At 40.1% G+C, this 144179-nt stretch overlaps 1 protein-coding gene across 1 annotated transcript; it reads left to right on the top strand.

The window, feature by feature from the left end:
- The first annotated feature begins 27887 nt into the window (after positions 1-27887).
- On the top strand, positions 27888-110495 carry Moxd1 (monooxygenase DBH like 1). The gene is given in 13 exon segments (XM_028877409.2): positions 27888-28276; positions 47553-47699; positions 52871-53038; positions 53322-53405; positions 85195-85374; positions 85671-85773; positions 87631-87797; positions 88806-88997; positions 90960-91019; positions 97566-97708; positions 107954-108080; positions 108082-108123; positions 109253-110495. Coding segments are annotated over 13 exon segments (1842 nt in total). The 5' UTR covers positions 27888-28012; the 3' UTR covers positions 109418-110495.
- Positions 110496-144179: the final 33684 nt, after the last annotated feature.

Here is a 144179-nt window from a genome sequence, read left to right as displayed (position 1 = left end):
AAACTGACTCACATGTCCTTTCTCATTGGCGTTCCTAGCTGCACATCTTTAGATGTGTATGACCTGGAGTAATGGCTTTGTTTTTTATGCTCTTGAGGAGCATTTTGCTGAAACTCTGATGCTTGGCACCTTATTCCTGTTCCCTCTAACCCTATAACACTCTTCACTCTTGTCCTGAGCAAGGCCTTCACAGGAAGAAGCATGAGAAACTGGGAATGTGAGAGGTAAGGGCAGTAATAGTCACTAATGCATTCTTTTCAAAATGTGACCAACCCCACATCCCTTTTATGAAACTGATGAAATTTCACTGAAGTCCCCCCCCCAATTTAAACCAGTACAGGAAAAACAAAATAAAACAACAACAGAAAAACCCTATTTGAATGAAAATGTCCTTATGAAACTCATCACGGTGTGCAATGAATATATGCCAACAGGATTTTGTTTTTGTTTTTGCTTTTGTTTTTTTTTTTAAGTCTTCCATTATATAGAGTTTAAAAAAAGTACTTCAAAGTTGTCTTTTGTTCTTAATTTGTTAAAATACTTGGTAGATTTATGTAACATCCAGAAAAGAAAGATTTTCTTTTGTCCCCACTGAGGAAAAAAAATCACCAATTCCTGATTTAAAGATATCAATTACACACTGTAAATTCCAATATGTCCTTCTAGGTATAGTTTCTTTAGGAAAAAGTATTATTATTAATTAGCTCTTATACTACAACAAATGAATTAAAAGTCAGAAAAATTCTGGCTTTGAGTTTTTACATCTATCATCTGTGCTTTTGGGAGATGAAAAGTTAAAAAAAAACATTTAAAACAGAAATAATGCCTGAAGTGGTGCTGCATGCCTATATCCCAGCAATTGGGAAACAGAAGCAGAGAATTCTGGCAAGTATGATGATAGCCTGTGCTACACAATAAGGACCAGACCAGTCAGTCAGCGTTAGACAATAAGACCTTACCTGACCCAAAAGGATCAATTAACACATGTCCTGGTGTGGAGGTACATATTGGTATAGGAGGTGAGCTTTCACTGTGTGTTCCACTTCTAAATACAAGTGCAGATTCTGTTTTACCCAAGCGTTCAATCTGTGGGCATACATCCACCACACATAGCTCATGACTCTGGAAACTCAATGGCTGGTTAGAGATCATATTTCCCTATCAACTTGATCCCCAGAGATGAGATGAATTGAGGGCTTTTTCCCCCACCTCCCCAAAATGTATTCCTGGGTACTTTTCATATTCTTTGCCTAAGGTCAAAGTGTTCCTGTTGCTCTCCTACCAGTTGGAAACACCTAGGTTTTATGACATTGCTGTACTATCTGAACATTCTGTGGGTATTCAAGTGTCAACACATTTGTGTCATGCCTGAGTTGAAGTCTTCATGGGTCACATGAGTCCATCGTCTCCCTTACACTGACAGCGTAGCAGCTTTTAAAAAGGGGGGTGAATTCCTAAGAGCTAAGGTGTGAGAACAAAGTAGCCACTGGCCAACAGAACAATGCATAAAGGGATGCATAATTGTATACAAAATATACAATGTTTTATTCAGCAATAAAGAAAAATGCAATTACATCACTTGCAGGTAAAAGAATAAAAGGATTGTGGTGGTTTGAATAAAAATGGCCCCTGAATACTCATAGTTTTGAGTCACCACCAAGGAGAGGCACTATTCGAAAGGATTATAAGGATTAGGAGGTATGGCTTTGCTAGAGGATGTGTGTCTCTAGTGGTGGGGTTTGAGGTTTCAAAAAGCTTACCCCAGGCCCAGTCTCGCCTCTCTCTGCCTACAGATCGGGATGTAGCTCTCAGCCACTGCTCCAGGACCTGCCTGAACGCTGCCATGTCCCTTGCTGTGACGATAATGGACTAAGCCTGTGAAACTCAGCAAGCTCCCAGTTAAATGTTTCCTTTAAAAGAGTTGCCTCGGTCATGGTGTCTCTTCACAACAGTAGAACAGTGACAAAGACAAGGATGGAACTAGAGGTCATCATGTTAAGCAAAATAAGTCAGACTCAGACAAATACACTTTCTCTCATACATAGAATCTAGTGGGGGGGGATGCTGTTATGAGGAAGGAACAGGGCTAAAGAGAAGGGGATCAAGAAAGGGAATGGGGAACAGAAATATGTATTAGCTCTCTTGTGGAATCTCTCTCTCTGTGTGTGTGTGTGTGTGTGTGTGTGTGTGTGTGTGTGTGTGTGTGTAGAGAGGACTGACTGGGAGAAGGGAAGGAGATAATAAGAGAGTGAGAAGAGGGATGCGGAGGGGCAATGTGAGGAGGTGAAGATGAACATAATACAATCATTTATATCTGAGCATGACACAATGAAACACATTGTTTTATTCAATAAATACAAAAAAATTTTAAAAGTTTTAACTCAACACCTTGATCAGAAGGGAGCATGTGGCTCCCTTTTCTTCAAACTAGGAACTTCCTGTAGAGCAAGCTCTCCCCCTTGACAGAAGGTCCTGTGCTTGGCACAGAAAAGGATCATCTTCTCTTCTGAGCTTCGGAAGAGGTCTCACTAGAATTAAACAGACTATAGGTTTAATGGAAAGTATAAGTGAGCAGATGACTCTTCTTCCTATTTGAAGGCCCGTGAGTAACATTAGTTGACCAGGCTGTGTGTTATACTTGCTGTGTTCATTTTGGTTCCTTGGAAGTGTGCTTTTGGATGTTGTGGGTACATGTGGCTCTTGCTATATTTAGCCATGCTTACAGAGCTTCCTTTACAATCTTAGGGGTCGTAGGAAAGAAAACTTGCTTTAAGTGATTGATAGTTTTGAGGGTATTTGTATGGTATTATAATTTTTAAACATTAATGTTTAAAGGATAAATAACTCTGAAATAGAGTTAATTATATATATAGTTTCAAATATACTATCAAAAGTTTCCCTAAGACAGAGCTTGAAAGATTGAATGGCATGTTTGTTTTTCTCAGTTAGAAAACTTACTGTTTAAAAACTGGATAGTCCACATTACTTGGCATCTAGTTTGAATCAGTTGACTAGAGGAGAAATGAAGATGGGTACACAAGATATTCTACAGGGGGAAGTCAGTAAGATTAATCAAGTCAATTATACATCTAATATCATTTAAGACCATCACTGATATATGACAGATGTTAAGTACCTAAAATAACCCAGATATAAGATGTCAGTAGCTATGAAATGGTTCTACAATTTAGAAAGAAGAGAGAAAATGAGGTGTTCATTGCTTCCAGCCTCGTATTTTGTTCAAAACGATTTGTGCAGTGGCAATTACTATTTAATTTGGCTCCATTGGAACAAAGAACACGACTGAGTAGCAACTTTTGACATTTAAAAATCAATACTGTTTACATTTAAGATAATCTGCCTGAAGTTTTTCTCCCATAAATTCAAAGACATTTATAAACACTTGGGTAAGTTCTGTTGTATGTTCATATTACTGTCCTTCAATTATATTTTTCCTAAAGTTCAACAACTGTAAGCAGGATAAATGAAGCCATCTGTTCATGGCAGGCAATGATCATAATTCTTATTTATGCTATACTTTAGTTCAAAGCCTTTCTTCAGAAGAAAGATGACTTTACAAGTTAACATAAAGGCAAAAAGATACTAGATCAATAGTTATGAAGAATGTTATGAATCAAATAACCAACTGAAAATTTATATCCAGAATATTCAAAGAAAGAAAATTTATGTGGCATTAAATATGTACAACAGAACATATTATATAGCTAAATGTTTTACCATTTTGACCAGAGAACTTTTAAACAGTTCAACAGAATGAGAACTATTTCGGTTAGAACTATTTCGGTTTGAATTTCATGCTGATATTTTGCATTTTTCACCTGTGGCTTTTTTACAATCCCCCAAATTGTGGACTTAGTAATTTGCAGTTAGTTGATATATATTTATTATTTTCAGCTTACAGTGAATAGTTCACATACTATAATCAACAAAGAAATGTATTGGGTAATCACATCCAGGACCCCATATTAGTCATTTTTCTCTTGGCCATGATAAAATTCCTGCTTACAGCAACTTAAAGGAGGAAGAATTTACTTTGGCTCACAGTTTGAAGGAATACAGTCAGCCTATCATAGTGGAGAAGTCAGGGGTAGCTGGTGGCTCCATGGCAGCAGGAGAATGCAGCTCTAACTTCTTACTTGTTGGGAGAACAGGAAGCAGAGATAAGACAAGAAGTTTATCTGGGTCATAAATCTTGAGGACCTAGTGATCTGCTTCTTCCATTGAAGATCTGATACCTGAAGGTTCTGTAACCTTCTAAACCAGTGCTTCTCAACCTCCCTGAGGCTGTAACCCTTTAATACAGTTCCTCATGTTGTGGTGGCCCTCACAACTATAACATTATTTTCTTGCTATTTTTTAACTGTAATTTTGCTACTGTTATGAACCATAGTTTAAATGTCAGATATGCAGGATATCTGATATGCAACCCCTGTAAAAGGGTTGTTTGGCCCTAAAAGAGGTTGTAACTGGTGGAGAAACCCTGTTCTAAACAGTGACAATGGCTGAGAACCAAGTGTCTAAAACAAACACATGAAATGTACTTCATATCCAAACTATAACAAGTCCCAAATGAAAAGAGGGGGCAGAGCCAGGAGTAAGTATCTATGGAATGCATTTATGAATAGGCATAAGGTATTGGAGAGAGCATCAGCTCCCTTATCTTGTACTGGAAAAATTTCCCAACAGGAAAACATCTTGTGCTCCTCTCGGGATTATGTTTGACCAATATTTTCTCCTTAAATTGTCATATGATCATGACAATTCCTCCAGAGAACTTTCTCTTAGGCTTGCCTTTTGGTCCTCCTCCTGTAGTGCTTCATCTCTATGACAGCTGAATTAACCTCAGAACAATGAACATTCCACGTGTAATTGGCTTGGTTCATTTACCATGTGGAGATCTGACTTTAGTCAGCTGAATGGCAGTCTTATGGTATACTTCAAACATCCATATGCTCTAAAGAGTCAGAAATAACTTTCCTTCCATATTCTGTCCAAGTAATTATTTCCAAGTAGTATTTCTAAGAGAAACATTGCTTAAGTTAAAACAACTGTTCCTTTGTATTGCTTTTAATGCAGAAGTAGCCATGCTTTGATCATGTTCTGCTGGCAAACAGAAATCTGTAAGGGGAGAGGGAGGAAGGAGCCTAATCAGGTTACATTCTTATTTGGTAACCCACAGTCTTCCATTCTTCAATATTTATAATAATGACCACAGCTTTGCTTTCTTTCTCTTTACCTTCTTCTTCTTCTTCTTCTTCTTCTTCTTCTTCTTCTTCTTCTTCTTCTTCTTCTTCTTCTTCTTCTTTCTTCTTCTTCTCTTCTCCTTCTCTTCTCTTCTCCTTCTTCTTCTCTTCTCCTTCTCTTTCTTCTCTTCTCCTTCTTTCCTTCCTTCCCTTCTTTTTTTTTTTTTCTTCTTCTTCTTCTTCTTCTTCTTCTTCTTCTTCTTCTTCTTCTTCTTCTTCTTCTTCTTCTTTTCTCCTTCTTCTTCTTGTAAAAAGCAATCAAATCATCATATTTTTTTGTGATATTTATGCCAAGACAAAAAGATCATCTTGGTTCAGAATGCAAGGAGGAATAAAATTCTTAAAATTATTTATATTCATTTCCTCCCTGGAATTTTCCAATATTATTTTGCATAGGTGTTTTTTTTTTTCAATTGAATATTATGAACAGCAGGGTTCATACTGTCACATTTAAATTTTTGGAAAGTTTATAGAAACAATGCTGAACCCTGATAAAAGTTATGTGACTCACTTCCTTTCCAAGTTCAGAGATCTGAAAAGGGTTAGTTTCAATATGGAGTGATTGTTACATATAAAAAAGATTTAAGAAGCAAAGAAGATATCAAACAGGCCAAAGTGAAAGAGGAAACTCAGGGAAACTGAATAGCTGTGTGTTTTCAGTGGCTGAGAACCCAGTGAGCGTTATAGGCATTGAGAAGAGTAGAAATGAATATGGGAGATAGCATAGTGCACACAACCCTGAATTTGGAGACCAGGGGCCTCACATTCGATCTTTCTGGAAATCTTTGGGGCTAGATTAGAGTTCCCAGGAGAGAGATTTAACACAATAACCTGAATGAGGCTCATGTTAAAATTTCTCCTGTTCACTTACTCATTCTACACACATTATTGGATACTTCCCATTCACAGGCACCACTTAATGTTACAAAGCATAGCAGTAACTTATCAGACATAAATCTGTGCCTCTGTAACATATATGTTCTAGTAAAATGCAGACAGTTGAAAGCTATTACTGTCTTTAATAGTGATAAAAATCTGTGGAAGGGATCAGGGAAGGAGAGTAAGGGGAAAAGAAGATTGAAATTTTAGAAACAGGAGCACAAAAGTCAGGCAAAAGCTAAGCTGTAAGATGACCCAACTTGGAAATCAGACTGTCATTTCCCCATTGCCCAAATGATCACAGGGTTTGACATTCAAAAGGGAGGGAGCTACATAAGATCTCAGGACCAACAGAAAAAGAATATTAAAGACTGTCTTCAAAACCATGTACAACTAATACCTAGATAGGTGTGCACTCATAAATAAGAAAAGCCTAGGGAAAAACCTTTGTAGAAATCACATGGAATTAGTAATTACCATGCCGTGGGTCTAATGCATAGACAGCATATCACTGAACTTGCAAATAATATCACTTATTAATAATACCAGAAAAATAATAATTTGGAACAAGATAAACAGTGTGATGAGAACCTCAAAATGCTGAATCCATAGAAAAATGGGGACTTGAAACACATGGCCACTGAGAAAGGAAAATAACATAAAAAGACCCCAGTGAACTGTCATCTTTACTGCCCTGGGTACTGGTAGGTGGAAATGTTCCTTAAGGACTTGTACCCATAGACTTTCACATGACTCTGGGTTTGTAATTACACTCCATGAAGAATCCAAAAGCCCAATACTTTTAAAAAATGCATAAAGTGGTCCTGAGTTGGTAGCTTTGAGATACATGGAAGCCTCAATTGTAAGTCATCTCTGAAGGAGTATAGTATAAGTATCATTTCTGTTGCTACAATAAGAAATACCATGACTAAAAGCGACTTATTGAAGAGTCTATTTTGGCTCATAGTTTCAGAGGGCTGGGTCTATTATGGTGGCAGGCATGGCAATGAGTGGGAAGTGTGGGGGTAGAAGCAGGAAGCAGAGAGAGTGACTTGGAAGTATGATGAAGCTACAAACTCTCACCCTACACTCCCAGTGATGTACTTCCTCCAACAAGGCTGACTTCCTGAGCCTTCCCAAACAGTACCACTCACTGGGAACCAGGTGTTCAAATACATGAGCCCATAGGGCACTTTCCTCACCCAAATCATGAGGAGCAAGTCTTTCAGTCACGGCTTCCATGGTTTCTTAGGCAATATATACAAAGTAAACCTCAGAACAAGTCACAGAATTATAAAACACATAAACAAAAAAGGCATTCTGAGTGAGAATCACAGGAATAATAAACAAGAGTCAAACACTAGAAATTTGGAATTAATAATTATTAAGATAATAATGTAATTGTATAAAAGAGTTAAGGGGATAAAGATGAAATAAGCACACACACAAAAGATCACCCAATTTAAAGAAAAACACAAAACAGAAAGATCAAAACACTAGGAATAAGTGATAAAATCAGTATGGTCATCTCGTGGGGATACCCTACTCATAGCATGTGGGAGTGAGGAAGTAAATTCTTTCCCTGTGAAGCTGGACATGAACATCTGTTCATTTCAATAAGTGTAGAAAAGTGCTTGACAAGACCATTGCTCACTTATGATAAAAAAAAATACTCCAGTGAGACAGAGATAAGAGAAAACTTCTGGAAGAGGCCAAGTGCACCTGTGAAAATGTCTAAGCAGCATCATATAACTGTGAATGACTGGATGTTTCTTCCTAAAGATCACCGCCACGGCAGGGCTAGCCAGTGCTGTTATTTCTGTTCAACACCATATTGGACACTGTCAACAAATAAAACAGTCATTCTCTGCCTCTCCTTTTGTCGGTTTTGCTGTTGTTTTCATCCCTGACTTTCATTTTGGAGTAGCTGGATTCCCTCCAACACTTTGTAATACTTGCATTTTTATCACTCTGAGAGCTGGGGGAATGGGAAGGCCAGGGACCTGGAGGGATTCATGCAAAAGAGCTGTCATCCTGTTAGAGGTCTAACGTGGCAGTTTTAATGAGAAGCCCTACATCCAGTCTTCAGGCTGGGTGGGTCCTCCAATGAAGAATCTTCAATCTCCCATCCTCGGGGTTTAAGTTCCCTCCCAGGAATCTAGGCACAAGTCTCTAACACCCAACACTCCACTTTGTAGCTGGGGTTATTTCCTGGTCCTGCCTGGCCCATGATCAGGACAAATCTCTCTCACCCGCCAGTCCCACAGCCAAGTAAACACACAGAGATGCTTACATTATTTAAACTGTTTGCCCTAATGGCTCAGGCTTCTTGGTATCTAGCTCTTATCTCTTAAATTAACCCATTTCTATTAATCTATACCTTGCCACATGGCTCATGGCTTACTGGTACTTTAAATCCTGCTCCCCATGGCGGTGGCTGGCAGCATCTCCTGACTCAGCCTTCTTCCATCCAGCGTTCTCCTCTCTCCTTGTCCCGCCTACACTACCCTTCCTGCCTGGCTACTGGCCAATCAGCATTTTACGTATCAATCAATCATAGCAACATATATTCACAGCGTACAGGGCGTCCCACAGCACCACTTCTTCTCTTCCTCACAGACCTTCTTCCATCAAAGCTGCCTCTGCCCCCATCAGTTCTTCCGTCACTCTTTCTAAAGAATAGCCTTCTGTTTGGGGCTGGAATAGACCAGGGTCTATAGGTGTAGCTGTGTGGAATGGGGCGGGGGTGGGGGAGGGCAGGAAGGCTTTAGTAGTCTTTTTCCTGAGTTTTCATAGATGTCCTGTTGGATGGTTCTCTCCACTCACCATCTCTTGGAGAACTTCCTGGAATCCCTGATGCTAATGCATCATTTGGAGGGTGTGGAACTGATTTAAGAAGTCATCCTTTTCCTGGCTAGGATTGTCTCCCCAGCTTTGGGGAGCAAGTGAACATTGCTCTACAGACATCATAGTTGTCCGGAGAGTGTGGCACTTTTCCTCATGGGTTTCAGGCTCTGCAAAGTCAGCTTAATGAGGGTATGGAGGGAGTCCAGGTAAAGCAAGCCCCAAAGTGAGTCAATCTGCCACCTCCATTCAGAGGTGTGATCATATTCACCACGTCTTTTCACATGCCAGAAATTTTCTGTAATTTAAATTAATTCATTAGAAACACTGGTGCTTAGAAATAGGTAAAGTCAGGAGAAGCCCAGTGGTCATCTTTGCTTGACTCAGTCACCAGAATAGCCCGCCCCCTACAAGAAGTCCTTTCCTCTGATCATGAAAACCTTCTGTCCTTCTCTTAACACACTGAAATAAAGTCAAAACACTTAGTTGCTCTGTGTCTTCACATTTGGTTGTTCCTTTTGCTTACCTATTTTTGAAAGAGTTAGATAACATATAAAGTTAGCAATAAAAAACCAACTATATGCACTTCAGACTCTCAGGATTGCTGACTAGTTCCAGATGACTTCCTGAGACTTGTGTTTTCGCTGCCTTACAAATGAATGGCTATCTCAGAACTCTCAGGAACTAGATCTTTCCATTTGGTCAAAGGTCAGCTTGATGCAGCTCATAGAGGGTGAGTGTTTTGTGAGTGAATGTCAAAGCCCTCAGGGGTGTCTGCCAGTCTGAGGGGGCCTTATTCAAGGAAACCACACAGCAGTCTCATGGCTCATGAGACATCTGGTACCCAACTTCAAGGATTTCTTAGCTGGTCCCCAGGAGTGGCTTTTTATAAAGCCTCTTGCATGCTCATGTGGCAGGACTGGTGAAAAAATTCACACTTAGCATCAAAGCTGCAGATTTGGTTAGTGCACTGGAAAATCTAGCTGGTCCAGCGGGAACGGGCAGGACCCCTCTCCCTTCCCTTTTGATGTGATTTGCTCTGCAACTCTTCACCTCTGTATTTTTGGCTAATGACACAGGAAAGCGGCTACTTCTCTTCTAGCCGTGTGGCAGGAGCCAGCCAAGGTTAACAGGACTCTGAACGCTTTCAATTATGGCACTTGTAAATATTTTTTTTTCTTGCACCTTTAGGTGCTCCTGGTGCATTCATCTCTTATTCCATCTAATTTCAGAAGAACCCCCGCCTCTCAGTCATGACCTACCCAACGGAAGCAGTAGGCACTTTATGGAACTTGTACGAATGTGAATTCAATGGATAAAAAGAAATAACTTCAGCTTCTTGAAACAATGTATTTATTGTGCAAGAAGGGGAGTAATATGGGCGGGTCAATGGAAAAATCTGTCATCTTTAGGAACTTTCCATGTCTCTGCTCTAGGGAAGCTATTTCTAGGAGTGAGTATGAATTTTATCTTTAGGGTTATTTACTAATTTTATTGACTACATGCTTACATATTATTTCCTAGTGCCAGACTCTGAGAATGTTGCAGATATGTTTCCTTTTTCCTAACAGTCTCTGAGACATTGATTACTTCACAAATGATAAAAAATGAATACCCATACTTCACAAATGATAAAAAATGAATCAAAGAGAAATTAATGAACTTAATTGAAGTTGCAGAAAGTGGAGCTGGCCGGGCTGAGGCTCAATTCCATTATTTCACTTCCCTGTCCCAACATTCATGTTCTACCTGCCCCAAAATTTGAATTGAGGTCGTACTTCACTTAAAGGTTTACCTGATTATGGAAACCCAGAGAAGGAAGGAAAAGACAAAAGGATAGCAAAAGGAGGGTGAAGGGGAAAGAGAGAGAAAAAAATAGAAGTGAAATGTAAGGGGACAGGAAGGAAAATCGTAAGTGGCAATGATAAGTCTCTGTCATCGTATATTTTATACATATGATCAATACATATTGATCGAAACTTTGAAGAAAAGGTTTAAGTTTCAGCATTTTTTCCTAAATATAAGATTCTGTTTTAAAGTGCAGACTGGATGACTGAGTTTTAACTCTCACAAAAATGGATTTAATTGATCTTAGCCAGATGCTATAGGTGTGTGTTTTCTAGGAAGATTCCATAAACACATTGTCCATGTGCTGGCTCATGGTCTGCAGTGGGATGTAGGTTGCGCAGGAAGTAAGGTTGGGAGGTGAAGTTGAAGTAGGGAGTCTCACGGAATGACAGTGGACACAGGCATGTGCACCCACCTGAATGAATATAGGAGAGAAGCTGAGACTATTTCTACTTCCCTAAAGGCTAACGATGAAGCACTCCACATATCCCCAAACTATCATTTGCTCAGCTGAATTTGCTTCCCAAATGCATTTAACTTGATAAGTTAAACAGCTGTGTTTTGGGATAACACATAACAAAACACATAGCTATTTCTGACTTTGGTGAACTAAAGCCCTACCCAGAATGACACTTTTCTATTTGTTTCTTTAGAGCCTGAGGGCATGACCTTTGCTGGTGCAAGACTTTGTGTCTTGGCTCCATGAAGAGTATCTTGATGCAGTTTTATTTTATGTAAATACTCTTCCCCACAGTTTTTGTTTTGTTTTAGTTCTGGTAATTCTTACCACATGGACAAAACAATCCAACACTTTATTTAGGAGAGTGGAGGCCTCATTTTGTAGTTTTTTTTTTTTTTTTTTTTGTAGAGCTCAAAATTAAGAAAGTAGGCCAGATAAATAAAAGACAAATAGAAAGTAGGTAGATAAATAGATGATGAGTAAAGAGAGGGAGAGAGAGTAGATAGATAGATAGATAGATAGATAGAGACAGAGACAGAGAGACAGAAAGACAGAGATAGTTTACATCTTCCAAAATGGCTTAAATGGCTATATAGCCAAGGCTGGCACCTGATCCTCATGCCCCTACCTCCCAAATGCTGTAATTTTTGGTATGCACCACCACTCCTAGCTATAAGTGAGTAATATCTTTAAAATTATTTCATATCAAAGAAAAACATGTCCCATATTTAGAGGGGGGATGTTGTCAAGTTTGTGGCCAGCAGCTATATTCTTTCTCCAATACCTTTTCAGTCTAACGCTACCCCAACTGAGCTATTTCGGCTTAAAGATTTACTAGTGTGATAGCTCACACTTTGTGGCGCGCGCGCGGGGGGGGGGGGGGGGGGGGGGGGGGGATTCTGAGGGACTTGAGATAGGGTTTCTTTGTGTAGCCTTGACTGTCCTGGAACTCTCTCTGTAGCTCAGGCTGGTCTGGAACCCATAGAGATCCGCCTTCCTCTGCCTCCCAAGTGCTGGGATTAAAGGTGTGCCGCCGCCGCCGCCGCCGCCGCCGCCGCCGCCGCCACCACCACCACCACCACTACCACCCATCTGCCCATCTCCAATATTTTTAAGTCACCTAAGAACTAGAATGCAAGAACCATGTAGGTGTGAGATGAGTTTTGTTCAGCACTGTATCTCAAGACAACCCACAGGTACATGGCAGGTTCTCAGAAAAACTGGCAAAAATCAATGAGCAAAGTAACTTCACAGGATGCAAGATAAGTGAAAAATGTGTGTGTTTTTAAACAAACAAAACATAAAAGGGTTAGTCTCAATGAATCAAGGAAATGTTCTCTTACAGAACTGTCAGCATGATTTATTTTTACAAACTGTCTGTCTAGAATAACTCTCCTATGTGAAAATCAGCTGCCCACAAATACAGAAATCTGGTAGCTCTATTCACAGAGCTGATTTTTAAAATATTTTTTTTATTATAGAATGTCTGTTGATAATGTTTCTTATTTAAGTGTTGGAGTGATGTATCTTAGTTTAAAATTTTCTTTTCTACAAAAATCTGACTTTATGATTTTAAAGTATTCCCACAGTTGAAGTCTTTAGATGGAGCTTTCTCTTACAGTCAGAGCCACAGAGATTTCTCACACATCTGAGGCATCTACTGCACACATACATGTTCCTTTTCCATTTTAATCTTCAACTCCTTTTCAGGCTGCACCATTGTCTCCCTCAGACCCATTTGTCAGCTGGGCCGAAATACGTTGGGAAACATACCCAAGGCGAGTTGTATATTCAGCTGAAAACACCCGCTTTGCTCTACTGGTTCATTGGGTTAGTGGTGAAAATTCATAAAATGGCCAAGAAAGGCAGCAGCTACAGCGAATAGAGTTACCTTGAAATGGGACACCATGGGAGGTGAAGTTCATGGGCTTGCAGCCAGCAGATTCACGCTGACAGGACTCTGAAATTCTAGGGTCATCCTTATCTTTACCCCTTCCATTTTTATACAGGTCTCAATCCTCCGACCTGTTCAGAGGAATTTCACCTACTACTTTCTAGTTCTTTCTTTTCTTGTCCTCAGGCAGTGAAGACTCACCATCTAGGTTCTGTTAGCTGTTTCCCACCTTTTCTCCATATTAAAAGGCTCTTCGTCCTTGTTAGTTATTATATGTGCTTTAAGGATTTCGATAGTAATCATCATTTGTCAAGCTTTGCCATTTTGAAGTAACATGTAACTCACCTGTTAATTTCCCTGGCTCGCCATGCATTAAAGAGTTAAGGTCAAGATTCTTTAAACTACTTACTATTTCTATAGCACCTAGACTGATGTACAAAATTTCGCATGATCATGATGAGTTTTAAAGAGGGGAGTATGAGAGCAGGCACTGGTTTGACTATGTTGATCATTTGGCTTCCTCTTTGTGGAAAACAGAAAGGGCAGTTCCCACACAAAAACTCAAAGCCCTGCCTTGAATATTTATGCATCCAATGTTCTCTACATAAATAAATCTTACAATAGTTGGTCTTTTTTCAAAACAAAATCTTGGTTCTGCTGGGGGAAAAACTCTTTAACAGTATTGGAGATATAAAAGTAATGTGGATTTCCTAGCTATATCTCAGGGGATATTTTTTAATTGCTTTAGGTTTAATTATTTTCTTATTTATAGACCTGCCATATAAATATCAATAATAAAACCTTGTCATTCAGGTCCATTAAAATGAAGATTTTTTTTCTTTTTAAAATAGATGTTTAAACATGACATGCACTTGGGGGGAAAGATGATAGAGTGGAGAGGGAGAAGAGAGGGCAGGAGAGATGGATGGGGGTGGGTATGGTCAAAGTAAGCCATGTACACATGAGGAAATGCCACAGAGAAACCCATTGATCTATACAGTTAACATAATCAGGTAATTATAATGCAATAGAATTTCAAAATATATTGCAGCCAGTGATGGGTTAAGGCATATCTGCAGTTATGGTCTGAATGAACTAAATGCTTTTGCCTTCTGATGTCACTGCAGGTCACAAGATAAACACATAATTAAAAACATTTGATCCTGGCAATTTTCTCCATAACATTCTGCTGCTATGAAATCTAAGCAGTGATTACATACTTGAAAAGGAGAGCTGGATTACTTTGGTTTTCAAAGTTATATCCTACAAGATAGCCTCCCTCTGTTTATGCTGCTCAAAGTTTGAATTTCAACATTCTCGATTTTCCTATTCCTAACATAGCTAAAACAGGACAAAATAGATTCAAGAGTAGCATGCCCCCCCTCCCCGTGTGTGTGTGTGTGTGTGTGTGTGTGTGTGTGTGTGTGTGTGTGTGTATAGGAAGGGAGACAGAGAGACAGAGAGGCAGACAGACAGAGACTCTTTTCAGCTTCATTCATTTCTGCTCTTCACTTCCCCCCAACATGACTTTTTTCACATTGAATTTTTTATTTCCATTGCTATATGATTAATTAATATCCACTCCCCTGTGAATTCAGCAACCACATAAAATCCTAATAACTTATATCAAGAATAGCTCCAAACATCCATAGCAAATTGGTCCTCTGTTACTTACTTAATCTGTACCTAACAAAAATAGTGTCGAGTGCGATTCAAGATGGCGGAGACAAGCAGACGCAGGTAGGCCTGTGGCAGCGGCCCGCAGAGGTAGACGGTCCGGCAGCAGTGGCCGACAGGGACATTTAGGCCCGGTGGCAGCTGGCGGAGACACTCAGGCCCAGCGGCGGCCCACAGAGGTGGACAGGCCCTGTGGCAGAGATAAGCAGACGGAGGTGGACAGGACCGGCGGCGGCGGCGGCCGACAGAGACATTCAGGCCCGGCGGCAGCCCACAGAAATAGACAGGCCACGCGGCAGAGAAAGGTGGACGCAGGTCGGCGACTCGCAGAGGTGGAAGGGCCCGGTGGCAGCGGCCGACAGGGACATACAGGCCCAGCGGCAACCGGCAGAGACATACAGGCCCGGTGGCTGTTCGCAGAGGTGGATGGGCCCGGCAGTGGTGACAAGCAGAGGTAGGTAGGCCCGCGCTGGCAGCTGGCAGAGACATACAGGCCTGTTGGCCACCCGCAGAGGCAGACACACCCAGCCCCAGTGGTAGCTGACAGGGACATACAGACCCAGCGGCAGAGACAAGTGGATGCAGGTGGGCCTGTAGCGGCAGGCCACAGGGGTGGACAGGCCCGGGGACGGAGAGGGGCGGACACAGCTTGGAATGGGGACGCCCCTAGCCCCAACACCTGGGGAAGAGGCTATCTCTGTGGGTCGGAACCAGGGCGAGTCTGGACACTCAGTCTGGGGACAACCCAGGGCCCAACTGCTGATCCTGTGAAACCCAACAACTTGGAGGTGTTGGTGAGACTACCCTGCTCAGCTGAAACCCATCTGGGAGAGGATTCAGATGCCTACAGTTTGAAGTCTGAAGAAACAAGATCAGCTGAGGAGTTGACAAATGAACAAAACGTGACCTGGGAACACAGAAGAAGGCGCTACCCAGTCACTAAACCAGATCACCAGAATCATAAGTATATAATTCACCGACTGAAATCAGCTGTCCCTGAAGAAACAGCCCAATAGCACCAATTTAACCAAGAACCCCTACTAAACCAAGACTAAAAATTAGAACAAGAGAGGCACTCTCAGACACAGACACCACCTGCACCGCACAGAGGAAAAGATGAGTAGACGCCAGTGCAAAAATACAGGCAACAACATAAAGACCTATATGGCAACATCAGAACCTAGTGATTCTACACCTGCAAGACCTAAACATACCATGACAGAAGAAACAGAAGAGATCAACCCTAAAAATGACGTTAAGAAGATGATAGAGGCCCTTAAAGAAGAAATAAAACATTCCCTCAATGAGGAAATAAAAACTTCCCTTAAAGAGGAAATGAAAAACTCCATTAAAGAGGAAATAAAAAACTCTCTTAAAGAAATGGAAGAAAAAACGAACAAAAAACAGGAAGAAATCAAATCAAGCCAAGAAAAAGCAATTAAACAGATGAAAGAAACATTCCAAGATCTGAAAAATGAATTTGAGACAATAAAGAAAACACATTCTGAGGGAATGCTGGAAATTGAAATCCTGACTAAACGAACAGGAACTACAGAAACAAGCATAACCAACCGATTGCAAGAGATGGAACAGAGAATCTCTGACACTGAAGACACGATAGAGAAAATAGATTCGTCAGTCAAAGAAAACACTGAAGACAAAAAAGTCGTAACACAAAAATGTCCAGGAAATTTGGGACACCATGAAAAGACCAAACCTAAGAATAATAGGGATAGAAGAAGGAGAAGAATACCAACTCAAAGGCACAGAAAATATATTCAACAAAATCATAGAAGAAAACTTTCCTAACCTAAAGAAAGAAATACCTATGAAGATACAAGAAGCGTACAGAACACCGAATAGGCTGGATCCAAAAAAAAGTCCCCTTGCCACATAATAATCAAAACACTAAACACACAGAACAAAGAAAAAATATTAAGAGCCGCAAAGGAAAAAGACCAAGTAACATATAAAGGTAAACCCATCAGAATAACACCAGACTACTCAATAGAGACTATGAAAGCTAGAAGATCATGGACAAACCTCATGCAGACACTAAGAGACCACGGATGCCAACCCAGACTATTATACCCAGCAAAACTCAAATCACCATAGGCGGAGTAAACAAAATATTCCAGGATAAAACCAGATTTAATCAATACCTGTCTACAAACCCAGCCCTACAGAAAGCACTAGAAGGGAAAATTCAACCCAAAGAAGCTAAACACATCCATGAAAAATCAAGCAATAGATAATCCCACACCAACATACACTACAGAAGAAACAAGCTGGTTTAGCTATCCTAATATCCAGAGAAAAAGGATGTTTCAAAAGAGAAGTCTTGTGGCAATGCCTCAGTGGTCCAGGTAACTACCAGAACTCGGAAAAGTTGGTTGAACTTGGGATTGACTGGGAGGCCAAAGATTTAAAAAGCAGAAGATTCTCTCAAGACATAAGTTGTGTGATAATAGTGTGTTTTGTGTGTGTGAATGAGAATTTGTAAATGTTAAATTCTAGGCTTCGACAATCATTGTCAGTGCAGACTAAGCTGCAAGTATGTATGCTTTAAAACTTAAATTATAAAGCTAGTTACGTCTTTCTAACAACTAGTTTTAATGTTTATGAGCATATTTTACCTACACTACCTTTTCAGGATGTTGAGAAAGATGCATCACAAGCACAGGCTGGAGGCTGGGGGCTAGATGGTTTTGAGGAAGAGGTCTTGGTGGACTCTTTCATAGAGCAAAGGGAAGCAATGCCTTCTGGGAAATGAGCTAAGTTTTAATCTAGTCTTTAAGATTAGAAGTCAAAAACAAAAATATTAAGGAAAGGAAAACCTAATTGATCTTTGAAGTATTGTTATGTGGAATTGAGTGGGACTTTTGAGGCCTTTCTTCCAGAAAACAAGGACTTGGTTGTCAGGCCTATATTAGGCCTAAATCTTGGTGCCATGTAGTTGTACTTAAATCATTTCAATGGAAAGTGTCTTAGTGATTGGAACTTCTAGTGCAGTTTGGAGTTCTTCCATTTGAAAAATGTGATATTTGCATGGGATTGTTTGAATCTTGTTTTCTAGTCCCTCCCCATCACCACCCTCATAGTCTGAAGGTAGATTTTTCTCTTGATAAAGGAACAAAAAAGGTGAACATCTTGTTTGTAAATAGGTATCTAGTAACTAGTGGTAAACTTGAAATGGTAGAATTCTTTAAAGCCTAATTCTAGATAGCCTTAAGAAAATGTATCTTAATTACTTTTGAACCTGTATTCACCTTGATTTTTTTCAAATATTTTAAGTTATATTTTCTTTTTCAGAGCTGCTTCTTATTTGGGGCTACTTTTTTTTTTTAATTGAGGCATAATTCATAAAAGGGTATATTGTTTTGATGAGACTTTTTACAACTGTGGCTGAATGTCTTTCTTTAGTCTTCCAAGAAGGGCCATTTTACTTTTTTAGAGTTACTTTTTAAAGTCATGAGGTCAACAACTTGGACTACTATGCATGTAAGTGCTAATGCAAATTAAAGCCCAAGTTGACCTCCAGCAGCAGTTCATTCTATGTTGACAGTGAGAGAACACTTTGCCTGTTAGGATACTGTACCCCTCATCTATTTTGTTTTTTTGCAAAAATCAAGGTATATTCTAGGGTTTCCTGGTTGACCTCAATAGATAAACTGAGATGATAGTCTTAGTTCAGAAATGATCTGAATGTAGATTTACAGTCTACGTGTACAGCTGGCTAAGTGAGATCGCTTTCACAGTTCTGCATGTATCCCATCGGCTCCCCATTAGTCACTGAACTCTTAAAACTGGTATTGTAACCTTATCACAATGTTTTGTGCCAATTTTATAAACTTTACAGTGCAATATGTGTTCCTTTTCTGAGGCAAACCAAAGGTATATTTCTCAAGGTTCAGCTGCTATCAGCAGCATTGATGGAGGATTTTTTATACATTTGTAATAGATAGAAATAAACCAGAAAAAAAAGAAGAAAAAAAAAAGTGGTGGAGGAAAAGGTGAACACTGCAAGAATACTCAAAAGGGCTGAGAGTTGCAAACGCCAAGAATGGCTTTGCATAGTAAATGGAAGAGAACAGCTCTGAACTATAGCTTACTTTTCCTGGTTTGGTCTGACAGAATGATTGAATGCTTTTGTACAAAAATCAGAGCTTTAAAAACAAGGATTTGGTGAGATTGTAAAATGGTGTGCCACTTTGGCAAAACAGTTTGGTGGTTGGTCAAAATGCAAAACATTGTTACTCTGTTACTCAACAATTCTACCCTTAGGAATATATCCTCAAACTACTGAAAATGTGCACCTATGAAACATGTACATGAAGGTTTACAGCAGTGTGTTGCTAATAGTAAAAAAGTTAAAACAACTCAAATAGCTATCAAATATTAGAGAGAAATAAAATGTGGCTTATTCATACAATAGAATATTATTAAGACATAAAAATGAATGAGAAACTGACAGATTAAATGACTTTGGTGAACCTTCATAATTTCATTTGTAGATCTTTCCATTTCTAATTTATAAATACATTTGGGGTTATAAATTATAAATGTACTGTCTCCTGTCAACATTGTATACTACTTCTATTTGATGATTTCTGTGTCAAACATTATATGGAAATGTTTCCAAGTATTTTCTGTATTAACTGTGAATGAATAGAACAAAATAAATTGCCTGTGATGGGAAAAAAAAAATAGTGTCCATACAGCTATTTGATGAGAGATAAGAAACTGTTTTAAAAGAGGTAGCAGTTGAGAGTCTACTAAGCGTCATTGTAGGAAAATTCTTCCTTCACAATGGATAGAGAGATGATCCTGCTCTTACAGAATTTGGAAAATTGTTTCTTCTCCAGTTGATTCCAAACGGTTTCCATGAAGTTTGAGATAGCTCATGGATTACAGCTGAGGACGCCGAACTGTTGCTTTACACTCAATACTAACAGCAGCTGGTTCCTTTCACCTCCTCCTGGCAATTGTTCTTGCTGCTTCTGGCATCTCAGGCAAGGGTTGCATTGTCCTCATCACGTATTAACTTCCCATAAATGTGATAGAGGAGAAAGAGTAGAGAGAAAGAAGGAACTGTGCACAGAGTAAGTTCCCCCCAAGCCTAGACTCCTTAGGCTCTGCTCGGCTGGTGAGACACCACAGAATATTTTGCTGTTTAAAGTCATCTTGGAGTAGCCTGGTTTCTAGATAGAGCTCCATCTGGGCAAACATTGCTTTACACAAAGTGAAAGTGAGTATCTGGCCCACGCTTTACTTAAGGTTTCTAAAGACACTATTACCAACAACAGCTTGGGAGAAGAAAGGTGTTACTTGGCTCAGACTTCCCCATCACAGCCCATCACCAAGGCAAGTCAAGGCAGGAACTCATAGCAGGAAGCTGCAGGTAGGAACTGAAGCTGAGGCTGTGGAGGAGTGCTGTTTCCTGCCTTGCTCTCGGTGGCTTGCTTATCCAACCTAGGACCACCTGTCCAGGGAGGGTGCCACCCAGACTAGGCTGAGTACTGCCCCTATATCAATCACTAATAAACAAAAATGCCCCACAGGTTCACCCAGAGGCCAACCAATAGATGTATTTTTTCAACTGTGGTTCCCTATTCTCAGATACATTTAGGTTTGTGTCAAGTTGATAAAAAAAAACAACCAGCACGGCCTGTTACAACTGTGATGTTGAATCAGATTATTTGAAGAGTTCTATTCTGTAATTATCACAGGAAAGGAAATGGTTGTTTTTGAGAACCAAACTGCATTTCTATGAAGCTAATTATCTAGTTCGGATCTGAAAGAGTAGAAATTTCAAAGAATTAAATGGAGACTAGAGATTAGATTTAGTTACACAATAAAATCTTACAACATAAGAAATAGGGACACATAGTTTTCTCCTTCATCTCCATGTTGACTAGAGAGCTTCAAAGTCTCAACACTCATTCCCCAAATATGCCCTAAATCTGTAATTTTCCATATGAAGATAAACACTTAATTCCAGTTCTTCCTCTTCAGAGGAAACTTTATTCATTGTTTGTTATTCTTGGTAATGGCCATAATGACTTTAATTTAGTTATTGGATATTAAAATTTAGTTTTATATTCCTGGTCTTGACGTTCTTCTTTTATTGCAATATGGATTATAGTATATTATTTCAGTACAGTATAGATTTCAGTAAAATTTCCAAAACCACATGTGGAATTTTGGAATCAAGTGAGTTACTCTGAATCTGCCTGTCATTCTGAGTGTGTAGTTAAATTTGCATTCAACTTTGAATCAATGTCATTATCCCATTTTGAAAGAACGCGTGCCTTTCTTTAAATGGATGGCCACAGAAGTATAAAAGTGTCAAAATATTTAAGTGTCAGGTCTAGCACAAAGGGTGGTGTGTAGGGAGTTATAGGTTCCGGTGAGAAAAATGATGCTTACACTACATCTTCTTCCTCTCTGCTCTTCACTACACGTATCCTTCAAGCTGCTAAACCACTGTCAATGGTGTACTGGAGAGACTCAAGAGTATCTGTCCTTTAATGGGAGGATGCTGAGGAGACAGGCATTGCTGATTGTGTCAGACAACCCATTTTCCTGTCTATTTATTTTTGCAACTGCAGTCTGGAACAATTCACTTTTCCATGGGATTCATGTCCTTTATTTGCAAGATAAGAGTATGGAGGGGGGAACGTTTCTGTGGTTCTTTGCAAAGATGACAATTCTATAAGTAACTCAGTCCTTTCCCTGTCCCTCGCCTCTCCTCCTATAGTTGCTGACAGCTCAGTTGTCTGGTCCCCTCTGAAGTGAGCACTGACAAACCAAAAATATGGGCATTTACCCAATGTTAGGGATTATTCTGATAAAAGCACAGTTTCAAGGCTTGCCCTTGGACAGCTGTTTAGACGTGGCTTCATGTTAACACAGTTGAGTGCTTGGTGGAAATCAGTTCTGTCCTAACATATTGCTGAGGTCACCACTGTCCTAATGGAAGCCCCACCTCTCTGTCCAGACGCTGCCCCCCCCCAGAAAGTCCCTCCAAACACGATTTATCACTCTCCAGAGATGCTCAAGACCACTCCCACAGGGTATTTAAACTGCACCCCAGAAAACAGACACGTGGTTTTTCAGTGGTCTCTCTTCCTGGTCTCCTCTGGGAGAGGGGTCGGGATGGGGGTGTTAGAAAATTATCCGGAATGCTTTATCCATAAAACTGGGGCTCACTTGCTTTTTTTCTCTTCTTTCTTCCTTCCTTCCTTCCTTCCTTCCTTCCTTCCTTCCTTCCTTCCTTCCTTCTTTCTTTCTCTTCCTTCCTTCCTTCCTTCCTTCCTTCCTTCCTTCCTTCCTTCCTTTCTTTCTTTCTTCCTTTCTCTTTTTTTTGTGTTTTGTTTTGTTTTTTGATACAAGGTTTCTCTGTGTTGTTTTGGTGCCTGTCCTGGATCTTGTTCTGTAGACCAGGCTGGCCTTGAATTCACAGAGATCTGCCTGGCTCTGCCTCCCAAGTACTGGAATTAAAGACGTGCGGCGCACTGCCCACTCTAATTTGGATTGCTGGGTCGGAGGAGAGAGGCTTATAGGGTTGCAGAAACTTTTCAACCATGCTTTCTTGTAAAGGGAAATTTTAGCAGATAGTGTTAGTAAAAGAAGTTCTACTACACCACCCCACCACCCTGCCGCCTTTTAAAGTTCAAGCAGTTGACTTTCAGAGCATGGTTCAAAGGTAACACTAAAGTGTATGTTTTGCTTGTAGCAGTTTGCTTTCTATGACTTCCAGCAGGCAGAACCTAGAAGTGATTTTCATTGTCATCTGGCACCCATTTCAAAGTCCCCTCTAGACCCAGGTAGTAGAAGCAAATGTGCTTGATCCTCCCTCATCCGTTTCCCTTCACATCTCTGCCGTTGGTCACAACGTCCTTGACCGAGAGGAGAACGCCATCAACCCGTGCAGCTCCCTGCTCATAAGGAAATTATCAGCCCTGCTGAAAGCTCCAAGGCAAGAACCTGTGGCTTTAAGTTTTATTATTAAACTTATTTTTGTTGGAGATGTGTTGAGAGCTAGAGAAAGTATGTAGTCAGAGAGACATTACATTTCTCTTTCAGTCTTTGCCGCCACTGACTCACAGTATAAATTTGAACTAGTCACCTACCCACAAACGCAGCTTAGTTACACAGAGTGAAGTGAGGAAATACTTCAAAATTCGTCTTCTGGAGTTGAAGAACTGCTGACACATAAATATTTTTCTTTGTGCTCCCTGGAAGACAGGAAATTTATAAATATTTAGTAGTATTGTTGCACCTTAGATACAAGGAGACAGGAAAATTATGATCCTCCCAAAAAGTGAACTATTTCAGACCCTCCTAGTGCATACCAAGAGACTTTACATTGGCTTGCCCCCACCTGCCTGTCTGCAGGCTTTCCCTCCCTAAACGAGCCCTGTGTAGCTGACTAATGTAGCAGTATAAATAAATATTAGCAACAGAGGTTAGTGTGGGCGGGGGGCCGAGGAAGCTCAGCTTGGGTACAGTCACACTGGCTGATGTCAAGCTGTGCATCATCATAAGAGGGGAGTCAACATAAACATTAAATCCTGAGTTCCTGAATGAAAAGGGTGAGAAAGTGATTCATTTTAAGAATGAATAGTCTGGCTGAATGTAGGATCTCACATGATTTCTAGCTTGCTTGCTTGCTTTCTCTTTCTTCCTTTCTTTCTTTCTTTCCTTTCTTTCTTTCTTTCTTTCTTTCTTTCTTTCTTTCTTTCTTTCTTTCTTCTTTCCTTTCTTTCTTTTCTTTCTTTCTTTCTTTCTTTCTTTCCTTCCTTTCTTCCTTCCTTCCTTCCTTTATTCCTCTTTTTTCTTCTCCCTCTTTCTGTCTCTCTGTTTCTCTATCTGTGTCTATCTGTGTCTCTGTCTGTCTGTCTGTCTCTGCATGTGTTCCAAGGAGCATGGGAAGAAAATAAGCCCACACAAGGTTTCCAGTCACTGTTTATTTCAAGCAGAGTCTTCACAGAATTAATTCACTTGTTTCTTGGCACATTCTTGTCTCACAGGCTGTTCCTGGGATGTTTCAATGTAACGAGGTCCTGGAGACAAGGTCCAGGAATGTCTGCAGGGTTATGTTTGGATGATAAAGCTTTCAGGTGATTTTTTTTTTCCAAGTCTACTTTCTTACTTATGCTTTTCAGAGTTTCCTGACTGTTTTCTTTCTAAAAAAAAAAATACATTTCATTTTTACAAAACCAACAACTTACAGATGAGCTTGAACCCTCTTTCATCTTTGATTTCATTCTCTTTCCTGCCATATACCAAGTTTTAATAGACTCCTCCTTCTACCCTCAACTTTTTTTTTCTATTGCTAAGGATCAAGTCTGGTTATCCACACTTAAGCCTGCCTCTGATTTCCTTATAAATTGAAGGCAGCCATTAATACGATAACGGATTTCCAAATGAGCTGAAAAGAGGCTTTTGGTCCAGGGAACTCAGGCACTGACAAAGGGAACACGACACAATTTTCTATTTTGTCTTAAATTACTGGGTTAATCAGGCCAAAGTGGAGTGTGTCTCTTGAGTAGGAGTTGTTCTGATAGTTTTCTGTGTGTTCAGCTAAGCTCAAGTTGAATACATTCGTTTTGACATTTCTCATGTCCTCAGAGCCTGGAGACGTAGCGCCAGTCATGACAGACAAAAGGCAATAGTCTCTTTTTGTAAAAAATATGTATGTTGTCAAACTGATCTTTCAGTGAAATATGTAGGAAGCCCATCCCGTCACTGCACTGCAGTCAGCATGGTTAGTATGAGCTGTTGTGTGGAGTGACGCATACGGACAAACCCTGTGTTGTTTAAGTGGATATTTAATACATATAACTTTTACTAGCTATCTTCGTGTCTGTGGATTATCTGTAAAATTGTTTCATATATTCCACAACAGTTTATGTAGTTTTGTTTTCATCACTTATTTGACAACATTAGCATTTAATGTTATCATTAAAGTCTATTTTCTTCTTGGAAACAAAAGACAGTAACTTCACACTGAGTGATCTTCATGAAGCCAACTTATTCTTTTCTCTGTGGTGTATTCGTGTGTGGTCTCCTATTTTGCCTTGATACCCATGCACAGTATAACATTCGATCCCAACTGGGGCTCACACTTGCCCTTGCTAACCCACATAGTTACTTAGATCTGGTCTTCCTACAGACGCCCATTAAGCATCTCTTTCCTGCATTACCTGCACCCTCTGTGTGCAGGGTAATGTGGCAGTTAAGGGGCCACCAGTCCCAAGAAGTGACTAGAGGAGAGCAAGAGCAAGTACATAGACCATCCATGCACTCATGTGTCCTGGATGCTACAGGAAATCTGGGCAGATTATCCCCGGAACTTGCACAGTCACTGAGGAGCTAACGCCACCTGACTGAGAACTCTCAGCTCCTTCTCCAGCACCACGTCTGCCTGCACACCACCATGCTCCCCATCATGAGAATACTGGACTAAACCTCTGAAACTGTAAGCCGCCCCAATTAAATGTTTTTCTCTTATAAAAGTTTCTGTGGTCATGGTGTCTCTTCACAGCTGTGAAAACCCTAACTAAGACATCAGGATAATGGAAGAGTCACAAAGCAACACACATATCACGACATCCCTGACATTAGAGGCAGAGACTACTCAACATAGTGAGTTCACCTTTGGTGGCACTGCCTCTGGTGGCACCATAGTCCACTCCTCTTGCCTCCAGTGTCTGCTCTCTTGTTCTTTCCACATCCCTCTTTCTTCATGGTGGAATCCAGCAGCATCAGCCAATGCTCTGGTAGAAACTCAGTACTAAGGCTGTGGTCCTTAAGCTGTTGCTCTCAGGATCTCCCCGGAGGGCTCTGTGGTAGCACAGACACTCATCCAGGGGCTGTGAGTTCCATTCCCTGTTCTCCACCTCTTTCAAGGCTTTGCTATCTCTAACTTGACCTAAGATCTTCACATCGCTGTTGTCTCTGCTGTCCTGTTCTCAGTGACTAGCCCTGGGGACTTTAGTCCCTTTTTTTTCTGGGAACAAATCATTTCTCCAGACAACTACCAAAATCCTTCAGGAGGCAGTTCCATCTCAAAGTTACTTTCAAAAAAGACCCCCCCCCACACACAAAACAATTGGCATTATTATGGTCATTAATATATTAGTACAAAAAATTCAATTGACCTTATTGTGGCCATTTCTAGAAATGATAAACAAAGGAAAAACTAGAACAATAAGCATTTATTTTCATATGGAAAGTGGCAGATTTAGGGCATATTTGAGAAATGATTGCTATGGTTTTAAAGTACTCTAGTCAACACAGGTATAAAGAAGTAAAATATGTGTATGGTTATTTCCCATGCTGCAAGATTTTATTTCATCTCTAAATTGGAGCTCCAGTTTTAATATTTTGAAAATTTCCACAGCTTAAGCCCCAAACTAGATAATTAGCTCCAAACTAGAAAATTAGCTTCATATAAATATGATTTGGTTTTCAAAAGGAAATGTGCTTGATTCCTTCTAACAGAGTTCAGAGATGTACAGGTTTCACACACACACACACACACACACACACACACACACACACACTTTTATGTCAATGTGACACAAGCTAAAGTCATCTGAGCAGAGGGAACCCCAATTAAGAAAATGCCTCCAGCCGGCGGTGGCGACACACAGCTTTAATCCCAGTACTCTTGAGGCAGAGCCAGGCTGAACTCTGTGAGTTCGAGGCCAGCCTGGTATACAGAGCAAGATCCAGGACAGGCACCAAAACAACACAGAGAAACTCTGTCTCAAAAAAAAAGGAAGTGCCCCCATAAGACCATAAGATGGGATTGTAGGCAGGCCTCTGAGTCATTTTTTTAACTAGTGGTTGATGGGAAGGCCAAGCCCATTGTAGGTGATTCCATCCCTAGACTGCTGGTCCTGGGTTTTGTAAGAAAGCAGGCTGAGCAAGCCATGTAGAGCAAGCCAGTAAGCAGTACCCCTCCATGGCCTCTGCATCAGCTCCTGCCTCCAGGTTCCTGCCCTGTCTGAGTTCCTCTCCTGACTTACTTCAATGATGAACTAGAATGTGAAAGTGTAATCCAAATAAACCCTTTCCTTCCCAACTTGCTTTTGGTCCTGGTGTTTCATGCACACACACACCCCAGGCTGACATTTAACACACATGGAGAGAATAAGAAACACAATTGGCTTGAGCATCTGCAAACCCAGAGCAAGGATGCTTGATCTGTATCCATACCCTTGTATTTGTTAAGTGAAGCAAGAATTTGCTTTTGAAACATGGTAATGTGTACATACATAAATGAGGAATCTAATTTATCCCCAATATGAGTACTGAGCATCTGGAATGCAAGAGTGTTGTGTTCAAAGACAAATGAACCAAACAAGGTTTTTGATGAGCAGGCCCATGGCCAGAACTTAAACCATCAGGGTAAAGGGTCTCAAAGGGAAGTTGACCTTGACCTGTTCCTCTGATGCGCTGGCAGAAGCCATCCCTTCACAACCAAACCAAACCAAATCAGATCCTGAGGGAAAGCTCCTAAACCAGAACGCTCCCCCCCTCCCCCTCCACACACACACAGGAGGAAAGACTGAAGAAGGGGAGATGGAGGTGGTGGTGAGCTGTGCCTTCCTTGGAGAGCAGGCATAGCTAGGTGCCCTTGCTGAGCAAGGTTCACAGCCAGGGATGCAGACTGTGCAGTTACCGTGTGTGTGTGTGTGTGTGTGTGTGTGTGTGTGTGTGTGTGTGTGTGTGTGTGTGTGTGCCTTCACTTTCTTTCCACCAAACCCCAGACTCTCTCAGCGTCTCTTTTCTCCTGCGGTCCTGAGCAGGATGCTTTCCTTCTATCCCATCACTTTCCAGTTCTTGAAGTCCTTCCTTCCTCCTTCCCCTCTACCGGGACGGATCCCCTTCTCTCTGCTTCTTCCAGGAAGCTCCTGGCACTCCACTCCTCCCAGCCCAGACTTCAGAGATGGGTGGCAGCAGGTGGATGCCTGGAGAGAGGTTAGGAAGTCTCCTGGTAGGACCGGGCTCCAGCGGGGCGGGGACAGCGGGTGAGCAAAGCCAGCCCCGGGGCGGTCCCAAGCTGGGCTTCACAGCGGTGCGGGTCTTCGCCCCCAAGTGGCTGCAGCCCAGGTGCGGCGGGACAGGAGGATGTGCGGCTGGAGGCTGCTGGTGCTGTGGGCGCTGCTCCCCGCGACGGCTGCGGGGAGCTCGGGTCGCGGGTACCCGCACAGCACCGTCCTCGACCCAGAGGGCAAGTACTGGCTGCGCTGGGGCCGGCAAGGCGGACGGCTGGCCTTCCGCCTGGAGGTGCGCACGACCGGCTACGTGGGCTTCGGCTTCTCGCCCACCGGGACCATGGCCGCGGCAGACATCGTGGTGGGCGGCGTGGCCCGTGGACGGCCCTACCTCCAGGTAAGCTTGGGTCCCTTCCAGGACCTCCCTGAGCATCGATCGTCCTGGCTCACCCCAGGAGCGCGGTGCAGGAGCGGATGGGCAGCGGAATCCACTCAAGCTCGAGGGAGGTTGACACTGGCTTGGCGTGGCGAGTCTCTCTCCCCTTCCCTGCCACCTTTTGCCCAGGGGCCACTCGCTCCCGCCCTAGGGTCCCTGCCTAAGCCACTTGCAGTTCCATCCCGGGAAGTTTTCCTCCCCGGAGGACGCTCTGGCGTCTTAGTGCCCCACTTAACAGACCGCTGCGCACCCGCCACGCGTTCCCCTCCACTCCTCAGGAAAAAGAGGACCACAGCTTTGGAGACCTAACTGGACAGGTTGGGAGGAAGGGCGGGGTGCACTTGGGGATCTTGCTGTTTAGGGTTGGGAATCGCAGAAAGTCTCTAGTGGGTGGTTTTGGACGCCCCGGGAGCGGGGTCAACACTGACTACATCTTGGACAAGATGAATGAAGGGTCCTGAAGAGCTGTTTAAGGAAGTTTTGTTGTTGACAGTTTTGGGGGTAGCCAGTTTTAGCCACCTTCACAGCCCGGAGTCTCCGTGCAGAATCCTCTATTAAGGGATAATTTTCCACTTTCATAGGCAACAAAGTTCGTTTGATTCGCTCGCTGCCCATTTGCTCTTCGGAGTGCAGGGGGGAGGGAAGATGCTACCTGATAAGGGCATCTTTATGTATGGGGAAAGGTATGTGAAATAACAGGTTCAGATCCTTTGCTACCGAACAACTTTTGGGTTATAGTGGATATATACACTTTGTTAGGGGCCAACTTCCATCCAAGAATACTACCCTTTGATAAACATCATGAAAACTTGCTGTTCTGAAATTGTCTTCCCCTGGGAGGCATGAAAATGTCCTACGCCGATTTCAACGTGTATGACTCAGAAATTTCTCCCGATTTCTAAGCTGGGTTTTCACAGCATTCTGACTGAGGTGCCCTGACATTTCATCTTCAGTTCTGACCCTGACTTTGGCTGGAAATAAAAATGACAGCAATTCAAATATCCAAGCCACCCCATCGCGTTTTTATCCCCAATTCATCGCTTCCTCTCCATATAAGTACTATGCAACTCTGACAGAATAAAGCTTGATGAGGTTCACAGTACAGGCTTTCCCCACGTGGGAATTTTCTGTTGCTGCATCATCTCCGATGTGAAACTTGATAGGTAAGGATTTGATCCCACGCAAAGGCCTCACTAATCAACTGGCTTAGTTAGTCTCCCATGATCTGAGGTAGACACTACCTATTTTTATGTCTATCACAGCAAAGGTTTTTTTAAAAAGCTGTTTTTGTAGAGTAAGTATCACACCCCTGCACACGATATAAAAGTGGGCATGAGGCATCTTGCTTTGTAATAGCAATAGGGCACACTTTAAAAGTCAACCCGACACGATTTTTGCCAAAAGAGCAGCATTTCTAGAAAGCCCACACAATTAGATATCAAATGAAAGTCAGAAGCAAGAGTCCTGACCCAACTTGTCATAATGGACCCATCACAAACATCTTGCTAAACCACAGAATATTTCATCTTGTGGGTGGCTATCCCAAGATTGCATAAGAATAAAGGGTTCTTCAGATTGATTTTGAAATTTTGTAATTTTCTTAAAGCAATGGGTACATACTACTCTGAGATGAATTAAAAATACACACTGTGTATGTAATGAACAAGAAATAGCATTTTTCTACTCTCTGTTGGTCCAGAAATGTGTTCTTTGTTTTCATATATAAGGGCTACTCATTTTCTTTTTTGGATGATATCCTTTATCACTCCATTTCCTTACTGATTTTTAGGACACATTTTATTTTATTAGTCAGTTAACTGGCAAGAGAGCCTATTCAAAACCTTTCGAATAAAGTAAAAAAAAAATAATAGTAACAAAAAGAAATATTTTGATTATAGCCAGTAGTGCTGGGTGGGAGATTTCATTTTCTAATACTTAAAATGGACTCTTCTCCCTAGATTATTATTTGAGATTTCTCATACACTGGTATGACAAGGGTATCTTAAGTAACTATATTGAAACTAAAATGTGCTTCTCCAATGAAGCATATATGATTTTATTAGCAGACTTTGGGTTTTATGCTGTTCTGTTTCCAGTGAAAATGGACTTTGCATGGAACAATGACATAAAAGGCATTGGTTCCTGGGGGCGTTAGTGAATGAAGCAGGCACCACTAGTTGGACAATGGCGTCAGGCTGTGTGAGTTAACATAAGTTGACATCCCAGGCATCTCACTGTATGGCTTTCCCCTCACCGCTCAGCCTTTTCAATGTCATTTTCAACTTACACTTTTGACTTCTTGATGCTTTGATTTCTATTTTTAAACAAATTATCTATAAACACGTCTTTGCAGATGGGTGTTGACTCTGGTATGACTAAGAGTAATTCCTGAGCAACCAGGCAGAGAATTTTTGGCTTAGTGGATGCCACAAACCCAAATGGCTGGAGAAATCAAGAGGGCGGCGGTCTAAGCATGGGGCGTGCTTGAGGAGAACAGGCAGAACACAGCAACAACTGGGGTATACTAGAAAGCCAGAGTTACCTTCTCAGGGGGCTACAAATCCAGTACTGACAGACCGTTTGTTTGTTTTGTTTTAGAGAGAAGACAGAATTTCAATGTGTGTGTGTGTGTGTGTGTACTTTTGACTCACTCATACTGCCTCCCACTCAAGTCTTTACACAGCACTGTGTACAAAGTGTGCATACATGATAGACCCAACTGGGGTCTATCTTACAGAGGGTGTAATCTTGGACAAGAAGGAAAAAAAAAAAAAAAACTAAGTTGAATAAATTATCAATACAAAGTATGAAAATCCATGGGAGACAAAAAGGCAAGCCCAATTTCTGTTCAGAGTGCTTATTATGGGCCAGGAGATGATTTCAGCATCTGGGGGCCTTGGCCATTATTTGGACTATTTATTCTTATGTTAAAAAAAAAACAAAAAACAAAATGCCCCAAACAGTAGTTTGACACAATCACCAGTATTTTGCTCAAAAGTATGTAATTTGAGCCGGGCTTAGTGGGAACAGCTGCTATTCTTCACTCTGTGCCAATTCTAAGGTATGTGGTTAGAAGTATCTGAAGGCTTACTCACCTTTATGTCTGTCTGGGACGATGGCTGGGTCCTCCCTCAGTCAGTTCTGTGGTGTGACTGTGGCCTCTCCACATGGCTGCTTAGCTTCCTCACAGCGTAGTGCCTGGTCCCAGATTGGACATCCTCAGAGGCCCACATGGTAACTGTATGTGGATAGCCTTTGATGACTTTGCCTTCGAGTCATTGGTACACTTCTGCTGTTACCACAGGCTCATGGAGTCAGGAAAGCGCATAGACCTCACTTTATCTTGATAATGGATATATTAGTGTGGCCATTGTTGTAAAATCGATTCTATACGTCTTTCCCCACTTACCACGCCTCCCATCGAACACCATCACTTTAAACCCTTAAGCGTGCATACCTACTCAATTTCGACATTACTTCCATCAGGAGAGTAATGTTCACTTACTGACCATTCCCTCTCCTTCTCATTGTGTCCACCCCCACCCCCACCTCCGATCACCAGGAATTGGTGAACTACTGGTAATTTTCTCACTGCCCTGTTTAACCACTCTATTTCCTCTCTGTGTACCTACTCCCCAGTATAAGATTTCTGAACCTTAACAATCCTGTGTTTGTTTGTTTTTATGGTTGCCAATCATTTACGCAGCATAGACCCAAAGGGACTACCTGTAGATGACAGGGTAACATTTGCGGGTTGGCTTACAGAGGTTTAAAGGTAAATAAATAAAGATCAAACTTTGGATTTCCGTGAGTCAGCAGAACAACAAGCTTCATAACTCTTAAAACTATACTGGAGGCTCAGCGTGGTGGCACACATCTGTCATTCCAGAACCAGAGAGGCTGAGGCCGGAGGATCCCAAGGCTGAAACCAGCTCAGGATATAGGATAAAACGCTGTATCAAAACAAACAAACCAAAGAATGAACAGCACCTACACCAGGAGACCTGTTAGTTATGGAAATCGACTTTGCCCGTTTTGTGACTTTTTGACCCTCTGGAGAGGGGTCCTCATTTATGTTTGACCAGCTACAATCCAAATGGGGAGGAGAGGAGGGAGGGATTGCTGGGAAGGGAAGCCTGCCTCCAGGAAATCTTCAGGATAAACTGTAGAAAGGATGAACTAGGTCGTTGACACTTATGGAAATGTCCCCTGTGGGGTGCTGAGCAGGTCATTTTTCTATTCTGTCTTTCACAGCAGGACCCAGGCTGGGTGGGAAACACTCTGTCCTTTCGAAGGGTGTCTCAGAGCCACAGGATTTTGTCTCATTGAATCAGGCCAACTCCCTTGTGCTTCCCCTCTTTGACACGACAATGACCCCACCCCCATCGGAACCATTTAGCAAATGTGAGTGCCCACTGGGAGCCAGGAACCCCGCGGATGAATGCCCAGTTTGTGTGAGTGAGAGAAGAGAGCATCATTGTCGGATGTGCTCTTGATTAGCACAAAAATGGATTCACCCTTCCTAAGGGGATAGACATCACCAGTGAATGGAGCCCGACACATATGTCATCCTTGGTGGTAGCCTCACTGGTTGGCCCCTTCAGAAACTGGAGGCTTTCTGTGCAGAGCAGTGTCTTGAGCATCTGGGTAATTGCTGCCAGGGCCCCTCCCTGAGGAAGTGCCTGTGAGTGATCTAAAAAATCACAGAAAACAGTAAGCATTCTTTGTGGTTAACAACGTGCTTCTTTTTAAGCTCACACCAGCCAACCGCAACAAAGCAACATTGGCAAAGCACACTGGAGGCGCGCAAGCCTGACACAGCTCAGCTGCAGCATCGTTAAGGGATATTTATAAATCTCGGGAGGACGCCCCCCTCACACACACAATCACCAGATGAGGAAGGGACCTTTCCGAGGAGCTTCTTGCTCTGGGCCTGAGGAACAGGGACACAAGTCCCACTGTTCAAACCCAAGGTGATGGTCCTCAGCTGGAAGCTGTGTACTTCTCCTGACAAGAATGGAAGGCTTCCTAATTAGCCCGGGGAAACAAGCTGACCTCACAGCCAAGGAAACAACGCACCTAGATTGACAAACAGAGTTCAAGGCTTTGGGCTACCACAGGCAGATTTGGGGAATTTTGGATGGAGAGGCCAGAGTCCACTTCAAAGAAAATGAAGGGTGGCTGGTTGATGCACAGTTTGTAGAAGGGTGCTATTAAAGTGTCTCACAAGAGAGATGAATTCATTACACACTACTTTGTTTCTGGAAATGTTTGATCCATGAATAATAATAATAATAACAATAATAAAAACTCTGTATACAGATGTCTTACAATGCTTTCCTGTAACACAGAATTAATCACCAGTAAAGAACTTTCAAAAAGAAAGAACCGGAAAGTAGGAAAAAATAATTTCTTTAGGAAGATTCTTCCAAATTCATATCGAGTGAATAACTGCCTTGTTTCATGCCTGGGAGAAATAAATCACAGAGCATGTAACATGACTAAAGAAAGTAACACATAAAGGGTAATTTCTTTTGAATCCAGAATTTTCTGTTTTGTTTTTTGACACAGGGTCTCTTTATGTAGCCCTGGCCATCATGTAGACCTATTCTGTAGACCAGGCTGGCCTTGCACTCAGAGATCTGCTTGCCTCTGCCTCTCAAGTCCTGGGATTAAAGATGTGTGCCACACACTCCGCTTCAGATTTGTATCCTTTTTTTTAAGCTTATTAAATTCTATAATAAAACAATCTCTTTGGAGGACAGCATACAGCAAGCGTACAGCAGAGACAGTTGCAGAAGTAGTTGCAGGGAGCCTGGCTCAATGAACATGCTGCTGTCAATCCTGATGGCCTGAAGTCAATGTCTGGAACCCACATGGTGGCAAGAGATAACTCCCAAAAGTTGTGCTCTGGCCTACACATGTCATGTATGCACATACACCTCTTCTATTCTCAATAAAAATGTAGCAAAAGTATGACTTTATTGACTGTGGTCCTGGGATCATCAACTGGAGTGCAGGATAAATAAATAATTTATTAAGAAGGTATTGTTTGCTTGTGTGTTCACCCAGTGTGCCCCAAAGTTTTGGCTTCTCACTGTATTTGCAGGTTTAAATGTTAGTGGCTTGTGTGTTTAATCATTGTCTTTTATGAGTTCAGAGTTTGATAACTTCCTTTCAAACTTCCTGCCACACATCCTTCTCTCCCCATTTTGTAGGTGAGGAAAGTAGGGCCTTAAGTAATTGTCAAGTGACTTTTGGGAGGTCGTATAGATCCAGAGCCTAGTTATTTCCTCTGAATCCTGGTTTGCTGTCATTTATTCTTTCATAAAATGTCTCCATAAAAACACATTCCAGTTTCTCTTTCTAAATAGTGAAAATATATATGCTGTGAAGTATGTCTCTTACTATATTTATTCCATTTTAAATGTCACAGACGTTCATTTCTGTGATAGGATTTTGTATGCCCTTCATTGTGGTAAGTCTCTTAGATTGCTATCCATATAACTTTCAAATGGTCCATGTGAGGCCAATATCTTATACAGGAACCCTGGGTTCTTGGTTACATCTTAGAAATCATCTGTGGTTTCCATACAGAAGAGCATGTTGGGCTGCTCATTCTTCCATTCGGGCAATATTGATTGACAGTTCTAGATGCTGGAGGGGAGGGGTGCGCATCATAGAACCATATGGCATCAGGGGTCTTATGAGCTTTATGTTTTGGTAGAGTGGTTTCCAGAAACAAATAATTATGAAAAATTATCAGAAAGTGAGAAATATTGGGCAGAGAATTCAGGGGGAGGGGTGAAAGAAGGTGCAGCTATGTGTCTGACTCACACCATGATGCCAACAAACCCAAACAGGAGGAAAACAAGCACCCTGAGTTTTAAGGATTGTCTTTGGCTGTTGACTGTAGTGTTCTCAATTCAAAATATCACATAGTGGGAAGAAGGTGGTCTTGCATGTGAATAAAGAACTCAGAGAACTTTGAATGTAGGAAACTATCTACCTGGAGAAAATAATGAATTTGCTCTTTGTGCAGTGGGGAGTGTGGGTGAGGGGGAAAAGACTGGGAGGAGAGGAGGGAGGGGAAACTGCAGCCAGGCTATAATAAATAAATAAATAAATAAATAAATAAATAGTTAAAATATGTTAAAATTAAAAACAAAACAAACAAAGACAAACACGCTGTAGAAGCTATTTGCAACACACACACACACACACACACACACACACACACAAAGAAAAAAGGTATCTGAACTGCTTGGGCTCTCTCTCCATCTCTGCTCTGAGGCATGTGTTAAATACTGAGGCAGTTAAATGCACACACACACACACACAGGGACACACACACACACACACACACAAAGAAAAAAAGGTATCTAAACTGCTTGGGCTCTCTCTCCATCTCTGCTCTGAGGCATGTGTTAAATACTGAGACAGTTAAATGCACACACACACACACAGGGACACACACACACACACACACACACACACACACACACGGAGAGAGAGAGACACACACACAGAGGAGAGCTCGAGAGAGTATGATGAGGAAGCTTATCCAGGATCTTTCAAGCTCTAGAGATGGTATTTGTGTAAGAGCTTCTCTCTTAGCCCTGGTGTGAACGTTTATGTTTAATATTTGTTCTAGCTGATCAGATGAAATTAGAGCATTAACAACCCTTGAGAAGTTACATCAATGTGTTTCAGGAAGATTTTCATCTTTTTATATGACATTTTTATAAGAAAACTTAGGAATCTCAGTATCTTAGAAGAGTTCTGAATTTCTGCTTTTATAAGTCTTTCTCTGAGCAAGGAGGATTGTATGGGAGGGTATGGGTGGAGGAAAGAGGAAGGGGAAATATTGTAGTATATTATTTTAAGATATTTTACATTTGTTTGTGATGTGGAACATTTCTTTAATGATGCAAAGATGTGTTGCATTCTTTTATGTTGCATTTGTTTAACTCTGTGAAGCTGTGTTGCTTTGCCTGTCTAAAACACTTGATTGGTCTAATAAAGAGCTGAACGGCCAATAGCAAGGCAAGAGAAAGGCTAGGCAGGGCTGGCAGGCAGAGAGAATAAATAGAAGGAGAAATCTGGGAGGAAAGAAAGAAAGCAAGAGAACAAGAAGCACAAAAAGAAGGGGCCAGCCACACACAGCCAGCCATGGAGTAAGACTAAAAGTAAGATATACAGAAGTAAGAAACAGAAAAATCCCAGAGTCAAAAGGTAGGCAGGCTAATTTAAGAAAAGCTGACAAGAAACAAGCCAAGCTAAGGCCAGACATTTGTAATTAAAAATAAGCCTTCGTATGTGATTTATTTGGGAGCTGGGTGGTGGGCCCCCCAAAAGACCAAATAGTGAAAACAACTAACAACAGAGAAGTGATACAATTACATTATAATAACAGAAATAACTAAAAATCTCTCTGCAAATGTCATGCCCTGAAACCCATTTAACACAAGTGTCTTAGGGTTTCTATTGCTGTGAAGAGACACCATGACCGCAGCAACCCTTATAAAGGAAAACATTTAATTGAAGTGGCTCTCTTACAGTTTCAGAGGTTCAGTCCATTATCATCATGACAGGGTGGCAGCATGCCAGCAGATGTGGTGCTGGAGTAGTGACTGGGAGTGCTACATCCTACAGGCAACAGGAAGTCAACTGAAACACTGGGTGGTATCCTGACCATAGGAAACCTAAAACCCGCTCCCACAGTGACACATTTCCTCCAACAAAGCCACACCTCATAATAGTGCCACTCCCTATAGGGTTATAGGGGCCAATTACATTCAAACTATCACAACAAGGGAACTGGTGGCTGATGCCATCATACAGACGCTGGGTGCAATGGTGGTCCAGAACAGAGAGGGATTCATTTATAGCAGATTAGAGAGCTATGATAAAGCTGGCAGATAATTGAGAACCAGAAAGGATATCATCTAGTTCCACATCAAAAATGAAGTGCTTTGATTTTCTTTTGAAATATCCCCCAGTGACTGGGGACATCGCCAATTGGTCAAGTACTTGCTGACTCAGAAGGAGGACTTGAGTTTGTTCCTTGGAACCCATGTGAAAGAGTCAGGCATAGTGTCAAGCTTGTAATCCCTGCTCTGGAGAAGCAGAAACAGGGAGATTCCTGAGGCTTGCTGGCCAGTCAACCTCGCCTAGTCTATGAGCACTAGGCCCCAGTGTGAGATCTCGTTTCAGAAAGTGAGGTGGGCACTCCTGAAGAATGACACTTGAGGTTTTCTCTGGCCTCCATACACACGTGCACACACTTACAAAGGCACTCCCACCGCAATATTCAAGGCCTAGGTACCCTCCTCTACCCACCCCTAACTAATAAAGATAACATATGGATAGAGTGAAGCCATGTTTCAGATTTCTGAGGTAATTCCAGTATGAAGGCAAGTCTGCTAACTGTTGATTTTCTGTGGTCAGGCTCTATGATAGAAATTATGGAAATCAACTTGAAGTCATTTGGAAGACTCCAGGCAGAAAAGTTCATATAAAGCCATTTCACAGTGACCATTTGATGGGCTAATACTGGCTTGGCCGTTTAACACTATGTTTTAAAATGGAAACACAAGGCTGTTATTCATAGCATGGGAACACTGATGAGATGTATTTAATGGCTCTGTCTATAGTTCTAAGCATTTCCTCAAATTCACATGCTGCTGCAAGAGCAATGATTTTTACCCTTTGAATAGAAGCATGTTTGAAAACATGCTCAGCAAGAAGTTTTTCTTTCCTTCCCACAGACGTCTTTCTACCTACACACTTTTTGCTGGCCTGTACCGGTTGCTGTATTTCTAAGCAACAGCAATATCTACCCACACACAGTGTGAAATGTATGGTATGTGTTGCCACAGGCTACCTCATTTATTTCATTATTAATTGGCGGTCTCAGGTCTATAATTTTACCAAGAGAAGGGTTCTGACTAGAAACTTTGGATTAATGCTTTCTTTTGTATTTGGAAATATTCTCTAGTGTTTCTCATTACATAAACAGATACCATTCCCCTCCCTCCTCCATTCTGCAAGATTGCTAATAAGCTGTGAAAATGCCCTCAAGTTATAGTTGCGCAGGGAGAAGGAGAAGAGGTACAGGAGTGGTGGATAATTAGTATCTTATTAGGGCATGGATGGAACATTGTAGATTGACGATTGTGTCCTCGCTGCCAAAGCTCCCTGAGGTACCAAGGAACAATTCCATGCTCTTGGCAGGACCTCAAGAAAGATGGCTGAGTGCAGCTAAGAGCAGGGAGTCTTCTAGACTGACTGTGAGCCTCACCAACACTAGCTGCTTATTTCTTGTGTGGCCTTGGCAAACTCTGACTCCCCTCTAAGTGGCAGTTTTCCTTCCGTGCAGAAGGCAGATCATGTTCTTTAGCTCCCAGGTTTTGTGAGGATTAAGCAACATAGGCATTAAAGCTCTTAGCAGAGCATGTTACACGCAGAGCTCTATAAGTGAGATACATGACTGTAATGAAGTTGTGAACTGTGGGAACAGAAGACCACATGGGGACAAGTATCCCAGGTTTTCAGCTTGGGAAAAAGGCATTCACTAAATACACAGATAAGGGGGCTTGGGTACTAAATCATGAGGTCGTCTTAGGACAAACTTCAAGCAGTTGGGTGGTGATTGTTTGAACTCTTCATGACTAGAGGCCAGCTTATTTCCATAAGCATAATTTATAGCCAGCAACTATATTTTCCTTTGCATTTGATTTGTTGTTCTTGTAGTTTAAGGGTCTTAAACAAATGGTATATGTGAATGATATAGTACAGCATTTTAGAGGGCTTCTCATTATATCATAGAAGATGGATTAAAATATCAAATTCATTATAATCATAAATATTTAATATCCATACCAAAACAGGATATCAAAGTGGCCATCTTAGGTTTCAGATGAGGGCTTAAAAACAGTGGTACACTAAAATAATGCAAAGAAACCAAAGGCTAAACATTTGTTGAAAATACAAGTGGAGATCAACAATTTAGTTGAATAAAGCTGACTGTATAATGCACAGCTTTGTAAAATTGTACTAAATTGGGTTCATGTGATAAAGAGTTAATTCAGTAGGTCACATTTCAGTTCATTATAATGTGGCTGGTAAACACAGAGAGGTTGTATTAGTTGGTGATCTGAGATGTTCATATCAAAGGATGCAATATTGACACTGTACTGTGTCCCAGGCTGACCACACCAAAAGGCCCTTTCTAGGAATAGCATTTTCCAAAGTCATGTGGATAAATGAGGGTATTTGAAAGGTAACTGAAACTTCTGGAAATTTGGATGCCCAAGGACAGACAAATAGTTGGCATTGTTTTCATTGGCGAAAGAATGATTCAAGGACATGATCCTTATCATGTAGTGGACAGACTTCCTCCAGAAATGTGTGTCAAACATCACCTGTTATGCTCCAGAAAAATAAAGACCCAATTGGCACACCTTCGAAGAAGAAGAATGCTCTAGCTTAGCCTCAGTTTTTGTTGATGAGAGACTCTAGATAGGAGTCGGTGGCCTCGTGAGACTGTAAGATCATGAACTTGATACTGCAAGTGTTCAGTAGTACTGTGTGGTCATCTCTTAGAGACACTTCTGAAGAGCTGCAGAGACATGGATTGATTAGACAATGAAGTGCTTGCCTCACAAGCATGAGGACCAGAGTTTGGATCTCCAGAACCAAGTAAAAGAGCTGGGGAGATGGAAACTGGAGGGGTGTTGCGGCAAGACGATGGAGTCTCATTGGAGAGTTTTAGGGGTGGATGGTACCTGAGGAAGGATATCCAAGCGCTCCCAGACATGTACACACACGTGATAGGAATGTATTTGAGAGAAAGCCTGCTAAGTGCCAGCCAGGATTAGGTTTCCCTAAGAAATAGCTTCCAGCTACAGCCTGATGCTGAAGAGAACTTCACTCTACACACACACTTCCCGATAATCCAAGAGATGAAAAGAGGAAGATTTAACTTCGTATTACCTTTTAAATGACAGATTTCCTTATTTTTGTGGATAGTTATGTATGGGCCTGGTACAGTATCATGACAGTATGTCATCTCTAGCCATTTCATAAACTTCAGTATATTTAAATATGTATAATGGTGTACTCATCTTTAAATCTGGAGAACATACAAACAAGAACATTTGTCTTTCAAAGCAGTATTTGGATGGCTTCAAGAGCAAAGTCAAACATGAATTTGTTAAGATTCTGAGGCCTGCTCCCCTCCGCATTTCTTTGACCTTTCTTGAAGCACTTTCTGGCCCCTGGCCTGCACACCACGATATTCAGATAGGCTACTCAAACTGAGCATGATTTATTCCAACCTGTCTCTTTGCCAGCCTTCCCTGTCTTAGTAAATGGCGGGTTTTGTTTTGTTTTGTTTTGTTTTGTTGTTGTTTGCTAGCTCCAGTTAAATATTAAGAGCAATCTTTCTTCTCTTTCCTCTACCCATGATCTAAACCCTATCTTCAGGTCCTACTGTTCTTCACATGAGAATTTCAAATCTGTTCAATTCTCTTCAGCTGAATCCAGTGGAATTACTGAGACATTTCTCGATCTCCTGGCCACCATTCTCATTGTTCTCCACACAGAAGCCACAGTAATCTGCGAATACTTTATACATAGGTACACACACACACACACACACACACACACACACACACACACACATGCTTGCAAGAGAGGAAGCAAGGAGGGGAAAGGGAGAATAAGGGATAGAGGCAGGAAAAGGGGAAAGGAGCCTCGAAAGAAATAATAAGCCTGTTTCTCTACAGATTATTTTTTCACTCCCTAGATAAAATGGATATGGGCTCTTAAGTTAAATTATCTAATATATATATTTACAAATTAGAAGATGACTTAGGATGGAGGTAAAATAATGTTCCTTGAATGATTAAAACTGAGATTTTTTTCTGCCAAAGCATATCATTGGGAATGAAGAGTGAAACAATTAACTTTATTGTATATTTCTCATAATTGTATAGATTATTTCCATGAAAGCTGAAATGAAGTGACCAGCTGTTATTGACCGTGTGTGTGTGTGTGTGTGTGTGTGTGTGTGTGTGTGTCAGAGTGAAGTACCGACAGGAAAGCACACTCCTCAAGAGCCCTTTAACGAAGCAGCAGTGTTGATATTTTGGACTTCAGATAGACATTTAACAATTCTTACGAGACCCAGAGAAAAATCTGTCTGACATTGTTTCCTAAGCACATTGAAGTTCCAGTTTGGTTTCTTAGTGAAGAGATTCCTTCAAAAGTTATTGAAATGGAAAGATTTTTGTTTCTAGAATCTGCCTGTACAGCGTTAGACAGCCTCCTGATTGTTTAGGATCGAGGGTGCTTCTTTGATACATGAATGCTTATTATACAGACAGTCAATGTTATAGCTAATGTCATGAACAGAAATGTGCGATGGAATGGACGTCTGAGAAGCAGACACAGGAGAGAAGCTGCAGGCACCTGTTGAGGAAGATGATGACAGATGGAGTCGTGTTTTTTTTTTCCTCAAGATCTCTGTGCAGCTGTGCTTACATCCAGTTTTCCCCCAAGCTGATGCAAAGTCTATTCATATCTTTTATTACATCCACCAGAGTTTTTGCTTCATCCTGTTTCACACAGCATCCATCAAAGCTCTATTCTGTAGCAGAGATTTCATTTCAGAAAGGAGGAAAAAGACGAACAATGAGCGAGAAGCAACTGAACATCTGTGTGATCATGTTTCTGAACAAGAGACCTTAGCGATCCTGTCAGTTGGCAAAACTAGCTTTCGGGTACATTATCTTACTTTGGAAATGACAGCCAGCCCCTCATGTCAACTCCCTGCCAACTGCTGGTTGGGGTACCTTACTTTATTATTGTCCCACAGCATTTTGAAACCGCAATTATACACTTCGGTTTTTTTTTTCTTTTCTTTTTTTAAGTGTAATGCATTCCAGGGAGAAATACTCTGTGAGAACATGCTTCAGGAGGTGAACTTTCCATGATACAGCCAAACAGGATCATCATCATTGAGGTTTATTAACTCACTTTTGAGGGTTCTGTGTGATATTTTATTTGGAAAATATAAACAAGGTCAGTATATAATCCATGAAATAGTCCACAGTCAGAACAATGACAGTCCGTACAGAAGTCAGGCTGGGGGGTCTGTGTTAGAATCAATGAAGACCCACCCAAAGCAACCAAAAAGGTGAGTAGCAGCAATTCATGTTTGTTCTGGAGAACATTAGGACTGACTGAGCACAGCCAAGCTTGGCTTCTGTTGGCATTATTAATGACATCTGCATGTTTTTATTCCTAAATTCTTAAAGTTCCCGTGAAGTTATGGTTTCTTCTATCCTCTCTGGCTCTCTTGTGTTATGAGATCCACTTTTAATGGATTAAAAAGGCGTGTGTGTGTGTGTGTGTGTGTGTGTGTGTGTGTGTGTGTGTGTGTGTGTGTGTGTGTACATAGTATGGATGTGTGTATATGTATGAGTTGGTGTACAGGCCAGCAGGTGACATCAGGTGTCTTTTCTTGATTATTTTTTAAATGTTGTTCAGAGTCTTTCTCTCTCTGAATTGATTCAGCTCATTGATTCTGCTAGGCTGGCTGGTCAATGAACTTCAGGGATCTGCTTATCTCTGCCCACCCATCCTGCCATGGTAGTGGAGTTAAAGGGGCATGCTTTTTACAGGAATGCTAGGGATCTGAACTCCGGACCTCACATTTGTGCAGCAGGCACTTACTAATTGAGCCACTTGCTTCTAATTAATCTCAATTGGAACTTTTACGTGTCACTATTTTATGTTATATTTACAATAAATTCACTTACAGCATAGGTGATAAGTTTTATAATGGCTTCAACATTCTACCATGACAAATGCCTGTGCACTGTGAGCCACATTCCTATTCTTATTTGAAGTCCCAGACTATCATGCACTGCAGGAAGAGGGCTGAGTCACGACCTTCTTCTTGCCTGTGCAATGCACATGTGTATGGTTCCATTTGCTATGTAGAACAGGGAATGGCCAGGGCATCATTTGGCTTAATCATCTAGGCAGAAATAAGATACAGCGGAAATGAACTGGGAAATTTAATACCGAAATTATGATACAGTATCATTTTGTTAATTCCAATGTCTAGGTCACTTTATTAATATTTGAATTCTTAATTGGTTAATGTTTTAGTGTTCCAGTTTCATTTTCTTCTCCCTAGGGGATAGTAAAAAAATACTACCCCTTTGATTAACCCGCTGAACAACAATTTGTTTTTTTCTCAAACTGTCAGGAAACAAATTCATTAAACCTTTAAAAAAAAAAAAAAAAGAGCTTAACCAATCTAACTCTCAGCACTGATCTTTGCTCTCTTTTGCTTTTTCCTTTGTTTTTCCTAGTAAGCAAGTTTGAAGGTTGTGAAATGTGAGACAAGTTTTTGCCCTCTTTTCTCCCCTCCCCCTCCCTTAATTAATTGCACTTGAAGATTTTCCAATGTGCCATTTTTGCTGTGTGACGCTAACACCATCAAGGCTGTGCTTGGTGGTTGTCCACATACTTCCTTGTGGCCCACCAAGTTCAGTTTTTCCTCTACAGTGAAGAGACAAAACAGATGCACCTTTTACTTATTTCCTATTTAAAATGTCCTCATTGCATTAAGTAGTTGCCTTGTAATTTCTCTCTCTTTTTTTCCCTAAATCATGACCTCAGTCTCCCAAGATACTTTTCATATAAGGGCTGAGGATCATGACAGTGTTTCAGAGTGTCCCAGAAAGCTGGGCTCCACAGTCGATCATGTGAATCCAAATCCATTCCAGCATCTTCCACACCAGACCTTAATGATGTAATTGAGAGCATGTATTAATTGATTGGATCTCCTTTGCGTGGTTCCATTGACAATATAATTGACTATTTTAAATGTAGAAATATGTAATTGGATTAAGATGATTAGTTGTCCATTTCTTGGCAGTTGCCTCGGGCTTGAGAAATTTTACAACTTCTAGAAAGTTATCACTTGTTACGAGAACATAAGCAGAGGAATGAAGATTCTGAGTGGCAGTGATCACTTCCTGCAGTGATGATCAATGAAAACTGCATAGAAGAAAAGAAAACCACATGAAGGAAAGAGAGAGCTTCAGTGGGTGATGTTAGTGAAGAGAGTATCTCAGTTCCATTCAGAGAGATGGGAAAGAAGAATGTAAACAAGGCAAAAAGATGAGGAAAGGTTAAATATTTAAAGGAAATAATACACAGGGAGCATATAGTAATATTAAACTATTAAATTATTGCAACTATGGAAGTCCAGGTTAGGCTGAGTTTCAGGGAACAACGAGCCAGGAATGTAGATTTTAGTGTATTGTAGCACATGCATCAAATAAAATACAATATTATGCAAAATGACATGCTGGGAGAAATACAATGACATTTCAAAGAAAACCTTAACAGAGCTGTTCAATCGATGGAGTCTAAAACTAGTTGTTGACATGAAACAGAACAAGGTGAATTATTTTTTCAAATTCTGACTTGATAGGAGCCAAAGTGTCTGTATAGAGAGGAGTCAGAGGGGAAAAGTTAAAGAAGAGGTGAGCTTTGAATTTGGGAAGCTGGAGGAGTATCCAGTCATTGAAGACAATCTGGAAAACATATACAAGGAATCTGGAGTGGGAGTACAAGTTTAGGATTCATTGCATTTGAAATGACAGCAAGACTTGTTAGTGAAATGGGCTTTGGTGATACTGACTAAAGATGACACTCTGAGGCCATTAGTTAGGGCACAGGAGGACACCATAGGGCCAGAGAACAACAGGTGTAGACTAGACCTCTAACAGTGGAGCTGTTAATATCCTTCTGGGGCAGTGCATGCTTGTGTGCGTGCGTGCGTGCGTGCGTGCGTGTGAGCGTGCATGTGTGCATGCATGCATTTGTGCGTGTGTGCGTGTGCGTGCGTGTGCATGCGTGTGTGTGTGTGTGTGTGTGTGTGTGTGTGTGTGTGTGTGTATTTTTTTTTTTTTGCCTTGCTTCCAAGACTCATTCCCAACCATGGGCTGGAGGATAATTCAGTCCCTCATTACTAACTATGAAGGTATTTGTGAATCTTTCATTGGTTCCCTTTCTATGGTTGAAAGTTGTAAGTACTACCCTTCTACCACATGATCACTGAGAAGTTTGGCTGTGAATAATCTCTTCTAGTGACTTGAAGGCATTTATTGAAATCTGGCTTTTTATGGTTAGATCTTTTTATAGGAAGATTGGACGGCTGCTTTTCTATTGTTGACTCAAGTCTCTATATTCATGATATATTAGTTTTCAACTGCTGCCATTTACTTTCTAATTATTTCTGTCCTTATTTTTTAAAAAAAAATATGTACCTACCTCTATGAGAGATACTAGTTTGCAATTCTTTATAATGCCTCACATCAGTATCAGCATAATGCTAGAGATTTAAAAGTGTGACTTGGAAAGCATTCTCTTCTTTTATTTTCTAGAGAAGTTCAGGAGGGATTGGTATTAACTTTTCCTTAAAATATTTAATAATATTTTAAGTGAAACCATCATGGCCTAGAATTTTCTTTGTAGGAAGGCATTTCACTTATGAGATCACTTTGACTTTGTGTGTTCTTCTGAATGACTTTTATTGACTTTTGTCTTTTTATTTTTTTTGTCTAAATGATTCCATATTTTCCCACTAAGAAGTGCATGATGACATAAACTGAATGTTTGCACAAATGATTTAACTTTGACCTTTCCCCTAAATTTCATTTACACTCATTTTTTTTAAATCTCACCTGTTCTATGTGTTTCTTTAGATTTAGTATATTTTATAATTTAGCAGAGTTGGTATTTTCTAGGATAGAAAGAAGGTAGGAAAAGAGCCCTCAAGTATCATGGCTGAAATTCTCACTAAATGACAGAAAACACATAGGGTGAGGGTAGAGAAATGTTGACATCTTGTAAAGATACCATTGGTTTGGAGGCCTGAAGACATGTAGATCTTCAGTCATTGATGATCTAAACTAAATATATAAACACTAACACCCTTTGGATAGCTAAGGTACAAAGATGTCTCCAAACAAGCCTAAAAAATGAGAAAACGAGGGGAAAAATCACCATGGTGGTTAGATTATTTTACATATCAATTTAATTTTAATAACATTCAGCCATATTTTAGTTCAGTAATGTTGAGATTATCAACTTCTTTTAGACAATGTTATTTAAATCTGAAATCCCTAAAGTATCCTCCTGTCTCATTCTAAATGCTGGGCCCACGGATAAAAGCCACCATGCCCACTCCAGACTTTTCTAAACATTAATGGTTGCATAGACCTATAATTTCAACTGCTTGGGAGCTGAGGCAGGAGGATTACAAATTCAGATTCCATCTTGGGCTACAGAACAAATTCAACGTCAGCGTTGGCATCTTAGTAAAACTCTGTTGCAAAATAAATAAGTAAATAATGTAAAAAGAGGCCTGGGGACATAATTCCATAGTAGAATGCTTGCCTAACATGCAGTACCACAAAATTCATCATACGTACATGCACACACAAATAGTCCTTATTGACTTATTTATGACAGAAGAGTGAAGGGATCCAGAGTAGTAGCTAAGTGAAGCTTCTCCCAATTTCTTGTAGCTAAGTTCTCTGGGAAGCCAGAGAAAAGTAGCTGGTAGGAATTAGTCTCGGTGAGCAGAAATAAGATGAATGGAAACTTGGCAAGCAAGTTGGATATTTTATGCAACTATGGGTTTGGGAAACATTTGCAAGATCAGGATAATTATTCTGTGCTTTGAACTCATTATGTTTTGTACTGTATTCATTTTGTATAAAATGAATTGTATGGCTAATGTAATGAAATATGACCTGAGTGTAAAGGCACAGTTGATCCCAATTCATTCCTTCCATAGGTGTTGGGATCTCACTGAAGGATTCAAATCTATATGATAGAAACCAGTAGACATATAGGTGTCATCACAGGATATGTTATTTAAATTGCTTTCACTTTTATAACCTAGTTCTCAGAATAAATGGACCAATTGTGTAAACATTGACCAGTTTCCTAGATAACCAACTCTTGACTTGTAATAATCCAGTCCATTGGAAAGTCCCAAGATTCATAAAATAGGTTTGGATAAGAGGGTTTTACTATGAACAAACCAAGAATGGACATGGGAACGGCCCCTACATTCTCTTACATTATTTTCATTCTGCTTTTAGAATATCCCGATCTTTGCTTTTCCCTTTTGCGACAGGACTACTTCACAAATGCAAACAGAGAATTGGAAAAAGATGCCCAGCAGGATTACCACCTAGACTACGCCATGGAAAACAGCACTCACACGGTAATTGAGTTTACCAGAGACCTGCACACGTGTGATGCCAACGACAAGAGAATCACGGTAAGAAGGGTGAGCGTGAACACTCTCATGGGTAACGTGTGTCTACACATATGAAGCAGTTGATAGAGTACAAGGAGGAGACACTGAAAACGATCAGTATTGGCAAAGTCACACAGCCCTTGGGAATATTTAAAACTCTTCTTTGCAAACTCCCACAGTTTTAAACCCATAAATTTCATTGAAGGCATTTGTATGCAAATTTAACATTTTGAAGCTCTCTTTTAAGTCAGTTGATTTAAAAAAATAATAAAAGCACATCTTAGCTTTTTCCCTGTAAAATTTGAAAATAAATAATAAAGGTCTAAAGAACTGTATTACAAAAAAGACAGTCATAATGCTGAATATGAGGGTGTAATTCATCTGATTTGTAACCGATGTGGCTTTGTAAATTTCTGAAATCCAGATGAATAGTCAGTTGATTATAATCACCTATTGGCATGTTATACGAGGTTTCTTATTTTCAGATTTCACACAAAATTATCTTCATGAATATGCAAATTAAATATTTAGAGGAAATACGCTCCTGTGGTGCTTTCCATGTTTGCTTTTTACCATTTCGTTTTTTGTATAGACCAATAAAATTGTCCTTTTTATTCAACCCACTAAAGCTTCAAAAAAGAGAATGTAAAAAGTCTGAAGTCATTCTGATTACCCTTCAGCCTAAGGCGTGAAGGAGGAAGAGCACGCACGAACAGACGAGCATCACTTTTCGTGGAGCGCACAGTACAATGATAATTCAGTTGGAATACTGCTGTCGTCATTGGCCACACAAAGAACAGAGCCAAGGGAACATTCAACACAAGTAGCTCTTCTAAATCATTTATTCTCAGAGTTCTTATTCCAAGGAGCTGGCAAAACACCCTTATCTGTAGAAGGATTCAGTCATTTTTTTTTTTTTTTTTTTCTATACTCCTGCAAACCTCTCCCATCCCACGGCCCCTCAGGCAGTCTCCCTCTGTGGCTCAGCCAAAGCCAGTTTCGCTCACTTCCCCTTGGAAATTCCCAGTATTCCTATACTGAGTACAGCTTTGAGTTATAAAATAAACAAGCCCAGACATTGAACTGCCTTCTTCTGTAAGTCCATAATTGAGTGAGTGCCTAGAGCAAAATCTGTTGTGTGTGTGTGTGTGGGGGGGGGGAACCAGTCTTAGAATAATTTAATGTTTTTTTTAAAACAGTATTTTTTATTTTTAAAATATTTTTTAAGTTAGCCTACAAAGTAGTGGACTTCATTCTAGCATTTTCATACAAACAGGCCATTATACTTTGTTTTACTTGCTCCCCTCCCCCACTGCCCTCTTCTGTGCCTCCAGGTCTTTCTGGCTGGTTCCTTTCTTTCTCATGATAGTTTTTTCCCTACTTTCCTGTCTGTCTTCTCTCTTCTTGGAGATCTCTTCTAGCTCTCTCATGATCCCCATTCTAATTTCAGGACCTACAAACACACACACACAGAGACATAAATTCACTCATACATATGATTTAAACTCTAGGTTCATTTAAAAAAGAAGACATACAGATGCTTTCTGAGTCTGGCTTATTTTGTTTACCATGGTGATTTTCAGTTGGATCCATTTTCCTTAAAATATCACTGTTCCATTGTCTGGATGTACTATGTTTTCATTATCCGTCCAGCAGTTGGTAGACATCTAAGGTGATTTCATCTTCTAACTATTTTGAATAGTAGACTAGAAATGAGCATGGATAGACAAGTATCTCTGTAGTAGGATATGGAGTCCTTTGGGATATGTCCGGAAGTGGAATAGCTGGATTATATGCTTGTATTTTTCACTTTTTGCAGAAATGCCACATTAATTTCTATAGTGGTTGCACATGATTATACTCCCAGCAGCAGTGAATTAAGGGTGAATTTTCCCACACAATCACCTGAATTTGTTGTCATTTGTTTTCTTGGCAATGGCTATTCTGACAGGAAAAATGGAATCTCAAGACTAAAAGGAGAAGACAGGGATGAGGAAGGGAATATGGAGAAAGACAACTGGCATTAAGAGCCATTTAAGGGACAATATGGAAACCTACTACTGCAGAAGCTTCTGAAAATATATACATCTAGGAGAGAAGTGGAAATGGAGGTACCAAACAGTGGGCGATAAAAGCTCAAGCAGACATTTTATGCCACCAAGTGAAACCTTCATTACCAGGACTGGATCTCATTTAGTTGATTTGTTACCCAAAGGGTTACCAAGCAAACCCCAAAGATCTCGAAACTTAATTTGAAATTTTCTAAAGGCAAAGGATTTAAAGCACTTGTTTATATTTATTGGTCATTTGTATTTATTTTGAGACTATATTACTCTGTCCAATAGCCCATTTGTCAACTGGTCAATTTGGAATTTGGTAACTAATTTTTGTAGTTCCTTATAGATAATATTCTCCTTTCTGTCGAGCTGTTGGGAAAGACATATTCCATGGTGTAGTCAGGCTGTTTCTTTACCCTGGTGTGTTAATAAATAAAGTTCCCCCTGGGTCAGAGCTATTAGCAAGCCATAGGAAAGCAGGGCAGTGGTGGTGTACGCTTGTAATCCCAGCACTTGGTAGGCAGAGCTAGGTAAGTCTCTGCGTATTCAGGGATACAGCCAGTATTGGACACACATGCCTCTAATCTCAATACCAACCATAGAAAATCTGGAGGTCTATATAGACAGGCCGTGACGAGGCGGTCATGTGGTTGGGTTTACACAGAAACTCTATATAAAGACTTTAACACAGGAAGTAGCTCTGGTTCAGAGAGGTAGGACCACCGCAGGAGGAAGGGTAAGGTTTTAGCTCTTAGCTCTGACCTCTTGGCTTTCTTCTTTGCATTGGTTCTGTGTTTCTTATTTAATAAGACAGTTGGTTACATCTACACTGGTGAGTGTTTCTTTTGATGTGCAGATACTGTCTGTCCTCCCATTTCTCAGCTCTTGGGATTATTTCCAGTTCTATTTAAAAACAGTTCTCACCTATGTCTACTTCTTGAAGTGTTTTACTTGTGTTTTCACTTAGTAGTTTCAAAGTTTCAGGTCTTACATTAAAGTCTATTTGATCCATTTTGGGTCAATTTTTGTTCAGGGTAAAATGTTAGCTTTCTTTTTCTTCATGTGGAAATCCAGCTTCCCCATAACTGTTTATTGAAGACACTGTCTCTTCTTCAAGGTGTGCTTTGTTGAAAAGTAGCTGTCAGTAGCTTCCTGGATTTATTTCTAGGCCCTCTATCGTATTCTATTGACCTACATGTCTGCTTCATAGTAATTCTGCCAACCCATGAGTATGGAAGATCTTTCCATCTTCTAGTGACTTCTTCATTTTCTTTCTTCAGTGTCTTAAAGTTTTGATTATAGAGCTCTTCCATGTCCTTGTTTAATGTTATTCCTAGGCATTTTATTGGTTTGAAGTCATGCAAATGATATTTTCCTTAATTTCATACTGAACAAGTTTATTATTGATCTATAGAAAAGCTGTTGATTTTTGTAAATGAATTTTATATCTTGCTATTTTACCCCATGTGTTTATCAGGTGTAAGAATTTCCTGGTGGAATCTTTAGGGTCTTTAAGATGTAGGATCATGTCAATAGCAAATTGCAGTAAGTTGACTTTTTTCTCTCTTATTTGTATAACTATTTCCTCCTCTTTTCTTTTCTTAGTACTCTAAGAATTCAATCACCATAGTGAATAAAAGTTGAGAATCACCCTTATCCCATTCTTGACTTTAGAGAACATATTCTTAGATTTCTACTATATTCTATATTTGGTTACAGTTTTGTCATATATGGTCTTTGTTTTGTTGAGATAGTTCCTTCTATTCCTGTTCTCTTCAGGACTTTTATCATGAAGGGATACTGAACTTTTTAGAAGGCCTATGCTGAATTTGTTGACATCACTAGGTGATTTCTTTTCTTAAGTCTAAGTGCTGTATTATATTTACTGACGGGTATATTGAGCCAACCTCACACCCCTGAAATGAGATAAAGTTAGTCATGGAGTATGATCTTTTTATTATGCTCTTGAGTTTGGTTTGCTAGTATTTTAAGAAGAATTTTTGCCTGTGTATTCATATTGAAATTGATTTGGTAGAATTTGGCAGGGACTTCATCTAGTCATAAACTTTTCTTGGTTGTGAGACTTTGTATTACCATTTCAGTCTTGTTGATTGTTACACACCTGTTTAAGTTGTTTATATCCTCTTAGTTTAACTTGGGTAGGTTATGTGGTTGTGACATATTCATGGGTAGACATGAACAAACATCTACTCGCCCTGATAAGAAATGAGTAACAAATCAAAGTAAAGATAGTACCAAAGTCAAGCTTGGGATTACTAACAGGAGGATGGGTGAGAGGTGGCTCAGGCAGCTGCATTACTAAAAGCTCGCCTCAGCATGGGTCACAGCTTATGCAAGCTGGAAACCTGGGGCACACTGTACAACTTGCAGGCAGCTGGACAGGCTGGACTCTATCTTCTAAGGAGCTCAACTGCTCTCTACTTCTTTCAGGTATGTGGGCAGATGGGAACTGAGCCTATTCTAGATAGTTCAGCTTGTCTGAATCTTTTAAATAGCTCAGCTGGTTAGAAAGTATTCTCAGAGCCTCCATTTGTCGGTGTGTCTCTCAGAAGTCCTTAGTGCTCATATACACTTGGGGAAGGAGAAGCTTAGAGTAGCTGGTCAATTTCAGGGACTTCCTGAAGCTCTTGAATTGTTTACTTTTCGCGTTTAAGGAAGTTACTTCCAGGACAGAATGTTTCACCTCACTTTATAACATCCTGTAGATTAGTGAGTGTCCTTCAAAGATGGAAGATTTTATTCTAGAGGAAATTTCTACATAACACATGTATAACTAGAAATTTATCATTTCTCCTAAAGTTTCCATTTTATTAATATCAGTTTTCAAGGGGTTCCCTACTGAGTTTCTGGATTATATTTTGATAACATTCCCCCTCTTAATCTCCAATTTTATTAATTTGAATATTCCTGCTTTTTATTTTGATTAGTTTGGCTAGAATTAGATCATTTTAGGGTTCTTCAGGAGAGATTAGAATCAACTCTTTGGATACTTTAAATATCTTTATTCTCATTTCTTCATTCTTATACACTGCTTTAAGTAGAGTCTTTTAAACATAACTCAATGGCAAGGAAAGAACCCTTATGAGACATAATGTACCTATGTCTGATTACCAGGACAGCACAGTGAGAGTTATCTGGGCCTACCACCACGAAGATCCTGGAGAATCTGGTCCCAAGTACCATGACTCAAATCGAGGCACGAAGAGTCTGCGGTTGCTGAACCCAGAGAAAGCCAATGTGTTGTCTGCAGCCTCCCCATACTTTGATCTGGTAAATCAAGACGTAAGTTTCTTCTTTCCTTGTTTCTTTCCTCTTCTCTTTTTAAACAGAGAGATGAGTTAACTGGAAGTTTGTAAAAGACTATTTGCTCATGTTATTAAATTTAATGCCATGTCGGGGGTTGGGGATTTAGCTCAGTGGTAGAGCGCTTGCCTAGCAAGTGCAAGTCCCTGGGTTCGGTCCTCAGCTCTGTAAAAAAAAAAAAAAGATAAAATAACAAAAAAAAAATTAATGCCATGTCAACTGAATGTGACTTTTTATTTTCTTCTCCTTCTTCTTAAGACAGGTCCCCATTCCAAATAAAGGCACAACATACTGGTGCCAAATGTTTAAGATTCCTGCATTCCAGGAAAAGCATCACGTAATAAAGGTATGTGACTTTCATGTGGGCAAAATTTCATTAATGTGAATGAAGAAAAAAAATTTTTCTTAAATTGAAAAATAGTAAAAAATTATAGAAATGATTTCTAAGTATATGGAAGTTAGTGAGAAAGAAGAAACTATTTTATCTGATCCACACACTGTTTTCAGATATTGAAAGTTTGGGTTACAGTTAGTATTTCCAGTATATACAGTAGGTATCTTCCAGTTTTACACATCTAAAGTAAGCAGGCGATGTTGCTATAGTAGGAACTGCTGTTTTAAATAGTATGTTTACATATTGACAAATCCTAAGCAGGAAAGTGACATTTCCCACTTATGTTGTTTGAGAATATCTACTTCATTCAAAATACTACATGTTGTCATAAAGAAGACTGTTGTGTTTGCTTGAAGATAGGAAAAAAAGATAATTAGTGATCGATACTCAACTGATGAAAATGAAAACTTGGACAAGCTCAAAGCATAGATAAGCTCTCACTTGCCCTTGACATGCAGTTCTCTCTTCCCATTCCCTGAGATTGGGTCTCCTAAAACTTTAACATCCAACTGATGAATGAACAGACCTCTGCCTCTGACAATTATTGGCGGTTCCAAAGAGATTGAAAATTAGGCCATAAGCTCTCCAAAACCTCACAGGGCTATTATAGAATAAGACAGAGTTAAATATCACCAACTGAATAATGTGAACCCATAGAATGCCTGATGTTGCTACCTGTCTGTTGGCACCCAGATTATGTGATGAAATAGTATGGATGTAAGAGAGGAGTCAATGGCTAGATTCTGGCCTCTAGATGACACATAGGTTTGAACTGGTTCTTCCTTTCATTATCATTACATGCTTGGGTAAATGACTGAATAATGCTGTAGCCTCAGTTTTCTCTGCTGTAAACAGTCTCGATCATAACATTCTCCCTACCGAGCTCAGAGCATTTAAGCTGAGGGAAGGAAATTCTCATACCCTCCAGAGTGACTTATATATGTTGATTTCTAATGTATTCATCCAGTTGCCCAGATCTGTCTTTGCTTCTAGGATGCTTCACAGATGTGTAGGGTACAGGGAATGTATGAGTTAATACATAGTCCCAAACATTTACAGGATGTATTTTGCCAACAGTTGTCTTAGCAACCATACAACAGTAAATGCATTGCTTGCCTCTAAAAGAAGCTCTTTTTGACTTCATGCATGTGTAAGCAGAAGGTGGATTCGAATATGTACTTAATGCAGGGCCAAAGCTTTTCACTCATGTCAGTGAAGTCTTTGTCAGAAAATAGAATATTCATGAACACTGTGCGCCATTTACAAGCTTCTGGCCTAAGAAACAGATGTAAAACTAGGTCCCAAAATGAAAACAAACATTTCACAAAATAAGTCCTTTATTCATCTTAAACCTTGATAGATGGTAAAATCCTTAACTGCTTCCACTCACATACTTTATTCTTATCATCATTAATGCTGAAGACTGAATGGAATGAAATAAAGATAATTGTGTCTGTCTGTGGAATGTCAGTATGGCTTTCATTTGCTTGACACCTCACTGAGAATTCTTAGGTAGCTTTTCTGTCACAAGCCTCTCACAGTAACACAGATAAGAAGGCCTTGAAGTAGGTACTATGAAACCCATTGATGCTTTTACTATGTGTTTGTAGCAAGAAAAAACAATTGCATGAAAGACTCTATACATACATATGTATACACACACACAATTGTAGGATTTGCAGTTCTACTAAAACCCAATAGATCTTTACTTTGAGTAAGACAGAGTTTGAAAGAGGGTCACCAAGTAGAAGGAGGTTCCTGTCAAGTTTGTGACTGAGAAGACTTTCAGTGACAGCACTTCAAAATTCTATTAATCAGTTCACAGTATCTCTCACAGGATAGATTTCTGATCTTATCTCACAGCCCCAAAGTAAAGTTCACTTAATATCATGAAGCACAATCATCCAACTAAGACAACATACAAAGAATCAAGCCCTACTGGGAACAGGGTCAAAATATTTGTGCTGTAAAATTTGTTTATAGACCATATTTCAGAAGATGTTTTAATTTTAATAAATGCTATAATGAAGTTCTAGTAAGCTTCTGAAGTAAAATTCATAGGTCTAAAACTTTCCTAGAGATATCATCTAGTTTCCAGCCTCTTTGTCCTGGAAGAGATGATCTCTAATATGTAATCTTCCCATGGAAACAAAGATTCTGGCTTTGTTTGAAAAGCCACAAGTGGGGGTGTTTCCCATTTTCCCTTGCACCTTGCCCAACAATGAAATGTGTTAAAAGGGCTCCACCATGCTGGAGAGATGGCTCTGCAGGGAAGGGCACTGGCTGGGAAGCCTGACAACCTGAAACACACACAGTCAAAGGAGAAAACCAACACTTACAAGTTGTTCTTCAAGCTCTATATGTGATTTATGTATTCCTCCGTGGTGCCTGCACATACCTCCCAACACACACACACACACACACACACACACACACACACACACACACACACACACACACAAAATAAACAAACAAATGTGTCTTGGTTAGGGTTACCATTTCTATAATGAAACACCATGACCAAAAGCAAAGTAGAGAGGAAAAGGTTTACTTGACTATGCTTCCACATCTGTTCATCACTGGAGGAAGTCAGGACAGGAATTCCAGCAGGGCAGGAACCTAGAGGCAAGTGCTGATGCAGAGGACATAGAGTAATTATTGGCTTGTTCCTCATTACTTGCTCAGCCTGCTTTCTTATAGAACTCAAGACCACCATCCCAGAGGTGTCTCCACCCACAAGGGATTTAGCCCCACCACATCAATCACTAGTTAAGAAAATATTCTACAAGCCCTGCTACAGTCTGATCTTATAAAGGTATTTTCTTAATTGAAATGCCCTCCTCTCAGATGACTTGAGCCTATGTCAAGTAGATATAAACTATCCAGCACAAAATATAAAAAAAGTTTAGGCCTTGGTCCTTCTCTGATACAAAGTACTTTTTACAGAAGATAGTTTTTGGATTATCAAGTATGGGATTTATACGGAATTTTTAAAATATTGATTATAGATTGAATTTTATAAGATAAAAATCTCACTATAATTCAAAGAAAGTTTCTTATTTGTAGCTTAAATGTTGAGGCTATATATTTTATGGCTGTAAACAATAACAAAACTAAACAGATAAATCATATCAGTGGCCCAATCATGAATTAATTTTATGGGAGTGACTGAAGTTAATAACATTATTTAAAGTTAAAATTTTAACTTTAACATGTAAAATGATTTATGATAAGGATTATGAAATAAGGTAAATAATATTGAAAATTACTAAAATCACACAATAAATATTTTTCTGGAGCAAGATGGGATTATAACAAAAGTTATTTGTTCAAATTCTCTTATGACTTCAATATATTGATTTATATTTGATTATTGAAAAAAATTGGTTGAACTGTGAATTGAAACTAGGCATAGTGGTATCCCTGTATTCCAAGCTCCCAGGAGGCTAAGGCTGGAGTAATGTTCAAATGTCCAAAGGCAAGCCTGGGTTATTTATAAAATACTAGGACTTCAAAAAATGTGTGTGTTAGATGACAGCATTTCATTATTGCAAGTGACTGTGGAAATTGTAGAAAGTTCTTGGTAATTTCTATTAAACCCACTCTTCTTGCTTGGGAGGATCATTTGTTCACATCATCTGCTCCCCACACTGGCAACCCATGCTCAGCCCATCTTGCCACAGTTCAGCATGAGCTGCTTTATGTAGCTTTCTCACATTGTGTCCTTACCTTCAGCTTGGAATTCATTTTAATAAACGATTTCTTCATGTGATGTGCTCAACAGTGAAAAAATTGTAATGACAAATAACACTTAAACATGCTGCATTAGAAGCTGGAGTTATTAGTTGGTTTAATTCAGTGTCCTTTAACGGTTTTTATCATCAGGGAATTCTCTTCACAGGTAATCTGCACCTTGAATTTATCTGTTCAAACAGGTATATCATTTTGTTGTTTTTATCTAAGTTGTTCTATTACCAATAAAGACTTGGGAGTCAGATATTGGGGTGAAATCTGTTGGATCAAAGAGGTGGTGAGAGGAGCGACCAGCTGACCTTTCTTTTTTTTCTTTTTCTTTTTTTTTTTTTTTTTTACCTGAGACCCAGAAAGTGCATCTCTCCATAGGTTCCAGACCAAAAAAGACCTCAAATCTCTAAGTCTCTCCCTACTACTTCCTGTGCATCTCTCTATCCATCTCCCTGGTCCTCTGTACTCTCTATGGCTAATTTTTGTCAACTAGTCCCTGGCTTTGCCTCCTGATCCAAGGTTAATTTTATTAATTATTAATTTTAACACATTCTTGGAGTTTCTCAGTGAGATCAAATATCTCACAATATCATTCAACTAACAAGTATTCATTGATAGCTGGCTCTATTAGAAAAGAAAATAGTCATGTGTAGCTTAGAATAATCATGGTCCCCGCATCTCCTCAGAGCCTGTCTTTACTGATTTCCTATAGGAAACATCAAGCCTTACTGAACTTGAATCCTTGCAAACCATTTGTTCAACGTGTCTATGGTAAAGGTGTTAGCTATTTTCACATCCCAGTCTTCCCTAAATGGAAACAATATGTACCTTAGGAATTGTTAAAACTAAAAGTTAAACTGAAGTTTGGGCAGCTGATTTTTTTTTCTAAGCACAGCATTGGGCACAGAAACTCTTCATCAACCTGACTGTTGTTATTGGGCAATTTATGTTTATGGTTTCTCCTGGAATGACTTTTCACTGAAAACTATATTTACTGAAAGCCTGAGTAAGGACAAGTGCCATGCTAAAAGTTTAACCAGAGCTGAGGTTTAAGATAGGGTTGCTTTGACTAATGATAAACTGTTTACCTTTCTCTAATTTCCCCTCCTAAAAATTGGGGGGGGGATAGATATTATTAACAATGTTACTATGACAAATGAATGAATCAAATGGGTTTAATATTTTTTTTTTTTTTTTTTTTTTTTTTTTTTTTTCGAACTTTCTCTTGTACTTTCTTTCTGAATCATTGTAGCCACTGCCTCACTCACAGACCGCCTGCCGCCCCCGATGCTGCGATTAAACTGCCCACCCGCCCGCGTTTAATATTTAGAACCATGAGCAAACTGGCACCTACTCTATCAAATAATACATCATTTGCAACAAATAGCTGCTAGTTTGTTGATCATCTTGTGAGGTGTCTGAGTTGCTGAGAGACTTTCCATTAGCCTTTCTAGATATTCAGGGATTTAAATAAAACCTACATAATTGAGCTGGGAGATGACTTAGTAGAGTGCTTGCTGAGTGAGCGTGAGGAACTGAGTTTGATCTCCAGCACCCAAGTAAAATGCCTGTAGTTTCCATTCCAGAGACACCAAGATAGGAGGACCCATGGGGCTTGCTAGACAGTCTAGCTGAATTTGAACTCCAGGTTCAGTGCGAGAGCCATTGAGGAAGACATCCAGTGTTGACCTCTGGCCTCTACATGAACACATGCACCAAACAACAACAATGAGCTCCTAGATTATCAGTCACTTCATTTACAGAGAACACCTTGAAAAATGTGTGCTTTAGAGAATGCACTAAAAAAAAAAAAATGTTGAGGTAAAAGGAAACACTGTCATCTTCAATAACCCCTCGGAGGGAAATGTTATGCTTTATGTGTGTTCCTGAAGCAAGCACAGCCCCTTTCATGAGATTAGACATGCTTCTGGGCTTTTTGGACAACATGGCTGCTAAATTGCAATGATGGATTGTGAATGCTTCCTAGGAAAACCTGAGCATAACTGCCATTAAATAGGCATGAAGAGTCCTTGAAAGCTGAATACTGTATAATCATAAATAGTTACTAGAAAGTGGATCCCCTGCCCTAGGCATATAGCATAAATATTTGTCCTCATATCCTATATTAAATATATGCAGCTGACCAGTTTCCCTATTGCATTCACTCTTTTCCTAAAATAAAAAGACATTGTTAGATGGAGAACTTCATCATTAAAGCATGTCAAAAACACCAGATGTGGTAATAGGTAAACCTTTGGAGTAAATATTAGTCATCGTGAGAATTTGGGCATGACTGGTATAAAACGACTTTTTTGTGTGTGAGTATCAGAATTAACTTTTTTTCTCACAGTGCATCTCATTCCTGTTTTCCCCCTGAAATGACATCTTAATTGAGGTTGGCTTTCTTCCTCATGGAAATGGTTTCAATCTCGTTATCAGGATGTCTCCATGCTTTGACTCCTTTTCATGTGTCCACCTCCTGTTTCATTTTCTCCTGTGGGAAACTCGAGGTTTGCTATCGACTTCTGACTCAATGGTTGTTTGTGCTTTTCCCAGATCTTCTCTAATCGTGGAGGATGGTGTTTGCTCACCGCTGTCTCCCTTTCATCCCTGGCTCTTACCATATTCCCGGGAGGCAAATCTTTGGATCTTTAGATGGATCTGTTTAACAAGTTGAGACAAATGAACTTTCACAACAAGCCTCATGTGAAAACACCTTTCACTCCTTTTAAAAAACTTTGCAACACTAACTATTCTAGTAAAAGTTAATGCTGTAAATATAAAATTTTTAAAAATCCACATTTTGACGATTTGTGTCACAAAGATTATTGGTGTAAAATAATTATATCCCTAATATTTAAATAATCTGATTATATATAAACACGAGTATATGTGTGTGTGTGTGTGTGTGTGTGTGTGTGTGTGTGTGTGTGTATTAAGGAAGAGATGAAAAGACTAGGGTATTTACTATGACTAAACCTAAAACTTTGGATGGAAAGTTGTTAGTAGGAACACCAGCCCTACTGATAATGATGTGACTCGAAGTAGCACATTTTAAAGGTTTTTGATATCGGGTGCTCAGTTTTAAAGACTTTGCTCTGTATCCTCTATGACACAGATCTTTGTCTATGTCATAGATACATCTGTGTCACAGATACATTGGGGATTTGTCTAGCTACCTGGGTGTTCTTTATGGTCACATACAGTACAAGTTATTGAGTTCACTCTGAAAGCATGTCTGTTCGTGAGCATGATTTATTGCTCTGCTGCTAATTAGCTTTCCGACCCTAGAGAAAACACTTAACCTTGCCTGCTCCTCAAATTCCTTCGCAGTCAGATAAAGAGATTTGACCAGATGATCTCAATTGGCTCTTTCTGGTTCTAAATGTCTATGACTTGCTGAAAACAAAAGCTGGAGTCTGTGTGGGAGACCAGATGTCCCATGGTCTTAGTTTCCCATACTCCGACTTCTCACAACCTTGCAGCAATCCGGAGTGCAAATGCCTCCCCTCGAAGTTAAAAGACCCTGGTAGGGGTTCCTTTACCGTAGATTTTGATGCATCTCAATCCTCTCCTGGGCATTCCACCAGAAGACTCTGGGAAGTCTAGACACAATTGTGGCAGTCTAGTATATTAACAGAAAGACTCAATTTGTAAAAAAGAGATCAGGAGACTTCATTCTATCTGGGCTATCAACCATTCACCTTTTAATCCTTATACCTACAAGTTACTGAACTTGCTGCTATTATTATTCAATGACTATTTCATTTCTATAACAGTTTCTTATGAACATATTCAGATTTTACATTAAACAAAACAATGAAATCACACACTTACAGTCTCTATTATGTACTGGCTCAAACAGAGTCTATGATTCAAATCTTGGCTCCTTAGGCACTAGATGTTGATCCCAGGCAAGTTACTTCACTTCTTTAAGTCTTAGGCTACCATTTACAAACAGGGCTAGTAAAAGAGCTTGTCTCAATTGTTAGTTGTTATTATCAAATGAGTGTTTACATGTTCCGCATATATTGGCTTAATAAGGACTAAGTCATGTTACCAATTTACCATGGTTTTCAAACCTCTTAAATCTTCGGATAAGACAGAGGCAAGGCTTTCCTGAAATGGGCTGGAACAGAGCACAGTGACTGTATCCTGACTCTGCTTTTCATTAGCTAAGTGCCCTTGGGCAAAGTAAACCATCAGAGCTTGCCTCTTCAGTCGTAAAGTAGGAAAAGTAATTCTCAGTGAAGATTAAATAGACAAGTGAAACCACCTGTTGCATAACAAGCTCGTAACTGCTTGTTTTCTTCCCTCGAAGGGGATTATAGCGATGGATGACAAAAACTGATTTCTAGTGTTTTCTCACAGGCTGCACAGAGGCCAGGCTAGGCAGTAAGTCACTATTTTATTTTAAAAGAAAGATTCCCTAGGAGTTAGATTTCATTGCTTGCTCCCATTACCCTAAGCCAAATGAAATGTAAGCTACTCTCCCCTACTCTTGTCTAAGTAAGGACAAAGTCCAGCTGGTGAATCTCCTCGGGGACATTCTTGGACATTCTTAGCTCTCCCATTAGTCTTGCATATGGTGACTTTAAATAATGACATTTTCAACAGACATTGGATACTTATTTTCCTCGGTTTATGTTCTACCACCCAGTCCTACCCCCTATTTAGTGGATCACTTTCAGGTAGTGCCAGAGGTTGGATGAGAACATGATAAAGCATTAGCACATACAATGGAAGTTAATGGCTGTAAAATTGGCAAAAGACTCTATCATCACTTTTATGGACAGAGCACAAAAATATTTATATTGAATTCTAGGTATGGGTGGTCCAGCCAGATTAGTAGATGTTAGTGGCATTGAGATATGAATGACTGCCTTGACCCAAGGAAATATTTAGGTAAAACCTGTGCTTATTTTTGCTACTTAGATATATCATCTCATCAGGATTTCATATTTCTTTACAAGATAAACTCACTTTCTACAACTTTCTGGTGTCAGGCAAGGTCAAAGTAATATAGTTAACACCGTACAATGCATATGAAGCAGAGCCAAGATTTGAGCATAGATCCTCGGTGAAAAACTAACAGACCTTTCTCTGTATAGTCTTACTAACTCATGCCTTTTGACTCCACCCCCCCCCAACATACACAAGATATTTGTGTTACAACGAAAAAAAGATCCATGTGGGGAATGTCTGATAGCACACATTCAGCCCGAGTTTTTTCAGTAGACTTCTCAGAGCTCAGGTTGCTTTAGTTCCTGTTATTGACATCTTTACTGAGACATGTTATATAAAGAACTGTACATGTGTAATGTGCCCTATTGATGACCTTGAACACATGTAAATCCCCATGACCTTATTTCCAAAACCAAGGTAAAAGATGTTTTCACCACCTCCCAAAGTTTCCTAATGTTGCTTTTCTTTTGTTGAAGTAAGAACACTTAACATGAGTTGTGCCATTTTAACAAACTTTGAAATATACAGAACCATATTGGGCAAGGGTGCTTTTGAGTCCCATAGAATGTAAACATATTTCTCAGGCTACATAAGGCAACCCTAACTAGAACCTTCAGAAACCAGCTTAAAGATCCTGGGAACTGGCAGATGTTGCGTGGCATCTGAGTACACAGAGGCCTGGAGTTTCAATGCTCCACATTAAAACAAACAAACAAACTGCCAATGATGAATGATACATATAAAGCTTCATGAATGATTTAGGAAGTTATTTAAGGTTAGAGTTAAGATGTTTAGACTAAAGATTATACATATGGCTATAGAAAGGGACAGAATGTTGAATCTGAGATGATGCTTGGGGGAAAAGAATTAGCGATAATTTAAATGAAAGGAAGGTGATGAGCTCTAATCTTATTGAGCATATGCTATAGCCTAAGGATCATTGGAAACAAGCCAGCAGCTTTTGGTCAAGTTAAAAATCTCCCTCAGAAATGAAAATAATGATAATTGGCTAATTTATTTCCATCCTGACAGTGGTCTATATAAAGTGACCCGTGAGATGAAGTACTAACATTTGTGTTTGGCCTTCAAAACCCCTGTAGTACTGTAAACCAAGAAAAGGACACACTGGGAAGAAAGCTGGAAAAACTAGCATCTAGCATCTCAGAGCTGCCTAAGAACCACTGGGATCCCAGATTCTAGTCCTACCCCAACCACTGGCCACCTGAAAACCAATACCATGGTGCCTCTAGGAGATGAAATTCAGGGTTACCCAAAACACAGTAAATCTGTGATGTTGAGAAGTGGTTCTATGTGATTATTAATCCTTAAGAATGTTGTGCCTTCATTCACTAAGTAGTGTAAGTGGCAAAGCTAGGCATTTATAAATACATACATTTTCAAGTGCTTCTTTGCATTTTTTTTGTAAATTAAGTTGTAATACAAAATTATGTTAAAATTTTAAAAATAATGCAGATAATTTTTGTGTGTTCCTAAAACAGATTATATTATAATGTTCAGTGTAAAAATCGTATTAGTATACATCAGACCCAACTGATGCACAAATTATTATAGTTTTTATAGTTGGAACTTTTAACAATTAGTAAAAAAAAATCATGCATGTATTGAAAACTGACTTTTAATAAGTGAGATATTTGAAATTCAAGTTTGTGTAACTCATGAATTGACTATATTTCACAACTTTGTACTTTACATTCTCAAAGCTGAATTGACACACTATTAACGTTATTTACTCATCAAAAAGTCAAAATAAAAGCTTAATAATATAACTACTTTAGAAAGGGGAAATTACACCAAATTTAAAAACCTTATAGATGCATCTTGCTCTTTTGAGTCACTATTGTTCTGTTGGTTCATATCCTTAGGGGACAGCTTAAAAATCATTTAAGTTAGACCTTTATGGATGGTGCCAACTCCTGTGTGAAGGGGTAATTGTTGATGTTTGGAAAAGTTCCCCCAATTAACCCTGATACCAACCTACTGTTTGAGAATCACTATTTTGTACTTATTTAAAATTCCCAGATGGCACTTATTATTATATTAATATTTTCTAGCACACAGTAAGGGGCTTTTCATAGTAACACTAATAGTACATTTAATTGTAGTAAAATGGAAGGTTGAACACATGTTGAACATCTACTATCAGAATGCTGTAGTCTTCTGCTGAAGGAGAACCCAGGTGGCTGCACTTGCTGCTCTTGGAGGGGCCCAGGTTTTATTTCCAGTATCCACATGGTGGCTCATAATGCCATCTAACTTCAGCTTAGGGAATCCAATGCTTTTGTCTGCCCTCTGGGGGATGGCACACACGTGGGATGAAGGATGTATGAACTCAGGCAGGAATAGACATACACATAGCAATTTCAAAAACAAATCTTATAATTCAACAGTCTATGGTATTGGCATCATTTATTCCTTGGTACATTGTATGTGTATTTGCAGAAATAGAGAAGCTGGAAACCCAGCTGCATCCTGGAGCCACAGCTGCACTCTATTATAAAACCTGAGCCACTTCAGAGCTCAAGGATGCTTTGTTCATGAAGGAAAAAAGTCTTATGTTCTAGTGAAACTGATGCACTGACCTTATGTGGAGACAGTAATGTTTATAATGTAATGATATTCTAGAAACAATACTGAATGCTGCCTAGCAGACTTTTAAGAGGTGAATTTTTTTTAAATCATTTCATCACTTAAAATCTCACCAAATCTTAGAGAAACTGTTTTCATCACTGAAACCAAATTCTCACTGAATCACTGTATCTGTATTTTAAATGTTAAGTAAAAGCAAGACTAAATAAATAACTTTTTTTGGGACAGGGTTTCTCTGTATAGCCTCTGGCCATCCTAGAACTAGCTCTGTAAACCAGATTGGCCTTGAACTCAGAACTCAGAGATCTTCCTGCCTCTGCCCCCTAAGAGCTGGGATTAAAGGTGTATACCACTACCACCTGGCAATAGCTTTTAGCATGTGCTTGATATCTATAGTTTCTCAGCTCGAAGAAACCCTGAAATATATGCAACATTAATTAACAGTACAATCTAGATACATGCTTACTATGTCCAGTACATATCTTAACTAACAGAACCATCCTTTCATCTGACACTTTCAAATTGTAAAGGATAAGTGAGTGCCTATGGAATGTCTACTTCAGACAGTATTCAGTGCCCTGTCTTTTTATCACATAAAAGTCATGTAACATAATAGCCATCTGCATGAAGGAACTCACAGCCCCAATAAGGAGAAAATGTGCATATGCAGACGTTAAGAGAGCCCATACATACAACTAAATTGTAGACTTTTGTGCCCAACTTCATGGTAGAAGAAGTAAAAGAAGAAGAGCAGTAGAGTTTGACATACTACAAACAGACATTTCCTGTACTGCCTGCCAATTCCCAAATAACCACTCAGAGGCATATATTACTTATAAATGCTCAGCTGATAGCTCAGGCTTATTACTAACTAGCTCTTACATTTAAATTAACCCATTTCTATTGATCTATATATTGCCATGTAGCTCATGACTTTACTTGTCCTCTAACATCTTGCTTTTTTGGACAACTGAGTCATATCTCTCGGATTTTGCTGTTCTTCCATAGTCCTGAGTTTGATTGTCCTGCTTAACTTTATCCTGCCTTGCTATGGGCCAGTCAGCTTTATTATTAACCAATGAGAGTAGTACATATTCACAGCATACAGAAGGATTATCCCATAGTAGGGTACAGTTCCATGTCCTATGGAAACACTAATTTGGAGATGATACAAAGGAGATAGATTTCAAGTGGGAAGAAGTGGTGGTGTACTGAGGATGACTGGAAGCAAGCTCTCTGGAAGAGACTTGGTATTAACATAAAACCATAAGTTTCGAGGCTCACTGAGAGCTCTGTCCATCCTCACATAGAAACCCACAAAAGAGACAATGTCACCCCATTCCACAGGCGGGAAACTGTAGCCCAACAAGTTAAGTAACTTGCCTGTGGCTGATCATTCTCCTCTTGGCATCCTTTCCCTTGAGGAAGACTGTCAGTTGTAAAAGTAACCATGAACAGCACTCTGGTTACTTTAGCCTTAAATGGGACTACTGTATCTGTAAAAAAAAACAGCAACTGTTGACTAAAACCTAAGGCCTTTGCTTTGTCTTTAGCATTCTGAAACATTACACATCAGTATGGAGGAAGCTCTGTTTGGTTCCACATGTGGCAAAGAAGCATTGATGCTATAACCAGCATCTGCTTGTACCAGAGCCAAGGAGCAAGCAGCTGCTGGCTCAGTTTCAGATCCTTAGTCTAAATATGTCAAACTTGAATGCACAGTGACTTCTTGTCAGGGAAACCACATTTTTTTTTTAAATCATCGAATGCCCTAACCGTGCAAGACAAAACTGTGAAATATTGAAAGGGACTGCATACTGTAGCCTTTCATACCTAAATGGAGTTACAGATTTTTGTCTTGAATGATATCATTGTGTGGGTTTCACAACTTCATTTAGTGTTAAAACTTTGGCAAATTGCATCATACTTTCTGTAATAGATATCAAGGCTACCTCATAATTACATGCACATGCATATAACTATCAGAAGTGAAGCTGTGACTGTTCCTAAGATTTGGGTAATAGCCCTTCAGTTCTCATGGAAATGAAGGGATCTTCCTTGGGGACTACAGCTTGAGTTTATTGGAGTAATGTCCATCCTCATCTCATTGTTGTTCACCCTTTCTTACAGTTTAAACGTGTACCATACCTGTGGGCTTCTGTGGAGAAGATGTTTGTATAATTCAGCTTTCTACTTTATTGACATGCAGACCTAAAATGATATCAAGATTATTTTCTTATTGTCCAACATTTAAGAAAAATATTGCTTTAACCAGACATGCTGGTGTACATCTATAACTTCAGCACTCTGGAGGCTGAGGCAGGAGGATCATGAGTTTGAGAGCAGCCCTTGATATTGTAGCAAACCTCTGCCTCAAAAAAGAAAAAGAAAATTTGTCGTGTGCTGTGGATGATTGATAAATAAAGTGCTGATTGGTTAGTAGCCAAGCAGGAAGTATAGGCAGGACAAGGAGAGAGGAGAATTCTGGGAAGTGGAAGGCTGAGGCAGAGAGATGCTGCCAGTCGCCATGATGAGAAGCAGATGCTAAGATGTCAGCCACAAGCCACATGGCAACTTATAGATTAATGTAAATGGGTTAATTTAAGATATAAGAACAGTTAGCAAGAAGCCTAACACGGCCATACAGTTTATAAATAATACAAGTCTCTGTGTGTTTGCTTGCTTGGGTCTGAGCAGCTGTGGGACTGGCAGGTGAGATTTGTCCTGACCGTGGGCCAGACAGGACCAGGAATACTCTAGCTACAGTCATGTAAAAGCCATCTACCTGAACTCTATATTTAATTCTCTTAAATATTAAACCCTCCATATATTTTTTTTCATTTCATGCATGTGTAACTATTTGGTATATGTACATATGTGCATGTATGTTTCTCTGTGTGTGTGCACATTTGTGTGTAGAAGTGTGTGTGTATGTGCGTGTGCATGTGTGTGTTCATGTGCATGTGCATGTGCATGTGCATGTGCATGTGCATGTGCGCGCCCACCCTTGGTATATGGAAGCTTGAGGTTGATGTCAGGAATCTTCTTTGGTCATTCTTCCTCCTTGTCCTTTGAGTTGGAACATCAACTTTCAAGCTAACCCCATGCAGTTATTCAAGCCAGTATACTTTAGGGATGCCCTGCCTCTGCCTTCTTAGGCTGGAATTACAAATGAAGCCCATCCCTACCTGCATTTGCATGGATTCAGTCATCTTGCTTTTGCATCAAGTACTTCAACTACTAAACCATATTCCCAGTCCTTTCATCTTTTTTTTCTATAATCCCTTCCACTATGAAACCAGTTATTATATCCACAGTAGTTGATTTTTGACCCATGATTTTGAGGTAAAATTCATCTCTTTGGGGGGAAGTTCAACACAAATTCCTCATCATGACAGTGGCTACAACAGCCCGTGAGGGAAAAATGCCACTGTGTTTTTCCTTTAATGGTCACAATCGTGGTATTAGTGTGCATACCTGTACGTAAATGCAAATGCTTAAAAAGGGCCGAGTTTTAGAGAACACACACTTATGATTGCTCATTGTATCGCTAAACACTGTTTTACTTAACCACCAGGAATTGTCCAAAAGAACAAAGCAAGTCTCAGAAATGACAGGCATCTTTTCCGAAGTCACAGAGATGGAGGCAGGCAGGATAGGAAGGCTGTCAGAGTCTAATGCTCAAGTCTCCTATATTCATACTTCTATCCATAGGTAATATGAGCATAATGAACACCAAGAACTGGATCTGTTTAATTTTATTTAGTTTAGCTGAGGTTGAAGGGCCTTGACTTGTAGCTCACAGGGATGGATGGCTTCAAATGCTTGCCCTACCCTTGACCTTCAGTAATTTCTCTGAGTCTTGGTTTCTGTATTGGCAAAACAGATATGATACCTGTTTTCAAGATGCTTTTGGAACTTATTTGAAAATCTTTAGAGAGCACTCAAGGTTGATAGATGCAACACTGTCAACTTACTGTCACCTTTCTTCCTCTGACAGTCTAAACTAGCGGTCTGCTTTTGTCAACATTTTATCTCATGGTTGTTAAAAATGAAGTCTAGCGAGAGAAAGAAAAAAACAAAACAAAACTTCCTCAACCTGTTAATTAGACTAGGATTTAAATTTAAATCATACATTGCTGTTACTTGCTCATCTGTGTCTCTTTTTTAACATGTGAAATTGAAAAGAATTTCCAGATGATATACATATATATGTAGTATTTATAGTGTTTTCTACTGGGTCATCTTTTAATAACCTATAATTAAAGAATTTTCAGAGCTTTTGAAAAAGCTCTAATTGCTTGGATGTAATTACCCAATAATTCAAAGCAGTTGGAAATTCACTTTGATTTCATTGACTGTTTCAAGACATTTCTGAGTAGATAATTGAAATGTATTTGTTTATAGCTGACTGGATTCCATGAGATGTATTTATATCTTGGAATTCAATATTTTGACTATCTTTACTTTTCATTTCTTCATTCTAGACACTTAAGAGATGACCGCCAACACACTTTGTTGGGTAAGCTCTCTCCTGGGATAGGTTAGGTTTATAAGATTTACAACCAAGTTAAACTTACAAGGTCAGAGAACTAAGTTCCTCTTTGTTAACGATAAACAGGGAACGGCAGTTCTCTGAGAAATGTTTTCCACTTATATAGCTATTAAAATTTTCCGACAGTTTGCTGATGTGGTCACATATTTCCAAATACTATTTATTGAGGTGCTAAAAGTTAGCATTTATGAAATAATTTATATCTTCAGCTTGAGTTAGTAATGGGAAATCTTCGCCATGTCACACCGTGTTCTCCCACACTGGCCTTTGAAGGTCTTGAAAAGAAGTCAAAGCAACCTTATTCTGATCACTTCCCACTGGAAGGATGAAGGAGCATGTCCTCAGCTCTTAAGACAGTACTCTATTTTCAGCCTGAGAATACTCTCTGCATGGGCTTGCTTCATTTCCAATGCAATGATACTTGTTTTTATTTTAATTCCTCAAATATTTTCCTGTTTATGTTTTAATTTCATTAATTTAATACAAAAAGCTTGCAAACAAAAAAATAACACATCAAAATTAACCAAATCCAAAGTCTATATACTTGTTAAAATAAGTAAGAGTGAGAAGCATTTAAAAAATTAGTGAGGCCTTTCTCCTGTTTCCACTTCCAGGAGGAAGTTGACCAATGATAACATGTGTGTATTCTTTATAATTTTTATACTCAAAGAAATACTTACTGGGCTGGAGAGATGGCCCAGAGGTTAAGAGCACTGGCTGTTCTTCCAGAGGTCCTGAGTTCAATTCCCAGAAACCACATGGTGGCTCACAACCATCTGTAATGAGGTCTGGTGCCCTCTTCTGGCCTGAAGGGACATATGCAAGCAGAACACTGTATAAATACATACATACATACATACATACATACATACATACATACATAAATAAATAAATAAAAGAAATACAATATTATACAGATTTTTCCTGTTTTAATTCCCCTTTTTTTGTAAAGTTACTTTGAAATTCAATTAAAATTACCACACTTTTTATTTATTTACTTTATTTTCTGTGCATTGGTGTTTTTCTGCACATATGTCTGTGTAGAGGTGTCATATTCCCTGGAACTGGAGTTACAGAGAGTTGTGAGCTGTCATGTGGGTGCCGGAAATTGAACCCGGGTCCTCTGGAAGAATAGCCAGTGCTCTTAACTGTTGAGCCATCTCTCCAGCCCCCACACTTTTCTTTTCTTTTTTTTTTTTTTTTACAGGTTAAAATATAACAGCCTTTACTTCCTATTTTATTCCTCTGTTCTTTTTAAGTCATGTTTCTGCAGCCATCTCTCCCTGACAAACATTTAAAGTGACCTGAGTTTTTTGCTGTTGTAAGCATAACCTTAAGCATTGATGGTTTCATTTCTGTAGGTTAGATTACAAGATGCACTGGGTCAAGGGTGTAGACATTATGCATTTAAATATACTTACCAGGTCAGATTTTAACACATCTGTCACATTACCAACAGGATGAGAGAATCTTTTCTCTATTGTTCAAGTCTTTTAATAAAAAACCCAGAGCCGGATATCAGGGTGAAAGCTGAAAGATCAGAGAAGCAGAGCAAGCCACAGCCACCACCTCTTATCTTACCAATTCCATGAATCTTCTGATTAAAATCCTGAGTCTTCACCCGAAATGGTGTCAGCTGAACTGCTTTAGTTCCTATTTCCTCATTCCTTATATACCTTTCTCCACCCTATCATCACTTCCTGGGATTAAAGGTATGTGCCACCACTGCCTGGCTCTGTTTTCAGTGTGGCCTTGAACTCACAGAGATCCAGATGGATCTCTGCCTCCTGAGTGATAGGATTAAGGGTGTGTGCTACCACTCTCTGGCCTCTATGTCTAATCTGATCCTCAAGCAAGCTTTATTGGAGTACACAATATATCACCACATCCTTTTATCACTGAGTATGTTGGTCATTGCCAATTGATGGCTAAAAACATGGATGGTTGTAAGGGATGTTTGAAAAATCTTGTTATCCTTCTGTCAGAGGATCAAGTTCTGAGGGGCTCCAACTTTCTTTTCTCAGGCTTGGGATTTAGAAGTTTAGAAGGACACGGCCAAAGGCATAGAGGAAAAGGTAGTCTTGGGAGTATTTGAAGGGTTTGTAAAAGGACCAAAAAGATAATGCATGGTAGGCCATAAAATAAAGTCTGTATTTTGGGGTTGGGGTGAGAGAGAGGTCTGTGTATGTGTGTTTCTTTCCCCATCTCTTCCCATCTCTGTACATGTATGAGTATGCTGCATGTAAATGTGTGGGTATGTGTCCCTATGCATACATACAGAGGACAAAGCAGGTCATTGGAGGTCTTCTTCTATAACTCTCTGCCTTATTGCCTTGAGACAGGGTCTCTGAGCCAGATACCTAATCTTTTTGGGGAGCTGTCAGAATCTGCCTGTCGCTGCCCTCCAATGCCAGGTCTATAGGCACACTCAGGCATGTCTGGCTTTTTACATGGGGCATGGGATTCAAATTCAGACCCTTATGCTTGCAGAACAAGCACGTTTAATCCCTGAGACATCTCCCCAGTCTCTGAAATGAGTTTTTCTGGAGCAAAAACCAAGCACATGTGTATGTGAGCACATGTGTACAAACGTAAGACTGTGGAGGAAGAGTTCAGCAAGAGGAATCCATCGGTTTTCCACCTGATTTTTTGAGAAAGGGTCTTTCACTGAACCTGGAGCTCAATGACTTGTCCAGACTTCCAGGCCAGCAAGAATGGGACTCCTCCTGCCGGCCTTCCAAGTGCTGGGATGATGGACATGGCATGTGCTGCTGCACCGTTTTTCCTTGGGTACCGAGTAGCAAACTAGGGTCCTCATACTTAGTAGTCAAGCACTGCTGGGTCATTTCCCTAGCCAGAACTACTGTGTTTGAACTGGAGAAATGGAGTGATGTGCTGTAGACTTTAGAGTTCGGATCTCTAGAGCTAGGAGTTCAGCCAGAGGTATCAGGACGGGGCAGGGGTGAGAAGGAAGGAAGCAGCCTTGAGGACCAGGAGAGATGCCCAGGAGAGCTGTTGCAGAGGAGGAGACTGGTGTGTCACTTCATTCAATGTTAGGTGATAGGGTTGTAATAAACATCTAAAATGAAGTCATGGTTCAAAGGGGAGAGGGGACGGTAAGTTCTTTCTTAGAATGACAACTATAACTCAATTCATCAGCTCCCCAGATCTCGTCCTCCTCTGCCAAGAAAAGAGACCGACCACATTTCTAAGACTGTAAACCTTCTCTTTGAGCACCTAAGGAGACTCTGAGTTACGAAGTTTAAATGGACCGTGGCTTTTATCTGCCTGGGAAAATACCCAAATATAGAATAAATCACCCATTTTATTATGTTTCATTTGTAACTGGATCGGGTTTTCAATGCAATTTCTATGGCTCACAATCTAAGGATATTTAAATTCTGGCAAAGCCCTTACATTTGCTTTATTTTAAAAGGAGGCGATATGTTTAGGAAAAAAAAAAACAAAACATGAGCTCTACTGAGACAAATGAACTCAAGTTTGTGCTTGAGACTCATAGTGATGAGTGGGTTTATCACTAGAAGTACCTGGAGAGAATGCAGAAATTTGCCGGATTCAGTGGGGGTACTGAGAGGTAAAGTAAACATTACAAAGTGTGAATTCACTCTGGGGAGTTGCTGTGTGAGGAATGCTAAAATACTTTCCCTATGCACCAGTTTATTAAATATAATGCAAGCAAACAACTGCAAAGACTAATAAGACATTTGCCATGCTCTCAGAACATCGACATCTACGGGAAAAGACGAACATAGTCACACACCTGGAAGGCAGCAGGAGCCCTAAATGCTTTAAGGCAAATTCAGTGTGGGCCTGTTATGAAGACAGACAGACTTACTGGAGTGGGAATTACCTATCTAGAGAGGAGAGTCACCCACAGGCCGTGACACCAGTGTTTAACCCAGTCATGATCTGAGACGACTGAGGTTGTTATTTTCTCCTTCTTATGCAATTGTCCTATGGATGGTGACATATTTAATGGGTATCTTCTGTTTAAACACATAAAGTCATAACAACGAAAATCTATCACCTTATCGACTTTTATAAAATCCAAAAGACCATGTTCCCTTTTCGCTCTTGAGTGTGTGTGTGTGTGTGTGTGTGTGTGTGTGTGTGTGTGTGTGTGTGTAGGTATGGAGGCTAGACATCCACATCTGGTGTTCTCCTCAATTGCTCTCCACGTAATTTTTTGAGGCAAATTGTCTTTCAGTGAACCCAGAGTTTGTCGTGGGATTGACTGGCCAGCCGCCACCTGGGATCTTCTTCTCCTCACATCCCCACAGCAGGGGTTAGAGATGCACACTAGTGCACGCATGTGCCTGCTTGCGCTCACTGAACCCAGCATCCTTTGCCACTGAACCTCCACTAGACTCTCTGTCTCAACTCTAGGAATGAGGAACCACAGATTAATAAAAAGGACAACATGACTTTTCTAATTCAAAATGTTTCCCCTTTGCAGCCAAAAAGAAATATTCATAAACTATAATGACTTTTTTTGAAAGAATGCTGGAATATAAAATTGTTTTGGGTCTCACTCTAATGCCTTTCCTGACCACAGTCCTCGCTCTGTTCTTCCCCAGAAGCCTAGACAGGTAAGAGCAGCTGACAAGCTGTATCACCCTCAAAAGGAGACTGAAACCAGTAAACTCCAAGGGCAAATTCAGGCTCAAAACGTACAAGCTGTGTCAATATGTTCACATTACTTAACTGGTCCTCAGTTTCTTTGTTTATAAAGTGAAAGTAGTAAATAGGGAATCTCGACATTGCATAAAGATTACATGAAATTAAATGAGATAATGCAGGTAATATATGTGGAGTGGTGTGTGTGTGTGTGTGTGTGTGTGTGTGTGTGTGTGTGTGTGTATACAAATGCACAAATGTCGGTCATCATTGTAGCATCTCTGTCTTGACCTTAAGTCCTGGAACGACTGTCATGCCATCTTTGATCTTCAGCACTGGGCACAGGTCCCAGGAGCTTAGTAAATCTTTATGAAATCAATGACTTAAATCTAGACTGCGTGGAGTAAGTGATGGTGAGTTCTAACAATGTTCAGCACATCTGTTTTCTCTCTAGAATGAATGAACTTTAAAGGGGTGACCTGTATCTGAGGAGTCTGTGTTTTACTGAAAGGCTGGCCAGATGAGCCGTGTTGCACTGCATACAGACATTTCATAGATGAAACCAAAGTTCAGGAAAGCAAACTAATAGTCAATGAGCCAGTTGGTTATCAGGTCTAAAGCAAGTTTATTTTGAATCTTAGAGGAAAACAACATCAGTGTCCTGCTTTTGTTACTGATAAAACAGAATTTACTTTGAAAGCCTTTAAAAGAGTAAGGAATTCTGGGGTTTGAGGATAAAGTCCAGCACAGAATTCTGCATGAAGCAATGTTCCTAATTTGTATTGGGTGCAATTAGATCAAATCTACAGATCATGTCTGAAGGAATAAAAACTGCCATTGTATTATTTCCCTGTTCTCAGAAGATAAAACAAGACACCTCAGTTATTGAATTCCTCCAGCAAATAAATTCATTGTTAAATTATGATGAATAAATACTAAAATAGTATATTTTATTTAAAACTTCCAAAATTATTATGATGCATTATACTTAATATAGGAATCGAAGTTTCAGGATGAAAAATATATATATATATATATATATATATATATATATATTATATATATATATATAAAATATACAAAGAATACCTATTTATTTGTAATATATATAGTACAAGGAAGTTAAAACAAGACTTAAAACATGAAGGATTTAATTGATACATTCAACTTGGTTTTGTTTATAAGTTAGATTGGACTAAATGAAAATCTCTTTCCATTTCTAATTTGGAGCTGTGACATTTTTGCCATGAGAGTCATCTGTTAAGTTCTGTTCCATCATGATTGGCATCAAGACCCTGAAATCATACATTTAAAAAATAATAAAATACAGTAAACATATATCCTCAACAACAAAGATGGAACCCTACAGGCTGATCTTCAAAGGAGACCTGGAGGTGAATGATAGCTCAGAAATTAGAAAATATGAAATGTAGCATCCAGGAGACCTGCTGGCCTCCTCTGATGGGAGATGAAGCTGTCAAGGAATCGGCACATTTGGACTGGGAAGGTTTGACACCAGGTTTGAATAAGAAAACTGTGTTGGATATTTTAAGAGACAAAAGCCTCAGGGGTCATATCTGAGTCTTCAAAAGGAATGTATACATTGTTTGACAAGCCTATCTCCAAATCTACTGTAATTAATTACTATTCTAAAGATAAATTTTAAATAAAAATTATAAAATGAGATTAATTGTCTTGTATTAACTCAGTATTTGGAAAGTAAATATCTATAACATTTAAGTTAGAAAGTTTAACTAATATATAAAAACATAAAAAATTGTGCATATATGAAGATCGTGTAATGACTCAGTGCATATGTACATGTTGAATAATATAGAAATCAGGATACACATGCCCGTCTCCTCAAAATTGCTCATTTTTTTAAGCTGAAGGCATTTGAAATCTTTTCTTTTAAGTTCTTGAGAAATATAATGCATATTATTTCCTATAGTCCTTCTGGGTCATAGCACAGTACAACCTGCTTCTATACAACTATAAATTAGCATGTGGAGAGTTTGGTGGATAGGCATAACTATTTTTGAAGGTTTATACAGACTTTTCCTAATTAACTGTGGTAGCCCATAATAAATATTATTTATTTTTCAAAGAAATAAGTTATGGAGAGAAACATGAGTGTTAATGCTGGGTTGATGCTTTTGTGTCCACTCTCTACTATAGGAGATTTCTTTTTCTTTTTTTGTTTTTTTGTTTTTGTTTTTTTTTTTTTTTGTTTTTTGTTTTTTTTTTTAGAGACAGGGTTTCTCTGTGTAGCTTTGTGCCTTTCCTGGGACTCACTTGGTAGCCCAGGCTGGCCTCGAACTCACAGAGATCCACTTGGCTCTGCCTCCCGAGTGCTGTGATTAAAGGCGTGCGCCACCACCGCCCGGCTCTATAGGAGATTTCTAATACAACATGTCTTCATGACCACCTTACAAGATAGGAAATGGAGACTCATAATGTTAAGTAACTTGTCATAGGCCATTTAGTGATAAAATCAGAATTTTAAACACGTAGTGTGAATTAATATTTTCTTAGCAGCAAAACTAATCAAATTGTTAAACTAATTAGCAAAATACCCTGAATTCTACTGCCCAAGCTCTTCACAAAATGTCACTGATATCTTCATGTATTTTTCCAAAAAAAAATTCTTTCTATCTATCTATAGCTATATGAAAACCTGCCTGTTTTGATATTATTTGCTCTTTACATATATATTTTTTCCCCTTGGCTTTTAGACTTTAGTTAATCTTGGTTATCACTTATCAGGGCCAAGAGGTTAATACACAGTCTCTTGGTGTGTCTGTGAGGGTTTTCCAAAGGAGCCTACATCAGGAGGGCTCCGGCCTAATGAACAATTTAATCCCTTGGCAGACTCAGCATTTGAAAAGATTTGTTGGGATGTGTTGGAGCTGTGGGAGAGAGGGATGACTGATTAGAGGGAGGTCATTGGTTGTGCCTTTAGTGACATATCCTGTCTCGTGCTCCTTCCAGTGACTCTCTCCTGCTGGCTGTCATGAGCTGAGGAACTCTACCTCACACCCTTCTGTCATAAAATACCACAGGTCTGGAGCACAGAAGCCGCTCCCTGCTGACTGAAGCCATGAGTAAATAGCGATCTTTCCTCACCTAGGTTCTTTCCTTGGGTGTTCTGTAGCAGCCACGAACACGTGGACTAACACAGACTCTGATAGGGTATTTGATGCTTGCCTTTTAAATTTAGAAGTGTCGCCTAAAGTGTTACGTTCTAAATGGAGATGTATCTCATTTTAATTTGATTAACAACCTGAAGTGTTTTCTAGGTTTTTGTCATTACATTCTTTTGAGCCAACATTACCTGTTAACAGAGCTAAGTGTTTCTAGTCTGGTAGGTAAATGAACATGTTATTTTTGTTTTCGTTTGCATATACTTACTCATGACTCAGTTGTGACCTCTTTTTCTCTGTAACCAGAGATGCGGTTACATAAATGTTGAGTTCGTGTACTTTGTCTGCTTTCACTATGGTGTCGTTGACTTGTCATTATTTTATAGTAAGGGTCTCACCCTCCATTTGGCACAGATTTGCAAATACATTCTCCATTATTTTACTTATCTTTCTTTGCTCAGTGGAGCGCTGCTTCCAATTCTTTCTTCTGCTACATTTAGTTTTCTTCTCCAGGATGGGGAGTGGGACACATAAATAAAGTTGGTATATGTGTGCACGTCATTGCCAAGCTATGACTTCCTTGTCGCTCTGTGATATGTAGTTATGGAAAAGGATCCCTGTTTCTACAGTGTTCAAGCACCACATACCAAATTGTTCCATGTCTGTCTATTCATTCTGGGTAGATCCATCATAAATCTAGCTATATTCATCCCTTTAACTTATTGCTGCATCAAAGACGATATATTGTTTTAAAAAATTCTTTGAATGTTCTCTAAACCATTTTTATTATAGTGTGAAAGATTCAAACCACATATATGTGAACTGTATACACAGTGAGCTCTGTAAGTTCTCAGCATTTGAAAGTTATTTATGTCATAGCATGTTTGAAGCATACAAAACAATACATCTTTCAAAAACTATGCACACTTATAAGGACTTAAGCAATATCATGTCAGAGAACATCTAGCATGTTCTTTGTGTATATGCGTCTCTGTGTGTTGTATGTACTTGTTAGTATGGATGTGTGTATACAAGTGTGTGCAGGAGTTTATCTCCATGATGTATTTTGTTAACTCTCTTGCACATTTGTGTGCACTACACACACACACACACACACACACACACACACACACACACACACACACTAGAGGTTTTGCAAACCTCTGTTCCCTTGACAGCATGAGAAAAACAGTGAGTTGCTCCTCTAAGGGAGGAAAAAACTTGTGAAATAAGTGCATTCAATGAAAGAAATGCAGCTATCTACTAAGTTGGACGGAACTCAGTACAGTTTTTACTATTATTTACTGTAAGCTATGTGCTGGAGGCACTTATCCTTCAGTTTTTATAATAGACGAAAATTGGATTTGGATTTCTACTCGTTAAAAAGAAAACTGAGCTTTGCCAAGGTAAAGGAAGGGGCATCAGATCATAAACCCTGTGAGTGGCAGACCTTGGATTTCAAACGCAGACTCTGGCATCAGGCTGTGAACACAGTACTGCTTCCTGAGGTAAACTAAGAGAAACATGATAAATATGAGCCAGATTCAGAGGAGACATCCAAAGAAACAAAATGGGTCCCAAGAAGGAGTAAGATGTTAGTAAGTAAGTTGAATAAAGGAGACCGGTGGGATGTGGAGAAAGGGAAGGAATGGGTTATTGTGGCAAGAATAGATGTGTGTAAGAAGAAATTGGGAAGCTCAATGCCTGGGAATTTCTGTTAATAGGACTGTGTGGGTAACATGCAGCTAGTTAAGGAAAGAAGACCATGAATGTAAGAAAATTTGCTCAAAACATGAATTTTTTTCCATGCTCCTCTCAGTCTCCAACTGGATCAGGCACTCTGGATAAGTGAGGCAGTTGATTAGCTTGATCTGTTTGGGAGGCATCCAGGCAGTGGGACCAGGACCTGTCCTCAGTGCATGAGCTGGCTGTTTGGAACCTGGGGCTTATACAGGGACACTTGGCTCAGCCTGGGAGGAGGGGACTGGACCTTCCAGGACTGAATCTACCAGGTTGAACTCAATCCCCAGGGGAGTCTTTGCCCTGGAGGAGATGGGAATGGGGGGTGGGCTAGGGGATAGATGCGGGAAGAGGGGGGAGAACAAGGAAATCCATGGCTGATATGTAAAATTAAATTAAATTATAAAATAAAATAAAAATTTTAAAAAATGGGAAACACTACTACAAAAAAAAAAAAAAAAAAAAAAAAGAATGCTCCTCTGTTCAGCTGCCATACATGGCTTAGATTGCCAGTGTGCAAAGTGCTGTCTTGGGGAGACTGGCTAGTCAGTCAGTGCTGGAGTGCTATCAGAGGGCAAGTGTCCAAACATCTGCCTTAGATTGCTTATGCTGCTATAACAAAATACTTCAGACCTTGGAATTTATAAAGAACAGAAGTTTCATTATCGTTCTGGCCTTTGGGAAGTCCAAAATAAAGGCACTAATGTGAAGATCTGTAAGGCTGGCCCCTGGTGGGTCCAAACATGAATGATAAAGAGGGGACCTCCTGACTCCCCAGATTTGGTCAGTGTTGTACACATGAGTTGAACTATCACACCAAACTTCCAAGACATGTACTGTCAATATAGCAAAGTTTTATTTGAAAACCAGATATTGGCACTGTTAACTGCTGAGGGCCGCTCCCTGCTTGCACAGGAGATCCTTGCTCTATGTGTGCACCTGGAAAGTGTGGGCTAGAATAATTGATTGGAGAGGAACATGAAAGACCTTCTGAAGATGTCTCTCAGCATGTTCTCAATATTCAATGTTTTATTTAATAAGGTTTTTTTTTTAGATTCCCTTCAGATATAAATAACTATCGCTTGCAATGTGTTACCTTTCTGAAGGGAACTTGCATGTTCATCAAGTGAAACAGCTTAAATGCTAAAACCTGTGTGGAAACTCAGGAGTCAGCAGGCAAAAGATAAAGGTCTGTACACTAGAGACTGTAGCCAGAATGTTTCTCAATCCTGCCTGGCCCTGCAGTCCAGATAAATCTCTCCCACCCTCAGTCCCTCAGATGCTTATAATCAATCGGAAGCTTTATATTAATTACAAACTGTATGGCCTAAGGCTTCAGCTTCTGGCTAGCTAGCGTTTCATCTTAAATTAACCCATTCTTATTCATCTCTATGTTGCCATGCGGCCGTGGCATTTCTGGTCTGTTGGCATCTTGTTGCTCCTTCAGCAGCCGCTGACGTCTCACGACTCCACCATTCTTCTCTCTGTATCTCTGCTTGAATCTCCTAACTGGCTGTAAGCCTTCTTGCCATAGGCCAAAACAGCTTTATTTATTATCCAATGGAAGCCACACATATTCACAGCATACAGAAAGACATCCCACAGCAAGAGACTGTGTTTTATTCTCTCTCTTACAGCTTTTACAGGGAATTCACTGAAATAACTGATAACTTGCCCAGATCTAGTTAAAATAGTAAATAAGAACAACTTTAGGTGCCAGTATTTCTAAGATAAGAAAAAAAGACAACTTCAAGGTGATGTGTGCAGGACACATGGATGTGGTGATATTGTGTCCCCCAATACATTGTGCACTCTAATAAACGTATCTGGGGTCAGAGGACAGAACAGCTACTAGACAGACATAGAGGCCAGAAAATGATGGCACACACACCTTTAATCCTAGCATTCCGGAGGCAGAGATCCGTCCAGATCTCTGTGAGTTCAAGCCACACTGGAAACAGCCAGGCATGGTGACTCATGCCTTTAATCCCAGGAAGTGATGGCAAAAAGCAGAAAGGTATATAAGTTGTGAGTACCAGGAACTAGAGCCTTGTTAAGCTTTTAGCAGCAGTTCAGCTGAGATCCATTCGGATAAGGGCACAGAGGCTTTCAGTTTGAGGAAACGAGATCAACTGAGGAATTGTAAAGGTGGGGTGGCTGTGGCTTGTTCTGTTTCTTTGATCATTCAGCATTCACCCCAATACCCTGGGTTTGTTTTTATTAATAAGACCTTTTAAGATTCGTCTTACACACAGAAGAATTGGTGATCTGTATTCATGTTTTGAGAGCTTCTAATTGCCAGTGTCAAAAAACAAAGAAAAACAACAACAACAAAGTGAACCAGCTTGGGAGGAAAAGGAATATATCAGCTTAGGAGGAAAAGTGACTAAACCTCCAAATGGCAGAGAAGGAACTGAATTAATAAACCTTAGATAGTAAATCTTCCCTGGGTCCATCTCTTCTCTATGTGCCAACTTTGTGGTACCCACTGCACTGGGGCTTCTTCCCATGTGCAGAAGCACATCAGTTGTGGTATCTGCTGACCTCATACTGACCATCTTTTAAGAGGAGCAGATTGTTTCTTATAGTTAAAAAGACAAAAAACAAAACAAGGACATATAGATCTGAGCTGGTCACTTGTGATATGTATAAGATTGTAATTCTCATGGGAATTCTGGACTGCAGTAAGGGGTGAATGATTTCCCAGAATTCTCCTCTCCCTACTTTTGTCTCTTTATTCTTTTTTTCCCCCATGTCTACCCCAGTTTGACCTCTTCTTATTGTCACCTCCCTTAGCTGCCAAGTTCTTTCTTGTTGGGTCTTAGAAGCCACATCAATTCATGCTTTGCTTTGATCCCTGACTTGCTTTCATAGTGGAATACTCGTGGTATGAAGATTCCATTCCATATCCAATCCGGTTGAATACATTATTATGCTCATGTCATCTATTTCAGAGATGAGGGCAAGGCCAGGGCAGGTGAGGGTAGACATTTCTCCTACCATCTTCACATGAGCATGTCAATGAGATCCTCACAGAGACCAACCAACAGTGCTTGTTCTGCTGGGGACCTCAGAGGTAGTACCACTTTAAGAGCCTGCTAACCTCTGGATGCCCTTTGTCAGAGCCAGAGAGTTTATGGACTTTCCCATGGACACTAACTTGGGGCTGGTTGGGGAGAGGGATACATGAAGGGAGTGCCAGGAACAAGAAGAAAGGTGATAGGAGTTTACAAAAAATTCCAGCTCATCCCAGATTCCTCCCATCGCCTCTCCCCTTGGTTTTAAACTTTAATTTATTGAATCGCAAGTTGTTTTTGGACAGCTTCATTCCACTCCTCTACTCATGTTCCAGCAAGCAAGGAACCACATCTTAGGCAGATAACTTGGAAGAATGAGAAAGTGGAAATCGCTCCAAAGAGCTCTCGTCACCAGTGCCCTGTGGTTAGGCTTAGCCCAGTCCCATAGGACAAGCAAGGTACTTCTCCCTTTTTTACTGCCACATTAAAACTAAGGCAACATACACAAAGGTTTAGCTTTAGATAAAGGTAGTGTTAGTCACAAGGGACACGTGTATCCATGTGTTCTCTGTGTGCCAAACAACTGCAGGGGCAGTCACGGCCTCTATATAAATCTACAGACCTGAAAATTGTTAATTTATGGTACAAAATTTAGAACAGGTGATGTATCAGCTCTCTGGGATGCTAGAATAAATAGTTGCAAGCAGGCCATCTTGAAACCACAGACATTCTATCCTAGCTCAAAGTGGGGGCAGGGCTAGAGTGCTTCCTTCTCGTTCCCCCTTCTCTCTCCCATCCCTTTATGCTCCAAAGGATTCTGCTTCTTCCAAACTACTTTTTGTTTTCTCTCACAGTCAGTACCTAGGTCTGCATCAAGTTTCCTTTCTGTTTTATAGGCAGTTTACTCCTCAAAAAAAATCCTTATTATTATTTTTTTTTAGGTTATACCTTCAATTTGTAATGTATAGATGGAATCATAATCAATTTCTCCTTGAAGCTCTGGCAGGTTCACAGCAGACATGTTGCCTTCTGTTCTCTTTAAGAAAATAATATATTAACAGGCCAAGGGATGGGGCAGTAAGAAGATCAGTAGACCCCATCCAGCATAAGACTTCTGTCTGGTCTGATACAGTTTCTCTGATGGGAGCTTTGGGTGGTGCCTCTTGTTAGTTGTGCCCCAAAGAACCTCCTGGCATTAACCTGTGATGCCATTTCTCTCCTACCAGCTGTCTCCAGCTAGGCTTACTGTGTAGCCTTTCATCTCTGTCCCACTGGTAGTGGCTTGTAGCATTGGTGGCTTTCCAACACACCTTCCCGCCACAGCATGTTCTCATCGGAAGAGACTTTGAGTCAGAGCGGTCTGGTTTCTCATCTTTATCTCCCACTCCATAACTGCAGTGTGTGTGGCTTGTTGCCTACTCTCTCAGAATCTCAGTTTTCTCATTGATAAGGTGGAGACGGTTAGCATAAAGCTATGCTGTTAATATGAAGTGTGTAGACCAGATACAGAAACAAAGAGCGATCCTGTAGTTGGCACATGGGAGTTGCTGAATATAGGAGAGATATTGTTAGCCTAAGAAGGCATTGTAATCTAGAAGCTTGATATTTATTTCAATGCTTCCTGCAACAATGAAGATTTGCTCCTAAAAGAGTTTTGAAGTGGTATTTAGAGGTCCCTAAACTCAACTATCACCATGCATCACATACTCTTAGCTCCCTCTCACTAGGCCTTGATGGAGCTGTCTTGGTGACAGCCAACTCTTCCCTGTTCTTGTGGCCCCTTCTGAGTTCCATTTTGCCGAATTCTATGCAGACTCCAGGCTCTGCCTGAACTTTTCCAAGGCATGTACCAGAAACCTCACATGGATTTGAATATACAGCTGTTGAGATCCTTGTTTTGTCTTTGTGAATGGACCAAAGCATCCAAAAGTGTCTTGAGTATTACAAGACAGTTAGACTAGATATGGAAACAAAAGTTTGATAGAAGTTCTGAATTAGACTTCTGTGAAATCATGGCTAATTTTGTATGATGCTTAAACCATAACTGTCATTTTCAAGCAAATGAAAAAGTAGTGTATGGCTTCAGGACTTGTGGCCTTTAAAGATAAGCCCAAACAAAGCCATGTGCTAACTTGTTTCCATAAATGTGGGCCATAAGTGGTCAAGTGGGTAATACCAAACAGAATCTAATTTAAAAGGTTGGCTCTAGTAGCAGCTTACTTCAAATCACTACACACTATATCCCATGCCCCTTTGGCTTCTCGGATCTTCCTACCAAATGGAGAAAATCTACAAAAATAACAGATGCAATGCCCTAGAAGAAAAAGGCTGAAGATGCTTCATCTACATCTGCATTCTGAAGTGGAGAGCAAAGGTTTCTGAATGCAGTGCCTGCACGTGAGGACTGAGAGCTAAAGCAGGAGTGTTGCTGAGCTCTAAGGATGCCAGAACACCTGGAGCATCGCAGAGCCCTCTAGAGCTGATGTCCACACCCTCAGCCCAAGCTCCTGTTTCATGAGTATGGGGATCTCTGGAAGGGTGACCTGATAACTTGTTCTGGTTGGGTTCACATATTCCTGGATGAAACGGACACAAGTATCTTGAAGGACACAAGTGCTATGAAGAAGACTTACAAAGAAGCTGATGGTTCCAATTATCTTTTCCATTTGAACTGGCTTCAGATTCCCCCTCACAACTCAAGAAATGTCATAGTAGTCCATCACTAATAGTTGGGGTTGTTGACTCCCAAATTCCAGCCTCCCAAATTGTTGTTAGAATGCAACCCTTATCATTAAAATAAAAGTATCCATTATTGAGCCCCCATTTCATGCCCAGCCCATGTATATATAGAAATTACCAAGATATCATCTGCTATTTCTGGTAAGGTAAGAATAATATTTTGAGGTAGAGAAGAAGGAGACAGAGAGTTTGTACCAGTAGCCTTGGTGTATATTTTCTCTGTGAGGGGAAACATACGAAGGAATAATAGCAATGCAAGGTGAGGGGCCTGGGAGACAGTAAGCTTTATTAGAGAATGGATAATGGAAAGAGACACGAGTTAAACATGATGAAAAGAGAAAATTGGTGAAGTCCAGCAACTTTTGAAATACATGATTGTCTCATTTTCGTTGTTATCATCCATCCATCTAGCATCATCACCGTCACGACCATCTTCAGGACAAAGCTTACTTGGATCTCAGTGCCCTTTATATAACAGAGAGGGATATTCCTTTGAAGACCGAACCATCATTGACGTTGTTTTCCTGCTCACTCTGGGATGTTGTGAGGTGCTGCCGTTTGTGACACCCTCCCTCTTATTTGTATGTGCGTAGGTTGAACCAGTGATAGAGAGGGGCCATGAGGGCCTGGTCCACCACATCCTGCTCTATCAGTGTAGCAGCACCTTCAACGACAGTGTTCTGGACTACGGCCACGAGTGCTACCATCCAAATATGCCTGACGCCTTCCTGACCTGTGAAACTGTGATTTTTGCCTGGGCCATTGGCGGAGAGGTAATGTTGATGATGATGAACAATTCATAGACAGTTATTTGACTGTGCTTCTCCTGCATGTATGGTTGTAGTAGAAAAACACCACTGTCACACAAAAATACATAAAGATTTACTTGTACTTACACTTTTATAGGAAAGGATTCTTCCCTTAAATGACTATATTTGATCTGTGCTTGATGAATGGTATTGTTCCAAACCTGAAGTGTCCTGTGGGAATGTTTGGGTTTGAGAATCAGAACTCTTAGAGACTTCCACAGGTTACTGTTTCATGAAGTTTTTTTTTTTTCCATATTTAGGGCTTTACCTATCCACCTCATGTTGGATTATCCCTGGGCACGCCACTGGATCCTCATTATGTGCTTTTAGAAGTCCATTATGATAATCCCGCACATAAGAAAGGTAAGTTCTTTCTTTGTTTTCAACTGCCAGTTTTCAAATGTCATGTGACTATTGTCTGTAACACAGTTGAAGTGAAATATGGAACTCTGTATTAGAAAGTGTTAACCTGTACAGTTGCCATCCAAATGAAGATGCTTTTTGAAGCCAAACAGGAATTCTGTCATTCAGAATTACACTAGGACAGTAGCTGTGACCCAGCGGCATCTAGACAAATGGGCATATATATATGGTCACAAATCCTAAGAATACATTCTCATATTTCCCACCAGGCAGTAGGAAAATGGAAGTTCCTTTTGTGATATAAATTAGTTCCAATTATATGTGGTGCTTAAAATAATTTTCCCTCCCTCTCTCTGTTCCTCTCTCCCCCCTTCTCTCTCTTATGCAGACAAGAGATCCATTTTGAATGTCTTCCTCAATTGCCCTCCACCTCATTTTTTTGAGACAGGATGTTTGAGACAGGTTTAAATGAGAATGACACCCATAGGCTCATTTAAATACTTGGTTCCCAGGTGGTGGAATTATTTGGAAAGGATTGGGAGTTGTTGCGTGTTGGACGAGGTGTGTCACTGGAGGTGGGTGGACTTTGGAGCTTTAGAAGCCCACGCTAGTCATTCCTAGTCAGCTCTTTTTCTCATGGTTGTTGTCTCAACATGTAAACCCTCAGCTATTGCTCTCCAGTGCCATGCCTGCCTGTCACCATGCTCTCTACTGTAATAGTCATGGACTAACCCTCTGAAACACTTAGTAGAGTCAATGTGAGTTCTCCAATGAAAGTAATCTTAATTATTTTAATCCACGATGTTTCTGCAAACACCGAACATCAACTATGTGCTTGTTCTGTGCTTAAAGTTTAATATGAGTGAAAAAGATACTCTCTCACTCGTAGAAGTTATAGTCTTAGCTGTGTATAGTGGTGCATGCCTATAATCACAACACTTGGGGCCTGGGAGAAAAGGATCATGAGTTTGAAGCCAGTTTGGTCTACATAATGAGACCCAGACTCAAAACAAAACAAAATGACACAAACCAAACTTACAGTCTGGTAGGAAAGGGAAACAATTAAAATAACATTATATGTTTCTGCCAGTTGATTCAAAAGGGATGTATCTGACAGTATGAGAGTATTTAATTGTTGACTCAATTGAGTCAGATGGATGTGGTAGAAGTCTATAAAGTTTTCCTTGTAAAAACAGATTCTTCATAGATATACGTCGAGGTACCTCTGGGAAAGGTTTCAATTAATCAAATTAATTACAGGTTTATAGTATCTGGGTCACAAGTTCTCCCTCCCTTCAGTGACATGTCATGGCAAAGAATGTGTTATTTGTCTTTTAACTCCACAATGCCCACCACATAACTGTTTACATATCAACCCTTAACCATCTGTTGAGTTTGTTAAGGATGAAGAGAATGTTAATAGACTGTATAGAGTTAACTTTCAGTAGTTTTCTCTCTCCATAGATGATTTCTAAGATGAATGGTTTATACCTGTAAGAGTAAAATGTCACCCCAAAACAATATGAAATAAAATTTCTATGGTATTCAATCTTATAATGGATGACTTGAACATTTTTGTTCTGCCATTGTGTTAGATAATTGTGAAACATCTCCACCAGATAACTCAAAGGTATCCTCCATAGCATGTTGTGTGGGTCTACAATGATCGTAGACAATCTGGTGACTTCTCTTCACAAAGCTAACTTTTGTCTTCCAGTCATTGCTGCCTGCCTTCCTTTTCCTCGTGGGATTTTAATTTCCATTAAATAACCCCATGAATGGCCCATTTCAGATGAATGTGAAAGCTTTTTTTAAAAAGTATTCCAATTCACTTTTTGTTATTTGCTGTTGTTACAGGCTTAATAGACAGTTCTGGGCTGAGGTTTTTCCATACCACGGATATTAGGAACTATGACGCAGGAGTGATTGAGGCTGGCCTCTGGGTGAGCCTCTTCCATACAATTCCTCCAGGGATGCCCGAGTTCCGTTCTGAGGGTCACTGCACTCTGGAGTGCCTGGAGGAGGTAAGCTCTGTCACGACTCTCAAGCTGCCATCTCCAGATTAGCGCATGGTCTTAGCTATTGTGTTGTCAAAGTTTCCTTGAATGTTTACGATGCGTTCGCTGACAGCATCTTGTAAAGATGTTGGTGTAATTCCAGTAGGACCTTTGACTGTCTCTGTTAACTCTCAAAGGCTGCAAGAGAAGAATGATGGGGGCAGGAGGGGGGGGGGCAGAAATGCTGAGGTAGCCTTTCTTGGCTACTTTGGTTCCTACTTTGGGCATTTGATGACTTTTCTTCATTTGTCTAGTTTCTTTTTCTTTTTACCATTTTGCCTGTTATTTCTGCTCTTTTCCATTGTTCACTTTGGCTTTTCTCTTTTCCTCTGCTTTGTAGTTTTCGTCTTTTAATAAGAACAAGCAATGTGAAATAGATGGTGCCAAAGGGAAACCAGAAACTGTAGGCATTTCATGACCACTCTCATTAATAGTTTTTCTCTTGAATCAAAGTATTTCAATATGGATCATGTTATTTCTGAAATACAGGATTCTGTGATTGTTCCCTGGCAAAGTGGAATGATTATGTTCTGCTGAGTCATTTAGACCCTGATTCAAATCACCATGACAACACACATATCAGCTGTAGAACCTGGGTGAATCATTTAATCCCACTGGGGACGACGTCCTTTTCTAATCTAGGAAAGTAGGCACAGGTTCTCCTTGTGAGAGTTTGCATTTTCCCGTTATTGACCTGCTGCTGTGGTCTTTTCACGGGACCACTGTTTGACTCTTCACCTCCCAATGGAAGTGAAGAGAAAGCCAAGCTCACCGTGGCCTGATACCTGTCCCTTCGTTCTCCTGGCAAATGATGAGCACAAAGACAACAGTCAACTATCCAAATTCAAAGTGTTCGGCAGCTCAGGCTTTTACTTGAATTGCTTTACTTTTTTTTGTCAGTTATACTTCAAGTATGTCTGAACTGTCTGAGCATGCCTTTGATGGGCTAATCGGGTTCTCCTCGCTGTCCCACAGGCCCTGGGAGCTGAAAAGCCAAGTGGAATCCACGTGTTTGCGGTTCTTCTTCATGCTCACCTGGCAGGCAGAGGCGTCAGGCTGCGTCATTTTCGAAATGGGGAGGAAATGCAGTCGCTGGCTTACGATGATGATTTCGACTTCAATTTCCAGGAGTTTCAGTATCTGAAAGAAGAACAAACAATCTTACCAGTACGCATGCGTGGTCTTTTTCAGGGACTATTGTGTCTTGAAGTTTATCTCCCAGGATGCAGTAGGGATCCTGCTAGCCAAGAGAATTGCTCATCAAGTTCATAGTCTAAAAGCCACCCACTGTGGGTGTTGCATACATCAGAGGGAATGCGTTTGATCTTCTTCCCAAACTGGAAACTCACTTTTCCTACCATCCCCTGGAGGCAATGCAAGTTCTTGATTAAAGAAAGAAAGAAAAAAACAAAACAAAAACAACGGAAGAGCACATGTTCAGATCACTGACTAGTGATTCTTTGGGTTGCAATTATGATAATGGTGAAATTGCATGTTATGATATGTTTTCTTGAAGAGGGAACACATTTTACTACTTTCTTTTTTGTGAAAAATGAACCTAGGGTAATTCTTCCACCCGAAGAGCAGGGCTGGAGAAATGGCTCAGTGGTTAAGAGTCTTGCTGTGCAATCATGAGGACTTGACTTCAAGTCCTCAGCAACTTTGTAGAAACTGGAAGTAGCCTTGCATGGCTATGACTGGCATGTTGGGGGACAGAGCTGGGAGCTGGAGGACAGATGCACACAAGTCACACATACACACCCAAGCAAAGTTATTAGACATAGTTAATTATTCTTTGCTTTATGAGCCAACTTGTAGCAGCTCTTGGGGTTAGAGTGTAAGAAGAGAATTATATGTCTTACAATAGTGAAACCTTTCATTTTTCTTTAATTTTATGAAGCATTGTCTCCCTTCAAATATTGTCCTATGCCCATCAGGCTCAGCAGTCACACAATTTCCTATCCTTAAATAGATTACTAAAAATTAAATGTTTACACAACTTGTGAAATGACAGTGGCATACGAGTTTTCTCTAGGTGAGTGAGGCTTGCAGTAGAATATTTTAGATGGAGTGAACTGTCAGGAAAAAAAGAAAATGTTGGAAGAAAGTGTGAAAAAAGAACTAACGAAGAGAAAGGGGACCTATTTTCTTTAATGATCACACTTTACTCATAGCTCTGACTCATTATTCCTTTTGGAAATTTTTATACACCTTGACAGACATAAGATATGTTGAGAAAGAGTGGGTTGTTGTTATTCTTTCTATACTACTAGTGCATCACTGTCTAATGGGTATGCTATGATTAGGGCCATATGCAAGCTGAGATATTGATCTTCAGGTGCAGGGAGGAAAACCCGGGACTAGTGCCAGGGATGACTCCAGGCCATGAAGAGTTGTTCTGTGCACTCGATAGGATGCTTCTTTTTTCCTTCTTCTCCTGGGCCCTGAGAATCAAACTCAGGCTGTTACTAGCATGAACCTTTATCCATTGAAACATCTCACTGGCCCTTTAAATCTGCTCTCAAAAGTTAGATTCTTATGCAATTTGTGAAATGACACCAGCAGAAATATCTTATCTACATGGTGGAAAGCTATAAAAATATCATCATTCTTCACGTCTGCTGTAACATTCAAAATGTTGGAAAGCACTAAAACAATTAATTACTATTAATTTATAAGGAAATAAGAACATAAGTAAAGATGTTTAAGGATGATCATGGATGCCTAAGTAATCACAGTAGGATCTTGACTAATGTTTCATTAAATAATTCATCTCTACTAAAGAATGAATACTAATTATGTCATTAAATCTTCTCACAAGAGCCATGCAAAGTGCTGATTTTAATCACTATGCTTGGATGAACAAATTGTGTCCGGAATTGTTCAGTTTCTTACCTAGGTGTCCTAGGTGCCAGACTATTGTAGAGTCTGATGTGAACTTAGAGAGCCCTCTTGTTTGCTTGCTTGCTGATTACATTAACACACTGGAGTTAAGGAAATCAAAGTCTTCTGAATCCAACTGCCTGATGCTTTTCCTCATGCAGTAACTATAAACTGCTGGTCTAATGATGTATTAGATAAACAAAATGACCTCAAACTCTAACCTTAAGGCTTTTGCTTTTGTTTTAGGGAGATAACCTGATCACTGAATGTCGGTATAACACCAAGGACAGATCTGGCATGACTTGGGTAAGAAAATATTGTTCTTAAAGTTCATTTAAAGAGAAGAAGAAATAACCTTTGCTTTTAAAGACCAAAACTAAAATGCAAAGTCCGTTCCTATATTGAAACAAAACTCTGAAAGTCTTCAGCATGAAGCATAACAGAGGTGAAGCAAAAGCTGTGTTAGTGTTTTATCAGACTTCAAAACCCTGATGGAACTTCAGTAATGACTATGCTTATAATTTATTGGTGCTTCAGGAAATCTACCCTTCCTTATCTTTGTCTGACCAGATAGACAAGGAATTAGCTTGTCTCTACATTACTTGGGTCTGCCTGGGTGTTTACTTAGTTAAATCTACTTCAAAAGGAAGAATGAAGTACATGAACTCAGAGCTTCTGACCCAAAGGGAAATCTGGTCCCAACAGAATTACTGGGGACTTCTGCCAAACTCTGAAAAAATAGATATTTCATGCCTTTCTCAGTCTCTGCTAGGAACATAAATAGAGGTCAGCTCCCACCAGCCTATTTTATTAAGAGAACACAATCTTCACTCGAAAACTGTATACAAGGCATGAAGTAGGCCAATATGCACTTTTGGCAAAATATTGACAGATTGCCTCCTGTTTTATATGTAAATCTGTTATAACTGGTTAGAGTTTAGATATATAAAGCTGAAAAGTCAGAAAATATATCCTGCCAATTATTGAAGGAAAAAGATACAATTTATCTAGAAGAGGCAGAGACAAACCCCCTAAAACTTAAGACTATCATAGGGGGGAGAAAAAGGCAGTAGCCAGGAATAGGAGGGAACTGCCTTACCTAGATCAAAGTTAGCTATGGCCAAATCTGTAGCTAATAGTAAATCAAATGTTTAAAATATTTCTTTATATTTGTAAAGAGTGTAGGGATGTTTTTTTTTTATCACTGTCTTTATTGGGTGTTGTGATGAAACTTCATTCTGTCTTATTGTAAAAGAATGAAAACAGAATTAGAAATATCAAGAAGGAAAAGGTGAAAGAGTAAAATACATCCAAACCTCCCCAAGTTTATATTTTAAAATAATTGCAGTTTAACATCAAAGAGTAATCTTGAAGTTAAATAACTGAAAATAAGAAGTTATATAGAAATAAAATCCAACATTAGATATGGTTAATCTTGTAGATAAAATATAAGTATTTGTGGGAGACAATAAATATCAGCTAGAGAATTTAAGAGACACTGTTGTGGGAGGCCAGCTCCCACCTTTTAAAGGGTTCCTATGAGGAGAAGAGAGGGATAAGAGACTTTTAGATAGAAAGATAGCAGACAGATAGGAGACAGACAGAAACACAGGATAGCTTTCGGAGGACCTGGATCAAAACCCAAATGTCCCTCTTCAAAAGGGCTTTTAATAACAATGCCAAGGGGCAGGGCAAAAGACCTCTTCTTTGCTAGATCAAAGTATACCACACACCCAAATGTAGACCCTTCCAAACACCTGGTAACCATGCCTGTGGTTAAATCATCCTCTTATACAGACCTGGTGGGTAAAACAAGCTCAGATTCTCGGGCCTTGGGTAAGTTCTCACTAGGCAACTGCTGTGGGTCTCTACATCTCTCCCTTCTTAATGTATTAAAGAGCCCTTCAGACTCCTCAGATAGACTATGTCTGTCTTAGGTTGTCTTTCTTCCCTAATCAGCCTTACTTGTTGTGGAGAAATGCTTTCCATCAAGTGTACTCTGCCTTAGGTTGGCAGGTAGAAAGAAGAATGTTACTCATCCCTGACTACCAGCCTCTGGCAGGGGGAAGTACAGAGTTTAACTGAGCTCTGAGGCAGGTCCCTACTAAGAGCTTGCAAATAGTTGGAACAACCACAGTAATCCCTAGGGCTGCCACACTGCCCAATAAAGAAGTAGAGAATGACCAAGATGGAATGTCCTTTTTGAATGGGTCTAAGATATCTGTATCAGCCTTTGCTGTGCCAAGCCCTTTTTTAAATCAATAAACTCTTGATGCAAACACATCAAACAAATCAATAAACTCCCGGTGCAACTGCATCAAACTTAAAGATTCCCTTAGCTTCACCAAACCATTGTTCATTAATATCAACAGATTAACATAATTCTAGTATGAATATTAGTATACATATTTACAATTCTTACAAACTTATATTAAAAACAAACTCTCTATAGGACTATTTACATTTTACAAAGTTTAGCAAACATCTAAAAGAGAGCTCTTAACAGAACTATTTACACTTGCAACTTTTCTTCCAACAAGACAAAGAGTACATGAATTGTGAGCCACCACAGTTAAAATTGCTAGGTGAACTCAAAACTGTTTCATTTCTGAAGTTCAAAGTTCAAAAAGTCAGTTCTAATAACAGTCTTGTAGTTCCCTTGAAAGTTTCAAATCAGAGCCTAATTTGTCAGCAGCTCTTGAGTCTTTGAATCCAGCTCCCTCGACCTTAGTATTCAGTGAGTGCCACTGCTAGGGGGCTGTAACACTCAGGATGCCACTGTTCTTCCCCACCATCCCCAGCCACCTTCTCTGCCCAGTCTTCCCAGCCATTCTAGAGCCAGTGGAAGTGTGTCCAGTGGTAGATGGTCGTCTGGCCAAGGCTCAGTCTTTTTACCCAAATTCATTGCAATTCCCCTGAATGTAACAAATGTTGCTGATTCTTCACTCTCAGCTACAGAGGCATTTTCAGTTAACTTTCCATAGGAGAGCTGCCCTAGGGCAAAGGTGGAATTACCATACTGAGCTGCCTCTCTGCTCAGCTAGTAAGAGTCAAGAACTGTCTCTTAAAGGAACCATGCATTGATTTGCCACTAGCAATCAGAAGCTGTGTGACTCTGGGCTCTGTTTCATTCCAGCTTTTACAATCTCAGTCCTTGAACACCAAATAGTGACAATACCTTTGTCCCAAACTCCTTCTCAGAAGTCTGGGGGACCCCCTTTATCTCCTACTTTCCCCAGACTGAAGGATGGACATTCATGTCAGGAATACCAGTTCGGCTGCTCTCACTCCAAATCCTCTGGGGGAGTGTCAGCAGCTAGTGTCATTAGAGCTGACTGGCATTCCTCTGTTCCATGCAGTGCACCAAGTGCTCAGGCAGCCATCAAGCTTTATTTGGTGACTGAGGGTACAATTTCCCCCTCTTAATTTTTTGAAACTGCATCTAAAACTGCCACGAGCTCTCTCAATGATGCCTTGTCCTTGATAGACTTTTATTAGCCCTGTGTTTCCCTCTTTTGCATCTCAGGCTCAACCCAGGTTCTTTATTTGCCCTTAAGCTTTTTCCACACCCAAAGCAACTTCCTGGTGTCCCAACATCTCTCCCTTGCTGTGAGCCCTGATTTCTAAGGAGGGTCTCAAAGCAGCCTGACAAGTGGCATTAGCATTTTAACTGCCTCCTGATAGGCAAGCTTTGGTCATCCATTTCCAGTCCCCAGGAGGTAAGATTTCTAAGCTTTCTAACAAAGCTTGCAGAAAAAGTAACACTTGGGGCTGTACCAAGAGCTAGCTGTTTTTAACTCCTTAAACTGTTTAAAGTGAATTGGGCCATGCATTCGCATGATATTTCCCTGCATGTCTTGCTACTCAATTACAGGGAACATTTGAAAGCCTTGCACCTCTTCCCCTCTGCTAGCTGCCTCCCAAATACTGTCTTGAAGAGGAGACACAGTGCTAGCAGTGAGGATTTGCCATGTTTTGGAAGGTTTTTGTGCCAGGGCAATTATGGGTGATCTTTCTATTCTGACAGATTACCCCCTAGGTGAGTGTAATCCACCCCTACAGAAGAAAACGAGACCTGGGAAGGAGAAACTTGAAGTGCATCCCGTATTTGAGAAAGAGAAATTACTAAGTTTTTCAAGCACTTTAGTTCCTCCCTTGTCTCATCACAAGACTTCTGTTCCTTAAACTCGGCTTGATGGCCAAGAGGGAAGTGACTCTGATTGAGCAATATTGTAAAAAGTATTCTCATCTAGTGGCAGTTCCAGCAGAGGAGAAGGTTTCCTTCTGTCCATGTCCATCTCAGGAAAAATTCCCCCCTGCTGCTCAGGGATTAGATCTAAGCTGTCCTGAATTAATGCCAACAGGCCAACAGTTTCCACAGGAATCTTTTCCAGCCAATGTTCCTCATAATATTTTTGCAGTTTGGCTCCAATTCTCTCCCAGGAGTCTGTGTCCAGAGTCCCATAGTTGGAAAACCAAGGACAGTTACCCTATGAACTCCAGGAACCTCTATACTTGTTAACAATTCTACCTTAACTCCCCTAGTTTTCAAACTTTCTACAAGCAAATATACAAGCATCTGCCTACTATTTCCCTGCCCTATAGGAGATTTTCTTTCTCAGACTTCTAAGTCTGTGATGGCTGCTTGTTCCCGGATGCTATTTTCAGGTCCAGCACTAGGGAAATTCTACTCTTAGCCTAAGTTTCTTCCTACATAATGTTCCTATACCTAAACCCTATATTTTTTTTTTTACGTAATTTGATAGATAAAAATTAAGAGAGAGAAACAGAGAGAGATACTTGCTGCAGCCTAAATTTTTATAGACAGTTTTTGCTCACAAAGAATAAAATACCACAGCCTTAACCTTAATACAAAACCAGACATGGCCAACTTCTTCCCATGGTATTTCTGTACTCTCACTTACTTCTTCTGCCCCCAAGTCCCTAGTTCTGATGCAAAGACCTCCCCCTTGTTAGATCAAAGCACACCACACAGCCAAGTATAGACCCTTCCAAATACCTGGTAAGCAGGCTCATGGTCAAATCATTCTCTTATGCAGCCCTGCTGGGTAAAACAAGCTCAAGTTCTCAGACCCTAAGTAAATTCTCACTAGGAATCCTCTGTGGGTCTCTACACACTGTTTTATGTATAGAATGCTCAAAGTATACTACACATTTATATAAAAGATTCCTCCTGAACTCAGTATTGTGTATAACTTAATATACACCAACGAAAAAAATCAATAAAACCAAAAAAAGGAAAACTAAGTAAAATGAAGAAAAACCTACTTATAGTGGTCTATAAATTTATGTGATTCCAGTGAAGGAAATTTCATGATTTGGGGAGTTTGCTAATTAATAAACCTTTGCCTAGTCACCACTAAGAGCTTCTCTTTCTTCATTCTTGCAAAAGTGTTTGCTGTTTTAGTTTTTACATGCATCAAAAATATACTTGGAGGATCAAAGGGTCAAGAATAGGAAAGATGGCTAATGAGAGTCAGATGGGAAGTGAGCTAAATCAAACCTTATTTTACAGCTGTGGCAACTAATCCAGGGTGGTTTGGGTCCACAGTTAGAATTTCAGCAACAAACCTACTCATCCTACATCTGGAAATGTGGTTGTGGATAAGTCAGGGCATTTGGATAAATGAGGCATTGTGGGTGTTTTTATTTAATGCTGACCTGATCAACTGCTTATAATGAGAAAAATAAATTTGTCTTTTTATAATTTTCCCCCTTTCTGTTATTTGGATCATTTCTATCAATCGGTTTTAAAATTTAGTTAATTCTTCCTGGGTTGGAGCAAATATGCTGTTGAATTCATCTTGTGGACTTTCAGCTCTTAAACATTCATTTTTCTGGGTTTTATCTTTCTTTTGCCACTCCTGTACTCTTCCCACATTGTGATCATATTTGCCTTTAATTGCTTGACTTCTACAGCCTTTGTCAATCCACATCTGTATCCTCTCACAGTTTGTGACTAGTGACATTTTTTTCTTGAGTAAAAATAACAGTTCACTGTTTACTTAATAATTTTTGTTGAAAAACTTGGCAGTGAAAATTGTTGAAGCAACTCTAGATTACTCAGATACAGTGGAATATTACCTGCTTATAGTTAAAAGGTGTTACCCATTGCCACCGTGGCACATAGCTACTGATATTTGTAGTCCTAAAAATAATATAGAAAATTCGGGTCATCTGAGAAAACACTCCAAAAGTCCATGGGAGGGAGAGGCAAGAGGCTAAGGAATTCAAAAACAGCTTGAGCTCCATGAGACTCTCTCTCACCCTCATAACCCTGAATAATTCCAACAAAGTGATTTGTAACATGCAAACATCATCAGGAACCTCTGAAATGTCTACTGTGGCACAAATTTATATCAGATCAATAGAACTCTTCAGGACTTTAATAGATTATCTAAGAAAGGCACCCCTTTTTGTTTTTGCTTTGTTTGCATTAGAAATGCACCCTTTAAAGAGATATAAATAATATTAATTTTTAATGTTTCAATAATTTTTGAAAGTTAAGAGTCCTTTAAGTTAATAATTTTCAAAAGAGGCAGAGGCAAAAGGATTGTGAGTTCAAGGCCAACCCTAGTAACTTAGTGGGACCCAGTATTAAAGCATTTTAAAGAGAGGCTCGGGATAGAGCTTAGTGGTAGTGGTTTGTCCACCAACTCTGAGACTTGGATTTGACCCTCAGGACCACAAGAAATAATAATAAGCTGTTACTTACAAATGATAAAGACCAAATGTATTTCAGAACTGGGGATCTGCATGACACTGTTGGCTTTGTGTTCTGTGTGTGAGAGCTGAGGGAAACTTTGCAAAATAAAATATCTCTATTTTCAGGGAGGACTAAGCACCAGAAATGAAATGTGTCTCTCCTACCTTCTTTATTATCCAAGAATTAACTTGACCAGGTGTGCCAGCATCCCGGACATCATGGAACAGCTGCAGTTCATTGGTGTGAAGGAGATCTACAGACCCGTCACGTGAGTGGCAGTGAATTATAGACTTCCAAGAGTGGGTCTCATCTCCATACTGAGACACTATGGGCTATTTTATGTGCTGCTCTTTTTAATTGCTTGTAACTCAGGAGACCAAGTAAGGATCTTGGTTGCTATGTCCAAGTTCCTCCAAAACACCCTTGGGATCATTGATAGCTGGGAAGACCTAAAGGATCCAGCTGTTAGCTGTACTCTTGGATAAAGTTATTGCCAAGAAAGGATACAAAGGGAAATCAGCAAAGGAAAAGGCAAAGTTCAGAGCACCCAAGCTCCCTGAGGCCTCTTCAGATAGCCACACAGAATACCCACCCAATTGTGATAATGTCCCTACGGAGGTCTCCTAGATAAGCTCCATAGAGCAGATGTGCCTAGGCTTTTTACTGGAGATGCTCCTGTAGGGCTGCCTGCCTAATGCATGCCCAATTTGCAGACTTGCCAATAGAAAGCAGGTGTTCAGCACAAAGCATATTGATTATAGTGCTGAGCCTTTTGATCATTTAGAGGAAGTTTTATATCAATCTAGGAAACTGCCAACTATTTAAGTTGCTAACCAAAAGTGAACCGTGTGGTCAGGCTTTAGACAGGGTCTTCCTGCATGACTTGGGTTGACTTCCAATTTTTGATGCTCCTGCCTCTGCCTCCCAGGTGCTAGGATTCTGGTTATGTGCCTCCATGTTCGGTTAAGAAGCAAGCATTTATGAAGAGCAGTTTCAGACCTGCTTTGTAAACACTGTATGATTGCATATCATAGAAACTAGAGTTTTTTTTGGGGGGGTTAATAGACAAACAGATGGGCATTAAATAGTATTGGTTGTTGTTATAAAACAGTGAAAATAGTGAAGGGAGTGAGCAACTGCTGCCAGCAGAAGACTCAAAACCTTTCTGGGAAGTAACAATTGAGCAGGGACCTACAGACTGAAGAGCCAGCGATGGAAAGATAGGCAAAGATGTTGTATGCAGAGAAAAGAGAGTGATGCGTGTGTATATCATGAGCCTGCAGGGTTTGAGAATGAACAAGAGGATGCCTTTGGCTGGGGCAAAGCAGAGATTGGCAGAGACCAATGTGTGAGGATGTAGTGTCAGAAGTAGACTGGGCCACACAGGCCATTATGAGTAGTATGAAAAGAAGTCACCATGGGATAGTGGCAAAGTCAATTTGGTGAGGGCGAGAAGGAAGGACCACAGGAGGATAAGATGGGGAAAGAGTACTGATCAGGAAATTACTGTGACTGTCCATTGAAAGCCAAGGGCACCTTGGACCAAGGCATGACATCATGCTAAGGATGCGTTATGGGAGATGCTGAAAAAGAGTTTATGTTCTCAGGAACAGTGACACAAAGCGTAAGGATGGTTGGCGGAAATTTATGGATGATGTAATGTGTCTTAACAGGAAGATCTTTCTGATAATTAAGACTTTACAAAATGAAAAAGACTGATGTAATTGGACAAACATATACACAGATTTTTGAGAGTGCTTTTAAGAATAGGATAAGAAAACCATTTAATGAAGACATGATAAAATGTGGATAGTCAAAGAAAACATATAATAATTTATGTTCCAAATAAGCCAGGAATTAGAAATTGTAAACTAAGTGCTTTCTCGTTCATCGTGTATATATATGCTTTCCTCTGCTCCTTTCTAAGCCCTGCTGTGACCATGAGTGCAGAAGGCATCATCTAGTCATCACTAAATATTGATCACAAAGCACTTATGTGAACTGAGCAGCAATTACTAAGTCTGTTCACATCCATGAGTTAGTTTAACCTTCTTGCACATGATCCCAGTTGGGAGAGCAGGGCGTGGGACTAAAGTTCCATAGGGGAGAAAACAGAAACTAAGATTAGTAAACTGCTTGACACTGCACAGTATATCATAAATGGGAAAATTAGGGTTCACAATCCAATATCCTCTTCACAACCTATGCATGGAAGAATTTTCCAGAAGTTCAACCTTTCAAAATGAAAGTATGATGTGATTAGACAAAAGTACATAGGGTTAATAAACTATTAATAGACATCAAAACAATACATGAAATGTAATTCTAAAACACACTAGGACAGGGCACAATGAGGAGACTCAGTGGGAAAAGGCACTTGTTACCAGGCAAGTGAGGACCTAAGTTCAACCCCTGGAAACATAAGGGTATGATTTGTTTGAATATTTGGATGGTTGGATTTTGGCACACACACACGTGTGTGTGTGTGTGTGTGTGTGTGTGTGTGTGTGTGTGTGTCTTTGTATGTGTTCATGCATGCATGTTTATGTATTGGAATGCTGGAGATCAAACTCGGAGCCTGGCACATGGCAGGCAAGTGATGTACCATTGAGTTATACCTCTAGCTTCCCAAATATTCCTATCGTATTGCTCCTTACCTCAAGTAGATTTTCCTCTTTAGAATATATTCTACACCCCAAACAGGAAATTTCCTAATTGTGTGATTATTAGCAAAAATGTAAAAAAAAAAAGACTGTATGTTTACAAATGAATAGATGTACCTTGCTTCATCCTTTATGATCACCATGGACTGGGCATCTCTACAGATTCCTTTCACTGCCTGATGGGCTTTGCCAGTGTCCTTAGTTTCTATCTTCCTGGGAAATGCTACATTTGTTCCTTTGTCACTTGGAATTACAGGAAGAATTACTTTCCAAAACTAGGTTAACTGTGGGCTATCATTACCCAGAAAAATGGCATTTTGTTTTCTTGTATTATAGCTGTATAATTTTTCTAATCTATTTAGAATTTTCCCCGGATGTTTTCTCCTTTTTTATATAAGAAAGCATTTTCTTTATAAGAGGCAAGGGCTGAGATACAGTGTTTTCCAGACTGGCCACATACCCATGACAATTCTCCTGTCTCAGTTTTTCAAGTTATGGACTTATAGAGGTGAACCTCCAAACCTGGCTTCAAATATTTTCTTTCACCGTTGACACTTCTCAGTATTCATCTTCCACACTTTATCTATTATAATTTATTTTGTCTTTATTTCCTTTGCTCTGTAGTCTGTCTCCCATCTTATTCTATTGCTTTATTACCTTGAACTTGAGTTTTTAGTCATTAAATTAAATTAGTTAAATCCATATTATTAAATTCACATAATTAAACTCTAAGAGGAAACAATTTCTATAACTTTCTCCAGTTTCATTTGTTCCTACTTTCTTCTGAGATCAGTTTTCCTGTATTTTTCAAGATTTTTTATTATGTTTAATTATGTGTATGGGGGGTGGGTATGTGCACATGTGTGTTTGTGCACACAGAGGCCACAGGTGTCAGATACGTGGAGCTGGAGCCATAGGCAGCTCCCTATCGGTGCTTGGGTGCTGGAAATTGAACTTGGGTCCTCTTGGGAGAGCAATAAATGCTCTTGACCACTTAGAAATCTCTACAACCCCTTTTACTCATATTTTATAAATATTTAAGTTGTACCACGTGATTGTCTTTAGCCTTGTGGTTTCATGGGTCCCATCTCATTTCTTGCTTATTCTGAGGGCTTCTGTCCAAAACCTCATCACACATATTTGAACCTAGGCTTTCTTCTCGCCACACCACAGCTGGAGGATGCGATGAGTCATTTTCTGCACACATATTTTGAGAGGAAAGGGCTGTAGGGTGGGACTGGATGCTCCCTGGTTGAATGTGTGTATTGTCCCTGCCTCGGATTTATTGCTGCTGTTAGGAGTCACCTTCTCTCTGGTGGGCTGAGTCATTTTCGTAGAGGAATGTGTCAGCTTTGGAAGGGGATGTCCAATCTCTTGCCACCCTGGAGACTGCCTTGTGTCTATGAGACTCTACTGGCTGTATTCCTTCCAGTCATTCAACAGGGTTGTGCTTTACTGAGACAGATTTCCCATTGTCCTTCATTAACAGTCAGAAGGTTACGACGCCGTGTTACATTTTGTTTTGTTTTCTTCTTGATGATCTGCTCCAGCTGTTGTGTTCACCTTTTAAGTCAATTGCTTGGGCATAATTTAAAATTGAGTGTACCTATCTTTAATGAGATCTTCGTAAGATTTCATCAATGTCACACCTATCATATTCAATCAAAACATAAATTCCCCCCTCCCCATAAAGTTCTGGGAAACTGAAAATCTGCTATATGTCACTATATGTTAATTTTTTCTTTACTGAATTTTATATAAGTGTGGCTGTAGCCTGTGCTTCTGTGTCTGGACCCTTTATTAATAATGATGCTGGGATTCACTTGTATTTGTGGCTGTTTCACTCAATGCTTTTTTCTCGCTGAGCAATATTCCCCTGGGTGGGTCCACTTCCTGTGCTCATCACTGTGGAAATACAGCTTCAGTGAGATGCAAACATTCAAACCACAGCAAGGGTACTAGGACCACCCCTGATGTTTCTAGTACGTCCCTCCATTGTTTGTCTTTGTGCATTCCCAGAACACTCTACAGTTAATCTTCAGAATGACAGCAAGAAACTTCCCTTAAGTCATCTGTAAATGTGTCTGTGTGATTTCTTTTTACTTTTATGCACGTTTCATATATTATCAAACTGAGTCACATATTACTGAATGGTAAGAGCTCTTTATATTATGGATATTCATCTCCTGTTAGATACTGAGCCATGGATAATTTCTTTCAATCCATAGCTTGATTTTCATTGTTTTACTGTTGACTGAGGTTGCTTCTGTCATTTTTCTTTGTTTTGACTTTTGAAATGCCCTCCAAAGAAATCTTTAAAAACTGTACATTTATTATTAATGTGTGTGTGTGTGTGTGTGTGTGTGTGTGTGTGTGTGTGTGTGTGGTGTGGTGTGTGTGGTATGTGTGTGTGTATATGTGTGCTGTGTGTGTATGTGTGTGTGTATGTATATGTATGTGGTGTGTGTGTGTGTGTGTGTGTGTGTGCTGTGTGTGTATGTATATATATGTGGTGTGTGTGTGTTTAGGACAACTTGCAGGAGTCAACTATTACCTTCCACCATGTGTTCCCCAGGGATAGAATTCAGATTATAGTTGGTATCTACCTGCTGAGCCATCTTGCAGGCCTGAAAATTGCCTTTTTTACTATGAAATTTGGAAAAAATTTTTGCAGAGTTAATTGACCATATACTGACTCTGGCGTGGACTCTGTTCATGGCTATGTACCTAGGTTTACTTTGGTACACACTTGATTTTTGTAGTCCTGGAGGAAGACTAAATAGCAAAACACAGTCTGTAAAGTCCCACTTCTTGTTACCTTTTCCCAGATTAATTTGATAGTCTAGGCTCATTATATTTTCACATTTAAGATTAAGATAATTTATCGATTTCTTAAAAACAAACACCCAAACAAAAACCTAATATAATAATATGACTGGAAACACTACAGAAAGCTCAGGGCATGCAGAAGGAACGCATTAGCCACCAAATAAAAACTAGACAGCCCCAATTAGCAATATAACAGCCCCTGTTTCTATCCCTGGACAAGAAGTTTAAAAACAGTCAAGACCAAAGGAGATTTATATGGGTGATATGGAGTCCCTGTACCAACTAGAAAGAACTGACATGTTAACCATAGTCATTCTACTCCATGAACATAGTATGCATAACTCATTAAAACATTTTCTCCTTCTCCTCAGTAGTTTTTAGTGTGGTTTTTCTTATAGTTTTTAGTATAGATGTTTTCACCTGTTTTATTAATAATATCGATCTTTTGTTTTAATATCTTTTGTGTGGTAATTTTGTAATGTGTCTCTCGGCAATTTCCAGATCTTGGAGTTTCTCCAATTTGTCTTTAGATTAGGGTTCATCTTTACATACTTGTTCATGTGCTTAGTCATTTTTTTTTACTGTATGTATGTATTTTGTGTTGATGATCACTATACTGTCCCTAAATCTTTAATATCCCTGTCAGTGTGACTCTAGAATAAAGGTTTAGGGCCACTGATCTTTACTATTAAGGCTGGATCCACTCTCCGGTCTCCAAGATGGATCTCTGAGATGTCACTGAATACCTGTGTCATCAGCAAAGACTCTCCGCTCTGGCTATTTGGAACTTGAATGTGTACCAGCCGTGTGTGCTCTCAGAATCACAGTTTTGTTTTGTTTCTGTTTTTTTTTAAATAGTTCCCAGTTACTCTTTGCCTAACCTTGTGCCATTTTATCTTAAATCTATTTGACTCATTAGTCAAGTGCGTATTTAGTTACCCCTCCTACGGACTTAAAGAGCTCTCTCTGTCTGTGATCTATCCCTCTGTAGCACTCTGCTTTGAAACTTGCAGAACTTTGGACTCCCTTAATTCTGACTCTTGTCTCATTAATTCATTGAGATTGTCATTTTATGGCTCAGAAATTCTCCTTTTCGGCATTGTGACCCAGAGCGTGCTCACAGGCAGAACGCTGGGGTGAACACAGTGTTCAAATATGACCTGTGTTCATTTCCTTTGGGGTTATAGTTTTTTCCTGCCTGTTTTCCACTCTCCTAACCCAGACATTCTGTACAACTTTGTTAATAAGTTTTGGCATTTATCACAGTAAGCTGGTGTCTGTTACTCCTCATGGCTGGGAGTAAAAGTCCACTAAAGAGCATGTTGTTTGTTTTACTAATTTTTGACCGTATGTTTATTTGTGTGATAGAGGTTGAATCTGTAAAGCTACTCACTCCGCTGTATGGACCTGGCCCTGCTTCTTGGCTGAAGTTACCTAATTTCTTTCCTTCTCCCCACACCTCTTCCTGTTCCCAAGAATGACTCTAGCAGCAAGACCTTTGAAACAGCCGTGGGGTTCCAGGCAGATACTAGGTCTAACAACTACAAGTTATTTTCTTCCATCTGCTTTTACATTATACAGAGCAGGAAAGCCATGTCTAAATTCATTACATGTGAAATGACTCATTGGATGAACTGAATTTACAAATAAAATCGCATGCTTTTTGCAAAGAAAATTAAAACACACTCTGTGCTACTGTGGGGAGTATTACGTTTTGCTGTGTTATAAGAAAAATGTATCTCGGAGTTTAAATTTGATTTGCAAAGAAAAATTATCCATCAGTGTTAAAGAATAATATTAACACAATTTGTTCAAATCAACTACAGTGATTATTTATAATATCAATTTTATTTATATGTGTGTCTGCGTAGACACACCTGAAACTGCTTTAGTTTCTATAACATTCTCAATTCCTCCAACTGAACCCTAGTCCCAATAATAGCAGGGGTACTGGTTGTTTTATCTAATTTATTTATGTTAGTTTAATTTATTTATTTAATCCCGCCACTGTTTCTGATGGAAAGCTTAGTCCTTTTCAAACAAATAATTAGCACACTTGCTTTTGCGATGCTTTTGTCCTCTTCTCTCCTCAGTTCTCCAGGGAGTAATCTGAGCTGTGTTGTTAGAAAACTTGGAAGGTTTTTGGTTAGAGGTGACAAAAGGGACATTTATTAAGGAGGGTCGAAAGAGACAAAGTATGAAGCAGAGAGGCTCAGAGGAGGCTGGTCCTGCATTTTCAGGTTCCCAGTCCTCAAGCACTGTCTCCGATACCTGGGCCATTCAGTCGGCTCTCGTCTCCCTGGCCGCCCTACCAACACACGTAGTTACAGCTTTCACTTTTTTTTTTTTTTGCTGTGAATTCTCCATAAATATTAACTTACTGGCTTATTATAGTATCAAAGCTTTCAGAGTCAGCTCTGCAGAATGCTTACAGTGTTCACTTTGGCCAGCAAAGCTGCACAAAGGTCACATTGACCACCACATTAATCACACTGAACCCCTTAGGTAAAAGTCCAGGCGACCCCTGGTGGTGTTTCAGGAGATTGCAGGTAGCTCTTTGCCCTCCAACCCCTGAACCGCCTCCATTTCCGTTTACAAAGTTGGTCTTTCTTTCTCTTCCTTTATTTCTTTTTCCTTCCTTCCTTCCTTCCTTCCTTCCTTCCTTCCTTCCTTCTTCCTTCCTTCCTTCCTTCCTTCCTTCCTTCCTTCCTTCCTTCCTTCCTTCCTTCCTTCTTTCCTTCCTTCCTTCTTCCTTCTTCTTTTCTTTTCTTTCTTTTTTCTTTCTCTCTACTTTCTGTTTCTTTCTTTCCTCCCTCCCTCCCTCCCTCCCTCCCTCCCTCCCTCCTTCTTTCTTTCTTTTTCAGTATAGATACCTTGTCTCTGTAAAGGTAAATGTCATTTTAATATTGAATATCAAAACTACTTTACATGTAAAAAAAACTAGCAGCAAATTTTAAACGGTAGAATATGCAAATTTAACAGGCTTCTTTCTAGTCAAGGTTTGCTCTATGGCAATTCTGGGTTATATCTATAATCACCAAAATTTTATTAGAAAATGCTATAGATTTTAGAAAACTGCATGACACAGTTAACGTAATGTGATGCTGACTGCTATTACAGTACTCAACATTAAAGACTGTGTTAAATAATATATATAAGACTCCACAAAGTTATATTGACTTGAATTAGAGGGAGGGATTAAGGCTGAAGGACAGAAGCCTACTAAAATAGTACCCACTTTTCTTATTTTCTCGGTTCTTAGAACAGATGAAAAACTATTTTCAATTTTGTCATGAAAATATTACTTTTATAACTTCCTGCCCCTCGAATTTATAGTTTGTGTATCTTGTTTAAAAAGATAACATCCAGGGTGCCTAAGCCAGCTGCCCAGGTTAGAGAGAGGCAGGAACAAGCCAATGAACAGATGTGAGGACCCAGCATTTAAACTGTGGATTCAGCAGCTGGGCATGATCATCTGTGACTACTGGCAATCCCTAAATCATCATCTGGGGCTGTCACAGGCTATCGGTCACTCATGATAATCTTGTGTAACAACTACGAATTAGTTAATGTCAAGTTTTGGACATGTAAATAGTTACACCTTTCTTTTTTAGAAATCAATAATATGCAGCTTTGGGGAAAGCAGTCTCCTGAATATCCTTTCAAGCTGACTAAGACACATTCATGTTATCTTCTTTCTTTGGCGTTTAAAATCATGTGTCTTATTTTAAAAGGGTGCCCATGGAAGCAGAGTATATTAGGTGTGAAGTATAATTTTTCAGTAAGATTATTTTTTTAAGACAGAGTTACATGTAGCCAAGGCTATTCTTGAACTCACTGGGTAGCAAAAGTTAGCCTTGAAGTTTTCATCCCCCTCTCTGTCTCCTGAGTGCTAGGGTTATAGGCAGATGCCACCACGTACAGCTTCAGTGTAATCTTAAGCCACCGATTCACTTCTAAACCTTTAGTGTTTATCCTCTCAAGCAACCAGAGCAGGACACTCTGGGGTGGCTTTTCTGCTGGACACTCTGAAGTTTAAACCGGTTACAGTAACTTTCAAGAACCCGCAGTGTTCTTTACCAAATCATCAGTAGCATCGTCCAGTTCAGACATTAATACCTACCAGTTATGCTATAATGTTAACTGGAATTTTCAAGCCCTAGGAAAGAGTTCCAAAGCAAAATTATTTGTCTAAAAGTTAATAACCACTGGCCGGATTCTCATGCTTTAATGGACGGCCCCACACTCGTGTTCATATGCGCAGCCCTAACTGGACTTGGTGGGTTACAAAAAAAAGAAAAGGAAAAGACATGAAATTGGGAGGAAGTGTGTTGGGGGCATGCAGATGACCATATATTTATATGGTCATATTTTGTTGTATATGTGTATGAAATTCTCAAGAACAAAGAGAATTTGAATGAAGAGAATCTCTCTGAAAACAAAACAAACCACCCAGCAACAAAATTTGATCAGTGTATGGAACTGAAAAGTGTAAAGAAAGGTTGCCTATATTTTCACCTAAAGCAATAAAAATAAAAATAATAACCACTTGCATCTAAAGAATATGAATCATTCCTTTAAGAGCCTCCTTACTTGTTAGCTGGAGAGATCATTCAGCAGTGAAGAGCACTTGTTCTTACAGAGAATCCAGGTTTAGTTCTCAGCACACAAATGGCAGTTCACTACCATCCATAACTGTCAAGTTCAAAGAATCTGATTTCTTCTTCGGGTCTCCCTTGGCATGAGGCATGCATGGGGGACACATACATATAGGCAGTCAAAACACTCATACACACAAAATAAATAAATGTAAAAGGAAAGAAAGAGAAAGTCTCCTTATTTGGAGAAGATTTCCAGTAACAACTAATAAGTCCATAAATGCCTTACATGGAATTATTTTTATATTTAAAAAAATGAGTATGCATGAAGTCTATGTTAGAATGTTGAAAATTACAGGAAATATGAAATGTACTATACTGCAATGTGATGTACTAAATGTAATTGTGATTATTTAATTTTAGGACGTGGCCTTTCATTATCAAAAGCCCGAAGCAATATAAAAACCTTTCTTTCATGGATGCAATGAACAAATTTAAGTGGACTAAAAAAGAAGGGCTATCCTTCAATAAGCTTGTCCTTAGCCTGCCTCGTGAACGTGAGATGTTCCAAGACAGACAATGCAGAGTGGTCGGTAAGCCCCGCTTTTCATCTTCTAAGAACCTGGTTGTCATACCTGAATCCCAAAGAGGAAATTCTAAGCTTCAGGTAGCCATCCACCCATCAGTGGTCTGAGTGTCCTTTCATGTTTGGTCATGGAACTTGTTTGGTGATCTTTGGAGTTGGCGGACAACCAACCTCTGATTGCTGAGAACTCCCTTTGAAGAGAGATTTTTTTTTTTTCCTGGAACTTTAGTTGTGATGAAGTGAAATCGATGGGGCAGTTTAGAAACCATGGAGACCTGCTTTAGCTCTTTCCAAGTAGTGTCTAGTCCTCTTACCCTCCCTCCTGTCCAGGGCTAAAGTTTCTGCCTCTTCTGATGCTTGGCTTCTTCAGCAAGTACGTCTATCCCCTAATCTCCACCAGAAGTGAAGGTGGATAGGCAAGTGTCTTAGTTATTTTTTTTATTGCTGTGATAAGATGCCACTGCTATAGCAACTTGTAGAACAAAGAGTTTATTGGGGGCTTTTACAGTTCCATGACCATCATGGTGGGGAACCTGGCAGCATGCAGTCAGGCATGGTGGTAGAGGAGTAGCTGAGAGTTTACATTCTTATCCAAGAAGGGGAGTGACAAACAGAGGGAGGGATAGAGGGATAAAGAGAAAAGACACACAGAGGGAGGACACAAAGAGAGACAGAGAGAAACAGAAAGAGAGAGAGCTAACTGAGAATAGCACAGGCTTTTGAAACCTCAAATTCCACTCCCAGTGACACACATTCTCCAACAAAACCACACCCCCTAATCCTTCCGAAGCAATTCTACCAACTGGGGACCAAGTACTCAAACATAGGAGCCTATGGGGGAAATAGGAGAGAGAGAGAGAGAGAGAGAGAGAGAGAGAGAGAGAGAGAGAGAGAGAGAGAGAGAGAGAGAGACCTAGGAATGGCATGGGCTTTTGAAACCTCAAAGCCTACTCTTATTGATACAAACTCCAACAAAACCACACCGTCTAGCCCTTCCCAAACAGCTCCACCAGTGGGGGACCAAGTCTTCCAATATATGAGCTGTGGGGGCCATTCTCATTCAAGTCCCTTAAGCGAGCTAAGCCACACCCTGCTCTTATACAGCTGCTCACAGGAACTGCCTTTTTCTTTTTCAGATTCAAGGGATGACAGCATTACCTCCTGATATCAAAAGGCCTTATAAAGCAGAACCTTTGGTGTGTGGGACGTCGGCTTCCTCTCCTCCACATGACGTTTTCTCCCTCAGGTTGCTCGTGTACTGTCTGCTTCTTGGAAGTACGCTGAGCACCCAGGGCTTGTGACTGCTGTCCTTGGTGACACTAGAGTCTGGAATCTGAGACTGTCCTTTAAAGTCAGGTTAAAGACTGTGTTCATGTTGGGCCTGAAGAGATTGGTATGAAGAGCACAGAAATTTCAATTTCACACACACCCTCTATTTTCCTCCCCAGTGTTCCTGAGCTATATCACTGGGGTTCTCAAGAGTTTCCTTATAAAAATTCATGTTCTGTGCCTATGGTTAGTAAAATAAAATGGACCTGACTTAACCACTTTGAAAGTTGGACAAGCAGAACGAAAAGAATGTTTAATTGTTTTCTATATTCTGTGTTACTCTATATCCACTGTTCAACCTGACATCCCTCCTTCTTTTCACAAACAACATCACAGGAATTACTTTCCACTCCACCTTCCTTCATAGGTGTAACTCGCAAGGGTGAGCATAGCCCTACTCTCTCTGGCATTGCCCAGTCCCTGAGTTTTCTATGACCTCTGACCTCAATGCTTTTCGGTGGTACCTCTTGTGTTTCCTTGTTCATCTGAGTCTGTTGATACCCAAACCCAGATCCAAGTATTTCCCTGTCTCCACAGTACTGTTCAGCTGATTTTTTTTTTAAGCTCTGTCACTCTCTTAAAAGAAAGGGATTTTGATAAATGTAGAGGTGGTGGTAGCTGATTGTAGGCTAACAATGCAGATGGCCACAAACCCCTGCTGTGAAGGGTCCTAGATGAGATGAAATTCCAAAGCAGAGTGGACAGTGTGAGCAGGCAGGAAGCCATGGGTCTGCAATGTTCCTCACCACTGGGTGTTTCACACTGCCTCAGTCTGAATCACATTTCTATGATAGATTTATTTTTATATTAGTTAATAAACTGACTTCCAACATAAAATTTCCACCAACTGAAGATCTTATCATTCTTTTGGTTCTCTTTGAATTAGCTAGTTAAATCTTGTTTTATGTCCTATCTTTATTCATATGGTCTATGTTTTGATCATATTAATAATCTTAATGGAATTAAAGTTTTTGTATAGTATCTTATGTGGCCCTTGAGAGAATTAAGTGATTGTATACTGATGTCAATAAAATCAGCTGAGAAACTGTATTTTTTTCCACTCTAAGCCCTTTCTGTCTTGCAAACATAAACTATATTGTCATTTGAATAAATATTATGTTTTAGAGTGTTTGCTTCTTGATTCAAAGAATTTTCCATTTTGGCAATATTGAGATATTCTGCGGCTACTATTACTTATTTTTATTTGTGTGAATGTTTCATATCAGAGTGGTTTTCTTCCCATTCAGTTATTGGCATAAGAAATATGATCACCTCAGATAACCCCTATTTGAAATTTTAGGCTTAATTTTACTTCAGAATTTCTGGATCTGAGGTATCAAAAACCAAATTATTTCCATTGTAAATGAAGCAGCACTCCATTTACTGTCATTGTTCTTTGTAAGAAACATGAGCACACCCAACCATAAAAGAGTGAAGAGCTTTGGAAGCTGGCATGTGAGGAGCCCACCCAGGAGACCTCTTTCCACTGGCATTGCTGGCCGCAAAGCTGGCATTGTTGTTCTGCTAGGGTCTTTTATGACTACACATGGCTTTGAGCAATCACATATATGCTGGTAATAGGAGAGATTACGTAGTGAGAATTCTGCACAGAGCTCATTACATGCTAAGTTGTTTGATCTGACATGAAGTAGACCTTCTTATACTGCCGGCGCTTCTTCATGGTCTTTGTGACGTTGCCTTGGACTAAGTCAACACATTAGCTGCTTCCTAAGGCTGTCAGACAGAGAAGCCTAACGTTTGAAGGAAAATGGAATCCAAACAAACGAGATGACCTCTGCTTTGATCCTCAGCTGCAGAACATGTAAGAGAGATGTGTATGATGAAATTCAGAATTCACCATGGTTGGGAGGACCTTGGGTAGTCACGCTTTTCTGAAAGGGTCCAGGCAACGTCCTAGCACTGATAAGACCAATGCACTCAGCAGAGGCAAATATATTGAGCAACTTTGACCTGACCCTGATTCTAATGGCTGTAGACACCAGTGAAGGGACATTTGGAAGCAGAAATAATCATGTTGTACAGTTTGCTTTAATCAAACTCACTACTCAGCATGAAGACCATTTCTGGTTTTCTATGTGATGAGTATCATTAAGTTTCTTTTAATAAAAATTCTCATACCTCTGAGTATGTCTCTACAACTGATCCAATATATGAGGAAGTAGGGAAATAATCACATGCATTTCCATGAATGCTGATGAATATTGAAAATTGTCTTTAACTTTTCTTCCAATTTTCTGACATCTACCTATTTATCTTCTATTTACAGGCATAATACATTATTTAAGGATAATGAAAGGATACCAATTAAGGAGCTAGAAGGAAGAGTGTGAGGGATTCATTGTATTATTCTTGCAATGATTTTTGTTTGGAACTATTTCAGAATGAGAAGTTACAAATGCAAAGGAGAGAATAGAGCAGCTAATGTTGACTTGATCCAAGGCAAAGACACTCCAGTGGGCCCTCTGTCCTCTATAGCAGCCCTGCCTTTGGGGGTGACGAAGAAAGAGGCTGTACGGTTTGCTAAATCGGACTCACAACTGATCACAAAGGCTGTGTCTGGGCTTTGTGCCCTGATGCACAAGGAAGAAGGAGAGATGACTTCTGACGTCCAGTTTTTCCGGTTGTCACTAAATAAGTCTGTTATTAGTTTCTAAGTTCACAAAGGGAGGTGGGACAAGTAATCAAGAGAGGGGAAGAGTCCCAAGAGCAAATATGAAGGAAGAATTATGCCTGAGGATCATGACAAAGGAGACACAGCAAAGGCTTCCCTTTGCTTGTAAACCTAATGTGTGGCAGTGCCTATCTACTGGGGAAAAACAGAAAATGTGGTGATACTTGGCTAGGTAAGACCACTTCTAACTTTCAGATGTGAATGCCTCTACTATATGCCCAGGAAGGTATCTATTTGTGTGCATCCATATGTAGATGTTGGTAGAAATGTGAAGGAACACTAAAATCCAGAAGAAATTCAAAATATTACCAGTTTAGTTACAAAAAGTTTACTTTTTATTTAATAGTTTAGTGGGCATGGCCCATTTCTGTGATTTCCGGTCCTTCTTGTGCAGAGGTAAGGCCCTAGGATCCTGTGGTTCTAGCATCCTTACCACCCAAGCGTACTCTGCATCCAAGCTAATATTGGAGAAAGGCTACCAAGAAGGGACATAAGTCACTCCGTTTGCACATTATTCATTAAAATTAGTCATGCGGCCTCATTAGAATGTGAAGACTGGTGAAGAATATGGTCTCTGGTACTTCGACAATGATGATGCCTGATGGAAAGACTCCATGGATACAGGATACATGTTGGCAAAATTAATTTTTATCTAGTCTGGTAATTCTAAGACGTTTGAGTTCTAGAAATAACTACCAGAGTATATCAACTGCACGTTTTGCAAAATAGTAGCCAAGAGAAATAATAGTCATTGTTAATTGCATTAAATGCCTACTTAGATATAGATTCTCAATGAGTATTATATTTAAAACATGCACAAAATCAGGCATTGTCTGTACCATGATGAGAAGCAGAGTTTCATGGTGAAGCTCATAACTGAGTAAATCAAAACTTACCATGAACAGCTCATTTCTGAAAATGGATAGATTCATAACAGATGTGAGTCCTTTAAATTAAATAAACACAGCTTTAGGAACAGCCTACTTCATCATCAGGGACAATTAATTTTTCCAAAGATGATTTCAACTATTCAATTGATTGATATAGTTTTCATCTTCACCCCACGCCCTGCAAAGATCTTGATTGGCAGTCCAAATCCAACTGAGTCAAATTGGTACATTATGAGCAGAAAATTCTCAATCAAACAGACTCATGGAAGAATCTGTTACTGCTCAGGTGAGAGCTATGCTCTATGGAAAATAAGGAGGGTGAAAATTGCTGCAAAGTACAACACACTGATTATAGAATTCCTGAATATCTAATTGTGCCTTTGAAATCCAACAGAATTTGTCTGGTATGAAAGGTCTCCCAGACTCACTGGCCACTGTGTCAATGGTGGTAAGACAACATTTGTAAAGGAACACTCTTTGGGATACAACTTTTTAAGCTGGTTCTTTGCCACTCTGTTTTTATTGATTGTTAAATAGCCTATTGTTTATTAATTTAGAGTGGTGTGATTTACAGAAATAAGGAAAAGTCTTTACCTTCTAATAAAGAATGTCACAGGGATACCAACATATAGGGATTTTAAGTCTGCTCCAAAGCACAAAACTCTTGCCTTGTGCTGTGATCTATCCAAAAACTTATGGCTGGGAACTCACAGGCCCAAAGGGAGAACCCTCTATTATTACTCTGGTAAATTGGCATAGTGTCAAACTGCCTTCTAACATCTATCCCTATGTTCATCAATTAGTACAGTGCTAGCCCTCAGGGGTTTTTGTTTTTTTTTTGGGGTTTTTTTTTTTTTGCAGTGGATGGTAGTTAATATAGTGTTTCACAGCTGGTAACAGGCCCGAGAATAAGCGAACATGGAATGCTCAGCCCTACAGTTGACATCTACATCATATCTTCTCTCCCCAAAGGTCAAGAAATATTCAGGAAGAGAGGGCAGAAGTATTATAAGAGCCAGAGTTTGGAGAGGACCCCTGTAAAATACTGTCTTCTAGACATGAAAGAGCCATTCCACTCACAACTCCTTTTGCCTGCCCACTAAGATGCTGGTATGGAGAGAAGAGCAACTCATGATGCCCCCCCCCCATAGTTGAATAGCTATTGGCATTGGTGGCTACTAGGGAGGGAGAGGCAATTTTCTTCAGGTCTGTGGCCCATTGTAGGCCACATATAGTTGGATTCAGTGGGATAAAAGCAGGAAACAGAGTGTGAGGAAGAGGATTGAAGCAGACAAAGTTGAATCACTGTAAGATGAATCTTAAAAAAAAAAAAAAAAAAAAAAAAAAAAAAAAGGTCTTATTAATAAATAAAAAAAAAAAAATAAAACCCTCAAGGTGCAGCCAGGTATTGTGGAGTAACAATTTCTGAAAGATCAGAGAGACGGAACAAGCCACAGCAGTTAAACCTCCACCTCTAAGCACTTAGATAAGCTTCTTCAACATGATCCTGTTTCCTCAAAAACTGGAAAGCCTCTGAGTCCTCACCCAAATGGATCTCAGCTGAGAACTGCTACTAAAAGCCTAAAAAACTTAATAAAAGCCTATTAGTTTCCTGGGTCCTCAGACTTTATAAACTTCTTCTGCTTTCTGCTTCTTGACATCACTTCCTGGGATTAAATGCATGTGTCTTTCCCAAGCAAGATGTGAAATCTCAAGTCCTAGGATTAAAAGTGTGTGCCACCATGCCTGGCTCTGTTTCCAGTGTGGCCTTGAAGTCATAGAGATCCAGATGCATCTCTGCCTCCTGAGTGATAGGATTAAAGGTGTGTGTGCCACCATTTTCCGGCCTCTATGTCTATCTAGTGAATGTTCTGTTCTGTGACTCCAGATAAGTTTATTAGGATGCACAGTATATTGGGGGACACAATATTACCATAAATCACTGAGAGGAATTGGAGGGAGAGTGTCCAGAGTGGTATGATCTAAATACATTGTGTACTTATACATGTCTGAAATTAACAAAGAATATTTTAAGAAAAATACACATTAGCAATTACATGGTATGAATGGGGTACCGAGAAATTTGACAAATATGGCTAAACATGTAGAGAATACACTGATTTCATTCACTTAGTTCCCAAGAGAAAGTTGTATTTTAAAATTATGCATTATTTCCCAACAATGGAAGGGGAATATCAGGAAACAGATACCTGGAGATCTATTTTAAGCAACTCTTTCACCTGTTCTTCCTTTTGACATTTGTCAGTCTTCTATCACTTAGAGCAAAATGTTTCCAATGGTTCACCTGATAGTGAGCAGCTGAGTCCGTTTACCACAAGGAAGGCCTGCTGTAGTCACTGTTGAACATTGCTTGGTTAGGATTCCACAAATTGTCTTTTGATTAACCATGCCCAGAGGACTTTGTGGCCTCTGCTTAAGATTTTTTTAGTGAAATCATTTGGGTCCCACTTTCTCCAATATTTGAAACAGAGTAGATGTAATAAAAATACAAATAGACACTGGGAAGGATATTCTACAGACAGAGGGAGCAAGTGTGAACTAAACCAATTTCTCCAGTAACTCATTACTCATTGCCACAAAAGTAACATATATGTGTAGAATATTTCAGAATCTACAAAGTGATTTTTCATTGTTTCTCATTTAACATTAAAACTGCTTTTCTAAATGAGTGTTTATACCAGAAAAATACAGCATATGCATGTTGAACTGTAGTGGTAAAGGGAGAGAGACTTAAGTCCTAATCCTTTTTCAACCTATGGGTTGAAAGAAGCTAGGTGAAAGTTGCAGAGCCAAGGACAATCATAAATATCAGATCCAACGAGATTTGACCATCACTTTCAGGAAAGTATTTAATGACTGGTTCTGTGCATCTTAGGTCTCATGCACCTGAGAAGAAAAGATGTACCACCCTTTGCTCTTTTTGTCCTCTTGTAAGGAGTCCAATCTCATTAACAATACTAAAACTTGAGAGTTAAATAGAACCAGTATACTCTTTGTCTTTTGTATGATTTATTTTTATGATGGTTGCTTTACATTTTTCTCTTTTATTGCTCTATGAGCTTTTTTTCTTGCATATTTGATTTATGTCTGTAGGCAACTTGGACTTCTTCATAAATTGCCTTCAATCATTAGGGTACGCCTAGAAAAACAGACATTTCCAAATCATCTTCCTCAGTAAAATCATTGCCTAATAACTGCAAATAGGGAAAGATGCCAGGCAAACAGGACGAGGGGAGAGTGTTTACATCAAAGGAAGATCAGAGGTGGAAGGTAAATCCCTACTGCTGAAGACGTCATATACTTCAGATGCAGGGTCCAGACACCCCTCAGTTGGAAAACTCCTCCCTGAGGATTAGCTCTCATGGTACCAGAAGATGCCATTCAAGCTTCCAAAGGAAGGAAGCACCCAACAGTCCTACCTAGCTGATGCCCATGAACCACAACAATGATCCGCATGGTTCGAAAACACTAAAGATGCAGTCATGCCACACATACCTTGGCAGAAACCAACAGCTCTCTAATCGGACATAAGGACTTCTCAACAAGAGCAAAACAAGCCTGATACTGGAAGCCGCCTAGTCAACTATCCAGGGCTGGTGAAGTCATGGAGAATAAACAACCACCACTTTACTAAACCAGCATAATCCACAACTGCATTTTAAATATTCGTCGGACACACATATGGATACAGACACATGAAACACACACATACACATACAGGGACACACACACCTATGGGGACACACACACATGGGGACACACACACACATGCATATACATTCACACACAATAAAACCTCAAAGTCAGTAACTATAATATACAAACAAAATACCAGTAAAGTTAAGAAAATTCAAACAAAGCAACACAAAACAAAACAAAAGTCTCAAAAATTGAGTTCATTTTGTGTTGGCCGTCTACTGTTTGGGGCCTGTCTTTAAGTATGGCTTATATACCCAGTGAGACTCCATTGGAGAAATTAATTTTTCCTTTGCAAAAGGTTGTTAATTAGGGATAGTTTCTTGGTTGGGGATGGGAGCTCATGCCTATTCCCCCTTCTCTGCCCAGCGACACCATCTGGTTTGGACACATGCAAGCCCTGTGCATGCTGCCATAGCCTCTCTGAGTTCACATGTGCATCAGTCCTATTGTGTCTCAGACACTGTTTTATTGCTATCATCCATCCCTTCTGGCTCTTACAATATTTCTGCCTCCTTTCCGCATAGCTCCCTGGGCCCTGGGGGAGGGGGAAGTTGAAGAAGGCATCCATTAGGACCGAGTGTTCAAATTCTTTCACTTTACCTTGTCCAGTTGTGGGTCTCTGTATCAGTTCCCATCTACAGCAGGAGGAAATTCTCTGATGATGGCTGAGTGAGATCCTGATCTGTGGGTGTAGCAGGATGTTGTTAGGAGTCATTGTATTGCTACACTCCTTTAGCAGAACAGTAATATTTGGTTTTCCTCTAGGACCATGATCTATCTAGTCTCAGACCCTTGGCCACCCTAGCATCGTCAAGCATGTATTCCAGCTCATGAAGTGAGCCTTAATCTAATCAGATAGTGGTTGGTTATGTGCCCAACTTTATGCCACTTTTGCTCTAGCACATGATCCAGGAAGGTCATCACTCTAGACTGAAGGTTTGTAGCAGCATTGGTGTCTACCTTTCTCCTCTGGTAGGGTGCAGAGTACCTCCCAGTACTATGAACACTATCAGCGAGCTTGAACACTCTACTTAGGTACCAGGACAACTTCTCCATGTTCAAGAAGATATGTAAGAGTTGTCTTCAACAACAGGGCTTCACCATTAGTGTGTGGAAGGCAACCAATAGCCTTGGCAATAGCCTGAGATGTTTGGGTCTTTCCATAGGGTCCTTTTGACCAACAGCTCTAATAGATGTAGCCCATTCCTGGCACTGGAGGTTTCACTTAGTAGTGAGAAATGTTTAGTTAGGTCCAGTGTACTCTGTTATTTGGTGAGTGTGCTTAGATTTATTTCATATATGGACACATTTTAAGAAGCTTCTACTATAGTAAGTTTCCATCTGACCCCTCACATAATCCTTAGTGTTAGTTGTCCCTCTCCACATTCCCTCCCTTACCCTTTTCTTCTCTCCACCTCTTCTTTTAACCCTCCTATTCCACCCTCCCACTTTCCTCTCTAACTATATAGTCTATTTCCCCTTCCTTGGGAGATCCTTCCCTTCTGCCCCAGTTCCTTACTCTATACCTACGTTCTGTGGTTACTCAGATAGCAGCAGCATGATTATCAAAGGCTTAGAAGCTAACAGCCACATACAAGAGAATACCATCCATATTTGTCTTTCTTGACCTGGGTTACCTCACTCAGGATGATTCTATTTTTCTAATTCTATCCATTTACATTTTAAGTTCATGTTTGTTTTTTTTAAACATGTGCCTAATATGACATCATATAAATGCACATTTTCCTGATTCTTTCTTCCATTGATGGACACCTAGGCTGTTTCCAGTTCTGTGGGGCGTTTACCCACCACCCCCACAGCTTCCCAGAGTTTTCTTGAGTGTGATCAGCAGGAAATATTAGATAGAAGGATTTATAGCGGAGAATCTTGTGGAGATAAACAGATAGAAAATAAAGGATAGCCTCGAGAGGGCCTGGAACCTATTCCAACGGGCCCGGACTGTCTCTGGTCCAGGGTTTTTATAGAGGCGCCAAGGGGTGGAGCAAAAGACCTCCTCCCCCAGCACAGCCAAGTGCAGGCCATCTCAGACACCTGCACTCAGGCCCGTGGTCCTGATCATCCTCTATTCAGACCTGCTGGGTAAAGCCACGAGGAACCCCAGAACGGGTTCCCACACAGTTCCTGGCTATTATGAACAGAGCAGCAGTAAATTTGGTTGAGCAAGTGTCTCTGTAGTAGGATGAAGTGCCCTTTGGGTGTACTCCAAGAGTGGTCTAGCTGGATCTTGAGGTAGATTGATTCTCAGCTTCCTGAAGACCTGCCACACTGATTTCCATAGTGACTGTACAAGTTTGCACTTCCACCAGCAATGGATGAGTGTTCCCCTTACTCTACATCCTTGCCAGCATGAGGTATCCCTGTTTAATTAACTTTGACCATTCTGATGGTGTAATAGGAAATCTCAAAGGAGTTTTAATTTAAATTTCCCTGGTGACTAAGTATGTTGAACATTTAAGTGTTTCTCAGTTCTTTATGCTTCATCATTTGAGAACTTTGTTTAGATCTGTACCCCATTTTTTAATTGTGTTGTTTTCTTTTTTCTTTAATAAGAATTTTTTACTCACTTTATATACCAAGTACAGATCCCGCTCCCATCCCTCCTCCTGCTCCCCCAAGCCTTTTCCCTCCAAACTCACCCCCTATCCCTTCCTCCGAAAAGGTAGCGCCTCCCATGGCAAGTCAGCCAAAGCCTGGTACATTCAGTTGAGCCAGTTTCAAGTCCTTCCCCGATGCATCAAGGCTGTGTAAGATGCCCCACCATAGGTAATGGGCTCCAGAAAGCCACCTCATGCACCAGGGATAGATACTGATCCCACTGCCAGGGACCCCTTAAACAGACCAAGCTAAACAACTGTCTTGCTTATGCAGAGGTCTTAGTCCAGTCCCATGCAGGCTCCACAGTTGTTGGTCTAAAGTTCATGAGTTCCCACTAGCTTGGTTTGGTCATCTCTATAAGTTTCCCCATGATAATATTGAGGACCCTTGCTCATAGAATCCCTCTTCCTTCTCTTTGACTGGATTTCTGGAGCTAGCCTGGTGCTTGGCTATGGATCTCTGCATCTGCTTCCATTAGTTACTGGATGAAGGCTCTGTGATGACAGTAAGGGTATTCACCAATCTGATTACCAGGGTAGGCCAACTCAGGCACCCTCTACACTATTGCTAGTAGTCTAAGCTGGGGTCATCCATGTGGATTCCTGGGAACTTCCCTAGTACCAGGTTTCTTCCTATCCCCATGATGTCTCCCTCTATCAAGATAGCTCTTTCATTGCTCTCCCACTCTACCCCTGTTCCAGCTTGACCATTCCATTCCCTCATGTTCTCATTCACCATCCCCTACTCTCTATTGCTCCTCCCTCACTTCCAGTTTACTCAGGAGATCTCATCTATTTCCCCTTACCAGGGTGGTCCATGTGTCCCTCCTAGGGTCCTCCTTGTTAGCTAGCTTCTCTGGAGCTGTGGTTTGTAGTCTGGTTATCTTTTGCTTTACATCTAAGTATCCACTTATGATTGAGTACATACCATGTTTGTCCTTCTGAGTTTGAGTTTTCTCACTCAGGATGATAGTTTCTAGTTACATCCATTTGCCTGCAAATTTCATGATGTCATTGGTTTTCGCTGCTGAGTAGTACTCCATTATGTATGTGTGCCACATTTTCTTTATCTGTCCTCCAGTGGAGGGGCATCTAGGTTATTTCTAGGTTCTGGCTATTATGAATAAAGCTGCTATGAACATAGTTGAGCAAGTACCCTTGTGGTATGATGGAGCATCCCTTGGGTATATGCCCAAGAGTGGTATCATTGGGTCTTGAGGCAGATCGATTCCCAATTTTCTGAGAAACTGCCATACTGATTTCCAAAGTGGCTATACAAGTTTGTACTCCCACCAACAGTGGGAGAGTGTTCCCCTTGCTTCACATCCTCTCCAATATAAGCTGTCATCAGTGTTTTTAGCCATTCTGACAGGTGTAAGATGGTATCTTTGAGTTGTTTTGATTTGCATTTCCCTGATGACTAAGGATGTTGGACCACTCCTTAAGTGTCTTAATTTTTATTTCTTTATATACTTTAGATATTAACCCTCTATCAGATGTGTAATTTGTAAAGATCTCCCATTCTTTAACCAGTTATTTTGTCCAAATGATGGTGTTCTTTGCCATACAAAAACTTTAAATTTATGAGGTCCTATTTATTAGTTGTTCTTGGTGCCTGTGTTATTAGTATCCTATTCACAAAAGCTTTTCCTGTGTCAACAAGTTCAAGACTATTTCCACTTTCTCTTCTATTATGTCTGATGTATCTGGCCTTACATTGAGATCCTTGATCCATTTGGAGTTGAGTTTTGTGGAAGGTAATAATTAAGAATCTCTTTGTATTCTTCTATATGACGCCATCCAGTCTGAACAGCACCATATGCTAAAGATGCTCTCCTTTGTCCATTGTGTATTTCTAGCTTCTTTGTCATTGATCAGTCACCCATAGGTGTGTGGACTCACATCTGCCTCTTCAATTAAAATCCATTGATTAACATGTCTGTTTTTATTCAATACCTTGATGTTTTTATTACTATAGCTCTGTGGTACAACTTGAGATTAGAGATTTTGGTATCTCCAGCAGTTCTTTTATTATTCTGAATTGTTTTAGCTATCCTGGTTTCAGTCTTCAGTTTTTGTTGTTGTTGTTGCTGGTGTGTGTGTGTGTGTGTGTGTGTGTGTGTGTGTGTGTGTGCTCCCATGCGCATGTGTGTGTTTCCAAATAAAGCTAGAAATCATTCTTTCCTGTGAAGAATTGCATTGGATTTTGATGGGGATTGCACCAAATCTTTAGATTGCTTTTGGTAGAATGGTCATTTTCAGCATATTAATTCTATGGATCCATGAGCATGGGAGATCTCTCCATCTTCTGATACCTCCTTCAATTTTATTTCTTTAATGTCTTAAAGCTTTTTATATATAATCTTTCACTTGCTTGGTTAGAGTTATGCCAAGATGTTTTTTTGAGGCTATTTTGAAGGATGTTGTTTCCTTGATTTCTTTCTTGGTCTGTTTGTCATTTGTATATAGGAAGGCTATTAATCTTTGTGTGTTAATTTTGTATCTACTTTGCTAAAAGTGATTATCAGCTACACAAGTTTCCTGGTGGAGTTTTTAGGGTCATTTATGTATAAAATTATATCACTTATAAATAGAGACACTACTTTGGCCTCTTCATTTCCTATTTGTATTCCCTTGATCTTGAATGGTTTGATTTCTCCAGCTAAAATTTTAAGTTCTATACAGATAAGTTATGGAGAGAGTGGACATCCTTGTCTTGTTCCTCATTTTAGTGTAAATGCTTCGAATTTCTGTTTAGATGTTGGCTGTGGGCTTGCTGTAAACTGCCTTTAGTGTATTGAGGTAAGTCCCTTGTATCCCTAATCTATCCAGGACTTTTATCATGGGATTAAAGGTGTGCACCATTATACATCGGGTTTTCAACAACAAACATCTTCTTCATGGTTAGGTAGATGAATTATGGTTAATGGATTTTCACTTTTATTAAGAGAATAAAGAGGCACAGGACACACGTGACCGCCGGAAACCAACACCGTTACACAGAGTGGTGTCTGCCCACCACGTGGTGAAGATCCCAAGGTTAAAATGGGAACAGTTTCTCATTTTAACTTGAAACGTTTGGTCATTGTTAGCGCAACATTCTCTAGAAGTAACAGATCTTTGTGATCAGTTGAGTAAACAAGACACAACAAAAATTTGCAAGGTTTAAAAAGCATCTTCTTTGAAGAAATATTCTGTTTTCAAAATGAGGGTTCTGAGGAGAAAAATAAAAAACTGAGCACTGGCTCCCTCCCTGCTTCCGCGCATCTGTAATTGAGGACGAGGCGCCATCGTGTGGCGTTGACAAAAATGACTCTCTTAACCAATGGTCACGTTTGTATTCTTGCTGTTAGAACTCATGCGCGAGCTCACAATGGGTTCTTCTGTTTCAGCTCCGTCCCAGTACAAGAGACAGGTGCAAGAGCTTTCTTTTGCAACACCTGGAACTTTCTGGGACGATCCAGGATGGCTCTAAGCTTGTGAGAATTTAGGTTCGTTTTGCGTGAACGGTGAGCACGGTGCCCTCTTGTGGTAGACCTATTGCTTTGCAAAGAGAATGACAAATGTGTGGAATCAATCCTGACTTCAGTAAGGTTAAGACTTGATCAAAGGGTCGTAGGCTATAGTGAAAGAAGGAGAAAGAATTTCTAGTGGGTGACTTAAGATATACATCTTTACTTGTACATCTTTCAAAATAAGAAAAGATTCGGGATGTTCCACTATAAATTATAAAATAATATTTGAGATTGATACACTTAATCTGACTTAATATAGGTGTTACATGACTCAAAAGTCACATGATACCACACTATGTATGGTTTGTATATTTTATATATCACCTAATATATATATATAAAATAAAAAAAGAAAGGCATACATACTGTTTTATGGTTGAGTATTTGAGGATCAGTGGAATCCCAAACAACATACATGAGGGTTAATAATGTTTGCTTGACAGGATCTCAGATTACCGAAGAGACAAGCATCTGAAAATGTTTGTGAGGGATTAACTAGATTGGGTGAAATGAAGTGGGAAGACCCAGCATCAATGTGTGTGCCAACATCGTGCAAGGCCAGAGTCCAGGGGTTCACATAAAGGGGGAAGCCAGATGGACACCAGCATTCATCTCTCTCTGCCTCCTGACCTGGAATGCAACATGACCAACTTCCTCAGTCTCTTTCCTGTCATAATGGCCTGGATCTTCAAACTGTGAGACAAAATAATCCTTTTCCTCCATAGGTTGCTTTTATAAGATATTTTGTCCCAGAAATATGCAAAGCAACATGCCATACTAATGCCATTTAATTTTAATACTGTCTATTTATTTATTTATTTCATCTGTCAAACTGGCATTGTAGCCAAGTCTGAACTTGATCTTCTTATGTCCAAGCCCTCCCCTCACGGTGCTATGATTAGCACCATGTGTATGCCGCCATGCCTAGTTTACTGAAATTTTATATTTCCTGTCTTAGTTGGGGTTTCTATTGCTGTGACCACGACAACTCTTATAAAGGAAAACATTTAGTTGAAACTGGCTTACAGTTTCAGAGGCTTAGTCCATTATCATCATGGCAGGAAGCATGACAGCGTGCAGGCAGACATGGTGCTGGAGAAGGAGCCGAGAGTTGGACACCCTGATCTTCAGGCAGCAGGAAGGAAGACTGTGAGCCACAGTGGGCATAGCTTGAGCATATGAGACTTCAAAGCCTGCCCCCACGGTGGCACACTTCCTCAAATAAGGCCACACCTACTCCAACAAGGTCACTCCTCCTGATAATGCCACTTCCTATGGGCCTATGGGGGCCATTTTATTCTATTCAACCATCATGTTTCCTGATATTATTTTATAAGACAAACAAGAAATTTCATCTTATTACAGGCTTTTAAAAGGAATTTTGTGTAAACCTGTACTGGCTAGTTTTATGACAACTTGACAAGCTAAAGAACTTGACAAGCTGAAGTCATTTAAGAGGAAGGAACCTCAATTGAGAAAATGCCTCCATAAGAGCAAACTGAAGGCAAGCCTATAGGGCATTTTCTTAATTAGTGATTGAGAGGGCAGGACCCAGCTCATTGTGGATAGTGTCACCCTGGGCTGGTGGTCCTGAATTCTATAAGAAAGCAGCTGGGTAGACCATGGGGCAAGCCAGTAAGCAGCACCCTTCCATGGCCTCTGCATCAGCTCCTGCTTCCACATTCCTGCCCTGTTTGAGTTCCTGTCCTGACTTCCTTCAATGATGAACAGTGCTGTGGAAGTGTAAGTCAGATAAACCCTCTCCTCCCCAACTTGTTTTTTGGTCATGGTGTTTCATTACAACAATAGAAACCCCAATTAAGACAAAAACCTTTGGCTTTGAACCTGAGTATGTTTCCTTGAAGCATCTTCGGGACATTAGTGGAATCACTTCACAATAATGACATGGTAAGTGGCTCTAATCTGAGAAAGAAGCATTAACAAAACCTCCCAAATGTATTACCAGTTCCCATTTGCAAAGTGTGCTGTTAAATATAATTCTTCCATCTTAACTAGACCTCAGCAGATATCTGGGTGAAGGAAACTCACTGGCATCATCATTTGTTAATTAATAAGTAGAAACTCCACATTATGTTATCTGTCTTCTACAGTTCAGATAATGGCTCCTCTCATGACATAGGTAGGTGAGTGAGTGGAAACCATGTGAATTGCTTTTTTTTTTTAATTTAATGTTTTAGTGTATTTGGAGAATGTGTTATTAAGATAAAGCCCTCATTTACTAGGGATGCGTTGAGTCATAAAAGCAACCAAGCCCTCCCTGGCTGAATATGTATTTCTCAGTCTGATTTTCACAAAGTAGATTTGTCTAAAACCACATTTTTATTTCATTTTCCTCAAAAGAAATATAATTTTATGGTCAGATTTTTTTTGTGTGTATTTTTTTAAACTTTCTAAAATAAAGGGAGATGGATACAAGTTTAATTTGGCATAAGTTACTTACATAGTATGGCCTTCTGAGGACTGCTCCTGCTTTCAGAATAGTTACAGGAAGTAGAATCGTGGGACCACAGGCATCCAGATACGTAAGGCCTCTTCTTCATGTCATGACCTGTGGTTCCAATTTCTAAAGGTCTTATAATAATAAACCTGGAACCAGATATTGGGGTAAATGCTGAAAGATCAGAGAGACAAAGGAACAAGCCACTTCTGTGTCTTACCTCTAGACTCCTCAGCCTGAAACAACTTTTAGTCCCTGTCTCCTCATGCCTTATATACCTCTCTCAGCCCAGCCATCACTTCCTTCTTAGTGCTAGGATTAAACGCCTGTGTGCTTCCCACGATGTTGGTAGCAAAAGGCATGAGATCTCAAGTGCTGGGATTAAAGGCAGGATTAGAGGTGTCTGCTACCACTGCCTGGCTCTGTTTCTCTCCTAAACTGAGTCAATCTCATGTAGTCCAGGGTAGCTTTAAACTCACAGAGATCCAGATGGATCTCTGCCGCCTGAGTGCTAGGATTAAAGGTGTATGCCATCACTGCTTGGACTCTGTTTAATCTAGTGGCTTGTTCTGTTCTCTGATCTTCAGGCAAATTTTATTAGGGTACACAATATACCACCACAATGACCTGCTATGACATGATCTTGGTGAAGATCTTAGTATGAAGTAGGTTTCATTCATTGTCAGCTACTCTAGAGGCTGCTCATCCTATAGCTTTCTGGGTCTGCTTAGGGCTGGGGCGTTAGCATTGATGACTGGATTCTACAGTATTCCATTCCCTTAGATTTTGTTTCCTCATTCTGGAACTTGCAGAATGAATTTGGAATTAATTTGTTCATTTTTACAAGAGGTGCCTATTCCATAACACAAGGCCCAAAAGAATAATTCTTCACAGACTTTCCTCTTCAGCTGTGATGTGAAGGGTTTCAGACATCGATTGTTCCCTACACTCATCTGCTTTTTAGCATCACTTTCCAGGATCCTTTCCACGCAGAGTGCCCATCACTCTTTTCTGGGCTCAGCATAGTCTCAGGAGATAGAAAACTGCAGAGTGAGGGGAAGAAACTCACAGTCTGCCTCTCCAAATTTAGATTGACATAAAAAAAATCTTCAAGAGAAACTATGAGTGACAGCAGATAATGATATACCACTGTGGCAGTTGTGGATACAAATGAGGGCAGTCTCAGAGTTAGAGCTCTTCCCTAAGACACAGAGGTATACACAAAAAGCCAAATGTAGAAAGTCTATAGTGTCAAAGGCTAGGTGGATGATTGAAAATAATAGTAAAGATTGTAACAACATAATATAACATAATTATAGCAAGATGGTGGAACTTCTCAAGGTGTCCCCATTATACTAGGTAGCAGCACTGAAGGGGGTGAAGTCACTGTTATTTTTATAGATGAGAATCTGATGTTTAAGAAGATTAAATACAATATTTAAACAGGATAAATCTAACAATTTTTTGGAAGGGGGTATGGCTTGAGACAGAGTTTCTCTATGTAGCCCTGGCTGTCCTGGAGCTCACTCTGTAGACCAGGCTGGCCTCGAACTCACAGAGATCCGCCTGCTTCTGCCTCCCAAATGCTGGGATTAAGGGTATGCACCACCATTGCCTGGCAATTCTAACAAGTTTTCTTAAATTTATTTATTTTTATTTTATGTGCACTGGTGTTTTGCCATGGGTGTTGGGTCCCCTGGAAGTGGAATTACAGACAATTGTGAGCTGCCATGTGGGGGCTGGGAGTTGAACCCCAGTCCTCTGGAAGAGCTGTCAGTGCTCTTAACCATTGAGCCATCTCTCCATCATGGTGATGCATGCCTTTAATCCCAGCACCTGGGAGGCAAAGGCAGGCAAATTTATGAGTTTGAGGACAGCCTGGTCTATAGAGTGAGTTCCAGGACAGGTAGGGCTGTTACACAGAAAAACCCTGTCTAGAAAAAACAAAACCAAAAAAAGATTAAATACTTCTGTGTGTTACTTACAGTTCCTATTTGTCATTTAACAATGACAACATGATCATGAAAATGAGTCACTGGGCTATTTATCCACAAACCTTGATTCATCACTGGATGTAGCCCCTTGATGCAACTCAAACCTATTAAACAGAATGGCTAACACTGCTGTCAGCTGAGTGTTTATGATATAATAATATACAATATAGTAAATATGTACACTGGCACATGATGTTTACTATTATGAGACAGTATTATGATCCATACTTCAGGGTATATACTGCATTTTCCAGTGATTGGCATCACCCTACTTACACCAGACTCATCTACAGACATGAGTGTTGTTGCATTATGTCAGTAACACAGCTCTGGTGTTACTTGGTGATGGCAGTTTTTCAGGTCCACTGTAGTCTTAGGAGGCCATCATTATGCATCTGGGCCTTGTTGAAACATTGTGGAACAAGACAGTGTTTTCCTTTATCCCCCACTAACATATAAAAGCTACACAGTGAGGGGTTAAACTCAGTTCAACTGGGTTTTATGTCCCTACTCTTGACTCTCTGCTAGAAGGCCTGTGTGCCTGGACTCGAAGGGCTCATTACTGTGCCTCTCCAGGGTGCCTTGGCCCACAGCATGGCCCAATATGCCAAGGAGATTGCAACCTGAGAAATGCTTGGCCCTGAAACACAGAAAAGATTTTTGTTTGTTTTAATTGCAGATACTCTAAGTATAAATAATTAAAGTAATAGAAATTGTAGCTATTTGAACATGTACTGAATATTTATAGTATGCCAGGAATTTAACTAAATGTTTTAACATTATTGCACATAATTTAGAGCTCACAAAAAGTAACTGGTGGAGTAAGCTATTATTGACCTAATTTTGGGGGTGACAAATGAAAGCTCAGTGGTCAGTAAGTTTCCCAGGGGAGGAACTGCTTGTGTGTCACCAAGCTCTCTTCAGCAGAGGTAGTTTTAGTCCAGGACAATAGCTGTGTGTCTTTGAACTTTGAGCCCATTGAGTAGAAGAAACCATGAGATCAGTTTGGGGGAGTGTCCTCTGATAAGTGCTGTCTTAGTTTCTTTTCTGTTGCAGTGATAAAATGTCCCGACAAAAGCCACTTCACAGAGAAAAGGTCACAGTTCAAGGTTCTGGTCCATCCATGCGCACAGAACTTGAAGCAACTCGTCACATTGCATTCCCAGTCAGAACACAGAGAGCGATGGCCCATGTTCACGCTGCGCTCTCTTTCTCCATTTTATACAGTCCAGAAATCTCTCTCTCCAGGGAGTGTCCCTGACGGTGGTTAAGGTGGCTCTTCTCACAACCAAGGCAACTCCCTTTCTGCCATATTCAGAGGCCCCCTCTCAGGTGATTCTCACCTTGTCCAGTGGACGATTAACAGTAACTATCACAAGTGTCATTCTGTTAATCTTTCCCATCAAGCATAAGACCATTACCACAATTTAAAGCCAAATTTGAAGCAAATATTTAATTAAATACTGGCCAGGTGGATGGGCTTTGGCCAGATCCATACCCAGGTTCCCAGGGACTGACCCAGAATCAAGTATGGCAAGGGCTTAAGAAGAAAAACCCATAATTCTTTGCGTTTCCCATCAGGTCCAATCAGAGGCAAGCATATATCCTGACATATTTCCTGCTTATGTACTTCCCGCCCGCATGTGATCAAGCCTTTCCGGTGCAGATGGGTCAAACAAACTTGTTTAGGGGAGTGAAAACACATGGCTTGTTATCTCCCATAAACAATAGCCTCCAGCATTTCAGGAACCATCTGTCCTTGGGCAAGGGGTATGTAGATCAGAGGCATTTTTGTTTCAGGGATCTCTAAGGCATAGTAATTATAACTTAAAATGTAACTTTGGCTCTCACAACTGGAATAATAAAACATTGTGTTATTAGCTCACTGTCAAATGGTGTATTTAGAATATTTAATTTCTCCTCAGGAAGTAGTCTGAATTTTCACAAGTCATAAAACAAAGACTTGTCGGCCTGAGCAGTCCCTGCAGGCAGGAAGCCTGTCACAGGCCCTGCCAGAAAGACAGCCACTGGCCCATCCAGTGTGCCAGGGCCCAGGGGGCAAGCACCACTAAGATGAACAGGTGTATAGTGGAGAAGTGGGAGAGAAGAAGTGGAGTGGTTCATTCACTGTGGAGGGAAACAGAAGTGAAGAAGCTGTGACAGTGAGGAACAGGCTGATACGGGTAGCCTATGCTATCACCTGAGGCCATGCTGACATCCAGGCCTGAGTTGCAGCTGGGGGTCATGTCTGTGTCCGTGGCCCTACCACAGTCAGGGGCTGTGATAATATCCATGGCCCATGTTACCACTGCAGTCATGAGGATGCCCATGGTCTGAGGCCATGGTGTCCACTGGTACCATACGGATCTGATTGGCCTCAGCGGGTGTGGATGTCTATGGCCCGTGTTGGCCCTGGTGGCCTGGGCACCAGAGAACTGGTCCGGCTTCTCATTGGCCTTGTCAGGAAAGCTGCCCCCCACCCCACTCCCCACAGGAGAATTGGCCCCAGTGGTGTGGGTGTGGAAGAGCTAGCTAAGGCAGAACTGTCCCCCTCATGGCCACTGCAATGGGAGAGCTGGTCCTGACCCTTGCCTGAGAGGGTGGTCCTGGTGGAGGTCCAGACTGACCAACTCAGCTATGACCCAGGCCTCCATCTGAGGCTTTGGGTTGGCCCACCCCAACATCTACCCAATTTATGATCTGGTGGTTCATGTGAAGGGATTCGTCCTGCAGAACCATAGCTGCAGGATCTCCATGACTCAAGGCAACAGCAGGATACCTGAGAGGAGTTTCAGTGAGGGTCCAGAATTGATGGTGCACCAGAAGCCAGAGGCCTTGAACCAGACCAGCCATCCATTGCAATGAACAAGCAAATCTGTTCTGGAAAGGAGGTATATTGTGTGGCCCACCAAAGCTCCCAGGGCCACGACAACAAATGAATATATGATGCAGAGGCAGAAAGATGGAGGAGAGAAATGTTTTTCTCTTCTTTAGGGGAGGGAGGCTATGAGGGTGGAGGGAGGACATGGACGGACGGGGAAATGAGTGGGGTTGGAATGCATGATGTGAAATTCCCAAAGAATCAATTTAAAAAGTTATGTTAAAAAACATACTTGGGAAAACAAACCCTCCTATTGAAGATGTGAATAAGACTACAGAGCTGTTGCTGGAGGGCTTCTCTCCAGGTTCCCCAAGCCCCGCAGTCCCACAATCCACTTATAAAATAATCACTCAGACGCTTATATCACTTATAAACTGTATGGCCGTGGCAGGCTTCTTGCTAACTGCTCTTTTATCTTAAATTAACCCATTTCTATAAATCTATACCTTGCCACGTGGCTGGTGGCTTACCAGAGTCTCTACATGCTGCTTGTCCTGGCGGTGGCTGCAGTGTCTCTCCCCCAGCCTTCCGCTTCCCAGAATTCTCCTCTCTCCTTGTCCCACCTACCTCCTGCCTGGTCATTGGCCATCAGTGTTTTATTTATATAGAACAATATCCACAGCACTTCCCCTTTTTTCTTTTTTTTAAAAAGGAAGGTTTTAACTTTAACATGGTAAAATTACATATAACAAAACAATTACCGAGCAAGAATTATAGTTACAATATTAAAGAAGATGTCCTATCTATCTTATATTTGTGAGTTTAAGGTTTTATATCTAACTTATCTTTTATCATAACTGAGGAAATTACAACTATCTAGTTTTCAACCACTCATTGTATATACTAGTAAACAAACTTAGTAAAATAGCAACCTTAGATAATTTGCACTGCAATTTGTACTGTTATAGAATCTTATATGTTGATACAAATGTAGACTATTTTTATACTCCTGTTTAAGATAATTTGTATATTGATACAAATACAGAACTATATTTGTTATAATGTACATATATTTCTACTCTTATTTGAAACATTTTTATATTGATACAAATGTAAATTTATATCTGTCATACTTTATATATGTTCTACTTCTGTTTAGGATATTCGGTATATTGATATATATTTAATATTATTGTCATATTGCATATCGCACTATATATTCCTACCTCTGTTATAAATATCTTGTGTATTGTCACAATTTTGAAGTCATCGTTCTTCACCATACATTTGCTTACAGACTGTTTACCTTATTTACGTGAAGCCTTAGTCCTTAGGTTATTTCGATAGATAAGATTTATAGATTTATAGTCGCCTATGCTTGTCATCTCTATAGTTACGTTAGTTAGGTTATCCAGATTTACAGATACATAGGTTAGATGGGCAGGTAATCTTCAAACACTTCATAGACCTGGAGAATATGGCATTTAAATAACTTAGAATTCTGTTGACGTGAGACACAATTGCTCCTGGCTGCACCAATTGATCCCAAGAGAATGTTGGGCTTCTAAGACATTTCCATTTGGAAGTTTGTCTTTTGGCACAAAATGGCCTACTGGGCAAAGAACTGCCCTTGCCTTGATGGCTGACAGTACAAATGCAATGCTCTCCTTTCTGGACAAGCGGGACACAAGGAAAGCGACCACTGTACTCTGCCAAGACAGGGTAAGATGGTCTTTCAGAAATCCTGCTTCTGAAAATGGTCTGTCAGATACTCTAGGCCTGTAGCCAATTTGAATGCACCAACAATGCTGAGAAACATTAGGTGACTGTCCAGGCTGCCAGCTGTCTTGGTCTACTCTTGCAAGATTCCCAAAAGTTGCTTGCATCCATCTACCATTTCTCAGGTACCATTATGTTCCTTCTCAGGTCTTTGATGGATTGAAGACTAGCAGTTATAGTTACAACTTGGTATATATAATATCTTAGATAGAACATATTAAGTATTAGATTCAGGTTCTTTAGGATAGGACACCTTTGAATGATCTTTATAACATGCTGTTTACCTATGCTCTATACTTCTCTGGATTTTAGTATGTGTTTCTTGCTTGATATTGTTTGCATTGGTTGTAGTTCCATCTTATCTAGGTCATTATCTCTCATTATTTCTGGACAATATTTGATAACCATTCCTTTGTATATAGTCTTGTATTAGTTTAGAACCTTCTTATTTAGACAAAAAGGGGGAGATGTAGTGGGTAGCCATTCCAGCTTGGATCTGGAAGTTCCAACCCCCATTGAGACTCTGGCAACTGTCACGCCTATGAGGCGGGGCGAGGGGAGGCGCCAGGGGACCTGAGAGCTGGATGGGCCAGGGCTCGCGCTGGGCGCTCTCTTGGTGCTGGCACGCTGACCAGTGCAGATTGACTGTGTAGAGCTCCGGAGAACACCGCTGGACTGCATTACACCTTCCCCAGACCCTGCGACCTACCCATTACTTAATTTGTGAGTTACGCCATTAAATAAATATCCTTTTAACTACGTGGAGTGGCCAAAATAATTTCTCCAATACAGAGCAAATAGGAATAAGCTGTCACGATCCCCTGTTACCCACAGCACCCACCACCAAGCACCGCTCCTTCATTCTGGCCCAGCATTCTGCTTCTGAGGATGTAGAATCTAGTTTCGAAGGATCCAGAGAGATGGTGAAAACTGGATAAAGGCACATGGATGTGGCTCTGAGGATGACAGGCCACGCTTTTTCTCTGGTTTTCCTGTCTGTCTGTCTGTCTGTCAAGAATAGAAACAGGAAGTAATCTTTCACAGCTGCTGCACTTCCCCGACACAGCATCAGCTGTTCCACTATCATGGCTATTTCTAGTATCCTAAGAGTATAATATGATAAACTGATAGGGTAAAAGATTGTTTTCTTATTTCACAGAGCTATAGGGAAAAACTCAGCCGCTGGTCATATTGCTATAGCTTAGATCTGGAGTGTTCCCAAAGGAACATTGTTCAAGGCCTGGTTCTGAAAGTGGACTGTTGGAAGGCAGTAGTGGCCTTAATCAGGTGAGGGTCCGGTGAGAGGTATTGCCATACAGCAGGAATGTATCTCTTCCTTTGGACGCAGCAGGACCCGAACACTTCTTATTTTCATGTTCTGGCTATAGGATGAGCAATTTTGCTTGGTTACACACTTCCACAGTATACTACCTCGCCATAAACCCAAAAGAAAGATCCTCCCATCATACATCAGGATCTCTAAAATTATGAGCAAAAATTGACTTCTACCTTCATTCCTTATTAATATTATCAACTCAGGTATTTTGATATCATGATGGAAAACTGATGAATAGAAGAAATTGGTGCCTATAAGTGAGGCCATCGACTATAACTACATGGCTGGTGGTCTGTAGATTCCTTTAAAATAAAGTTACGGAGGGAAATAAGAAAAACTGGAAGGAGCAGGTTAGAAAAAGTCCAGAATGCTGGTAGAAATGCGGGCAGTAAAGGTTCTGTTGATTAAGCTTCACATGGGAATGAAGGCTTGAGAGCGCGATGGGAAAGAACACGGCTGTGTTTTTGTCTGAGACTTCATTGGAGGCGTCAGAGGGCAGCAATGTGTTGGTGTGGCAGAGGAAAGTTCTAGACAGCGCGGCTGCAGCAGGGATGTTACCACCAACCTTTAGCCAAAGTTACCGCGAGAAGAGGAAGCCCACGTAAAGGTGCACTCAGGGAGCATGTAGCTGCCAGCTCTGGTAAAGGATCTCAAGTGCTTGGCAAAACATACAAATATGAAGAAAGGGCAAACGTTAAGGCTCCCCCAGCTTTATTCCCATATGATATAATGTCCAAGGGTTGCCAATAAACAGGTCATTCAGAAACGATACCGTAAGAATTCTGTCCGAAGGCATTTGCGTAAGTACATTTTAGGTATAAATGAGTAGCTCATGTATTAATAGTCTACTGGTGTATTCAAATGGAGAAAAGATCTTTTGACCAGTAGTCTTTCATACAGAACTAGTTTCACCACTGAGTACTACGTAAACATCAGAGAGAAGGTGACAAAGTGTTCTGGAGGGTCAGAACACTGGTTAGATGGTGACATGACTTTCTTTCCAACTGGGCTCTTTCACCTGCAGTGAAATGTCATGTACAGGGGGAAATACATATACCCAGTGTTCTCAGACACCGTGGCTTTGGAAAGCCAACACACCAGGCTTTTTTTTTTTTTTTTTTTTTTTTAACCTTAAAAATTGTGTACTCATCTTGGCCCCAAATTCAACATCTCTGCCAGCCCTTCTGATGTTCAAGGAACATCATGGAAGATGAGGCAGAAGGGCTAGGGGACCAAGATGGGGAGGAAAGCACAGGGGGCACTGTGCTCTGGATACAGCATGGATGTGACACTCACAAGCACACTCAGCTTCCACTGCTGCATGGGCCTGAGAAAAGAAGTGAGGGCACATTAAAGGAGGAGGAGGAAGAAGAAGGGCATGGACTAGAGTAGGAGGAAGAGGACAGAGAGTAGTGGGAAGTGAATATAATCCTAATGCATTGTATGCAAGTGTGAGTTTACAAAAAAAATCCTTAATTGTACACACACACACACACACACACACACACACACACACACAAACTGTGTACCATAAAAAAAGCAACAGCCTCCTCGCCTGACCTCCTTCCTCTTTTCCAAATAAGCAATCCACAAGGAAAGAGTGTGAGTGTGCACGTGTGTGTGCAGGTGTGTAGGTGTGCACCTGTGCGGTGTGCACTCAAATAAAAGCTATTCCCACTAATCTTCAAATGGAAAACCTTGACATTTCACCTATTGGAGCTTTCAGAAATACCAAAGTGGTATCCTGTCCTGGAATTATAATTTCAATTGAGCTCTGAAAATCCACAGAGGTTCTGTATTTGCAACCCCCACCCTATTCCACATGGTCTCCAATGAACCACTAAGCATAGGCAGTTGGACCCTAATTTTGGAACAGTTTAAAAAAAAAAAAAAAAGGCTGAGTAAGGACAGAAGACGGTCAGCTGTGTTTACCCACAGTGGCCAATAAGTAAGAGGTGGGGACCGGCATCCACTGAGGTCCTGTGCCAGCTGCACTGGGGTAAAGGAGTAACTCACTGACACAGGAAGAAGACAGGCCAGTATTTGCTCTTGATACCTGGCTGCGAAAACAATTTACGCAAATCACACAGGGCCGAGGAAAGGAGGCCAACAGCCGGGTCTGGAGCCTGGGAGGGAGGGAGACCGTCTCAAGTCAGGGAGGGAGAGTTTTTCACATCCTGTTCAGTTTGAGGCTGGAGTTATTTTCTGCAGTAAGTCTATGGAAAATACTGGAAGGTTTGGGCAGGCAGTCTGAAAACAAAACAAAATAAAAAAAAAAATTGTGCTGCTTGTAACTGGACGTCTGCCTCCTCGCCAGCATCTGTGGAAGAGAAGCAGCCCACGGTCACTCCCTGTGCTTAAATGCCCATTTGGAATGATTGATTCTTAAAGGTCACCCAGATCGCCTGCCAGAACATTTTTAGAGGAGGAATCCAGCTTTCTGTTTTGACGCGAGTCAGATGCGTATGTGGCACCTGAGGAATAACGGGGAGACCACGAAGAATCAGCGTCGCACTTGGCTCCACCACTGTCAACATGGAAACACACCGCTGGGAGCCTTATTTGACCTAGATACTTTCAACTCCATCAAAATACGCCAAGACATTTTAATAATATTTTCTTTACCACAGTCTCAAATTTTAATATCGATTCCCTCCCCACTCCTATTCTTTCCCGTCCCTTTCCTAGTTCTAACTCCTTTCTCAAACCTGTGGTGGTATTGTGTTCCCCCAAAATATTGTGCACTCTAATAAACTTAACTGGGGTCAGAAAACAGAACAGCCACTAGATATAGAGGCCAGAAAATAGTGGCACACACACCTTTAATCCTAGCATTGCAGAGGCAGAGATCTACCTGGATCTCTGTGAGTTCAAGGCCACACTGGAAACAGCCAGGCGTGGTAACAAGTGCCTTTAATCCCAGGAAGTGATGACAGGAAGCAGAAAGGTATATAAGGCATGAAAACCAGAAACTAGGCTGGTTAAACTTTTAGGCTTTTGAGCAACAGTTCAGCTGAAATCCATTCTGGATAAGGCCTCAGAGGCTTCCAGTTTGAGGAAACAGAATCAGCTGAGGAATTGGCTAGGTGAGGTGGCTGTGGCTTGTTCTGCTTCTCTGATCTTCCAGCATTCACCCCAATCACTGGCCTGAGGTTTGATTTTATTAGTAAGATCCTTTAAGATTCATGCTACACAAACCCTTTCCATGGTGGGCACTAGGCAGCTGATGGGCATAGACAAGGAGTAACAAACAGCCTCAGTGCTGGTGTGCTTAGACTCATAGGAAACAATGACTAGCAACACAACCATGCAAAGACCATGGAAGGGCTCATGCCATGTATCAGTGGGCAATGATCCACAAACCATTAAAGGTATACTGTAAATGCTACAATGATAAAATTGATTTTCCTATCAGTCTATCTACCTGATTATCAGGTTTTACTTTATTGTTTTTTTTTCTTATTCCTAAAATCCTTATTTGTTCTTACAAAGCTCATTTGACAATTCAGTTCAATTAATTTGTCTTGAAGGCTGATTACATGTTAGGTGAGCACTAGGATTTGGGGGGTTACGAAACTGACTAAAAAGCACATGGCATTATAGATTAGAGGATTTAAATTTTTTTATATTTATTTGTTTACTTGTGGGAGAACACTCATGTGTGTGCATGGAGAGGTCAGAGGATAATTTGTGGAAGTCAGTTCTCTTCTTCGACCATGTAATTCTAGGGGTGGAATTCAGGCACCGGGGGACTTGAACGGCAAGTGTCCTTGTTCAGTAGCAATCTCACCAGTGAGACAGAGCTCTGAATCAACATTATACTTCAGGTGGTAAGTTCCGGAAGTTTGTAGGAGGGTGCTATGGAAAGAGGGAGCATGAAAAACTTGTGTATTCCACTGATGGATTTTCTGGGAGGTGGATGATGATTAGATCAGATCACTGAGTGGAGGGTGAGGTTTGTGCTAATGTTTGAAAACAGCTAAGTAAAACTTCCCAAGTAACAATGTTTATTGCAGATTTTCTGATTTTTAGGCACACTATAGTAAGACATTACAGGTGTAAACTGCAGCACACCTGATTAACAGTTCCCATTTTGTGTTCTAAGGTTTTGGGCTGCCCCGACAATTTTGGCTGCACTTCCCGGTCCTCTCTCCTTTCTTTAGCCTTCTCTTATTTTACCCCGTGCCTCCCCTTTCCTTATGACCTTACATTGTCTTAAACTCCACTCACTTCTCAGTCCATTTTTCATGGCCGTAGACCCTACGAATTTGCACCATCCAACAGAGTGGTGTCTGCTGAGATCTTGGCATAGATTAGAATTTTCAAAGTTCCATCAGTTTTTCTATCCCACAAAACATGTATTGTTCTACTATTCATTTCGAATATCTTAATTATTCAATACTTATGGACGTCACCCGAGTCAATTTCAGTTTTAATAATGTTCCCCAATGAAAGTCCCTATGCATCATGACCTTTGACCTCTTGTTATTCTAGGTGTTCACTTCTTGTTATTTTTTTTTTTCAACTTGTCCCCATAACATAGCACCAATGTGATTACTACACACCCTTCTAGTACGTCTTATACCAACCAGTCCTACTAGGGAGAGTGTACAGTTAGGATGATGTCACTGCTGAACTCCCAATGTTTCAAATCAGAGTGACCCACAAAGGATTAACTGAGTCTTTGTGGCTAACGTCATCTAGGCTCTCAACACTACTTTGAACTATATGATAGTTCATGGTATCGCATCTGTAGAATCCCAGCACTTGAAGACTAACTTGGAATGATCACATATCATGAGTTCCAGGACAGCCTGGGTAATACTGTAGATCTCTGAGAGGAGAGATAGATAGATAGATAGATAGATAGATAGATAGATAGATAGATAGATAGATAGATAGATAGATAGATAGATAGAGAATTGACCAGGCACAGGTTAAACACCAAGCAAGATAGTTAATAGCAGAGATGTAATGGTTGGCAGATTATGGTCTATGTTTGATAGTTTGTAACAGTTAAATTGTGGAGTTATAGCTATGAATTCCTCTGGGGCTTTTGTTCCTTAGATTCCCCAAATAGTTTGAGCTAAAGAAAGTCAGTTGTGTACAAATTCTGAGAAACAAATTAAATACATTTTTAAGGAGTCTGCTTTTTCTGACCTTTTTCTTAAATTGTCTCTTTGAAGGTAGAGAGCATATTGGCTTTTGAGAAAAGGTATGTTCTTGGAACAACTGTCTAAAACTAAAAATAGTGGTAATTGAACCTAAGAATGCCTGAGGCGGGAAAGCCAAACTGTAGATTCTGGTTACTATATTTAAACTGAAACCACCTTTATAGGGCAGAGAACAAAATGCTAATCCAATTGGTATAATTGAAAAAGCAGCTGTCTTTTATGATGCAGAAGTTATTTCTCTTAAAGCGACCCATTTCATTTCCATAATTTTTCTTAGTTCTCAGAAATTCAATTCAATTGGCTTCAAGTACTGGACATTATTATTGAATATCTAAATTTAGTTTTATAATCATGAAGTAAAAGTCATAACATACTAATGCAGACTGTGGTTTAATCATATGCACTTTTTTTTGTTTTTTTTTAAGAATCCAGGTTTCTTCTCAGTGTCTAAATGTCATTCTCTTCATAGGGTGCTAGAAGCTTCAGGTGAGGAAGTCATGTGACACCAGAAAGCAACTAGTGATCTGTCTAAATCCAATGGTGTGCTGTTTTGGAATTCACTATTTGGATACTAAGGTGACAATGACATGTTTTATATTTCCTTGGACAACATCTGTGCAGCCATTGTCATAAAGATAAATACCTGAAGGTATTTTTAAAATCTCTCATCTGAACTTAGTCTTTCATAAGTGACATTTGATAAGTATCTTCAAATACCCAAGTAATCCATCCGTTGACATATATTTTGCAGGGTGGCAGCAGCTTGATTTTTGAAGAGCTTCTGAGCCTACTCAAACACGTTTGTTTGTTTTGTGTGTGTGCATAGTAACAAGGAGGTTCCAGGGATTCATAGAAATGGGGCTTGATATTTGATCTAGAATTTCAAAATATTCTGCACATTCTTTTGGTGATGGGCTTGTCATCTGGATGATTGACAGAAGCACTTTTTAGTAACCCATCAATCTTTATCCTTGCTTTAATCTCCTCCATCAACATTGTATAATATTTACATGTTGGATAATGCTTTGAAGTTGATGTTAAACACAGTATCAATTCACATGTATCACTGGTGGAGCCTGGTGAAAGACTCTGGGCTTCTGTGATTTATTAAAGCACACTGCAGCTGAAGCTTCTGATAAAATGTAGCGAATACTGTAAAATATCCAAAGTGACAACTGAGGGTGTGTGTGAAAACTTAAAGTATGTCACCATACCCAGAATGAGCGCATCAGGAAAAGTCTCCAAGTGATGTGGATATATTGTAAGTATCATAATAATAATAATTGTTTCCTTGAGCAATTTCAGTGTTGGCGATAGAATATATTTTTTAAAAATATTTTGTAGTTGTCGGGCGGTGGTGGTGCATGCCTTTAATCCCAGCACTCAGGAGGCAGAGCCAGGTGGATCTCTGTGAGTTTGAGGCCAGCCTGGGCTACCAAGTGAGTTCCAGGAAAAGCACAAAGCTACACAGAGAAACCCTGTCTCAAAAAAACAAAATATATATTGTAGCTACTCTTTGCTCATGGAACACACCTATTAGAATATCCTTTCTTCTGTGATCTCAAATGAGCAGTAACTCATCTAAGTAGACAGAATTCTTATCTGATTCTTACTTCATTCCTGTGAAAGAGGAAAATGTCACACTAAGTCACCCCATATTTATTAAAATATTGACATAATTAGTTCATTGAATATGTTTTAATTAAGGGCATAGAAGATGTCAGGAAAAATTCCCAAGGTTAAGGATATGGAGGTCCTGCTTTAAAAAGAGCTATGTGTGTAATGTCTGGCACACAGGCTATAAACTGGTGTCAGAAGGCATATAATATAATTAACAGAAATGTCTATACTGATCCATATACTTTTAAAATGTTGATATGGTTGAATTAGGAATACCTTTCCCCCCATATCTGTATATTTAAGGTTTTCATGAAAATTTAGCATGGGGAGGAGTTTAGCCTGGGTGGAAGATGTTGTCATTAGTTCTCATCTCTTCTACCCATTTCATTCACTTTTGTCTGACAGTAATGCAAAGGAAAGAAAGTAAGGCAGGCGTTGCTGGACCTGACAGTTCCCTGCAGGAAAGTGTCGGTGGAGACTGCAGTAAGGAGAATTTGAAGATTACCCCAAAACTCTTTACTCTCGGTGTTACATCCCTGACATTATGCTCCAATATGTTGTTATATTATTTTATATTATGTCATGTTTTATGTACAGCAAAGAGAAGTTATCTAGGTGGCCTCATTTTTAACCACACAGCCCTCTCTGTGAAAGCAGTTGTTTCTGGCTGGGAACAAAACAAGAAGTCATGTTCGTAGCATGAGAATTATTCAACATAACCCTGTGAATGATTTGACATCACTGGTTGAAGATGGAGAGGCTAAGCTGAGGAGTTCCCTGAAAGCTGGAAAGGACACATGGCTAACTTCCAGCAAGAAGGCAGTAAACTTGGTCCTCCAAATGCAAGACACTGAGTTCAGACCAGTACGAAGGTGACTGAAGAACAATTTACTCCTAAGCCCAACCTTGCAGCATCTAGCTTCCAGTCTCCCGAGCAGAGAAAGCTTGCCTGGGAGTCGGAGCTGGAGAACTGTGAGAATAGGTGGTGTTGCTTTAAGACACAAAGTAACTTCCACCAACTGTAGTAGAAAGGACTACCCAAGTAGGGAAATCACCAGTCAATTACCAGGTGACCACAAACATGCAAGTATTTTTAAGGAAAATAGTGAACATTTAAAAATGAAATCAGATTGTAAAAGAAATGGGTGAATTTAGCTTATGGCTAGACTTCTTGAGCACTTCATTCTCTTAGATGGGGCCCAACAGCACTTAACAGTATACACATGTCGCATGCTAGGCATTGGGTATGACTTGAAGACGCTGATAAAACTGACCTAGATTAAATGACTGGCAGATAGGAAACAATCAATACATGCTGAATTGAGTTGAATTTTTTTAAAATGTTTTTAAGAAGCCTCAGTCTTGTGTGTTAACATTCTTAAGCTCTATAGAGAATAAATACCCATGTCTTCATAGTTTTCCCACCCACATGATCATGATCTGATGCAATTAATTTCTCATTTTCCTTGTGTGTTTCCTATGTACAAACACTTGCCTTATTTACTTCTGAACACAAACATATTAATGATCATTGCTTCACAATTTAAATATTGTATAGTGTGTCCTTAGAAGCTTACAGACAGCAATTTCAGTGTCTATTATTAAATTAATGGACTGGCACGACCAAGCACTTCCATCTGCAGGCTATTCTTCTTGAAATCTACAGCAGATGTTTGGCATAAACTGCATCCACTGACTTCCACCATGATCTACTGGCCAGGAACGGTGCTCATCAGGAGACGATCCTAATGTTACCCTTGACCTATTTATTTCTCAGACTCTTTACGAGACCTGTCTTAGACATCACTTCAACATTTTAGATAGATAGATAGATAGATAGATAGATAGATAGATAGATAGATATCTGTGTGTTACAGTGATATATATATATATATTTATATATATCATAGATAGAATATATATATATTCCTGTTATAGTGAAACAATCTAGAGATTATAGACTGCCCATGCATTCCATTTTTGAGTCATAAATTTCCCTTTGAGCATTTTTTCCTGGCAAAATCTAATAGTCATATCCTTTTAAAATTCTGGGGCAGTGGTGAGGCATGTTCATTGTGCCTAGCTTTTATCACCGGTTTGCCTTCCTCTAGCGTCTCTTAAATCGCTTTTGTACCAATGTTTTCATCAGAGTGTTTTGAGATGAATGGGATTCCTTACAAGGGCAAAAGGAAAATTTCATTCCTAAATTTTTCCTAGAATTATAGCTGGAAGAGGATATAATGGGATTTTTAAATATCAGCCACAATCTTGCCATTAAAATATCACTATAAGTGGGTTTAAAAGTACTAATAATTAGCAATAAGTCTTAAAGTTTACATAGAACACTTATAATTAATTGTAGTAATTAGGTATAAAGATTTCACAAACTGACAATACTACTTAAAATTAGTGAGTCTGAATATCCATGTAGATATATGTCTAGCTCTTGTGCTAGTTGACATTTCATCATTCTTCCAGACACTTGAAAAAAAAATAAAGTAACAGCAGTTATCCCCATCTATTTAGCGCATAAAATGTAATGACATATTTTTTGTTAAAGTAATTTGAAAATTGTGAGGTGTTTCATAACCCTGAAATATTATCATTACAAGCAATGTAATTATCATGAGGAATGACCATATTTATATAAGAATGTTCATCCCTACAGTTCTCAAGAAATCTTAGGAAGACAGGGCCGAAGTCATACTTCTATGTACTATTCTAAGAACTTTATGTTTAAAAAAAACTGTTTAGACAATGTGATTTAACATAAACCTATGTTTTCTCAAATTAACACAAGTCAAATTATCTAAATATTTACTATCACTAATCATTTGAACAAACTCTTTGGTTTGTTCTTGCTCCCACTTTCAATCCAGGTTCTAGGTTCTGCTAAGTTGACAAAACCAAACTCTTGTCTCAACCTCTGAATATCATATTATAAAAAGATGAATCAACAACAACAACAACAAAAATCCTTAGCCAGCCAGGCAGTGTTGGCACATGCCTTTAATCTCAGCACTTGGGAGGCAGAGGCAGGCAGATCTTTGTGAGTTCAAGGCCAGTCTTGTCTACAGTGAGTTCCAGGACAGCTAGGACTACCCAGAGAAACCCTGTCTCAAAAAAAAAAAAAGAAAGAAAGAAAGAAAGAAAGAAAGAAAGAAAGAAAGAAAGAAAGAAAGAAAGAGAAGAGAAGAGAAAGAAAGAAGAGGAAGAAGAGAAGAAGAAGAAGAAAGAAAGAAAAAAAAAATAAACAAGGGTATGTTGCCAACTGAATGTGTTAGAAGTCACCATTCTCTTTTCAGGCTCACAATGTCAAGTAATGATTACATACAACTCAGAGAGACATATAAGAACTAATATCCTGTATGTATAGGAACTGTCCATGTTGTTTTTCCCACATTCTGCCTTTCAAAAGAATCAGTTACATGGAAAAAGTAACCATGCTTTCAAAAATCGGGGAAATGTTTCAAAGCATGTCAAGCCTAAGCCTGTAGCAATCTCTTCTTTGACATCACACAGCTAAAGATGTCCCAGCATGTCTAGCTCAGTTGTGATCAGCAAGAATGATGTGGACCACATGCTGTGGAAGTGTGCATTCCAGATGGCAGTGAGCCTTTCTCGTGACATACCCTTCAAGTGTAGACTGAACCACAGAAAGATGGTAAGAAATCCAAAGGAGAATTTTGTATTTATACCATGACAAGAAGGAAAGTCTGTTAGCTCGGTATGATAAAAATCAGATGTGATCTTTTTTTATATTCGCACAATTAGAGTTTCCATTGGCATCCGTGACAGAGGAGATTTGACCAGATAATGGTTATGGAGAAGATTTGCGTTGCTGGAGCTAAGACCCGCCAAGAAGATTACCCAGCAAGCCTCTTAGTCTGAGCGTGCTCCAGGAGTCTCTTGTGTACACTAGAGGAGCAAGTTTGCAGTCACTACATGCACAGGAGGAATGCAAGTTCAGGACTCACATCACTGACGTTTAGGCTTTTAATCTGCTGAAATCTGTTCCTGTGACCAGCAAGAAATCCAAAAGTAACCCTCCTCCATTCCTTCAAAGGACTCCCTGCAAGAGTTGGACAAAATTATCTGGCTTACTTACTGTTATGATCAG

The sequence above is a fragment of the Peromyscus leucopus genome, chromosome 8a (assembly GCF_004664715.2).
Source record: "Peromyscus leucopus breed LL Stock chromosome 8a, UCI_PerLeu_2.1, whole genome shotgun sequence".
Taxonomy (NCBI): Eukaryota; Metazoa; Chordata; class Mammalia; order Rodentia; family Cricetidae; genus Peromyscus; species Peromyscus leucopus.
This window is presented reverse-complemented; position numbering and strand designations above follow the sequence as displayed.